The 144,179-nt window shown below is 46.8% G+C and overlaps 1 protein-coding gene across 1 annotated transcript; it reads right to left on the reverse strand.

Moving 5' to 3' along the window:
* Positions 1-22,795: 22,795 nt before the first annotated feature.
* On the reverse strand, positions 22,796-119,313 carry ELAVL1 (ELAV like RNA binding protein 1). Its single transcript, XM_082243971.1, has 5 exons — positions 119,135-119,313; positions 99,607-99,710; positions 74,017-74,170; positions 56,233-56,458; positions 22,796-23,557 (listed from the first exon to the last, which is right to left on the reverse strand). Exons 1-5 carry the CDS (start codon positions 119,304-119,306, stop codon positions 23,233-23,235), a joined length of 981 nt encoding a protein of 326 aa, XP_082100097.1. The 5' UTR covers positions 119,307-119,313; the 3' UTR covers positions 22,796-23,232.
* Between the last annotated feature and the right edge of the window lie 24,866 nt (positions 119,314-144,179).

Below are 144,179 nucleotides of genomic sequence, written 5' to 3' on the forward strand. Positions count from 1 at the left end.
AGTAGGCAGCACTATGTCTTCATTAAGATGGAATAGTGACTGCACTTCCCTTATCTTTGTGAAAAATGTCTCCTTAGAAGAGAAAGATGCTAACCCAGAGACATGTAGGACAGACATGAGAGCAACTAAGAATGCCTCCTTGCAGGAGAGATTATCTAAAGAGATTTTCCCTGATGGGTTCAAAGAGTGTTTGTTGAGGTTCCAAATAAACATAGCCTGAGTCCTCTGGACTCTTGATGTATCTCCTATTGGAGGGGACTACCACTGTTGTGATTTAATGTATTTTGCTGTTCACTGACTGCCTAGTTGCTCATACTGTTTGGAGTCGTGTTTTGTTATGTATTGTCCGGGTACAGAGTGCCTTTTCGCAGGCTACCCCCTTTCTCTTGCCTATGTTTTCTACATTTTCAATTTTATGTTGTACTACTGCAATGTGTTGTTTAAAATCAATAAAAAACTATTGAATACCAAATAAACATAGCCTGCCGTAAGGAAAAACACAGGCTGCTGTAAGGGAGGCCTGATCCAAGATGCACATTTAATAAAGGTTTTGACAAAAGGGAGCAAGGTCAGAGGCTTTTGAAAAAGAATGGAGGAGACCTAAACCTGTCCTTTCAGAGTGATTAAGGCCAAGTGCTGGTAGCAGGATGGCCAAAATGGGAGGCACAGAGTAGTCTCTGGGATTAAAGTTCCTGAGCTCAAACCAGGCAAACAAGGATTTTCAAAGTACAACAGTACATCTCTATGGGAGTGTTTTTTCTTGTTTTTAGCAAAGCAGAAATTAGTGAGTCAGAGACTCTTCTGTCCCTCAAGGCCTGGGTTTCAACAGCCATGCGATTAAAGTCAGTGACTGAGAAGCAGGATTGAATAAAGGACACAGACAGAAGACATGGCCTGTTGGAAAAAGGCCAAGAATTGTCTCCTAGTTGTCTAAGCATATCATGTACAAGGTTCTTCTGGGCCAGTGTGTGCTCTAGTTTGTGGAGCAGGCCAGGTGGAATTCGCATTGGAGGCAAGACCTAGATTAGCTTAAAATAAGATGCAGGAATTATCAAGGCATCCAATGCCAGTGCTAGAGGATCATTGGTCTTGAACACAGATAGAGGTAAAGAAGGTTGAATCTGGATGCCATGATACCCATTTCATTGATGCCCTATCTCCGACATGAGGGTGATGTTCACGTGAAGGGCCCATTTCTCTTGAAAATTAGGTAATCTGCCTTCCAGTTGTCCACTGCTGGGATGTGGACAGCAGGGATCGCTGGACAGTGTTTCTTCATCCTAGACACAAACTGGTTTGCTTCCTTTAGGGCTGCATGACTCCCGGAGCCCCCTTGGTGGTTGATATAGGCCACAGCTGTGATGCTGTCTGACAGTACCCTCGTTGGGTATCCTTACAGGGTGAGTGTTACAGAGCCATCCCTATGGCTCTGAGTTCCAGGATGTTGATGGGGAGTTAAGCTTTCATTAATAACCCTGTTCCCTGAACTGTGAAGGACGGGAACACTGCACTTCAACTTGAAAGATTCGCATCTGTTATCACTTTCCAGTGATATGTAAGGATTGTCTTTGCCATGGATAAAGATGGTATGGAGATTCAGAGCTAGGAATTTGCTTGGCTGAACAGCAGCATGGGTCAGTTGAGGGAAGGATCCTGCTTGTTTCGTGCCAATAAGATGTTGTGTTGGAGAAGTCTGGAATGAAATTGGATGAACTGAAGAGCCTCACGAACGTCTACCCACGAGACCCAGAATGCTCACGGAGAATCACACAGATGGACATCTCTGACCTCAAGTCCTGAGTCTGAGCTCTAAGAGAAAGCAGTTTCTTCTTTGGAAGGAAGAATAGCATGGTGGGTGTCTAGAATCCGACCTAAGTATTACAGGCGAAGGGAGGTTTGGAGAGCAAATTTTTGGAAATTGATCACCCAACCAACTGCCTGTAGACAATTGCAGTTTTAAGGCAGATAGGTTCTTCATAAGATTGCCTAAATAACATATGATGTGGATGCCCTGAGTTCTTAGAAAAACATGAGGAGGTGCAAGGACCTTTGGGGCAGAGGATAGGCCAAATTCCAGTACAACTAACTGAAGTGTTTTACTGAATCACCAGGCCCGGATGGCGTACATCCAAGAGTACTCAAAGAACTTAGTAAGGTTATATCTAGACCACTGTTCGTGATCTTTGCTGACAGTATTATGACAGGAAATGTACCAGGGGATTGGAGGAAAGCAAACGTGGTAACGATATTCAAAAAAGGGCAGAGGCATGTCCCGGAAAATTATAGGCCTGTCAGTCTGACATCGATAGTATGTAAACTTCTGGAGGGGATGATAAGGGACTATATCGTAGAGTTTGCTAAAGACAACAACATAATCAGCACGGGTTTACGAATGGGCGTTCTTGTCAAACCAATCCCTTAACATTCTATGAGGAGGTGAGCTGTGAGCTAGATAGGGGGAGACCAATGGATGTGGTGTACCTGGATTTCGCTAAGGCATTTGATACAGTTCCCCACAAGTGCTTATTTTATAAATTAAGGTCTGCAGGCATCGACCGCAGGGTTTGCTCTTGGATACGGAACTGGCTAAAAGGGCATGTCCATTAGGGCTGTGCATCTTCACCTACCTCACGATTCAATTCGATTACGATCATTAGGGTCACGATTCGATACGATTCCACGATGCATCACGATTACTGCCCAATGCCCATGCCCAGCCCATGGGTATATATCACATCCCTGAGGAGACCCCCATACACCACCATGTATATATATCACATCCCTGAGGAGACCCCCATACATATATCACATCCTGGATATCCCTGAGGAGACCTCCATACACCACTGGTGTATGGAGGTCTCCTCAGGGATATCAGGGATGTAATATATATTATATACATGGCATTGGATGGGGGTCTCCTCAGGGATAGACTGATGAGGCTCCTTCAAATAGGGATTATGGATCCATAAAACTCTGAAAACTGTCATACCTGGCACTTTTATGTGTTCTAACTCTAGACTCAGTGACACAATATTTTCTTGATAAATGTATGTATACAGTGAAGGGTAAATACAGAGGAATATATTGTGCTTGTTCCCTACTTTTCAATTGTACATGTACAAAAAGGGGAAATGTTTCAGAAAGGTGGTTTCAGATTTACTGTCTTGAAGGAAGGACTTCTGACTACTTTTAATATCACCTTACAACCCTGCCCTCTTACAGCTCTCTTTCTGAATTTATCCACATTTGTCCAAAGGTGCGCAGAAGTGGGAAGCAAAGTTTAAAAAAATTTGAATTTGGGGGCTTGGTGCTGCCCCATTTAACTTTTCTGCCCTAGGCACTGCCCATTGAGTACAATGGAAGAAGAAATATTGGAGCTGCCATTGCTGACTTCCTCCTGATTCTGCTAATTACTTGGCTGTTTATGGATTTAATTATACTTCCTTATCCACTCTGTTTTGAGTCAGTGACATAGAATCTAAAGGATCAGCATGACAATGAGGGAACTAACATTTCCAGAACAAAACAGACATGGCAGCCTCCATAATTCTCTCATGTAAGATTTCCTTGAATATAATATTTGTCTCAATAAACTAACAAATTAAATGGTTTCACTGAAAAAATCAGTCTTTTTTTCTTTGCCAGTCCTGCTTTCCAAAGCATTTTCAATGCCAGGATGAACTTTACATTAACCCAACAAGAAAAAGGTGTAACCTGGGTTGATGTGTCACAGTATATTGAGGATATTGTATACTAAACACAGTGACATTGTGCTCTGTGCTGTGCTCTGTGCTGTGACCATGCCGGATAGTCCGGCTCCCCCTGTCCGCCCCCTCACCTGGCTCTGCCGCTTCTCCTCCGGCTCGGACGAGGCCTCCTCTTCCTCCACTGTCCCATCTCTGGCTGGGAAGGCCGCGGCCGCCCCGAACCCTCCCGGGGCCAGAGCACTGATAGCTCTGCTCTCCTCCTCTTCCGCGAGGAGCTCCGTATTCCACAAGCCAGGCCGCTGCCGCCACTCTCACGCCGCCGCCACTCTCATCCAGCCCCACCCCCGGAAATGACGTCACTAGCAATCGATTTTGCAGTCACCCCGAATCGATGCAGAATCGCGAAGGGTCGCAACGCGATGCATCGATTCGGCGATTATATTATGCAGCCCTAAGGTCCATAGGGTGGTAATAAATAGCGCATACTCAGACTGGTCTGAGGTGGTTAAGTGGGGTCCCCCAAGGCTCAGTCCTGGGACCAACACTGTTAAATTTATTCATAAACCGCATTGAGGACGTTCAATATCAGTTTTTGCAGAGGACACAAAATTGGGCAGGGCAATAACTGCACAGCATGAAGCAGATATCCTACAGAATGACCTGGACAAAATAACAGAGTGGGCAACGACATGGCAAATGAGGTTTAAATTGGAGAAGTGTAAGGTTTTGCACTTGGGGACTAGAAACATAAAAGCACAATACACATTAGGAGGAGAACCCTTGGGGGAATCAAAAATGGAGAAAGATCTGGGAGTCTTGGTTGATGATAGACTAGGCAATAGCATGCAATGTCAAGTGGCAGCTGCCAAAGCCGGCAGAATATTAGCATGCATAAAAAAAAGGGATATATTCCAGAGATAAGACTATAATCCTTCCACTTTATAAAATTCTGGTCCGACCACATCTGGAGTACTCTTGTCCTGTTCTGGTCACCAGTCCTCAGGAGGGATGTGTTGGAGCTGGAGAGAGTCCAGCGAAGGGCAACTAAACTAATTAGGGGATTGCAGGACCTTAATTATGAAGAGCGTCTGCAATCGCTTGATTTATTCTGCCTGGAGAAGAGACGCCTGAGGGGGGACATGATAGCAATTTATTAATATCTCAATTGTGATCTCAGCATAGAAAAAAAGCTATTCAGTCAAAAGGATTGCATGAGGACTCGGGGGCATACAATGCGATTGGAGTAGAAGCATTTTAACCTCAGGCAACGTGGGGGGTTCTTTACTGTTAGGGCTACAAGATTGTGGAATAATCTACCACAAGAGGTGGTTTCTGCAGGAGGTATGGTGGCTTTCAAAAGACTCTTTGACGTACATCTCAAGGAGAAAAACATTCAGGGGTATGAGAGATGATTATGGCCACACACACCTACACAGGTTGAACTGGATGGACTATGGTCTTTATTCAACCTCACCTACTATGTAACTATGTAAGTGATCGTCTTCTATTGCAATGAGTAGAAAGCACTGATGGTGAATAATTAGAAATATACAGATAGGCATCTTGGATGTTTACAGATTAAAAATAATCCACTGGTCTCAGAGAAACAATAACTGACCATGCAAATTATTTGCAAGGTTTTGGAAGTTAAAAGTATTGGTTTAGGAATTTAAAGTCCAGAATAGGCAAATACCCCCACTGATTTTTGGTACAGTGAGCAGGTTTGAACTGGTTCTGTAGGTGTATAGGAAGAACTGTTTCCTGGGACAAAAGATGGTTCAAGGGCAGTTTACAAAGCTGACTGTCCTTGAGCAGATTTTGGTTGTTTTGACCAGTGAGGGAGTAGTTTTGAACTCTATTTTTTACCCCTTTGAAATCACAGGACTGTGACATCCGGGATGCAGAAAGAAGAAACTGAACCCCCCCCCCCTCAGGAGCAAAGGAGCCTCTTTACTGGTAAGAGGGCTTTGGGGAAGACTTGGTGGGTTTTGTGGCCTTGTATCAAAATGAACTTGGTTTTGGAGTTGAAGCCTGGGTAGAACATTGAGGTGCTAATGAGGAAGTCATTCAGACAATACTGGCATGTTTAGGGTGGGTTCCCAGTGATTTCATTACCCATAGGTACTTTTGAGCTATGAGAGTGCCTGGTTTAAGGGATATATGACATGCTAACACAATTTCTGCCTATGTAAATGTAATTTTCTAGTTTTTAGTAAAGAGTTTTAAAGAAGTATTTCACAGTTGTTAACCTGTTTTTCCATGCATACGGCATTTCCATCCAGAATGATGTATGAGGAAGGCAATCCGGAGAGGATTACACAGAACATATACCTCTGATGCAGCAGACGTGACTGATGAAACTGGTCAGGTTTTTTCTTAAACTCCTTGTTCCAGCATTCTGGGGCGAGGTGAGCACTCCCCTTAAAATATGTTTTTCTTAATGGACCAGACCACAGATATTCCATATAAAACGGATTGGAGCACATGTGCCTTATGGGATGGACTTTTTTCATTACGTCTGACTTGGATAGCGAAGTATTCCTCTACTAATAATTCCTTGGGAGTCATCCAGCACTATATACCTATATGCAATTCAATTGTCTACAATAGGAGGTCTCAGTGAGGCTAAAGCTGGGACTCGCTCTGTTATTTCACAAAATGTCAGGCATACCAATCAAAAGGACGACACATGGGATAATGTGGTGTGGTTACATTTTTACCCCAATTTTTCTGCCTAGTATTGAGAACATAATTTCCACTTTTTGGGATTACACTAACCATTGTGTGATATTGAGCTATTGACAATACACAATTTCAAAAGGACTCTTCTTGGGGGGTGCTTTTTTCTGCAGCTGGTGTGGTTTTTTATAATTGGCCAAACATAATTATGTTTTTATTGTGGTATTTTGGTGTAGTGTTTTTGTCTTGGTCATCTTTTTGATATGAATAAAGTATACGATTGTATATGTATATCTTTGCCAACTGGTCTCCTGGGTCCCACAGGGTACACATAGTGGTCTTGTGTATTGTTTCATTTATAAGAGGTAGAGCCTTAGTCAAGTTTTTTTTAATTAAATAACTGGATTATAAAGAATTGCTTTCCACCATAATGACAGGTGAAGGCAATGCTCTGGGGCAGGGGGGAGAATGGAGGGAGTATGCAACAACCCGAGAGCATACCATCTTGTAGCGAGGTCCTTGTGGCAAAAAAGGTGGGAAGAAGTGCCTATGTACCTTATAATGAGCTCTGGGTGGAAGTAGCAGTATAGCGTGCAAGCTGGTGTGTAACATCTGGTCTTCAAACTAAAACGAACCTCTAAGTAGTTGAGTTTTAGCTCCAAGTTTTGAAAAGTTTACACAAGTAAATTCCAAACAGTCCTGTTTATTATTTTTTTTTTTTACAGTAGTGTGGGGTCCAGGTACACTTTATAAGATATTACCACTGTTTCACTGATCCAGATACTACTTAATTAGTTTAAGATGAAGTTGACTGAATAATCTGAAACTAAAATAAAAGTACCTAAGCATGGTTTCTCCGTAATAGAGAAGAGGCCCAATTATCTTAGGACACGAGCAAAAAACAAAAAATGATTACTCAAGAGTAGGGTAGGGCTATTGGGGGCAACCAGAGGGTGGGTCCTCAAAACTTTGCCAGTTTGCAATCAACTGAAGGTTACAGATTAACTCAGGTGTATGAATGCTCAGCCTATGTCCTGTACTATACAATTTGGATAGGATTTTTGTCTTGATTTGTAGTACATTACAGCACACAGGATAGTCTTTTGATTCACTAAATTATACTGCCACCTTCAGGAAAATAGAATACCAGCAAAGCTTTAAGGGCAGTCCATTATAAAACCTCCCGTTCCCAGCATGCTTCAGTTTTGCAGCAAGTGATGATCGAATTGGATCATTATAAAAGACAGGAAGTGACTTGGGTCCCATAATATACTCCAAGAAAAGGTTTTTTTTACAGGTAAGACAAAAGTCCTATTTTCTTTTGGACATTATTTCAAGACCAAGTGGCAGTCTTGTAATTCTGACAGAAAAAAAAAAAAACCCAAAATGCCTTATGCTGAAAAAAACTGCTTCATGTCATAAAGCACTAACTAATCTAGTGGAGTGTGCTTTCACTCAAAAAAGAGAAAGTGCACCCGATAGTTTAAATGCATGTACAAGCTATTGGGATTTGAGCACAGGTATATCCTCTCTGTTGTAACGTAGGTCAGTGACAAGACCTGAACCTAGTTGCTCTCCGCCACCTTGCATCTCTAGAACCCAGGTTGGCATGGTGTCCACCGGTAGCATATGCTGTGGCAAAATAGTATAGGACTGGCCATAAGAGGGATTGCTTTGATGCAGTTGGCCGGCTTAAGCATGGATTGCAATACGTGTGAACTAAATATCCCTGTTTTTCATTGCATAGTTTGCTGGAGAGGGTGTAGAACAATGTGCAGAGGGTCCATCCGGAATTTGTAGCTTTAACCCAACTTTACCCTCGAGGTCATCAGCTTGAAGGATGAGCTGTTGAGTCCATATAATAATGGAACAAGAAGGCGGCTGTCCCCTACAAGGACCTTAGGGACAACCAAACGTGCCAGACAAAAAAGAAAAAAAACGAACTAAGCTATGTTTGGAGATATATTCAAAAAGAGAACCAGACAAAGGGAAGATACAGTATCTCACAAAGTGAGTACACCCCTCATATTTTTGTAAATATTTTTTCATGTGACAACACTGAAGAAATGACACTTTGATACAATGTAAAGTAGTGATTGTACTGCTTGTATAACAGTGTAAATTTGCAGTCCCCTCAAAATAACTCAACACACAGCCATTAATGTCTAAACCGCTGGCAACAAAAGCCAGCACACCCCTAACTGAAAATGCCCAAATTGGGCCCAATTAGCCATTTTCCCTCCCCGATGTCATGTGACTTGTTAGTGTTACAAGGTCTCAGGTGTGAATGGGGAGCAGGTGTGTTAAATTTGGTGTTATTGCTCTCACTCTCATATTGGTCACTGGAAATTCAACATGGCACCTCATGGTTAAGAACTCTCCAAGGATCTGAAAAAAAGAATTGTTGCTCTACATAAAGATGGCCTAGGCTATAGGAAGATTGCAAAGACCTTGAAACTGAGCTGCAGCACAGTGGACAAGACCATACAGCAGTTTAACAGGACAGGTTCCACTCAGAACAGGCCTCGCCATCATCGGCCAAAGAAGTTGAGTGCATGTGCTCAGCGTCATATCCAGAAGACGTCTTTGGGAAATAGATATACGAGTGCTGCCAGCATTGCTGCAGAGGTTGAAGGGGTGGGGGTGGGGGTCAGCCTGTCCATGCTCAGACCATACGCCGCACACTACATTAAATTGGTCTGCATGGCTGTTGTCCCAGAAAGAAGCCTCATGTAAAGATGATGCACAAGAAAGCCCGCAAACAGCTTGCTGAAGACAAGCAGACTAAGGACATAGATTACTGGAAACATGTTTTGTGGTCTGATGAGTCCAAGATAAACTTATTTGGTTCGGATGGTGTCAATTGTGTGTGACGTCAAGCCGGTGAGGAGTACAAAGACAAGTGTGTTTTGCCTACAGTCAAGCATGATGTTTGGAGTGTCATGGTCTGGGGCTGCATGAATGCTGCCAGCAATGGGGAGCTACAGTTCATTAAAGGGAACCATGAACGCCAACCTGTACTGTGACTAGGCTTGTGACGGTATCAGATTTTCATGCTGCGATTAATTGATTAAGGTTTTGCCACGGTATACGGTATTATCACGGTATTCTATTAAATTTAAATTATTAAATTTCCACCTCACTTCAATTTCATTGCTGAATTTAGGGGCTTTGGTTCACTTATGCACATTATTATATAGTCAGTCAGTACAGACTCTGTGAACCAGGCCTAAAATAGGTCATCAAGCAGTGTCTGGCCTAACTGGTGATAACTGGTCCTGGCGCTCGGCTCCGATCCGATGGCCTGGTCATTAAGAGGGCAAATCCTTGTGGTCAAGAAGTGGTTAAACCTGAAGGAGGTGTTGTTTATAAATGACTTTACTATTGCTTTAGGCCTGGTTCACATGTATGCGGGTTGGTGGTTCACATGTATGCGGGTTGGCGGCCCACATTTGCACAGGCATAGCAGCCCATTGATTTGAACGGGCTGCTATGCCCTCATTTTCCGCAGAAAAAAGGTGCATGCAGCATTTTTTTAAAATTCAGTGGCCTTGAAATCCATCCTGCTTTTGCACCATGCGACTAACCTGCAGTTCCTGCTCTGGCAAGCTTTCTGCATTTTTTGTAGACACTGCTTGATGGCTATATAATAATGTAATGTGGGCTGCTATGCGTGTGGGTGTGTGTATATATATATATATATATATATATATATATATATATATTATATATATATATATATATTATATATATATATATATATATATATATATATATATATATATTTATTAGAGCTGCACGATTCTGGCCAAAATGAGAATCACGATTTTTTAGCTTGGAATAAAGATCACGATTCTCTCACGATTCTCTGTGTAACAAAAAAAAAAATTGGGATAACTTTACTGTTACGTTTTTTTTTTTTTTTTTTTATTCATTAAAGTCTAATCATTGCGTTTGAAAGACTGCTGCGCAAATACAGTGTGACATAAAATATTACAACAATCGCCATTTTATTCTGTAGGGTCTCTGCTAAAAAAATATATAAAATGTTTGGGGGTTCTAAGTACTTTTCTAGCAAAAAAAAAACTGATTTAAACTTGCAAGCAACAAGTGTCAGAAAAAGATCCAGTCTTTAAGAGGTTAAACTTCCTTTCTCCCTGGCAGAGGGAAGGAAAAACGGAATTTTTGTAAAATCTTACCTGTAAAATTCCTTTCTCTGAGTCCTCCGACAGTCGCCGCCTCTTCATATTCGTCACATATGGGGTATTAGACTTTGCTCCGAAGGAGTAGCTAGGCAACAGAATATGTTAACAATAAAGCTTTAACATATCCCACCCTCAAGGGGTGGTCCCCTCAGTCAATACCCTCCTACTTCCTGCAACCATATCTCAGTTTTAGTGGAATAGCAGTAGAGTATACATACAAACCCCAAAAGAGGGGCGGGGGCGGCGACTGTCGGAGGACTCAGAGAAAGGAATTTTACAGGTAAGATTTTACAAAAATTCCGTTTTCTCTTACGTCCTCCGACAGTCGCCGCCTCTTCATATTCGTCACATATGGGGACGTCCCAAAGCAGTGCAAACATGAGGGGTGGGAAACGCATCCGCGCCGAAAGGCAACGCAGTCTCCACATCAAAGAAAGGAACCTTACCAAAGGAAGGAACTAGCTGGGCAACAGCAAAAATAAGTGCTCAACAGGAGCAACAACCCAGGAAAAGACAAAAAACCAGGGGATACAAAACTTATCCCAACAGCCAGGAGTCCCCAACAAGGGACCCTAGGGAACAGCCGCACTAAGAACCTTGCGGCCAAAGGAAGCATCCGCCGATGCCTGAACATCTACTTTGTAGAATTTTGTGAAAGTGTGCACGGTCGACCAAGTCGCCGCCTTACACACCTGGGCTACAGAAGCCCCATGACGACAGGCCCAAGACGTACTCAGAGATCTAGTAGAGTGCGCCTTCACAGGCACAGGGGGAACCTTCCCCTGCAAGGCATAAGCCTGTTCAATGGTCTGCCTGATCCATTTGGCAATGGTAGAGGCGGAAGCCGCCATGCCCTTCCGAGGACCCTCTGGAAGAACAAACAAGGAGTCCGTCTTTCGAAAAGACTCAGTCGATTTAAGGTAAACCCTAATCGCTCGAACAACATCCAGAGAATGCAATCTCACCTCCTTAGGATGTTTAGGCTTCGTGCACAACGAAGGCAAAACAATATCCTCGTTAAGATGGAATTCCGAAACTCGTTTCGGCAGAAAAGAAGGATTAGGTCGCAAGACCACCTTATCCAAATGAACAACCAGGTACGGAGACTTGCAGGACAAAGCCGCCAGTTCCGACACTCTGCGAGCCGAAGTGATCGCCACCAAAAAGGCGACCTTTTTGGACAACATAGACAACGAGATCTCCCTGATCTGTTCAAAAGGAGCACGTTGTAACACAGACAGGACTAGATTCAAGTCCCAAGGGGGCAAGGGATCCCTCCTAGGAGGAACCAGATGCCGCACACCCTGAATAAAAGTGCCAACCAAGGAGTTGGAAGCTACGGGACGTTGAAACAGAACGGCCAGCGCAGACACCTGACCCTTTATCGTAGCCAGCGCCAAACGCTGATCGACACCCGTCTGAAGGAAAGACAGCACACGGGAAACCGAGTACGTGCGGGGTGAAAACCCCCTGGACTCACACCAGGCAAAATAGGCCTTCCAAGTACGGTAATAAACCTTTCCCGAGGAAGACTTCCTCGCGTTGATCAAGGTATGAACAACCTCTGGAGAGAGACCCTTCTCCTTCAGGACCTCGGTCTCAACAGCCAGGCCGTCAAAGCCAGCGACTGTAAAGCAGGATGGTAAATCGGTCCTTGAGACAGTAGATCGTCCCGAAGAGGCAGACGCCAGGGGGCGTCGACCGCCAGATTCACGAGGTCTGCGTACCAGGACCGGCGAGGCCAGTCCGGTGCCACAAGAATCACCGTGCTGCGTTCCGAGTGTAACCTGCGAAGGAACCGGGACAGCAACTGAATCGGTGGAAACGCGTACATCAGCCTGTACTGATGCCACGGGGCCACTAACGCGTCCGACGCGTCCGCCCGAGGGTCGCGCGTCCTTGCCACGAACCTCTTCACCTTGTAGTTGAGGCGAGACGCGAACAGGTCCACATCTGGAAGACCCCACTTCGCGCACAACATCTGGAAGACAGCCGGGTGGAGAGACCATTCCCCCTGATCCAGGGTCTGGCGACTCAGATAGTCCGCCTGCCAGTTCTCCACTCCCGGAATGTGAACCGCCGTTATCGCCGGGACATGAGTCTCGGCCCAAGACAGAATGTCGGCCACTTCTCGAGCCGCTCGGGCACTCCTGGTGCCCCCTTGGTGGTTGATGTAGGCCACCGCCGTGGCATTGTCCGTCTGCACCCGAACCGGGCAGCCCTGCAGCCGGTCCGTCCAGCGATGAAGACAGAGCCTTATCGCACGCAATTCCAGAATGTTGATCGGGAGGGAAGACTCCCCCTCCGACCAGGTCCCCTGGGCGGACAGAACGCCCAGAACACCACCCCAGCCCGACAGGCTGGCATCCGTGGTGATTATCGTCCACGAGATCGGACGAAACGACTTGCCCCCGGACACCAACGGGGACTGGAGCCACCACAGGAGGTTTTCCCTGGTGCGATGACTCAACGAGATCTGAAGATCCAGAGATTGAGGTCGCCCGTCCCACTTGGACAAGATCTCCGCTTGGAGACCCCGCGTGTGAAACTGCGCGAAAGGAATCGCCTCGAAAGCCGAGACCATCAATCCCAGACATCTCATACACGTCCGCAGAGACGAGTTCGGAACGTCCCTGAGGGACCTGACTTCCTCCTGAAGAGTCCTGAGTTTGTCTTCCGGCAGGAAGACCTTCGCCTGCACCGAGTCCAGTATCATTCCCAGATAGGGAAGACGAACCGACGGACTCAGAGTCGACTTTGGAACATTTATCGTCCAACCGAACTCCTGCAGAGTTTGCATCGTGACAGACAGGTCCTTCTCCAGACCCTGACTGGTCGCAGACCGAATCAGAATGTCGTCCAGATACCCCAGGACAGAAATGCCCTGGGCTCTCAATAATGCCAGAACCGGTGCAAGCACCTTGGTGAAGACCCGCGGAGCCGAGGCGAGCCCAAAGGGCAACGCCACGAACTGGTAGTGATCCTCCGCAATGGCAAATCGAAGGTATCTCTGATGACCCTCGAATATGGGGATGTGAAGATACGCATCCTTCAAATCGATGGAGGCCATGAATTCCCCCGGAACCAGGGCAGCCACCACCGAGCGCAGGGATTCCATGCGAAACTTGCGAACCCGCACAGAGCGGTTCAGAGCTTTCAAGTCCAGAATCGGACGAACCTTGCCCTCCTTTCTGGGCACAGTGAACAGATTGGAATAAAACCCCCGAAATCTGTCCCGATGAGGCACCGGAACCACCACTCCCTGAGCCCTCAGGTCCCGCACCGCCAGGCGCAGATCCCGCAGGCGCTCTGGAGACAGTTGTAGATTTGAGGGAAAAAATCTGCTCTCTGGCCGAGAGAGAAACTCGATCTTGTAACCAGATCGAACGATTTCCAGAACCCATCTGTCCCGCACACGGGCCAACCAGGGCTGAAGAAAACCGAGCAAGCGTCCCCCCACCCCAAAACTGGGTGAGGGCGCCCCTTCAGGCCGAACTGTTATGGGCCGCAGGTCCGGATTGGCCGGACTCCTGTTTTCCAGACCAGGGCTTCTTCTGAGAGCCCTGGCCCTTGAACGGTTTGCCCTTGTAGTGCGGCCGAAAGGCACGAAAGGACCCCTGAGGGGGCCGAAAATTAGCATGCTTCTTCCCAGAAGCCCCCTTAGCCTTGGGGAAATGGGGCAAGAGAGTGCTCTTACCCCCAGTAATCCCCTTAATCAACACATCCAGGGACTCCCCAAAAAGGCGAGACCCATCATAAGGCAGATTGGCTAAGGTTTTACGTGAAGATTGGTCCACCGACCAACATTTCAACCAAACCAGGCGGTGAGACAACACCGCCACGCTGTGCACACGCGCGGCCAACGGAATCAGGTCCAGGTCCGCATCACACAGATACATGACACCCTGGTGGATCTGATCCACCATATCCAGGGTCGCCGCTGAGGCCGAATCGGCCACTAGGACGCGCCTAAGCATCTGCGTCCAACTTGCGATCGCCTGGGCCGCCATGAGAGAAGCAAACAGAGCCTTAAGCATAGAACCCGTAACAGAATAAGTATGACGGGCAAGAGACTCCAGTCTCCTATCCGTGGCATCACGGAAAATAGGGGATCCCTCTGCCGGGATCGCAGTGGCTTTGTTCAAAACCGCAATAGCATGATCTACTGGCGGAGGCACACACCACCGTTCATCAGTGGCAGGCGAGAAAGGATAACGCAGCTTAAATTTACTTGGTACCGCAAAAGGCTTGCGCAAATCGCGCCATTGGTCCTTAACAGCGCGCTGAAAATCAGCATTGCAGGGAAAGACCTGCGGCGTCCTGCGTTTTCTCTGCGTCCCATAAGCCGCCAAGGCAGCTGGGGGACACACCTCGTCCTGCAAACGTAGCGTCTGCTTAATGGAAGCAATCAACTCATCCATGATTGCAAGCTCTTCAGGCGAGCCAGGGGGAGAATTATCAACCCCCTCAACTTCAGCCTCTACCTCAGACCCCACTAGATCCAGAGAGGAGCGGGACCCCGATAGGGGGGTCCCCGCCAGAACAGCCCCATCACCTTCACCCTCAGAATCAGAGGACAGAGCAACTCTGGGCCGTTTAGTAGATTGAGCAGCCACCAGCATTTGCACCTGTGCAGCAAGGCCAGCCACAATAGTGGCCAAATCCCCCCCTGGGGGGGAAACAGCGGTCCCCTGGCTTTCCACCAAGACTGTGGGAAATTTGCCCTCCTGAGAATCCATTGCCCCTGTATGCCAGACAACCAAGGGTTAACTGCCCCCTTACAGCAAGCGCAGCCCACCGCACCACACTCAGGCACAATGAGACCCCCACAGGGAATATACAGACTGAATACAGGCAATGGAACACAGGAATAGAAGGATAAAACCTGAGGAGACTCCGCTGCTGCCTCGATCGGTGCTTCCAGGAGAGAGGAAGTGATGCTGCCAGGGCGCTCTATGTAAGCCTATGGAGGCTACAAGAAAATGGCCGCCGTGCATGTAAACCATGCGGCCGGAGCGGGCGCCGGTAAAATGGCGCCGAAATCGCCGCTCCACAGTGCATAAAATCACACACAATATCATCCCATAATATGGATACATGTTAGATCGCCGCAGCGATCGCTGTATATGCCCCAACATGCCATTAAAAACATGCCCCACAGCACACAGCTCCTCACACTGCCCAGCCTGACATACTCAGTGTCATACAGCTCCCCCCCCCCCTTGCAGCCCACAGCATGCAGCCGAGAGATAGGGAGACAAGCAGTGTGATTAAAGGCAGGTTACACAGTCCCAGACTGAGACCCCCCCAGACAGACAGGTCCCCACATAGATACACTTACCTCACATGGCGTGGGGAACCCGCACAGGCGAACAAGCCGCTGCACATGAGGCAGGGAGAGTCGCTACTCAAGACGCACACAATGGCGGTTCAGAAACCGCACAGCGTCCGGTGAGGTAGCCACCTCACCAATCATCCCTGCACCGAACAGGGATGGGTCGTTCACCGTGCCAGGAGCGTTACCTGGCTGAACGCTCGATGGCAGACTGGGAAGCCACTGACCCACGACCTGCGACCAGGGGGATCAGCCCGAGACCCAGTCCGCATGATCCTCTTCGTCCGAAGAACTAACTAATGCTGACAAAAACAACAGCTAAGTAAAGGTAGAGAGAAAACTCAAACAAAATATCAAAAAGAAGAAAGAGTCTGGGACAAAAAGTCCCAGCACAGAGAGAGCCAGCCACTCCTGACAAGCTAGACATTAAAACTGAGATATGGTTGCAGGAAGTAGGAGGGTATTGACTGAGGGGACCACCCCTTGAGGGTGGGATATGTTAAAGCTTTATTGTTAACATATTCTGTTGCCTAGCTACTCCTTCGGAGCAAAGTCTAATACCCCATATGTGACGAATATGAAGAGGCGGCGACTGTCGGAGGACGTAAGAGAAAGATAAAAATGTAAATCATTTTTGTTTATAGTTAGGAGACTTAATGCTGAAAGGGGTTAGCTGTGTGAGTGAATGAGTCATCCAGCTCACTGAAATGTATCAATTCACAAGTCAGGCAGACTTGACAGAGAAACTCGGTATTTTAAAAATGCCACAATAACAATACCGTGGCTATGCAATACCGCGATATATCGAATTACCGAAAACCGGCATATGTCTAACTGTGACATACTGAAGAAGAGCATGATCCCCTCCCTTCGGAGACTGGGCTGCAGGGCAGTATTCTAACATAACGACCCCAAACATAACTCCAAGATGACCACTGCCTTGCTAAAGAAGCTGAGGGTAAAGGTGATGGACTGGCCAAGCATGTCTCTAGACCTAAACCCTATTGAGCATCTGTGGGGCATCCTCAAACAGAAGATGGTCTCTACATCCACCAGCCCTGTGATGTCGTCATGGAGGAGTGGAAGAGGACTCCAGTGGCAACCTGTTAGGCTCTGGTGAACTCCATGCCCAAGAGGATTAAGGCAGTGCTGGAAAATATTGGTGGCCACACCAAATATTGACACGTTGGGCCCAAATTGGATCATTTTCACTTAGGGGTGTACTTCCTTTTGTTGCCAGTGCTTTAGACATTAATGGCGGTGTGTTGAGTTACTTTGAGGGGACAGCAAATTCACACTGTTATACAAGCTGTACACTCACTACTTCACATTGTAACAGTGTAATTTCTTCAGTGTTGTCACATGAAACGATAAAATATTTACAAAAATGTGAGGGGTGTACTCACTTTTGAGAGATACTGTATGTCTTTAGGAGGTTTAGGAGCAGGACACAGAGGGAATAAAAAATAACCTAGTTAAGGTGAAAGAAAGAAGTCACCTTGGAAAGAAGAGGACTTTTGCCTCAAAATAACTATATCCTGTAGCACAAGGAAGGGTTCTTTACACGGTAAGGCTGCCAAATAAACCCTGCCTTGTATCGTGTGATTAAGGACAGGGAAATACACCCATGTTTAAAAAAGAGTTTTTGAAGAGCCAATAGAACTAGGCTGAAATATCACAACAATGTGGGCAACACCCTGGTCTTCACAAGGGAGTTTGCAGTAAACAGTCTCTGATAAAGAATCACTAGGGTTTCGATTTAACCCTCAACAGCATTTGTAGGTTCAGATCAGACTGGAAAAAAGATAGGATTCATCCCATGGAGTCCTTCCTAGGATGAAAATACCTGGTCTTTCTCCACAAAAAAATACACATTTTCAAGGCATGATGGTAAACTTTGCAAGAGTGTAGGGGTAAATTCAGGTTGGCTGCTATCCCTCAGAATCTGAGCTTCAACAGTCAAGCCATTATTAAAGCCAGTAATCGAAATAAGATGGAAAACTGTTCACTGGGACATTGTCGATGTGCAAAGATGCATGGTTAATGTCCAGAAAATCTCCCAATCTCATGATGCATCGTCTTCTAGCAGGGTCCATTTCTGGTGCCCCAGGACAAAGACTAGAAATAATATATAGAGAAGCCACAAACAGGAGCTCCAGTGTCTCTGAAGAATCAAGAAGACAAAATGGCCTTGATAAAAAATAAAGTGTAAAAAAATAAATAAAATAAGATTGCTCCTTCCCAAGCAGAAAGATATCCATTCTCATAAGGACCCCTGTAATTGGGAGCGGGAGGTGTTATACTAGGCTGTTCTTACACCTTTGGCAGTGTTAAATTCTCCTGAAGAGTCAGTATAACCAAGGATTTCAGAATATTGTCCTGCGTAAGTAACGCATAACAAACATCTTTGCTAGGAAAAGTCAGTCGTACTGCACCAAGCTAAATCTTAAACAAGTCGCCAAGAGCTGAAGGATGACTTCTCTTCCAAGAGTCAGACATGTTACCATATAGTATACTTTATAAAAAAAAAAAAAAAGTGGCACAGATCCCCAAAGAAATACATGTTCCCTAGGTGTACCAGGGGTTAAAAATTGTAACTTTGGCTAACAACCACTGGACATTGCATACATAGAAGCTGCAGTCTACTCACAGTGGTTAATAGCAGATAAATCTTCAAAACAGAAAAACAGCAGAATTGAAGTTAAAGTGTTATCAGATAAAGGGAGCTGATCTTCAGTTTTCTATGTGCCTTATGTCCATTTTGGGTGGCAGGAAAATCTTAGGTCAATTTTGAAATTGTGTCTCTCAATTGACAAGAAAATGCATTTTTAAAAACAGAAGCAGAAAGGGGAGAAGTGTGTGCTTGGAGCATATCTCAGAATCTGCTTTTTGCTATAAGGACACAGAAGGAAGCGCACAACTAGCAACAAGTAATTGAAAAATTAGACAAAACTGAATGCATTCATATGAGCCAGATCAGGTGTGCGTCTTGAACAATACCACATTGATCGTGACAGGATCCTAAACAGGGATACAGCTAACTCAAAAACAGACTCACTTCAATTTTATAAGCTGTGCAGGAAAGTCAAGGGGGGGTAGGATCATACTAACTCCAGGCTGGAGCCTTGCCCCACTGCGGACCTCGCAGAGGGCTGTCGGTGTGCAGTCTTGTTGCCCACTCCCTGATCAATCTTCCTGGGTTGCCATGACAACGCCTTTCAGGGGCAGGGTCCTTAGGTGTGCCAGAACCACATCTCCCACTGTTCAATACAGAGACAGTGGGAACGCTTGATAGAGACTTTGATTATACACTTTCGCACAGTTGGGAATATGTATAACCAAGCTCTCTAACAAGCGATCCCACTGTCTCTATAATAACCACTTGCTGACCAGGCCCCTTTTATGACATTTGTGGTTTACAAGTAAAATTCTGTATTTTTTGCTAGAAAATTACTTACAACCCCAAACATATATTTTTTTTTAACAGAGACCCTAAAGAATAAAAACATAATATATACCTCAATAATTTTTTGTATAATATATAAGATGATAATTTGCCAAGTAAATAGATACCCAACATGTCATGCTTTAAAACTACCTGGCTCATAAAAGGATGCCAAACTACAGTACCTAAAAATCTCCATAGGTGACGGTTTGAAAATTTCTACAGGTTACCAATGGTTAGAGGGGGGTCTAGTGCTAGAATTATTGCTCTCGCTCAGGTGTTCACTGCGATCTCACGTATGGTGCAAACACCGTTTATATATGTGGGCGTGACCTACATATGTGTTCACAACTGCTCACAAACACGCGGGGATGGGGCATTTTCAAAACATTTTTTTATTAATTTTAATTTTTACAGTCCCTGTAAAAAAACACGCGGGGATGGGGCATTTTCAAAACATTTTTTATTTATTTTAATTTTTCTATTGCCATTGCAAGGAATGTAAACCTAACTCGCAATAAAAATACAGCATGACAGGTCCTCTTTATGGAGAGATCTGGGGTCTAAAGCTGGCCATACATTAAACAATTTTCTTGTTCAATTTACCTTCAACTATTTAGTGCAAGGGCCTGCCCCCGACTGCATACAAATTGAAAGTGTTTAGATTTGTCCTCATATGGTTTTGGTAAAAGAAAAAAGGAAAGTAAAAGAAAATTGTACAATAAAACTGTATAATGCATGGCCAGCCTTAAAGACCCCAAATCTCTCCTCTACCCTTAACACTAAAAGATCAAGAGGAATTTTTCACCTGCTGAAGCAAATTGGATCATGCTTTGCTGGGGCTTTTTGCCTTTCTCTGGATCAACTGTGGGATTTTGTATATAGGATTGTAAAAAAAAAATTGTTTTCCCCTTTTTATTGCTTAAACTAGATAGACTGTCTTTTTTCAACCAGACTAATTACTTAACTATGCAAGATCAAAAAAATCCGCTGTGGCCGCCATCTTGGAACAGATGCCTACCGGGAGTTAGTGTGATTCTTTCTTCTGTCTTCTTGCACAGCTTGAAATAAGACTGAAAGGCTGTTTTTGAATTACGCTGCATCCCTGCCCAGGATCCTGTCATGACCAATGTGGATTTGGTAAAGGCGCATACCTGATCTGGCTCTTGAGTAAATTCCGTTTTGCCCAATTGCTCAGTAATAAAGTGTTTTACTGTGCTAGTTGTGAGCTTCCCTCGGTTTCCTTATAGCTTTAAGTTAGTGCATCCCCTTGTGCATGATCCTTGGGAGAACTGCAGATCAACTATCGTGGAGAGGGGATCATTCAAATGTCAAAGCTCTGTGAAGCTGATGAAAGGATACTTCAGCGTGATAAGAGGGAAAAAAAAAAAAAAAAAAAACTTTGGCAGATTGGCAAAATCTGCTTTTCAATCCATACTAGAAAAGTTACAGATCGTACCTTGCTAGTACTTATAAGCAACAATGCAGTCAGCTTTAAAAAGGAACAATCCACACAAAATGCATGTACCATGTTCTCCATGATTCAGATTTTCCAGGTTGGATCATGGAGAAATTTTTAAATTAGGATGCCATCTGTAGCAGTAAAAATGGCAACACTCCACAGTGTAATTGACAAAGAACCAAGGCATGACATCTTGTTAAGTGTCTAAAATATGTATGAAGAAGAGCATTCAGCTCAACCTTGCCCACCTGTAACCTCCAAATTATTAGTTTGGGGGAGCAGAGAGGGGTATAAACAAAAAATGAAACATCTAAATGAAAAACAGGCTGCTATTCAGGATCCTTTTGCTTCAGTACAGCTGACCACGAACAATACTGACACCACTGTCGGCATACTTACTCTACATTAATTACGTGTAAGCAATTGCTCAAAAGTACTGAAGAAAAAAGGTCATCATGACATCCAAACTGAAGCTTAAAAAGGACAACTAAACCTTTGGTAAGGTATGCCTGACAGCCCACCTGAAGATTTTCATTGACCTGGAGCCACACATTCTCGCTCTATGCCCTCTTCATTCCACACATACCTGTTTTTATCCCTATAAAGAGATATACGCGAAAGAGGAGAAAGTTGCCAAAAGTTAGATGCCCTATGGAAATGATTAGGGCCGAGGGAACATTGCGCAGGATAAGGAGAACACAGAAGGGACCCTTTTGGAAGCAATGCTGAGTGGCTTTGAGCAGGGCTTCATAGTGAAAACTAGCTGATTGGAGGCCAAAATATTTATTTAGGTAAGCTGCACTGAGGGGTGGGGCCATGCATCAAAGGATGATTTGACAGTACCAGCTGTCGTATAAGAAGGGGGCCATCAAAGGCAGCCCATGCATTCAGCTCAATATGGATTTCGATAAGTATCCTGCCAGAAGAACAGTAATATTAAAACAAAGGAAAAAACAAAAACAAAAGAAAACAAAAAAAACAACAAAAAAACAAAAGTTGAGCAAAAGAAAATCAAATTTAATGGTCGTAAATGCAAAATAAAACAAAACAAAACACAAAAAGCAAAAACAAGAAACTCCAAGGCAGTCCATAGAAATTTTGGGTAGGGATTTCATTTTACTTAACTATGAATCAATTAGGTTAATACTTTAAAATTAAAGATTTTTTTTATATGCAAAGTGGTCATGTATTTCTACAAAGAAAAAAAATCACAAACAGGGATGCAAAAAAGTTAAATGCTCAAATGTTTACAAATGTTCTTGTGTTGGAAGTTGATCTCACACTTGCAGTCACCCACCCAACATCCTTGGAAAAAAGGTATCTTAACTTATGCTTGTGCCAATACCAAGTGTACCATGCAGTGCACATGGAACTAAGGAAAACTTTATAGCCACAAGAAACATTACGAGTTCAGATACGAACTCAAACTGGAATTTTTTTCAAATAACTCTTTGGTCCTTCCCTACCTGTCGGATGGGTTTGTGGAAAAGTTCGGAAACCTTGTAAAGGGAACTGCATTTTTATGAATTTTTAAGGACCAAATCAAATAAATCATAGCAATATCACATCTTCAAAAAGAATTGATCTGAAAGATGGAAATCACTTATTTAAAAGTGGATGGTGTAGAAGTATACAGGAATTTTTATTTCTAACACACAATTAAAAAAAAAAAAAAAAAAACTTGAAATGTGTGGCTGTATTCTTACAAAATGCCAACTACAGAATTTTGAAAAACAAAGGGAAAACATTTCCAAAAGTAACTGGAAAATAACTATAAGCTATTACATACAAGTCAATGAATGCCCCACAGTGACCCTGCATATAGGATAAATTACACATGCTGATACTAATGTCGCCATTTTCAGAAATTTGAACTGTAAACAGTTACTGTTTAGGCAAGACAACAATAACGGGGGAGAGAAGCACTGTATGTGAATGTGTGTGTGTATATATTATATATAGATATACACACACACACATATACACACACGCACACACACATACATACAGATATTTAAGCTGGCAACATGACAGCTTGGTTTAAAAAGTTTCCAGCATCTGGAAAAGATAAACCCACAAAGCAAACCTTATGAAAGTCTTTAAAGTTAGCACATGCTTACTTATCACCATCTGTAGGGTATGTTATCTAACCATATTTCATTTGTATACTTAAAGAAAATAACTTAAAAATTGGTCTAACATGTTGGGAACTCTCAAACATTTGAACATGTAAGTTGCATCCCCAGAGTATAAAAAAATCTTTTTTTCTTTTTAAGACTAAGACAGACACTTGTGAAAATTGGCGCAAAATGAGTTGAGTTTTACACTAACAAAGAAAAAAAGTCTTCCCCCGACTTCAATCTTATTTTCTCTATTTCATACAAAATTTAAGAGCAAGTTATTTGTGGGACTTGCTTGTTTTGAAGGAAACTTGCAAGGTTTTGTCCCCTAAACGGTAGCCATTAAGACTTGCAATGGCCATGGCAGCTTCTTCATAGTTTGTCATGGTCACAAAACCAAAACCTTTGCACTTGTTGGTGTTAAAATCACGGATAACCTTCACGTTAGTGACTGCTCCAAAAGGACCAAACATCTGCCAGAGGATTCCTTCATCTGCATCTTGCCCAAGGTTGTAAATAAAGATGCACCATCCAGAGGAAGCATTGCTAGCAACATTCACACCAGATATACTGCTCATATGATCAACTCCCATGGGTGAAAATCTATTAAAAAAAAAAAAAAAAAAAAAAAATTCCAAAGTTTAAGGTTTAGGCAGAAATAAACAGATCAAAGTAAAGACATTTTCCTTACATTTGCAAGCTATATTTTTGTGGACTTTAAATTATTTTAACGTCTTTTAAGCCAAAACCCATCCTAAATTTCTTACAATGCTTATTCCGATTTCACTATGCACTGTGAGCTTCCCACAGTGTACATTAGCAGCTGCAGCAAGTCAGGCAGAGCATGCCTCATTTCCTGGTCAGGCTCCGCATAGTCTAGTCATTTCCTTCTCCGCTTGTCCATACCCCACTCCTTTTATTCATTGGATCTCAGTTATTTTTTTTCATGGAGGCTCAGCATTACATATGGCCATTACTTCAGCCTCCTATTTTAAGAGAAGCTATGCACAGCAACCTACCAGCCGCCCGCCAATCACGATCTTCCTGCATTGTATAGATAAGTGAAGACCCCTAATGACAATGTCACTAGGTCTAAAATATCGTAATGATAAACTGACCGCCATCCATCCAAATGTCATTTAATGTTTACCCTAAGACCCAGTACTTTTTTTTTTTATCTTCAACTATACTAAAGTGTAAGTTGGCATTTTTGTGTTGCCTCACTGGCTAAATGTCGCAGTCAGTCACTCTCTCCATTACCTGCATTCTTGATATAAAAATATACATAAATACATATTTAACAATTCTCATCAACATTCTATTGGAAAAGGGGGATCCAGGGAAGGCAAAATTATTAACCCCTTGGTGCCAGCTCCCGCCAGCCCTTTAAGGGGTTTGCTATGCCAGGAGGTGGGGTGGGGCTTATGGCCCCGTGACCGCCGTAATGGGCTGTCACGGTAGTCATATAATCGGATAAGTCCTGATCGCAAGCATCGTTCGGGAACTCTGTGAGCCTGGTCATTGTTCCGGTAACGCACAAGGCACAGCACACAAATATGTGGCCGCCGAGAGGTTGCACATTTGTGTGTGCTCGGCTCAAACTGATTAAACAGAATAAACGTCTGCTTTAAGTCCAGCCAAGAGTTTGTATTTTGCCAGAACAGAGTAGTAAATCTCCATAGGAATGGAGAGCGCACAGCAAAATCTCCCTGGATAAGAGTAAATATTGGTTTAAAATACAATAAGGCACTGTCTCGCCTTCCTCTGTGCACAGCCTCAGCTGCACTCGATTCTCGACACTGAGCCAATAATCAGGAAGTAACTAGAGGCCAATCTGCTGAAAGGCTTATGATTTACTGCTGCTGAGGGGGAACGAGAAATGAGCGTCTGTGCTGAGGAAAAATAGATTAGGGAGAGAGCAGAGGAAAGCAGGAGAGGTGACAAGACAAACTACTGTCATGAAGACACAAAAGAGTTACATTTACAAGGATAGTGTCTTATTCTATCTCCCCAATTCTCTTCCCATTCTCCCTGAGCAGTGGCAGCACTGTAATACTTCTGCAGCCTTCTTCTCTAGCTGAGCCAAGACAGACAAACAAGGCTGGAAATGCACACATTTAATTGAAGTGACAAGTTTTTGAGACTAAGGAGAGGGGGAGTTTTCAATAAGTGACTGCTCTGGGCTTCTGCAAAATGGAGGCCTCCGGCAAGGAGAAGCAGGAAGCAATACAGGGCGGGAATTTACAGCACATAGTAATTTTGGTAGCATCGTTTTTAATGTGGAATGTATGTTCTTTTTGTTAAAGAACATTAATTATTTTCAAATTGATGTTATGGTAAAGTTCCACTTTAATGGAAAAAAAAATAAAAATCTTTGTCCAGAGACCAGGTAAACCAGAAAAAGGACACTACCAAAAAAAAATTTGTCTCATGGAGTGGGTGGAGTAATATGGGTACAATCTAGGGATGGCCTTTGCACATTTTTTGCCAGTGTTCAATCACCTGAAAGTAGATAGTATATGACACATGGTCTATATGCTTGAGATTTTTGGTTACTTTTTTAACTGGCCATTAAGGGATACCATAATATAGTAATTCAATGAAAAATCCAATGGATGCGGTATCTTATGAGAAGAGCATCCAAAAGGAAAAGTGTAAGATATAAAAATGGGAAGTAAATATGGATTAATCTGGTGTTCCAGAGCATGGTAGAGAGCATCATTTCAGGAAACTACTATCTGCAATAATGATAAGCATCAACATGTCATTTGAAAGACAATCATCCAACAGAAATTAAAATTGTTAAACTACCTTAGCCATGACTTCAGTTAAAAGGAAGGTTAGACAAAAAGTATGACCATCCAAAAAAAAAAAAAAAAAAAAAACCCTGTGAATAGTTGGAGGCTGAAGTCGAAAACCCATAACCCTTCAGGGCGAGGGAGATCTTATATGACAGCCCTCTCAACAGCAATCTGAAGTGGGAAAGAAGGAGGAAAAACGGAATTTTTGTAAAATCTTACCTGTAAAATTCCTTTCTCTGAGTCCTCCGACAGTCGCCGCCTCTTCATATTCGTCACATATGGGGTATTAGACTTTGCTCCGAAGGAGTAGCTAGGCAACAGAATATGTTAACAATAAAGCTTTAACATATCCCACCCTCAAGGGGTGGTCCCCTCAGTCAATACCCTCCTACTTCCTGCAACCATATCTCAGTTTTAGTGGAATAGCAGTAGAGTATACATTCAAACCCCAAAAGAGGGGCGGGGGCGGCGACTGTCGGAGGACTCAGAGAAAGGAATTTTACAGGTAAGATTTTACAAAAATTCCGTTTTCTCTTACGTCCTCCGACAGTCGCCGCCTCTTCATATTCGTCACATATGGGGACGTCCCAAAGCAGTGCAAACATGAGGGGTGGGAAACGCATCCGCGCCGAAAGGCAACGCAGTCTCCACATCAAAGAAAGGAACCTTACCAAAGGAAGGAAACCAGCTGGGCAACAGCAAAAATAAGTGCTCAACAGGAGCAACAACCCAGGAAAAGACAAAAAACCAGGGGATACAAAACTTATCCCAACAGCCAGGAGTCCCCAACAAGGGACCCTAGGGAACAGCCGCACTAAGAACCTTGCGGCCAAAGGAAGCATCCGCCGATGCCTGAACATCTACTTTGTAGAATTTTGTGAAAGTGTGTACGGTCGACCAAGTCGCCGCCTTACACACCTGGGCTACAGAAGCCCCATGACGACAGGCCCAAGACGTACTCAGAGATCTAGTAGAGTGCGCCTTCACAGGCACAGGGGGAACCTTCCCCTGCAAGGCATAGGCCTGTTCAATGGTCTGCCTGATCCATTTGGCAATGGTAGAGGCGGAAGCCGCCATGCCCTTCCGAGGACCCTCTGGAAGAACAAACAAGGAGTCCGTCTTTCGAAAAGACTCAGTCGATTTAAGGTAAACCCTAATCGCCCGAACAACATCCAGAGAATGCAATCTCACCTCCTTTGGATGTTTAGGCTTCGTGCACAACGAAGGCAAAACAATATCCTCGTTAAGATGGAATTCCGAAACTCGTTTCGGCAGAAAAGAAGGATTAGGTCGCAAGACCACCTTATCCAAATGAACAACCAGGTACGGAGACTTGCAGGACAAAGCCGCCAGTTCCGACACTCTGCGAGCCGAAGTGATCGCCACCAAAAAGGCGACCTTTTTGGACAACATAGACAACGAGATCTCCCTGATCTGTTCAAAAGGAGCACGTTGTAACACAGACAGGACTAGATTCAAGTCCCAAGGGGGCAAGGGATCCCTCCTAGGAGGAACCAGATGCCGCACACCCTGAATAAAAGTGCCAACCAAGGAGTTGGAAGCCACGGGACGTTGAAATAGAACGGCCAGCGCAGACACCTGACCCTTTATCGTAGCCAGCGCCAAACGCTGATCGACACCCGTCTGAAGGAAAGACAGCACACGGGAAACCGAGTACGTGCGGGGTGAAAACCCCCTGGACTCACACCAGGCAAAATAGGCCTTCCAAGTACGGTAATAAACCTTTCCCGAGGAAGACTTCCTCGCGTTGATCAAGGTATGAACAACCTCTGGAGAGAGACCCTTCTCCTTCAGGACCTCGGTCTCAACAGCCAGGCCGTCAAAGCCAGCGACTGTAAAGCAGGATGGTAAATCGGTCCTTGAGACAGTAGATCGTCCCGAAGAGGCAGACGCCAGGGGGCGTCGACCGCCAGATTCACGAGGTCTGCGTACCAGGACCGGCGAGGCCAGTCCGGTGCCACAAGAATCACCGTGCTGCGTTCCGAGTGTAACCTGCGAAGGAACCGGGACAGCAACTGAATCGGTGGAAACGCGTACATCAGCCTGTACTGATGCCACGGGGCCACTAACGCGTCCGACGCGTCTGCCCGAGGGTCGCGCGTCCTTGCCACGAACCTCTTCACCTTGTAGTTGAGGCGAGACGCGAACAGGTCCACATCTGGAAGACCCCACTTCGCGCACAACATCTGGAAGACAGCCGGGCGGAGAGACCATTCCCCCTGATCCAGGGTCTGGCGACTCAGATAGTCCGCCTGCCAGTTCTCCACTCCCGGAATGCGAACCGCCGTTATCGCCGGGACATGAGTCTCGGCCCAGGACAGAATGTCGGCCACTTCTCGAGCCGCTCGGGCACTCCTGGTGCCCCCTTGGTGGTTGATGTAGGCCACCGCCGTGGCATTGTCCGTCTGCACCCGAACCGGGCAGCCCTGCAGCCGGTCCGTCCAGTGATGAAGACAGAGCCTTATCGCACGCAATTCCAGAATGTTGATCGGGAGGGAAGACTCCCCCTCCGACCAGGTCCCCTGGGCGGACAGAACGCCCAGAACACCACCCCAGCCCGACAGGCTGGCATCCGTGGTGATTATCGTCCACGAGATCGGACGAAACGACTTGCCCCCGGACACCAACGGGGACTGGAGCCACCACAGAAGGTTTTCCCCGGTGCGATGACTCAACGAGATCTGAAGATCCAGAGACTGAGGTCGCCCGTCCCACTTGGACAAGATCTCCGCCTGGAGACCCCGCGTGTGAAACTGCGCGAAAGGAATCGCCTCGAAAGCCGAGACCATCAATCCCAGACATCTCATACACGTCCGCAGAGACGAGTTCGGAACGTCCCTGAGGGACCTGACTTCCTCCTGAAGAGTCCTGAGTTTGTCTTCCGGCAGGAAGACCCTCGCCTGCACCGAGTCCAGTATCATTCCCAGATAGGGAAGACGAACCGACGGACTCAGTGTCGACTTTGGAACATTTATCGTCCAACCGAACTCCTGCAGAGTTTGCATCGTGACAGACAGGTCCTTCTCCAGACCCTGACTGGTCGCAGACCGAATCAGAATGTCGTCCAGATACCCCAGGACAGAAATGCCCTGGGCTCTCAATAATGCCAGAACCGGTGCAAGCACCTTGGTGAAGACCCGCGGAGCCGAGGCGAGCCCAAAGGGCAACGCCACGAACTGGTAGTGATCCTCCGCAATGGCAAATCGAAGGTATCTCTGATGACCTTCGAATATGGGGATGTGAAGATACGCATCCTTCAAATCGATGGAGGCCATGAATTCCCCCGGAACCAGGGCAGCCACCACCGAGCGCAGGGATTCCATGCGGAACTTGCGAACCCTCACAGAGCGGTTCAGAGCTTTCAAGTCCAGAATTGGACGAACCTTGCCCTCCTTTCTGGGCACAGTGAACAGATTGGAATAAAACCCCCGAAATCTGTCCCGATGAGGCACCGGAACCACCACTCCCTGAGCCCTCAGGTCCCGCACCGCCAGGTGCAGATCCCGCAGGCGCTCCGGAGACAGTTGTAGATTTGAGGGAAAAAATCTGCTCTCTGGCCGAGAGAGAAACTCGATCTTGTAACCAGATCGAACGATTTCCAGAACCCATCTGTCCCGCACACGGGCCAACCAGGGCTGAAGAAAACCGAGCAAGCGTCCCCCCACCCCAAAACTGGGTGAGGGCGCCCCTTCAGGCCGAACTGTTATGGGCCGCAGGTCCGGATTGGCCGGACTTCTGTTTTCCAGACCAGGGTTTCTTCTGAGAGCCCTGGCCCTTGAACGGTTTGCCCTTGTAGTGCGGCCGAAAGGCACGAAAGGACCCCTGAGGGGGCCGAAAATTAGCATGCTTCTTCCCAGAAGCCCCCTTAGCCTTGGGGAAATGGGGCAAGAGAGTGCTCTTACCCCCGGTAATCCCCTTAATCAACACATCCAGGGACTCCCCAAAAAGGCGAGACCCATCATAAGGCAGATTGGCTAAGGTTTTACGTGAAGATTGGTCCACCGACCAACATTTCAACCAAACCAGGCGGCGAGACAACACCGCCACGCTGTGCACACGCGCGGCCAACGGAATCAGGTCCAGGTCCGCATCACACAGATACATGACACCCTGGTGGATCTGATCCACCATATCCAGGGCCGCCGCTGAGGCCGAATCGGCCACTAGGACGCGCCTAAGCATCTGCGTCCAACTTGCGATCGCCTGGGCCGCCATGAGAGAAGCAAACAGAGCCTTAAGCATAGAACCCGTAACAGAATAAGTATGACGGGCAAGAGACTCCAGTCTCCTATCCGTGGCATCACGGAAAATAGGGGATCCCTCTGCAGGGATCGCAGTGGCTTTGTTCAAAACCGCAATAGCATGATCCACTGGCGGAGGCACACACCACCGTTCATCAGTGGCAGGCGAGAAAGGATAACGCAGCTTGAATTTACTTGGTACCGCAAAAGGCTTGCGCAAATCGCGTCATTGGTCCTTAACAGCGCGCTGAAAATCAGCATTGCAGGGAAAAACCTGCGGCGTCCTGCGTTTTCTCTGCGTCCCATAAGCCGCCAAGGCAGCTGGGGGACACACCTCGTCCTGCAAACGTAGCGTCTGCTTAATGGAAGCAATCAACTCATCCATGATTGCAAGCTCTTCAGGCGAGCCAGGGGGAGAATTATCAACCCCCTCAACTTCAGCCTCTACCTCAGACCCCACTAGATCAAGAGAGGAGCGGGACCCCGATAGGGGGGTCCCCGCCAGAACAGCCCCATCACCTTCACCCTCAGAATCAGAGGACAGAGCAACTCTGGGCCGTTTAGTACATTGAGCAGCCACCAGCATTTGCACCTGTGCAGCAAGGCCAGCCACAATAGTGGCCAAATCCCCCCCTGGGGGGGAACAGCGGTCCCCTGGCTTTCCACCAATACTGTGGGAAACTTGCCCTCCTGAGAATCCATTGCCCCTGTATGCCAGACAACCAAGGGTTAACTGCCCCCTTACAGCAAGCGCGGCAAGCGCAGCCCACCGCACCACACTCAGGCACAATGAGACCCCCACAGGGAATATACAGACTGAATACAGGCAATGGAAAACACAGGAATAGAAGGATAAAACCTGAGGAGACTCCGCTGCTGCTGCTGCCTCGATCGGTGCTACCAGGAGAGAGGAAGTGATGCTGCCAGGGCGCTCTATGTAAGCCTATGGAGGCTACAAGAAAATGGCCGCCGTGCACGTAAACCATGCGGCCGGAGCGGGCGCCGGTAAAATGGCGCCGTTTGGCGCCGAAATCGCCGCTCCACAGTGCATAAAATCACACACAAAATTATCCCAAAATATGGATACATGTTAGATCGCCGCAGCGATCGCTGTATATGCCCCAACATGCCATTAAAAACATGCCCCACAGCACACAGCTCCTCACACTGCCCAGCCTGACATACTCAGTGTCATACAGCTCCCCCCCCCCCTTGCAGCCCACAGCATGCAGCCGAGATATAGGGAGACAAGCAGTGTGATTAAAGGCAGGTTACACAGTCCCAGACTGAGACCCCCCCCAGACAGACAGGTCCCCACATAGATACACTTACCTCACATGGCGTGGGGAACCCGCACAGGCGAACAAGCCGCTGCACATGAGGCAGGGAGAGTCGCAAATCAAGACGCACACAATGGCGGTTCAGAAACCGCACAGCGTCCGGTGAGGTAGCCACCTCACCAATCATCCCTGCACCGAACAGGGATGGGTCGTTCACCGTGCCAGGAGCGTTACCCGGCTGAACGCTCGATGGCAGACTGGGAAGCCACTGACCCACGACCTGCGACCAGGGGGATCAGCCCGAGACCCAGTCCGCATGATCCTCTTCGTCCGAAGAACTAACTAATGCTGACAAAAATAACAGCTAAGTAAAGGTAGAGAGAAAACTCAAACAAAAATCAAAAAGAAGAAAGAGTCTGGGACAAAAAGTCCCAGCACAGAAAGAGCCAGCCACTCCTGACAAGCTAGACATTAAAACTGGGATATGGTTGCAGGAAGTAGGAGGGTATTGACTGAGGGGACCACCCCTTGAGGGTGGGATATGTTAAAGCTTTATTGTTAACATATTCTGTTGCCTAGCTACTCCTTCGGAGCAAAGTCTAATACCCCATATGTGACGAATATGAAGAGGCGGCGACTGTCGGAGGACGTAAGAGAAACTGAATTTTTGTAAAATCTTACCGTAAAATTCCTTTCTCTGAGTCCTCCGACAATCGCCGCCACTTCATAATCTTCACCAATGGGGTAATTGACCTTTGCTCCGCAGGAGTAGCTAGGCAACAAGATTTGTTAATATCAAAGCTTTTAGCATATCACACCCCTAGGGGGTGGTCCCCTCAGTCAATACCTCCCTGCTTCCAGCATTCTCAACTTAGTTTCAGTAGCATAGCAGTAGAGTACATAAACAAACCCCAAAAGAGGGGCGGGGGGCGGCGACTGTCGGAGGACTCAGAGAAAGGAATGTTACGGTAAGATTTTACAAAAATTCCGTTTTCTCTTACGTCCTTCGACAGTCGCCGCCACTTGATAATCTTCACCAATGGGGACGTCCCAGAGCAGTGTAGACATGAGGGGTGGGAAAAAAACGCAGCCGCGCATAAAGCAACGCAGTACCCACATCAGAGAAAGGAACCTTACCAAGGTAAGAGAACCAACCTGGCAACAGGAAAACGTGCTCAACAGGAGCAACAACCCAGGAAGAACAAGTAACCCAGGGGTAAAAACACCTCAACAGCCAAGGGCCCAAACAAGGGACCCTAAGGCACTGCCGCACTAAGAACTTTACGGCCAAAGGAAGCATCTGCCGATGCCTGAACATCCACTTTGTAAAAGTTGGAGAAGGTGTGAACGGACGACCAAGTCGCCGCCTTACACACCTGGGCCACAGAAGCCTGATGACGATAGGCCCAAGACGTACTCAGAGATCTGGTAGAGTGCGCCTTCACAGGGAAAGGAGGAACCTTCCCCCTCAAAGCATAGGCTTGCACAATTGTCTGTCTGATCCATTTGGCGATGGTAACAGCCGACGCCACCATTCCCTTCCGAGGACCCTCTGGAAGAACGAATAGGGAATCCGACTTGCGAAAGGACTTAGTCGATGACAGGTAAACCCTGATCGCCCGAACAACATCCAAGGCATGCAAAGCCACCTCCTTCGGATGCTTAGGCTTCGCGCAAAGCGAAGGCAAGACAATGTCCTCATTCAGGTGAAACTCCGAGATCCTTTTCGGAAGAAAAGATGGGTTAGGTCGCAAGACCACCTTATCCAAGTGAATCACCAAGTAGGGAGAGCTGCAGGACAAAGCCGCCAGCTCCGAAACCCTACGAGCCGAAGTGATCGCTACCAAAAAGGTTGTCTTTTTGGACAACAGAGACAACGAGATCTCCCTGATCTTTTCAAAAGGAGCCTGTTGTAACACGGACAGAACCAAGTGCAAGTCCCATGGAGGCAAAGGTTCCCTCCTAGGAGGGGCCAAATGTCGCACCCCCTGAACAAAGGTGCTAATCAATGAATTAGACGCCACAGGGCGTTGAAAAAGAACGGCCAGCGCAGAAATCTGACCCTTAATTGTGGCCAGTGCCAAACGCTGGTCCACTCCAGTTTGGAGGAAAGCCAACACTCCCGACACCGAGTATGAGCGAGTGGAATACCCCCTGGACTCCACCAGGCAAAGTACGCTTTCCAAGTCCGGTAGTAAATTTTTCCCTTAGAGACTTTTCTAGCCTTGATCAAAGTGGGAATGACATCAGGGGAGAGACCCATATCCTTCAGGACCTGGTTTTCAACAGCCAGGCCGTTAAAGCCAGTGACTAAAGCAGGATGGAATATCGGTCCCTGCGACAGAAGATCTTCCCGAAGCGGCAGGCGCCACGGAGCGTCGACTGCCAGATTTACGAGGTCCGCGTACCAAGACCGGTGAGGCCAGTCCGGTGCCACCAGAATCACCGTGTGCGGTTCCGAGGCCAATCTGCGAAGCAGCCTGGACAGCAGCTGAATCGGTGGAAAGGCATACATCAGACGATACTGATGCCAGGGCGCCACTAACGCGTCTGAGGCGTCTGCCTGAGGATCGCGCGTCCTTGCCACGAACAGGTCCACATCCGGAAGACCCCACTTCGCGCACAACATCTGGAAGACATCCGGGTGAAGGGACCATTCCCCCTGGTCCAGGGTCTGGCGACTCAGATAGTCCGCCTGCCAGTTCTCCACCCCCGGAATGTGCACAGCCGTTATCGCCGGGACATGCGTCTCAGCCCACGACAGAATGCCGTTTACTTCCCGAGCAGCACGTGCACTCCTGGTGCCCCCTTGATGGTTGATGTAGGCCACCACTGTGGCATTGTCCGTCTGAACCCGAACCGGACGGTCCTGAAGCCGTTCCGACCAATGCAGAAGGCAAAGCTTTATCGCTCACAATTCCAGAATGTTGATCGGAAGGGAGGATTCCTCCTTCGACCAAGTTCCCTGGGCGGACAGAACGCCCAGAACACCACCCCAGCCCGACAGGCTGGCATCCGTGGTGATCACCATCCACGACAAGGGACGAAAGGACTTGCCCCCCGACACCGCCGGGGACTGGAGCCACCACAAAAGACCCCTCCGGGTGTGGCGGCTCAACGAAAGCTGACGATCCAGAGATTGCGGACGCCCGTCCCACTTGGCCAAGATCTTCGCCTGAAGACCCCGCGTGTGAAACTGGGCGAAGGGAATCGCCTCGAAAGCCGAGACCATTAGACCTAGACATCTCATACATGTCCGGAGGGACAAGCACTGAGTGTCCCTGAGGGACCCGACCTTGTCCTGAAGTGTCCGGAGCTTGTCTTCCGGCAGGAAGACCTTCGCTTGAGCAGAGTCCAGGATCATCCCCAGGTAGTGAAGACGAACCGACGGACACAACGTTGATTTCGGAAAATTTATCGTCCAACCGAACTCCTGCAGAGTCTGCATCGTGGTGGACAGGTCGTTCACCAGGCCCTGACTGGTCGCAGACCGAAGCAAGATATCGTCCAGATACCCCAAGACAGAGACACCCTGGGCTCTCAAAGCCAGGACTGGCGCAAGCACCTTGGTGAAAACCCGCGGAGCCGAAGCGAGACCGAAGGGTAACGCCAGAAATTGGTAATGATCCTCCGCAATGGCGAATCGAAGGTACCTTTGGTGACCCTCGAAAATGGGGATGTGAAGGTACGCATCCTTCAGATCGATGGAGGCCATGAATTCCCCCTGACTCAGGGCAGCCACCACCGAGCGCAGGGATTCCATGCGGAACTTGCGAACACACACAAAGCGGTTCAGAGCTTTCAAGTCCAGAATCGGACGTACCTTGCCCTCCTTTCTGGGCACAGTGAACAGATTGGAGTAGAACCCCCGAAATCTGTCCCGATGAGGCACCGGAACCACCACTCCCTGGGCCCGCAGGTCCCGCACCGCCAGGTGCAGATCCTGCAAACGCCCCGGAGACAGCTGAAGATTTGAGGGAAAAAATCTGCTCGCCGGCCGAGAGAGAAACTCGATCTTGTATCCAGATCGAACGATTTCCTGAACCCACCTGTCCCGAATGCGGGTCAGCCAGGGTTGAAGAAAACCGAGCAAACGTCCCCCCACCCCAGAACCGGGTGAGGGCGCCCCTTTAGGCCGAATTGGTATGGGCAGCGGACCCGGACTGGCCGGACTTCTGCTTACCTGCCCACGGCTTCTTCTGGGAGCCTTGGCCCTTGAAGGGCTTGCCCTTGTATTGCCACCGAAAGGCACGAAAGGACCCCTGAGAGGGCCTAAACACGACCAAACGTATTCCTGTGAGTTTGGGGTAAGAGAGTGCTCTTACCCCCGGAAATTCCCTTTATCAGAGTATCTAAAGACTCGCCAAAAAGGCGAGATCCCGCGTAGGGAAGATTAGCTAGAGTCTTGCGAGAAGATTGGTCAACCGACCAACATTTCAGCCATATCAGGCGACGGTTCAACACCGCCACACTGGAGAGGCGTGCAGCCAAAGGCACTAAATCTAAGTCCGCATCGCACAAATACATGACACCCTGATGAATTTGATCTACCATAGCCAACGTTGTCGGCGGAGCAGAGTCAGCCACCAGGGTGCACCTGAGCACCTGCGTCCAATCCGCAATAGCTTGGGCTGCCATAATGGAAGCAAAAATAGGCTTCAGCATAGAACCAGCAACCGTATAAGTATGACGGGCCAGGGACTCCAATCTCCTGTCCGTAGGGTCCCGGAACACCGGGGTATCCTCAGCAGGAATCGCAGTAGATTTATTCAAAACTGCCCCCGCGTGATCCACCTGAGGCGGCACACACCAACGCTCATCAGTGGTGGGTGTAAATGGATAACGCAGCTTGAACTTACTTGGCACAGTAAAGGGCTTCTTTAAATTGAGCCATTGCTCATCAACAGCGCGCTGAAATTCCGCAGGGCAGGGAAAAACCTGCGCTGATTTGAGTTTCCTTTTCGTCCCATAAGAGGACATCAAAGCAGGAGGACACGGTTCATCCTGCAGATGCAGTGTTTCCTTGATAGAAGTAATCAACTCATCCATGAGTGCAAGCTCTTCAGGCGAGCCAGGGGGAGAAGTATCAACTCCTTCTACCTCAGCCTCCCCCTCAGACCCCACAAGGTCCAGAGATGAACGAGACCCTGAGAAGGGCACTCTAGCCATAGCAGCCCCATCGCCCTCTGAATCAGAGGAAATAGATAACCTGGGCCGTTTTGCGGATCGATCAGCCATTAGCATCTGCACCTGAGAAGCCAAGTTCGCTACAACAGCAGCCAGATCAGCCCCCTCGGGGGATGCAGCAGCCCCTTGGCCCCCCCACCAGGGTGGGAGGAAACTTGCAATCCTGAGAATCCATGCCCCAGTATCAACTGAAATAAAGTACTGCCCCTTTAAGACCGCGGCGAGCGCAGCCCACCGCACACTACTGTATGTACCGACCCCCGCAGGGATAAGGAGCACTGAGCAAGGAAATACAGGATAAAGAAGGTAAAAACCTGGAGAGAGCACACAGCTGCTGCCACCGATCGCTGTTCCAGTGAAAAAGGAAGTGATGCAATGACTGACCGCCCTATATAGCCTATGAAGGCTTCACAAACATGGCCGCTCGGCTGAGGGAATTAAGGCAATAAGAAAATGGCGCCGACATGTGCTTGCAGGAGCGATCGCCGCCAAAATGGCGGCGTTTGGCACCAAAACACCGCGATGTACCACACAGGGCCGGTCACCACAGTTTGCCGAGTAAAATGGCGGGCCGCATCAGCGGTCACCGCACAGCATGTCTAAGCCCAGTCTGCCCCATACATCTCACACAGCAGAGCGGGAGAGCCGCCCCCCCCCCCGCCGCCCACAGAAAGGCAGCTATTCCACACAGGAATCTGACAGGGAGCTCAGCACTTACACAGACATGCGGGTCACACAGTCACAGACTGACACCCAAACAGACAGGTCCCCACATAGAAATTCACTTACCATTCCGGATGGCGTGTGGAGCCTTCTCTAGCGACCAAACCGCTGTACTGAGGACAGGGAGTGTCGCAGCCAGAACGCAGTGGACTGCGGTGCGAAACCGAAAATGGCGTCCAGTGAGGTAGCCACCTCACAGGCAGCATCCCTGCAGCGAACAGGGATGGGTCGTTCAATATGCCAGGAAAACCTGAGCTGAACGCTCGATGGCAGGCTGGGGAAACCCCTGGCTCTCAGCCCTGGGATCCAGGGTGGCCAGACCGAGACCCAGCTCCGCCTGATCATCTTAATCCGAAGAAAACTAAACTAATGCTGAGAAAAAAACAGCTAAGTAAAAGAAAGAGAAAAATACTTGAAATAAAATCAAAAAGAGGATAGAAGGCTGAGACTGAAAGCCCCAGCACAGGAACAGCCAGCTACTCCTAAGCTAGGCAATTGAAAACTGAGTTGAGAATGCTGGAAGCAGGGAGGTATTGACTGAGGGGACCACCCCCTAGGGGTGTGATATGCTAAAAGCTTTGATATTAACAAATCTTGTTGCCTAGCTACTCCTGCGGAGCAAAGGTCAATTACCCCATTGGTGAAGATTATGAAGTGGCGGCGACTGTCGGAGGACGCAAGAGAAACTTGCATTTAAAAAAAAATAAAAAATAAAAAAAAAAGGTCAAATATAAAATCCCTTTCTGAAGAAGGGGTGGAGAGATCTACATAATGATATAAAAAGGAAAGGCTTGTTGAGGATATAATGAAATGCAATAGGTGTACAGGGACCTCAGAAAGAGTATAAGGAGACCTTCCAACTCAAACCTATACAAACCTTAGTGGTGTGACAAGCACAGTACAACCTGCCTTGAATAATCAGTCTGTGAATAATCAGTCTGATAAGACAGGTTTTCTTCCTGTAAATAGGTCCCATTAGGACATATGGAATTACAGCTTTCATCCTAGGGGAACTCTGTAGTTAGGCAACAGAGTGCTGAGTATTGACTTGTCAGGGAAGTACAAAAAAAATAGTCCTTCGACAGTCGCCGCCCACTCATTCATTCTGCACTTCTGGGTATTGGCCTTCTCCGCAGGAGTAAGCTAGGCAGAAGATTTTGTTAGAATAATCACAAAACCTTGTATAGACACACCTACAGGGGGCTGTCCTTCTGGTCAATACCTCCAGCTAGCCTCATTCCCAATTCAGTTCGGTAGCAAGCAGTACAGAGATCCATGAACCCCAAAAGAGGGGCGGCGACTGTCAGAGGACTCAGAGAAAATAACTTTATGGTAAGTTCTTACAAAAATTATATTTTCTCTTACGCCCTCTGACAGTCGCCGCCCACTCATTCATTCTGCACGTCTGGGACATCCCAAAGCAGTGTAGATGTGAGGGGTGGGAAAACGCAACCGTCAAAGAGGCAACGCAGCACCCAGGTCAGAGAAAAGAATCTTTTCTGAGCCAGAAAACTGGGCAACAAAAAAGCTCAACAGGAGCGAACCCAGGAAAACAAACAAGAAATAAACCCCAACAGGAGGAGACCGATATAAACTGCCCTGTCTCCCCTAAAGCACTGCCGCACTCAAAACTTTGCGGCCAAAAGAGGTATCTGCCGATGCCAACACATCAAGTTTGTAAAACTTCGTAAAGGTATGCACAGACGACCAGGTCGCCGCCTTGCACGCTCACTGACGCCTCATTGCGGAAGGCCCAAGATGCACTAATCGCTCTGGTAGAGTGCGCTTTGACAGCGAAAGGCGGAACCTGATCCCTAATCGAATAGGCCTGCACAATCATCTGCCTGATCAATTTTGAAATGGTTGCCGCAGACGCAGCCTTACCCTTCCGAGATCACTCGGGAAGGATAAAAAGGCAATCCAACTTCCTGAAGGATTCTGTAGATGACAGGTAGACCATGATCGCCCGGGCCACATTCAAGGAATGCAAGGCAAACTCCCTAGGATGCTTAGGCTTCGCAACAAAGCGAAGGCAACAGAATGTCCTCATTGAGGTGGAAGTCTGAAACCACCTTCGGAAGGAAGGATTGATGAGGTCGCAAGACCACTTTATCCCTATGAATAACCAGGTAGGGTGAGCGGCAAGACATGGCCGCCAACTCCGACACTCTGCGAGCAGACGTGATTGCCACCAGAAAGGAACCTTCCGTGACAGCACAGGCAGAGGAATCTCTCGGATGTTCTCAAAAGGAGGTCATTGTAAAATGGACAAAACCAGATTTAGGTCCCAAGGGGGCCCTCCTTGGAGGAGCCAGGTGACACACCCCTTGAATAAAGGTGCGGCTCAAGGAATTAGACGCCAAGGGGCGCTGAAACAGAATGGCCAGCGCAGACAACTGGCCCTTAATCGTGGTCAGCGCCAGACGCTGATCCACACCGTTTTGCAGGAAAGCCAACGCCCTCGCCAGGTACGATAATAAATCTTACCAGAGGAGGCCTTCCTAGCTTTGAGTAAGGTAGGAATGACTGCCGACGAGAGACTCTGTCTCTCAAGCCTTAGCTTTCAACAGCCACGCCGTCAAAGCCAGCGACTGTAAAGCAGGATGGAAGAGCGGCCCTTGAGACAGAAGATCGTCTCATAGCGGAAGCCGCCAGGGAGGCTCAACGACCATTTGATGTCCGCGTACCAAGACAGACGCCAGTCTGGGGCCACCAGAATCACCAACATCCGTTCCGAAACCAACCTGCGGAGGAACCTGGACAACAATTTAATAGGGGGAAATGCATAAATCAGTCGATACCGATGCCAAGGCACCACAAACGCGTCCTTGGCGTCCGCGCGTTCGAGCCACGAACCTTTCCACAGTTTTGTTGAGACGAAACGCAAACAGATCCACATCCGGGGACCCCCATCATGCACACAGAATGTGAAACACCTCCTGGTGCAGGGACCATTTCCCCTGGTACAGGGTCAGGCGACTCAGATAGTCCACCTGCCAGTCTTGACCCAGGACAGAATCTCAGCCACTTCCTTGGCCGCCTGGGCACTCCTGGTGCCCCCTTGGTGATTGATGTAAGCCACCGCCGTGGCGTTGTCCGTCTGCACACGCACTGGGCAGCCCTGAAGCCGAGCCGACCAACGGAGCAAACAGAGCCTGATCGCCCGCAGCTCCAAGACATTTATCAGTAAGGAGGACTCCCCCTCCGACCAAGTGCCCTGGGCAAACAACTTGCCCAGAACTTCACCCCAGCCCGACCGTGGTGACCACAGTCCACAGCAACGGCCGGAAGGACTTGCCTCGCGTCAGAGCCGGAGACTGGAGCCACCACAAGAGATCCGAACTCACTTGGGGGCTCCTCCTTTCCAAAGACTGAGGATCCCACCTGACCAGAATCTCCGCTCGAAGAGTGAGCAAATGGGATCGCCTCGAAAGTCGACACCATCAGGCCCAAGGACCGCATGCAGATCCGAAGAGAGGAGAGCTCATTGTCCCTGAGGGACCTGACCTCGCCCTGCAGGGTCCGGAGCTTGTCCTCCAGAAGAAAGACCTTTGCCTGGGCGGAGTCCAGAATCCTGGAGCTTCTGGACCGTGACCGACAGATTGCGTAACAGGGTGGCACTGGAGCTCGACCTTAGTAGGAGATTATCCAGATAACCGAGGATTGCAATCCCTTGTACCCTTAACAAGGCTAGTACAGGAGCCAAAACCTTTGTGAACACCCTTGGAGCCGAAGCGAGGCCGAAAGGCAACGCCACAAACTGATAATGCTCCTCTGCGATTGCGAAGCAGAGGTACCTCTGATGACCCTCGTAGATAGGGGTGTGTAGATAAGCATCCTTGAGATCAAGGGAAGCCAAGAAATCCCCTGGATTCAGGGATGCCACCACTGACCGTAGGGACGCCAACCGGAACTTCTGAACCCGCACAAAGCGGTTCAGGAACTTCAAGTCCAGAACTGAACACACCTTGCTCTCCTTTCTGGGCACTGTGAGCAGATTGGAATAAAAACCCCGAAATCTGTCCTGCTGTGGAACCGGCCCGACCACTCCTTGGGCGAGTAGATCCTGAACCGCCCGTTTGAGATCCCGGAAACTATAGGGAGTCAAATGAAGATTTGAGGAAAAGAACCTGTCTGCGGGGTGAGACCAAAATTTGATCTTGTACCCTGAACGAATTAGTTATTGAACCCACCTGTCCTGAACCTTGGAAAGCCAGGGCTCGAGAAAACAACGCTGACGTCCCCCCACCCCAAAAACGGGTGAGGGCGTCCCTTAAGGATGAAGCGAGTCGCTGTGCCAGCGTGGTCGGCTTTGGACTTACCCGCCCAAGGCTTCTTATGGCCACTAGGGGCCTTGAAGGACTTCCCTTTGTCCTGTGCCCCGAAGGCACGAAAGGACCCCCGGTTAGGTTTAAAAGAAGGACCCCGCTTGGCGCGGGACGATTTCCTCCTAGCCACCTGGGGCAAAAGAGTGCTCCAGCCCCCAGTGAGCCCTTTGATCAGCTCATCCAGAGAGTCCTCAAAAAGACGACTTCCCACATAAGGGATGTCAGACCGTGTCTTTTTTGAAGGTTGGTCGGCCGACCAGCTTTTCAACCAAATAATGCGGCGGACTGCAATCGCGACCGCTGACAGCCGTGTGACTAAGGGAGCCTCATCCAAGGCCACGTCACACAGGTACATCATGGCCTGGGCCATTTGATCCAACATCTCCAGCACAGCAGAAGAGGCGGAGTCAGCAATTAGAATGCGCCCAAGCGCCTTGGCCCACTCCGCAATAGCCTGAGAAACCATTACCAAAGTGAACACGGGCTTCAGCAAGGAACCCGCCACCAGATACATGAGGCGGGAAAGCGTCTCCACCCGCCTATCCGCCGGGTCCTAAAACACCAGGGAATCCTCTACGGCATTAAAGTGGACTTATTTAATCTGGAAACAGTGTGGTCCACCTTAGGAGCCACAGTCCAGCGAGAATCCACCGAATCCGCAAAGGGGTAACGGTACTTAAATCTCTTGGGGACCACTAGCATATGCTTGATGCGACGCCATTGGTCATTCACTGTTTCTTGAAACTCCTCGGGACAAGGAGATTTTTGGGCCTTGCGGGTCCTGAAGGAAACACGCTTACCCAACAGGGGGGGGTCATCATCCAAATTCAACGTCTCCTTAACGGAGCTGATAAGTGCGTCCACCGTAGCGCGGTCCCGAGCTGTCCCAGAGGACTAATCCTCCTCCTCCACATCAGACAGAGGACAGGGATCCCTTGGGGGGGACATTGCTTATAGACTGACTACAGTGAATACCACAAGAGCACTTTTTTTTTCTTTTTCTTTGCACCTGGATGGACATTAACCGGACTGTGTGTGTATGTATATATATATATATATATATATATATATATATATATATATATATATGTGTGTGTGTGTATGTATATGTGTATATATATATATATATAATATAATTAAGGTCACCAGTGAATCTGTGCACATGGAATATATAGTCGGAATCTAAATTTTTTTGCATAGATTTTGGATTTTAAATCTAGTGTAGTTGTTACACTTTATGTGAAATTTTTTATATTTTTTTTTGCACAGTCGATTTGCATCGCAATCTGCAAATTTCATGTGTATGCCTGATTTGGCATATAGATTTTTTTTTTTTTTTTTTACCCTCCGCTTTTTTTACCAAACACATTGGTTGAGAGAGCACACTTTTTATTATTTCTGTAGTGTTTTTGTAGTAGTCTATTCAGCTACTTTCTGTGCAGCAGTCTCAATATTAATAGCAAAGCGCGAGTTCCAGCAATTTTGAACTTGGTTACATACAGTATTTGTATAAGCTGTTGTATTCCAGCACAAGTATGTCTTAATTCTATTGCAGCTACAAGGGTCCCTTCAATCACCCAGATAGTGGCTTCTATTTTTAGTGAAAAAGATAATCAACGGGTTACATCAATAGCCAAATACTATCCTCAACATGAGAATTAAAAGCAGCAGCACTACAAATAAATTAAGGCATGTTCAGGTTATCACGGCCAATATCGCATCAACCAGAAGGAGGCACAGAATCCCACCACCTAATATTCTTAGTAGAAGGCATCTAATGGGCAGAGAAAAGGGGGGGGGGGGAGAAAAGGGGGGGGGGCACATTTTTGCAGCTGGTTTTTCTTTTCAGGACCCAGGAAAGGGAATATAGCTGCAAAAAATACTGTTGCTAGGTGGGTAGAGGAGCTATTGCAATATCCTATCAGTTGCAACCACTGAAACCCCTCAAGGGCATCAGCACTTATCCTACTGGGGCTTGGGTCTCACCAGAACATATGATCCCCCAGAGGAGGATCAAAGACGCTTAGAGATAACCTCTGAGGGAAAGCCCCAGCTCACTCGCAAGTGGATCATAGCTGTCCAGATAAGTTCAACCTTCCGGATCAAAGAGATATGTATATCAAAAGTAAGGAGGAGAGCTCAAAGTACGTTACTGTAATCATGTAAAAAAAAAAAAAGTATTGCACTTAGAGACTGAGTAACTATTCAAAGTAAAACGAACATCCCAGACACGGCCGTGGCACTAATTGATCTGCGTGTGCGTGCTGATGTCACACTGCTAGTTCTGCCCAACACGTTTCCCCTTAGTAGGCATCATCTGGGATTAGAGGCCATATATGTAACCCATCAGGTGCTAAAGAGGTGTGATTACTGTGGGGTTTAGCTTCAGAGAGCTTGCAAATAATCCACACATCAAGTGGGTTAAGGAACTATCTGCTCATGTTTATTAGAGCTGCAACAAAACACAACCCGAAACAAGAGGTTGCCTTGCAGGGGTAATAAACAGTCATAAACGGAATTCAACAGAAAAAAAAACTTATTAAGCCTATTCTTGAAAAAATATATTTTTTTAAATTCTGCTATAAAAACCTACTGTATCCCATAAAAAAATAAAATAAAATGTCTTCATAAATTTAGGCAAATATGTACTCTTCTACATACATTTGGTAAATCAATCCAATATACCCCAATAAGGGTATATTGGATTGATTTACGCAAAAGATTTACACAAAAGTTAAAGCATTTACAAACTATAAGACACCAGAATTTTTATTTATTTTTAATACTAGTAATGGCGGTAATCAGCGACTTATAGTGGGACTGCGATATTGTGGTGGACAGTCCGACACTATGTAACTGATACTTTTGGGAACCAGTGACACCAGTACAGTGATCATTGCTAAAAAATATGCACTAAAATGTACTAATGACACTGGCTGGGAAATTAGTTAGACATCTAGGGCGATCAAATGGATAAAATGTGTGTCTAACCAGTGTTTGTGTTTACGATGTGTGCTGCTTTTACTAAGGGAGGTGATAGATTTTATTCCCTGCTATGCAGGGACACAACATCCATCACGTTCCCCCTATCAGAACGGAGCTCTGCCTTGTTTATTCTGTTCTGCGTCTCTCCTTGCCGATCAGCGGGTGCCAGCGGACATCTATTGGCTGGCATCAGCTTAATGGCTTGAGCTGTGTCAAATCACAGCACAGCTGCGGCACTGGCACGCCTCCTATGTGATCTGGTGCTGGAGAGCCGCTGTGCAACCAAGTTATGCGGCCAGCAAGCGGTAAGGCCCTGTTCACATTTGGGCGATTTTCTGCTCTAAGCCTCAGCTCTAAAAATGCCCAACAAGACAAAATCCATTTATTTCCATGGCCCCTGTTCACATTTGAGCGTTCTGTCGCCTTAAGCAAAACGCCTGCCGCTCATAAAAGTACACGAGCTTCTTTTTTGGCAGATTACAGGTGTTTTTATTTATTTTTTTCATTGGTCACTTGTCAACCTAAAAACGCCTGTAAAAACGCCAGAAAAAAATATGCCTGGTGAACGTAGCCTTAAACATGTATGCAAGCAAACAATCCCTGTTTTTGTGCAACGTTTTCTAGAAAGGGTGAATAGCACCGCGCAAGAGGGTTCATTCAGATTTTACCCTTTTAGCCATGTGCATGTATTTTAACAAGTTTTATTTCAATAAAATAGCTGTTTGAGGTCTGCAATCTCTTGTCTTTTCTTTAATAGGACATCAATATTGGAGAGACTGATGACCAGTATGACTCTCGGCCATGGGTGCAACATCCTTATACACATGGAAGAAATTTATTGCACTTAAACGATTATCACATGAAGATTGGATGGCGTATGGGACTGGTATCATCATTTTGAATATGCACTTTTTTCTTTGGGATATATTTTTCAAGGACCAAATCTGCTATATTATACTGATTCACATTGTTTTCTGATGTTTTTGTTACATTGCACATTTTTTTTGCACAGATAGAATTTTTAGAATACATATAAATTTTGTTTAGAGTATCCTTTAGGGAGAGGATTAAGACAGGGGCGACGTGACTTGCTGGGGCGACCTCGGCGTGACATGCACGGACTTCATATCATTGAAGTCAATGCAAGTCGCCTCCAGGTTGCCCCAAAGTAGTACAGGACCCTTTTTCTAAGTCGGAGTGACTTGTGTCGCTCCTATTAGAACGGGTCCTGTGCTAATCAATGGCAGGCAACCCACCGCGACTTATCAGGCGACCAAGTCCCCTGACAAGTCGCGCTAGTGTGAATGGGGTCTTAATTACAGAGTGGTTAACCAACTCTTCTAGGTACATGCATTTTATTAGCATAGCAGGGCAATTGCACTTTTTGTAGTAGCTGCTCTGAAAAATTTCCCTTTCTTCTTTTTGCACTATTAATAGCGCAGAGTTATTTTGACATTGTATGAGAAAAGAGTTGTCGAGTGTTTAATAGTTTTTGTATTAAACATACTTTTAACACTTTCCCGCCAGGCCTATAAACAAATGGTGGCTGGTTGGGAGTTTCATTCTGGGTGGATGTCCTCCCCAAAACACGCCCCATGTGCCACGTTGCAGTGTGATCTGTTACCCACTGTGTCCGCAGACATGGTACCATGTGATCGTTGTGCCCAATCATAGCAGATCACATGACATTTGTACACAATAAATGGTTTCCATTCATGCCATTTTCTGTGTACTATTATGTTAATCTCTGTGATTGGTCACAGTGATCACATAGTACAGACAGGGCCAATCACAACCCCTCAGACTAAATAGTGTTTATTCATAAAAATTGGTTGTTTAGAACAGTGAAATTCACTGCTATAAGCAATAATAGTGTATAATGAAAAAAAATAATAAAAATCCTGATTACTGCCCCAGTGTTACCACGGTAACATTGTATTGCTCTGGTCACATGTAAAAAAATAAAAAAATAAATAAAATTATATATATATATATATATATATATATATATATATATATATATATATATATATATATATATATATACACACACACACACACACACCCCCTGTCACCAGATAGTGTCCCTGATCACTGCCAAACCAGTTATAGGACGATGCTGTACTGGCCTGGTGACAAGCAGGGGGAGCAGGTGTGTTAAATTTAGTGTTATCGCTCCCAATCTCTCATACTGGTCACTGGAACATGGCACAGAACTCTGAGGATCTAAATATATATATATTGTTGCTCTACATAAAGATGGCTTAGGCTATGGGAAAATTGCCAAACCCTGAAACTGAGCTGCAGCACGGTGGCCAAGACCAGAGGTTTAACAGGACAGGTTCCAACTCAGAACAGGTCTCGCTATGGTCGACCAAAGAAGTGGAGTGCACGTGCTCAGTGTCATATCTAGAGGTTGTCTTTGGGAAATCTACATATGAGTGCTGCCAGCATCGCTGCAGAGGTTGAAGGGATGAGGTATCAGCCTGTCAGATCTGATGATTGGTCTGCATGGCTGTCGTCCCAGAAGGAAGCCTCGTTTAAAGATAATGCCCGCAAACAGTTTGTTGAAGACAAGCAGACAAAGGACATGGATTACTGGAACCATGTTCTGTGGTCTGAGGAGACCAAGATAAACTTATCTGGTTCAATGACGTCAAGTGTGTGTGGAGGCAACCAGGCATGGTGGTGGGAGTGTCATGGTCTGGGGCTGCATGAGTGCTGCCGGCACTGGGGAGCTACAGTTCATTGAGGGAACCATGCATGTCAACATGTACTGTGACATACTGAAGCAGAGCATGATCCCCCTCCCTTCGGAGAATGGGCCTCAGGGCAGTATTCCAACACGATAACGACCCCAAAGACCATACCTAAAACCTATTGAGCATCTGTGGGGCATCCTCAAATGGAAGGTGGAGGAGCGCAAGACCTCTAACATCCACCAGCTCCGTCATGTCATCATGGAGTGGTGGAGGAGTACTGAAGTGGCAACCTGTGAAGCTCTGGTGAACTCCTTGCCCAAGAGGGTTAAGGCAGTGCAAGAAAATAATGGTGGCCACACAAAATGTTGAAACTTTGGGCCCAATTAGGACATTTACACTTGGGGGTGTACTCACTTTTGTTGCCAGCAGTTGACATTAATGGCTGTGTGTTGAGTTATTTTGAGGGGACAACAAATTGACACTGTTATACAAGCTGTACACTCACTACTTTACATTGTAGCAAAGTGTAATTTCTTCAGTGTTGTCACATGAAAAGATATAATAAAATATTTACAAAAGTGTGAGGGTTGTACTCACTTTTGTGAGATACTGTATATTTAAAATAAAGGGATACATTTTCAGTATTACACCAATCAAAACATTAGGGACACCCACCCAATATTAAGTAGGTCCCCTATTCTTGCCAAAAATACCCTGAAATGTTGAGGCATGGATTTCACTAGACCTCTGAAGGTATGCTGTGTTATCTGGCTCAAAGCTGTTAGTAGCAGAACACTGCCTCCACTGGGTGCCTTCTTCCTGTAGTGCATCCTGGCGCAATCTCTTCCCTAGGTAAACACACATGCACCCGGCCATTCACATAATGGGGAAAAAAAAAAAAAAAAAAAAAACACAATTCTGCTCAGTGGTCTGGGTCTGATACACACACATGCTCACTATAGGTGCTTTTGACTGTGGACAGGGATCAGCTTTTGCACCCTGAAGGGTGTGTGGCTATGCAGCTCTGTACGCAACAAAATGGGATGCACTGTGTTCTGACACCTTTCTATCGGAACCAGCACTAACTTTTTCCAACAACTTGAGCTATAGTAGCTCTATTGGTTCGAACAACACGGGCCAGCCTTCGCTCTCCCACATGCATCAATGAGCCTTGGCTTCGCATGACTGTCATCGGTTTTGCTTTTTTGGACCACATTTGGTTGGTCCTGATCACTGCAGTCAGGGAACATCCAAAAAGCTGCTCTGACCCAGTCGTCTAGCAATTACAATTTGGCCCTCATCAAAGGCGTACAAATACTTAAGCTTGCCTATTTTTTTCTTTTTTCAACACAGCAACTTCAGGGACAACATTTCCACTTTGTTTCTGGATGTATCCCACCCAATTTTAGATGCCACTTGAACAAGACAATTAATGTTATTCACTTTGTCAGTGGTCATTAATGTTAGGGCTCATCGGTGTATGTCTCCTCTTGATATCCTGAAAGTCAGAGTGTTTATAAATACATATCTTTATTAATTTTGGTGATGGTACCCTATTATCAGGATTATTCGTCCTATGTTAATATTACAGGTGGGAGTACTCAACTTATTTCAGAGAGGAAGATATTGCACACTTAAAGTCAGAATAAAAAGCCTGAGAGATCCATCTATGACTTGGGATAGAACCACTGAACCAAAAGGAAAAATTGATGTATCAAGTTAGGGAAAGAATTTCTATGGAGTTTTCCACTCTATTGAAAACACTGTACTAGTAACTAGAACTTTTAACTTAAGGAGAAGAAAATACAAAAAGGGACAGCACAAAAAGGGAGTATGTGAATGGAATTCCCAATCATTTCCAGAAATCCTAAATCTTTGTCCAAAGTCCCTGCATCATCTATACACACCTACCTAGGTTCTAACTTGCAGTCAAGGACAGTATCCCTCACCCTATGGTTATTGTTCTACAAGCCCTGATGAAGGGGGATTGTTGAGTGACAAAACTCGTTGGCTTCTGCTGCAGTATAAAATCTTACATTAACTGTATGAACTAGTGTGCCCTCCCACCCACCTTTTAAAATCATTTAGTTAAAGGGATAAATGGGACAGTGGACTCCACTCACAGACCCAGATCGTGTGGTATTTGGGAGTTTTCCCAAATATCGCATTTAATCCTGAAAATGTAAATTCACTACTACTGCTTTATGCGGTATTTACTGCATAACGCAAAATCGCTCGATAAATACCACATAAAACTGGAGTGAAAGTCAATTTACAAAAAAAAAAAAAAAAATAAAATTTAAAAAATGCATACGGTAAATAAGGAGTGGTCCCGGCATGTGATATTTAGGAACCGACAGCTGCCGGCATCCTTAGCAACCATTAACAACCTGGTTGTTAAGGAGCGGGCAGCTGCCACGTGATTTTAAATGATCACCTTGTAAAACAGCCCATTCAGTTTAAAATGGAAATAAAAGGCAATACATTTTTGTATAGATCTAAAACAATATATAAAAAAAAAGAAAGTATCACATTCCCTCTGTTTTCAGTTGCAACACAGCTGGAGGGAGCAGAAGCAGCAGCACACTAAGCTTGCCAGTGAATGGCTGTGCAGCGTGGGGGTCAGGACAAGTTTGATCATTGGAGGAGAGCAGGCCGAGTTCCCAGCACAGCTAGAGAAATTACCACAATGTTCTTATTAGTGTGGTCAGTTTTTAATAGGAAAGCAAGGGGACTAGCAGGAATACCAGGGACTTTAGATAAAGCAATACCAAGACAACAGGATACTTTCTTATACAAGTACATGGTACAACAGGCACTTATCAGGAATACGAAGCGTTGGGGTAACACACTTTAACCACTTGCTTCCCAAGCCTATTCTGACACCTCTCTCCTACATAAAAAAAAAAAAAAAAAAAAAGCCTGCTTAGCTTTTAGGAACAGGGACTGCTGTAGGTGCAGCTACATTATACGGTATTCCCTGACCACTTATACAGAGGCAACCATTGGAGCAGCATGGCGGGTGTTGCATTTTTTTGTCACATGGTATTTACGCAGTGGATTTTCAAATGCAATTAAAAAAAATACACATTAATAAATTTTAGCTAGCACAACACTATATAATACCAACTTCTTTGGTAAAATAAAAAAGATGATGTTACCGCAAGTAAATAGATACCAAACATGTCACGCATGGAATGGCGACAAACTACGGTACTTTAAATAATCCATAGGTGACGTTTTAAAAGCCTTTGCAAGTTACCAGTTTAGATTTACACAGGTCTGGTGCTAGAATTTTTAGAAGAGCACAGGGGGACGGGGTGCTTTAAAACATTTTCTTTAATTTTATTTTTATACGGTTTCTTTAAAAAAAAAAAAATATGACACCCGGATCATGGTTGTGGCTTCAACCATGATTCTGATATAACCGCTTCCCTACCACAACCATACATATACTGTGGGTGGTAGGGAAATGGTTAATCCGACAGGTTTGTGTACACATGTGCAGCGCTGTAAGGAAACATGCTACGGCCAGGGGAAAAAGCTTTGCCGTAAAAGAGTATTTGTTCAACAAAAAGGGGTTGCCTACATATTGGAATGCCCATGCGAGCTCCAATATGAGGGATGCATATCTAGAAAATGTAATACTAGGATGAGAGAACATGTACATCATATAAAAAAAAAAAAGATTTCCAAAAACCTCGACTTCAGACATTTTAAACTGGCTTATAAAAGGATTCACAAGGACTAAAATTCTGGGTTATAGAGAAAGTCACAAAACACTGCAGGGGTGGTGATTTTGTTAGACAATTGAGTAGGTGAGAATCCTGGTGGATTTATCAGACAAACGTGTTAATCCTAGAGGGTATAAACATTAAGCTTGATCTCAATTGTTTTATTAGTGATTAATAATTTTTAGTGATGATTTTAGTTAGGTAATTATGTAGGTTATTTTTGTATTCTACATCTTTAGAGAGATTTTTCTGTTTCAAGTATTTTATTGAATAATGAAATGAGTAACAACGAGATATTTTTAACATATTTTACTGGAAGTCGTTTAGTTTCCCACATTTATGGCCATATCACCCTGAATGTTCCAGAGCTGATCATCTGATTTCAGGGGCTAAACAGGGTCAGGCCTGGGTAGTACTTGGATAGGAGACCTCCTGGGAACAATAATTGTCATAAGCTTAAAGTGTTTGCTACACTAAAAAAATATAAAAAAAAATCCCCTAAAGCATGAACAGCAGCACAGTGCTTGTGCTGTGTAATTTGGCTCCTTAGCTAAAAAACCTGGCTGATCCTGTCTGGCTATGTTCTCCCCCTGTAAACTGACCACGGTTTATCATGGCCGCAGCCGTCCAGCACTCTCCCTCCTGATTGACTAAAAAACAGCCTTGGCGCCATTGGCTCCCGCAGCAGTCAAATTCAGTTAGCCAATAAGGAGCGAGAGGGGGCAGGGTCTGAATTGACACACGGAGCTGCAGCTTGGCTCGGGTGCCCCCATTTCAAGCTGCTTGCTGGGGTGGGGGGGCACTCGACAGCAGGGAGGGGCTAGAAGAAGCGAAAAGGGACCCGAGAAGTGGAGGATACAGGCTTCTCTGTGCAAAACCAACTGCACAGAGAAGGCAAGTATAACATGTTAGTTTATTTTTTAAATTAGACTTTACAATCACTTTAATGAACACAGACAGCGATCCGTAAGGATTGCTTCTCTGTTAACTGATCATTCGCACATAGAAAAATTAACTCTAGGTCTTCAGTTCCTTTCTCTGTCTCAAAAAAAAAAAAAAAAAAAAACGAACACATCATTTAAACCTCTGATATCTCACCAAAGCACACCCCCCACCCCCAAAATATAACAAAAACATAGTAAAGCCTTGTTCACATAGCGCATACTACAGAAGACGCCTCAGTGAGGCCGTGTTTACCTGCATGGGGATGCTAGGTGTTCCGTGCTTCCCCTTGCAGGCAGTTCCATTGATGTACCATCAGTAAAAGTGACAGAACCGTATTATTTTAGTTTTTTATTCCCCCCCCCCCCACATATTTGTACACTAACTTCAGGCTTCTGCTAGAAAGCTGAACATGGAAGAGGAACTTCATCTTTCAGCAGGACAATGACCCAAAGCATATATCCAAGAAATGGCTTCACCAGAAGAAGATTAAAGTTTTGGAATGGCCTAGCCAGAGCCCAGACCTGATCGGATACAAATTCTGTGGGGTGACCTGAAGAGGGCTGTACACAAGAGATGCCCTCGCATTCTGACTGATTTGGAGTGTTTTTGTAAAGGAGAGTGGGCAAATATTGCCAAGTCAAGATGTGCCATGCTAATAGACACATACCTAAAAAGACAGTGCTGTAATAAAATCAAAACTTCCTTTAATTATTAGTTTAAGGGTGTGCACACTTATGCAACCATATTTTATTTGTATTTCCCTCCACCTAAGAGATTTCAGTAGGGATGCACCGAAATGAAAATTCTGGGCCGAAACCGCAGGATGACCTTGGCCGAAAACGACTTTTTTCCCCCAGATGATTTTAAAATAGATAGAACAGGGGCATACGACAGAAACAGGCAGCGATGTACACTTGTAGCTAGTATGTAGTATATGTATTGTGACGGGTTGGCAAGTGATTAATTTAATTAGCAATGATATTTGTATTATGCAGCATGAGGGAGTTAATGTATTGCCACTGCTGGTCACGGATGCATTAGTGACCGACCAGTGGTACTTAACCCCTTTGTGCTGCATTAGTGCAACCAGTATCAGTGTTAATTAACACTGGTTGCACTGATACTGGTTGCACTAATGTAGCACAAAGGGGTTAATTAACTGCCACTGGTCGGTCACTAATGCATCAGTGACCAGCAGTGGCAATACATTAACCCCCTCATGCTGCATAATACAAATATCATTGGTAGAGGATCATTAGTATAGTATCGCAGGGCTGCTCCACGCTATTTAAACCAGCTGTGCAAGATCAAGTCAGTAAAAGTGACAGAAGACAGCAGCACATCCAATTTCCAAAATAAAAATTGTCTTACAAACAGTTAACTGCTCAAGATTAGTGGAGTTCAGTAAACAGGTAATGGGTTTGTGAAACTTCTAACCTGAACCAACAGTAAATCCTCCAAAAATAAAATAAAAAACCCATGCAGCACACACAGAGCTCAAACTAGCTGAATGGAAGCTGAAATGGTTAACGGTCATGTGTTCCTGCAGCATCTTCTTATCAGTGTGTCAGGCAATGTACAGCTCAGGGAGATAAAACATAAGGAGTGAGGGGAGAGGAGGCTGATCGGTAACCTGCACAATGCCTGAATACACAGATATCTGGAACACACTGCAGCCCACCAGCATTCCATGTGACATTGCTCTAATTCTAGTCATACCTTCTTCTTGCCGTGCAGCTATCTCCTGGTGCTCTCAGTCAAATGTGGCGGGCTGGAGAGGGGCGGGGGATGAATGTTTTACTGCATGCTGACTGGCTGTGGATGGAAGGGAGGAGGAGCTCCACATTTTAGCCCGCCCATCCCGGACATCAGAGCACCGATCTGACAGCTCTGCTCTCTCGCTGACTCACTGACTCTCACTGTGCTGGAAGGAGTCACACTGCAGAATGTAGTGCTACACTGTCAGCACACCGCCCCTGAATCCGGGGATAGCAGTGATAATGGACCTGGCCGGCCAATATCAGCGGCTATACATTTTCGGCATCCTTAACCCCTTATCGGCCGAAATTGGATACACACATTTTCGGCCGAAATTTCGGTGCACCTCTAGATTTCAGTTTGTTGTTTAAATGAGTTGTACAGTTTATAGGTCACATTAAGAAGGTGGAAAAAGTTCTGAAAGGATTTATCTTGGTCTCATCTTTTTTTAATCACAGAAACCTGCCATTTTAACAGGGGTGTGTAGACTTTTTACACCCACTCTGTGTATTTGAGATTATATAGAATATATTTGGTGTGTACATAGGTATGCAAGATCAGAGAAGCTGCATTTCACATATCAAATGGTCATGCAAGAGGCACTTGTGGGCTAACCTGTTAGAAGTGTTTAACTAGATAGCCACCCGGCAAAGGAAGTTATTTCTAAAGCTTGGTACACGCTGAATTTTTTTTTTCGGTAAAAAAAAAAAAAAAAAAAAAAAACTGTCAGCTCTAGTTGGAGCCGCTGTGTTCAATATGCAAAGTAGTACAGCGATTGCCATCGGCTAAGCCGTTGTGTTCTGACAGTGGTACAAAACCAGTCCCCCCCCCCCCCCCCAAGAACACTCCGATCAGCGCTCTCTGCCAATGACTATGAGCGCTGATCGGGAGCCAGCATGCATGTCCGACAGAGGCCGGACAGACCGCAGGCTGTTTTTTGTTTAACCGGTATAGGTCTACAGACATTCAGCCTGAGTGTACCCGGCTTAAGGGGTAAAATCCAGGGCGCGAGTTAAAGGTTTGTGTCAAATTGCTTTTTGGCTATAAACAATACAAGTAGTATCTAATGATGCTAGCTGAACATGAAAGTGGTCTTAAGTATTTATGGGGCACTTGTTTATGGTAAATAGCATTTTTAAAAGGGTAACTTATTTACCCAATTAATGCTATTTAGCCTTAAACAATAAGGAAATATCTGAACTTTGATTGAACTTTATGCCTGCAGCAGATCTATGCCAATAGACATTATTTGTCACACATAGTATCAAAGAAGCTAGCAAAACCAACATTTAAGTCAATGGAAGGAAGCTATATATCAAGAAAAATTGATTGCTGACGCGATTGCTGGAAGTACAGGTCTAGATTATAACACACATTATTGCATGCATGAAAGCTACCTATGTGCATATTATAGATTAGACATATATGCTGGATGGTATGTCATATCTATGCTATGACCGAAAAGGACTATATTTTAAAAGAGACTACGAAGGCTGCTGTTTATTATTTGAAAGTCCCTAGTACACTTTGTCACCTGTTCTGGGATCCAAGAAATACTCTCTCTGGTAAAGGACTAAATTGCTGTGGAAATTTATACTGGATTAGAGGAGCTTGTGTCATATTCCAGTTTCCACAAAAACGAATAACTACAATATTGTTAGTCGTCACCCATATATTTAAAAAACATTACAGAAAACAGACTGAACCCAGAAAATCTGGAATGTCCAGAGAGCAGAAGGCCCAGATGTTCCCACAGACATACCCCAATTGAAGTAGGGGGTGCGCCTGGTCATTATGCAGAAAATTTGGGACCATGTTTTGCTGGCTTCCATAGTATGATATAATTTGTATTAAAAGGGTGTAATTAAAAAAAATAGCCTAGACAGGAGCTTCAGACTCACCACGTAGGTTAGAATTGTTTGTACAATTTTTAGATTTACCACAACTAGGAACTACCTCACCATACAGTCAATTTGTAACCAATCAGGCAGGCCCTATAGATCTAGAGGAGAATGTAAAGACATAGAACGTGTGGTTATCTTTAGATAGGTAACCAGTAACTAGTGTATTCAGGTAACTAGTTTATTCAGCATCCATTCATGACCAGAAGAGTTTTGCATGTACTGAACCTTTAAGTGATTCTAAAGGTTTAAAGTTTTCTTCCACATAAACACGTTCTACTTACCTGCTCTGAGCAATGCTTTTGCACAGAGCAGTCCCAATTCTCCTCTTATTGTGTTCGCCCACTGACGCTTCTGGCCCCCTCTCCCATGTCGACTGCCTCAGACAACCAACCTGCTAGCTCTAGGTGGAACACACACAGCCAGGCATGCTCCCTCCTGAGCTGCCTGGGTGTGTCTATAGGACACATAGTTCCGGCCCGGCTCCCTTCTTCCTAGCCGTTATTGAAAGCAGTGGGAGTAGGGAGAACCGCTGCTCTCATGCATCGCTGGATCAAGATCGGGCTGAGGGGGGAGTTGTACATGCATGTCATGCATGAAGGTAAACAACATTCACCTTTAACGACCACTTTAATTTTATTTATTTGGCAGCATGCTAAATAAATGTTTTACCTAAATCTCTGAGCTTGATGATGAACTGGTCCTCCAAATCGGCGTGCTGGAGAGTGACAGAGCTGGGAAAGTAGTGCCATGTTCTTGTTCTGGTTTGGATTAGCAGCAAACTTCACTGTTATGGGTTCTGATGCACCTGGTGGTTTGTGGCCATTGAAGCTTGCAATTGCCTCTTCTGCTTCAGATCGTTTGTCAAACCTTATAAATGCAACTCCACGAGATAAACCTTCAGATAAAGAATATTAAAAATTACATGAGACTGCGATCAACAATTTAAATAGTCTAATCTTTGAAATACAACATTTGAAACATTTCTGTGTACATATTTGATAGCACAGGATAGCCATATTTTTCTCATTTTAAATCCAGGAAATCACCTACGTACGGTGGCAGGCAGTTTCCGAACATACATTAGCGGTCAAAAATTTCCTGATCACTTTTTACCCCAAAACAGAGACCCAGATGCCATCTGTACCATCTCTCTTCTCCATTGATAAACTTACTCACTTGACAGAATAGGCATTTCACATTTACCATGTGCTCTGAAAAGCTAGGGGGGTTTAGTGAATTCAGGTTTAAAGGGGTTTAGTGAATGTTAGATTATGCGCTCTAAAACCTAAGGCCCCTTTCACATGGGCTTTTCAATCAGGACCCCCTGTCAGTTTTTCAGGTGGACCAGATTGGACCATCCATTTACCCCTATGGAGCGGCGGATGTGTCCACTGATACTCGCTGCTATCCAATCCGATCCTGCCAGCCAAATCCAGATGGATGGGGGTCCTATTTTTTATCAGACTGGCAGTCCGTCTTTATCCAATCTCCCCATAGAGGAGAGCGAGCCTGCAAAGTGAGCGGAGACAGACCTGTCATCTGCCTGCTCAGCAAGGATCAGGGAAGCGATCCAGGCTGAGCAAGCAGGGTCCGTCAAAAGGATCTGCCGCGTGTGAAAGGGGCCTAATGCCCAGTGCACACGATCCGAAAATCGGACGACGTTCCGTCCGTTTCTTTTTTGGTTGCTAGGAACCAAATTATAGGAATTATATTCGCAAACGGGAGAGGTTACTTACGATACGAATTTTCTCAGACGATGATTCAAAAGCTTCCGGTATGAGGGGAAATGATGTCTACTTGCTCATGCGCTGTCTACTGCTCACCATTTTTTTCGGACGAACAACATACTGATAATACGATTATCGAACGATGTGTTATAATACGATCAAAATTTTTAGGCTTGCATGACCACGACCGGATAATATCGGGCGAACTGTCCTGATCGCCTCTCGTAAGCTGTGTACCAACGATCAGATTATAGTCCAATCTTTTCACAAGCGTTATTTTTCGCCCGATGTACGGGCCATAAGGGAAGCCAAAGGCTAATGGCACTTATCCCCAGTAACAGCAGTAATTTAAAAAAAAAAAAAAACACTCCATACACAGAACCCCATACCCACAAGAAGATCCAGAGAAAGACAAATCAGAAACCCCTACAGCATGGTCCAATTTGCAACAAAGTTGAAAAAAAAAAATGTATATATCCCCTGAATAAACAATCTCTGGTGCTTTTACTTGTATATATTAATAGCTAGGTAGATTCTGTACACTGTGAATGCCGTCTGAATTTTCTAAACCATTAACTGAACTGGTTCTAGCTCCTAAATTATATTCCACATTTTCACAGCGCTTACTGCAAAAAGGTCTTAGGACGGTGCTGTTTAACCACTTGCCGACCGGTCACGTTGCCCGTACTGCGGCAAAGTGGCTAGTTATCATCCAGCGACGTAGACCTATGTCGCTGGACTCCTCCCCTTGTGGGCGGCACGCGCGCGCCGCCGGAGGCTCGCCCCCGCTGTATTCAGTCACAGCGGGAGTCGGGCCAGGGGAAGAGAGGCGGTGATCACCGCCGCTCTTCCGATCGTCGGGGATCGAGTGTGGAAATCCGCCCGCTTGTGTAAAAGCGGGCGGATCTCCTAAGTGACAGGCAGGGACAGATTGCAGGATTCAGCATAGCTGAACCTGCGATCTGTGCCTGTGTCACTCAGTCCCCTCCCCCACACAAGTTAGTAAGCACCAGGCATACATTAACCCCTTGATCACCAATAAAAGTTAACCCCTTCTCTGCCAGTGTCATTTTTACAGTAACGGTGCATATTTATAGCACTGATTACAGTAGTAATGTCACTGGTACCCCCAAAATTGTCAAAAATGTCAGTCAAGGGTCTGATCTGTCCACCACAATGTCGCAGTCCTGCAAAAAAAAAAAAAAAAATTGCAGATCGCCGCCATTACTAGTTAAAAAAATAAATAAAAATGACATGAATTTCCTGTAGTTAGTAGCTGCAATAACTTTTGCACAAACCAACCAAAATATGCTTATTGCGATTTTTTTTACCAAAAATATGTAGCAGAACAAATTGGCCTAAAATGTTAAATTTTGATTTTTATATTTTTTTGGGAGGAATTTCATATAAAAAAAAAAATGTGAAAAATTATTTGTTCAAAATTTTTGTTTATAGCGCATAAAGTAAAAATCGCACAGGAATACCACCAAAAGAAAGCTCTATTTGTTGGGAAAAAAAGGACATATTTAATTTGGGTACAGCGTCGCACGACCGCGCAATTGTCCGTTAAAGTAACGCAGTGCCGAATCGCAAAATATGGCTGGTCAGGAATGGGGTAAAATTTTCCGGTCTTAAAGCGGTTAAAAATACGCTCAGAGAATTTTTTTGTCAAAGACATGTAGCTAAATACATTTTGGCCTAAATATTTGACAAAATTGAATATATTGGATATTTTTTAACTGTCAAAGTAGAAAAATAGTTATTTTTTCAAAATTTTCGCATTTTATTATTAATTTCGCAAAAAATGAAAAGCGCAGAGGTGACCAAAACAACGTAAATTTCGTTTGGGTACGGCGTTGCATGACCGCGCAATTGTCAGTTAAAGTCGCACAGTGCCGAATCGCAAAAAGCCCAATTGCTCCCAGTTTTAGGACGTTGATGGGTAGTCAAGCCTTTGTCAGAGTGCAGAGATCAAATGCCGATTTCAAACCCAAGACACCGCCCCAGCCAGACAGGCTGGCATCCATCGTAATTACCATTCAGTGAATGGGGGAAAAGGACTTGCCCTTGTCTGTAGGGGGAGGAAATCAAAGCCACCAGAGGAGGAAAGACCTCGTAAACCAACCCAAATTTGTTTGTCCAGTGAAGCAGGAGACTGTCTGACGTCAACAGAAGTTCCCTCTGCAGAACTCTTGTAATTGCGTATATGGGACTGCAGAATGGGGGACACCATAAGACCCTGAGCCTCTATGCAAGACCGCAGGGAGGATTGCTTGTGAAACAAGGATAGTTAATTACAGGTCCAAAGCTTTCGGAGCTTAACCGCCAGGAGATTCGGCTTAGAACACAAGGACGGTAACAATATCTTCATACAAATGAAACAAGGCGAACGCAAACCCCAAGGAACACCACTTTGTCCCAATGAATCACCAGGTAAGGAGACTGACCGGATACCTACAGAAGTAATAGCGACTAAAGCCACCTTCTGCAACCCGTGAGCTAAGGAAGTTCACAAATATTTTCAAAGTGAGGCTTTTGAGGAACAGACAGTACCAAATTGAGATCCCAGAGGTACCCGGGATCACACTGGAGGAGCCAGATGGCAAACTCCCTTCACAAAAGTGTAAACCAAGGACTTTGCCGCCAACGGCCTTTGGAAAAATATAGCCAAAGCGGAAATCTGGCCCCTGATGGTGCCTAGAGCCAAACGTTGGTCTGCACACCTAGTTTTAGAAACTCCAAAGGTCGAGACACAGAAAAGGAGGGACTCACACCAAGTAATGTACGCCTTCCAAACTCTATGATAAACCTTGCTGAAAGTAATTTCCTAGCTTTTAAAGTAGGAATCAACTACTCCGACAGCCCTCTATCCTTCAACACCTGGTTTCAATAGCCACACCATTAAAGCCAGCGACTGTAAAGCAGGATGGAAGATTGGTCCATGAGACCAAAGATCTTCGCCGAGAGGAAGTTTCCAAGGGACGTCTGCTACCAGCCCTGCGTACCAAGAATTGCGAGGCCAGTCTGGTGCCACCAGAGTGACTGGAATTCCCTTTACCTCGATTTTGTGAAGCAGTCTCGACAAAAGTTGTATTGGAGGAAAGGCATAAAAATCAGACAGACAAAACTGACCCCAAGGGGCCATCAGAGCGTCTGTGGCATCGGCCAGAGGATCCCGACACCTTGACATGAACCTCTGCACCTTCCTGTTAAGACGAGAGGCCAACAGGTCCACATCAGGAGTCCCCCAACTAAGGTACAGCTGATGAAACCTCTACAGGTGAAGAGACCATTTTCCCGGATCCAACGTCTGCCGACTGAGATAATCCACTTGCCAATTCTCTACCCCCGGAATATGCACAGCAGAGAGGGCCGGAACATAGTTCTGCCCACCTCAAGATACCGACCTCTTCCCAGGCCGCCAGGGCACTCCTTGTGCCACCTTGATGATTGACATTATGCCACAGCCATAGCATTGTCCGATTGTATCCTCACAGGGTGTCCCTGCAAACGATTCATCCATTGGGACAGAAAGCCTGATCGCCCAAATCTCCAGGATGTTGATCTGCAGGAATGGACTCCTCTCGAGTCCAAACACCTTTGGCCGAGTACACTCACAAGGCACCTCCCATCTGGACAGACTGGCATCCGTGGAGATTACAGTCCAATACAGGGGAAGAAAGGATGTTCCCAGGCGAAGCACTGGGGAGAGGAGCCACCATAACAGAGACTCCCTCGAAACCTGATTCAACTGTATCAGATTGTCCAGTGACAGCGGATCCTTTTTCCATTTGGACAGAATCTCCCTTTGCAAAGGTCTGGTATAGAACTGAGGGAACGGGGTCGCCTCGAAGCTGGAAACCAGAAGACCAAGCACTTGCATGCAAGTCCGGAGCAGCGACCGACGGTTGGACAACAGGAGCCGAACGGCATCCTGTAGCTTCAGAAGTTTCAACTAAGGAAGAAACACCCAAAGTCAAGCTTGGTGGACGGAGTCAACGCCGATTTCTAAAAATGTTGTGTCCATCCAAACTCCTGAAGAGTTTGCACAGTAATGTCCAAGTTGGCTTCTAGAGCCGGGGAAGACTCAGCACGCAGAAGCAGATCATCCAGGTAACCCAGTACCGCGATCCCTTTTTGCTATAGCAAGGCCAGAACTGGGGCCAAAATCTTTGTGAACACCCAAGAAGCTGAGGAGAGACCAAAAGGTAACGCCACCAATTGATAGTGCTCCTCGCCCACAGCAAAACAAAGAAAACGCTGATGCCCGACATATATTGGAATATGAAGTTAAGCGTCCTTGAGATGGCCAGAAGATACTACCATGGGGATGGACTCCATCCGAAATTTCTGAACCCAGACAAAGTGGTTCAGAGCTTTGCGATCCAAGATCGGACAAGCCTTGCTTTCCTTACTGGGAACTGTAAACAGATTTGAATAAAGAACCTTGGAAATGTTCAGACTCTAGAACAGGCACAATGACTCCTTGTGCTAACAGGTCCTGCACTGCCCCGTAGAGGCCTTGTAGCCGATCGTGAGACAGGCCCAAGTTGGAAAGAAAGAACCTTTGCTCGGAATGAGCAAGGTTCACGGACCCAGAAAAGGGCAAAGACGTCCCCCCACTCCAGAGGTGCAGGTGAAGGCACCCCTTTAGGCTGGGGAAGGCTCGTCTGCCGAACTGCTTTTGACTTACCATTCCAGGGTCTCTTGGAGCCTTCTGCAAAGTTACCCTTTTCCTGAAATCCAGACGGACGCAAAAGGACCACGCTTACGAGGTTTCTTACCCTTAGCAACCTGCGGAAATAACGTACTCTTCCCTCCGTTAAGACCCTTAATGAGCTCTTCCATAGAGTCACCTAACAAACGTTCTAAATGAGCAAGGTCCACGAATCCAGAAAGAAGCAAAGACGCAGGTGAGGGAGCCCCTTAAGGCTGGGGAAGGCTTGTCTGCGGAACCAGAAGAGGCCGCTTTGGACTTATCATTCCAGGGTCTCTTGGAGCCTCCTGCAAAGTTACGGGATAATCTCGAGCCCTTTTCCTGCAATCCAGACGGACGAAAGGGCCGCTTGTGACAAGAAAAGAAGGGACCCCACTTATGGTGAGGTTCCTTGTCCTTGGCTGTCTGCGTAAGCAATGTACTTTTGCCTCCCGTAATCTCTTCCATAGAGGCACCAAACAAATGGTCACCTACAAAAAGGAAGATCAGACAGCACCTTTTTTAGAAGCCTGGTCAGCCGACCAGTACTTCAACCATATCATGCGGCAAAGAATCACTGCCGTCACAGGTACCCTGTCAGCCAAGGGGGCCACATCCAAAGATGCATCACAAATATATTGTAACCACTGGATCAACTGAAGGTGTTGACTCCCTTTTCAGATCCTGGCGTATAATTTTTGCCCATTCCGTTAAGGTCTGGGATACCAAGGGAATAGCAAACACCGGCCTCAACATTGAACCAGCCACGGTGAAAAAGTACCGGACCACAGCCTCAGCTCTCTTCCCCACGGGATCCTTAAAGGCAAAAAGCATAGCCTTATTTAGCCTAGAAACCTGAGAGTCCGACGGTGGAAGCGCAAGTTTTTTCAGGAGAGACTCTGATATCTCCTAGTGAAATGCTTCGGTATTCTAACCATGCGTTTCTGGGAACTACACTGACTAGAGACAATCCTGTCAAAATAGGCAGGAAAGGGGAACACCTTAGCCACCTTGGAATATATGCGGGTGCCAAACTGAACCGGCGTCGACTCCGCATCAGCTGAGTCCTCCAACTTTAAAAAGTTTCCCGCATTGACACAATCAATACCTCCACCAGCGTTTTTTTTATACGCGGCTGCAGGAGGATTCATCCTCGCTGTTCGAGCCCAGTGGGCTGACTCGTGCGGCCAAATCCACCTCAGACTGAAGAGGCAGAGGATACAGGCGAAGGCCGGGGAGGGTGCTTCTTGCTAGGCCACCTTTGTAGGGCCATATCAACCTTTGACAGAAGTGACTGCAGGGCCACAGTCATGGCTGCCAGGACAGACAGAGCAAGAGGGTCCTGCAGCTTCAAGGAGTGGGTCAGGTGGTGATGCTCGTTCCAGGGGCTCCATGGTTAAAACAGCCGCACTGTACACAAAAGGTTTTTTTTTTTTTAATAAAAACCCCTACACACCGCTCGGAGCACCACAAGTATTAGCGCACCCGCAGCGCTGGATATAGCAGGGGAAGGATCGTATACCCACAGAGACTCACCACCCCAGAGCTGGAGAGCACCAAACAGCCTGCCACACTACGATTAAAAAGGAAGAGCAGACACTGACACCGACACTGCCCTTCACTGCACCGGACCACAAGAACATGGCCGCCGCTATACATTACACACGGTAATCAAAAACATGGCCGCCAGACTACACAAACATGGCTGCGGAGGCTAGTGAAAACCATCCATGGCAAAACAGTGACCAAGGCCGATATATCGAGGGCCGATATGCACTTTCCCCGATATTACCGATACTGTCGTGACGTCATTGCGTATGTTGCGCCACGCGCCTCTGTGCACTGGAACAGCTACCTTCTTAGGCCGCCTCCCTCAGCCTCGTCTGGAGTCGGGGAGTCTCGGGACAGTGAGTGTACAGTGCACACTGTGTTTAACCACTTTAATACAGGGCACTTCCCTCCCTTCCTGCCCAGGCCAATTTTCCCCTTTTAGCGCTGTTGCATTTTGAATGACAATTGCGCGGTCATGCAACACTGTACCTAAACCAAATTTATGTCATTTTCCCCCCACAAATAGAGCATTCTTTTGGTGGTATTTGATCACATGTGCGATTTTTACTTTTTGCTAAACAAATAAAAAGACCGAAAAAAAAAAGTTTTTTTGTTTACGTTATACAATTTTGTAAATAAATAAAGTTTTTTCCTGCACTGATGAGACTGCACTGACAGGCACTGATATGCAGCATTGCTGGGCACTGATAGGCGGCATTGATGGACACTGATAGGTGGCACTGACAGGCACTGATAGGTGGCACTGACGGGCACTAATGGGCACTGATAGGCGGCACTGGTGGGCACTGATGGGCGGCACTGATGGGCACTGATAGGCGGCACTGGTGGGCAATAATGGGCACTGGTGGGCGACACTAAAGGATGGCAATGATGGGCACTTGTGGGCATCACTGATGGGGAGGGCAATGGGGGGCTCCCTGAGCCCTGATTGCCATCCCTGGTGGTCATAGTGGGCATCCCTGGGGTCATAGTGGCATCCCCCCCCCCCCCCCCCCGAGGGTCTGCACTGGTAATCAATGATCTGATTACCAGTGCCGACCCCCCCCCCTGTCAGGGGAGCCGCCGATCGGCGCTCCTTTACTCGTGCCCGTCAGGCACGAACTAAGGAAAGCCGATCAACGGCTGTTCCTATTTACTATGTGACCAGCCGTGATTGGACACGGCTGATCACATGGTAAAGAGCCTCCGTCAGAGGCTCTTTACCGAGATCGGAGATGCAGGGTGTCAGACCGATCACCGCTCTGCGCGCCCCCGGGGGGCGCCCAGAGCTGTGTTATCCTGCCGCCGTCATATGACGTCCGGTCAGGATAACACAACCACATTCCCGCCGTCAATATGTAATAGGGCGGGCGAGAAGTGGTTAACATAGCCGCCACATACATATACCCACACACCTACAGGCCTATACCAGCCAGCCACCCACCACACAGGGTGCCAGCCAGTCACCAAAGGGTGCCAGCCAGTCAACAAAGGGTGCCAGCCAGTCTCCACCACAGGTTGCCAGCCAGCCAGTTTTTTTAAGCCTATATTCAATTTCAGTAGTGTCTTTCAAATTTCAATGGGGATGGATGCAGATAAAAAAAATTTACAAAAGTGTGGTCTGGGACTATTTCTCATCTCCAGGAAAAGCAGCAGTGTGCAACACGTGCACGAACAATGCAAGTCCACTGACTCCAATCCACTGTCTAGCTTTTTTTCTAGAAGTTTTGCACTGACTGCACTGCAGTAGTGATTTAAAATTATTGCAGCAAGTGCACTACTGCAGCAGTTTATGCATCATTCACAGTCAGATGATGTGAAACTGATGTCCCTGCAAGTGTGGTTTTCTTATCAGTTTTCATGCAGTTAAGGTGTGAAGAACGAGCCCTTAGGCCCCTTTCACACATACGGTCTGTTCAGATCCGCCTATCAGTTTTTCAGGCGGCTCTTAACCGATGCCCCATGCATCTCTATGGGGCAACGGATGTTATCGGAGACATGTCCGCTGACATCTGATCCGTCAAATCGGGACGGATGGAAACCCTATTTTCCATCCTTCTGGCGGATCGGATCAGATGAGAACGGACAGGCGGTGTGTTCTCATCCGATTCCCCCATAGAGAACAGCCGGGATCTGACACCTACGTCTCAGCATGCAGAGCAGAGACTGAGCTGTCATCCGACCTTCGGACCTTCAGAGAGCACGTGCCGCTGGCGTCAGCGGCTGCATGCAAGGCGAATATCCCCTAAACCGTGCAGGTTTAGACGATTTTTTTACCTACAGGTAAGCCTTATCATAGGCCTACCTGTAGGGAAAAGTTAAAAAGCGGAGTATACTACCACATTAATTCATCAGAAAGAATTACCCAGCATCTGTATGGATTTCTACTATTGCAAAGTAGATTTGGGCTTAGTCATCAGATGCACTGGCAGATCCAAGGTCTCTTGACATTTGTCCCAAACAGACAAGATATTGAGCTGCAGGGCCCTGAAGTAAAATTGGGAATCGGGGACCGCTCCAAAGAGGGCCATCCTAATCCTCAGTACTTTCACACGTGTCTAGATTGCATGATCTTATAATGGCCTCCCACCTGAACTCCGAGACCAGCATTTATGGTATCCCACTGTGGGATTCCCCTCGGTTCTCAAGGGTAAAGACCCTGGGGGCTATGGACGGACTAAGAGTAATGCCACAAAATGATTGCAGCAATCCTCCACTTAAAAAACATAGAAATCGTTGGGGAGGCCAAAAAAAAAAAAACTGGATTTTTGACTTACCGTAAAATCCTTTTCTCTTAAGTTCATTGATGGACGCAGTTCTCTCCGATTCATATCAGTAGGGTTATACTGCCCCCTACAGGAGTAGGACACTAGGCAGGAAAAAGTTCTGGCTGTGCCTACGGGCAGTCCCGGAGGGTACACCCTCTCTCTTCCTGCATAGAATGTCAGTTTTGTATCAAAGCAGTGTCCGAAACTAACACCAACCCAACTCAAAATAGAGGGGCGGGTACTGCATCCGTCAATGAACTTGAGAAAAGGATTTTACGGCAAGTCAAAATTCCAGTCTTCTTTATCGTTCATTGACGGACACAGTTCTCGGATTCATATCAGTAGGGACGTCCCAAAGCAGTGCGAAAAAATTAGGGGTGGGAACGGCAGAAAAGAACAAATCCCCAAGGCCAAAAACAGCCACCAGGCAACATAGGACTCATCAGAACAAAAGATGAGGCCCACCTGAAAACAAACAGTAAACACCCTCAAGGAAGGCCAAAAGCCCTCCAAACAGCAGCAAAAAAACCTTGCGGCCGAAAAGAGGCATCTGCAGATGCCAGCACATTCAGCAAAGGTGTGAATGACCGACCAGGTAGTCGTCTTACAACCTGAAGCAGAGATCCCTGTATGGCAAAAAGCCCAGGAAGCACTAGGCGCCCAAGTAGAAAGCGCTGAAACAGGGAAAGGTAGGACCTGACCCATAAAGAAGCCTGCACCACCGACTGTCCGATTCACCTGGAAATAGTCGCAGCAGACACAGGCAGCCCCGTCCTTGGGCTATCCGTGAGCACAGAGAGCGAATCTGAGTACGGGAAGACACGTAGTCACCAAGTACCCCTCGAGTGACGAACTCCATCCAGAGTATGCAGCGCACATTCTGTAGGATGAGGGGGCTCAGGACACAAGATAGCAACACAGTGGCCCCGTGCAAGTGAACACTAGAAACCACCTTCGGAGGGAAGGACGGATCCGGAAGAAGTACCACCTGGCCCCATGAACCAACAGATAGGGAGAATGACAGGACAATGTCGCCAGTGCTGACACCCCGTGTGCAGAGTGACAGCAACTAAGGCCACCTTCTACAATAAGGCAAGCAGGGGATACCCACGATACTCGCAAAGGAGGGTCTGGAAGAACCAATTGCACCAACCAAGGTCTCCAGTTGGCGACAGAGATGGCACCGGAAGAACCAAGTGTCACACCCCCTGGAAAAAGTTACACACCAGGGAACGGGCGGTCAACGGCCTGTGGAAAAAAATTATCAAAGCCGAAACCTGACCCTTGACAGTACTCAACTTTTGCTCAATCCCCCCGTTGAAGGAAGCCAAGATCTGGCCACTGAGCAAATGCGAGGGGGAGCCCAAAAGACTCACCACGCAATACGCGACTTTCTCATATGATGAAAAAAATCATCATAGAAGACGCTTCCCATGCTTTATGCAGGGTGGGAATCACCAAAGCAGACAACCCCCCCGTCCTTTGACACCTGACTTACAACAGCCAAGCCCGTAAGCCGTCGAACGTAAAGCCGGAAGTGAGATCGGCCCTGGAGAGAAGAAAACCCAAGGAGCATTAGCGGAAAGCCTGACCAGGTCGGCGTACCAAGCTCGGCGAGGCAAGTCCGGAGCCACGAGAATGACCGAAATCCTGCCGCCTCGATCCTGCGAAGGATTCTTGGCAGCAACAGGAGAGGAGGAAAAGGCAGACAGCAGCTGACACTACCTCGGCCCATTCGCGAGCACTCTCGCACGACCATGCCGGCGTCAGCTTTGCACAGGTGACCACGCCAAACATCTCAGCATTGAACATGTTGAACCTAGCGAATGTTCTTGCCCATGACAGAACCCATGAAGCCACCATTGCACCCGCCAGAGGGTCCCGGGAGCAGGCCACGACTTCTGCACCATCCTGTAGATGCGATGCCAACAGGCCCACGTCCGGAGTGCCCCCAAACTAAGGCACAACTGCTGGAACGACTCCAGATGAAGGGACCATTGCCCTTCATCCAGGGCCAGTCGACTGAGGCAAACCGCCAACTAATTGTGTTGTTTCCCCCCTGGAAAGGGAACAGCGGATAGAGCCGGAACAAGGCGCTCTGCCCAATGAAGAAACATCACTTCCAAGGCAGCAAGGACACTCATGGTACCCCCATGGTGAATGACAAGCCACGGTAGCGGCGTAGTCAATTGAAAGTGCACCGGACAGCTGCAGGTGCCCGATCCAGTGAACAAGACAAAGCTGAAACGCTCTCAGCCCCAGGACAATAAGCGGTAACTTGGATCCTCCAGGGACCATACTCCCGAAACCTGCCGAGGACTCCTCCCCACCCGGACAAGCTTGCATCCATGGTGATAATTGTCCAGTAGACAGGAAGGAAGGATTCTAGAGCAAGACTCCCCGGGTACCCGGCCCAGCGGGATCCGCAAGTCCAGATAGTTTGAATTCCAGTCGCCTTCGAGAAGGAGTGCCTCCTGAGGGATCCCCAGAGGGATTGAGCGAAAGGGACAGTCTTGAAAAACACCATCAGTCCCAGAACTTGCATGCAGGTCCAAAGAGAAGACCATGTGCGGAACAGCAACAGTCGACCGCAGTCTAAAGTGCCAAGAGTTTTGACCCCGGAGGGAGAAACACCCTGACCGAGGACAAGTCCAAAGTCAGACTCAGAAAATCCAGTCTCATGGAAAGGACCAGGGATGATTTCTGAAGGTTCAGAACCCACCTGAACTCAAACCCAGAGTTCCCACTGTGACAACCAACTTCGTTGTCAGCACCGTAGGGGATTTCAAATGGAGAAGCAGAGCGGCCAGGAAACCAGGGCCGATATGCCCCGCTATCGCAACAGCACCAGGACCGGAGCCAACACCGCCGTGAAGACCCTAGCAGCATAAGCGAGACCAAAGGGTAACGCCACAAACCAAGAGATCCTTCTCCACTGCAAAAAACGGAGAACCCGTAGCTGTCCAGAACATAACGGGACGTGAAGGTAGGCAGCTTGATGTCTATGGAGGCCAGGAAGCCCCCTTATGTAGAGAAGCCACCACCGTGCGAACCAATACCAACCAATTTGGGATCTGCACGGAACCAACAAAAGACCAGTAGGTCCAGCTTGTTGAACCAGAGCCTGAACTGCCCCACAGAGCGCCTGTAAGCGATCCGGAGACAGCCGCATATTGGAAAGACAGCCGCACATTGGAAGGCATGACATGTGTCATCCAGGGCAGCACCAAACAGGCGATCCCCCTGAAAAGGGGAGATCCATTAAGACCTTCTAATAAGTAGACTCCGGTCAACCACCGCCAAAAACGACAAGGTGTTATACAAGGGAGCCTCGACCAGTGCGGCATCACAAACAAAAAGCAGCCCCTGCGCCAGCTGGTCCAACAGCTCCCCCAGAGCAAGAGGGACATGCCCCAGGCAGAGTCTGCGTGGCAAGGGCAAACATGAACACTGTTCCCAGTGCAGCTACGCCAGAGAGCACAGAGCACAAGCCACACAGCCCGCTCCATCCTATCCCCCAAGTCCTTAAAGGACGGGGATTCATCCACCGGAACAGTAGTCCCATTAACCTAGAGACTGTATGTCCACCAAAGGCGGAAACGGTCCTCTGTACCAGATTCCTCCTAAAGGGCAACAGCTAACGGCCGCTTAGACACCCCAGGGGAACGTCTGACGGTTCCACTCCTACATGAGCAGCCAACAAAATGAGCAGATCCAGGTGGCATGTGCCAGATGCCACCTGCGCCCTAGGCGCAGACGCCGCGACCCCCAAATTGCAGGGTGCCACGTACCGAAAACAGCCAGTGCGTCCACCAGCGCCTGTCGCAGCAGGGGAGGTGGAAATGTCCTCCTCATCATCCGAGGAGACAGGGCGCGAGGTAACAGACCCGGCAGGGAGGCCCACGTCAGGCCCACGCCTGCGGCGCCTGAGCCAGACTCGGACTCCGAGACATCAGAAGAGGCAGGGGTAGGTGGAGAAACGTTTTAGCGCACCTACCACCACCCCCCGGGCCCAAATGCGTCCCGAACTGCCAAAAAGGCATAGACGGATAGTGGAGATCCGGAAGGCCCTGCGGCCTCCATGAGGGGGTCAGGTGGGAAAAAAGGCCCACAGGGTCCATACTGAACCTGAGGAACCCGCTAGCAACTTGAAAAAAAATTTTTAAACAGCCTCACAGCGCTACAGTGCCCCCCGGAGGTCAGGCACGCGCTAACGGACACCCAAAGAGAGGGTGAGACCACCCTCAAGACTCACTGTCCTTCAGGTACTTCCACCGGCCTTCACTGCAAAAAATCTCCAGCAAAATGGCCAAAAACGGGTGTACCAATATGGCCACCTCCATAGAAGCAGACAGAGGCTACAACAAAATGGTGGCCAAGCCCCAAAAACACGGAATTCGGGGCCTTTTGGGGGACCTCCCAAACGCCCATCCACTTCAGAAGAACCCTAGCAAGCCCCCCCCCCTGCACGATCATTGAGCACCGCGGACAGCGCACACTCGCCCGGCCCCCATGCGGCCTGCACACTAGGCCCCAGGCTCAGGTAGGCCCAAACAGTCCCCCACGTGGGTGGGGGGGACGGGGGGTGGACAGGAGAGGGGGGGTCACAATAGGACAGAGGGAAACCCAGGAGTGGGAGGGTCCGACCATCCCAGGGAGAGGGCCTGTGTCCACCCCAAAATCTGCCGGGGGGGGGGGGGGGGGACGACATTTTCTCTCCATACCGGGAACACAGGCGGGCGCCATGTCTTGACAGGACCCCACGCCACCGGAGTAGGGGGGCTGTCGGCCAAATAGGAACGCTGCGACATCAGCCTAGACCCTGTCGTGTGCTTCCTGGCAAGACGTTTAGCTCGCAGGGCCAGTCCCTGTCCAGTGGGACTATGTTGCGGCCGACCCAGCGCGGAGCTAAGGCCTGCACGCGTTCGCTGGCCAGACTAGGGTGACCACTGGATATGGGGGTCCAGTCTGTCGCCCAGCCCGGCATAATTGCTTGAAGATCTCACAGGAAAAAAAGTTCCGGAGAAAAAAAGGCTAGCTAAAAAAATTCTAAATAAAAAAAATACTTTATATGCCAGGACCAGAGATCCCAGAAAGGAACTAGGTCTTTACTCCTGACTAGGCAGATTAAAACGGACATCCTATGCAGGAAGAGAGAGGGTGTACCCTCCGGGACTGCCCATAGGCATAGCCAGAACTCTTTCCTGCCTAGTGTCCTACTCCTGTAGGTGGCAGTATAACCCTACTGATATGAATCAGCGAGAACTGCATCCGTCAATGAATGATAGAGAAATTAGGATGTGTAGGTAGACCTACTTGATATCCACTGCAGTTAGAAGAGGTGAGGAGAGCCGTTAGCCAGAATTTCCGTGTTTACATGTGACCGCCTGTATGTGGAAACAGCTAATCACAGAGTAAAGAGTGGCATCACCGGCTCTTTACCAAGAACGTGGTCACACCGTGTCCCAGGGACACAGCATGCCACAGCAGCATGAAACTGGGCGACTTCGTATTACGTTGGCCCAGAACAAGGGAGTATCCCACCCGGTGTCATTTGTCTATGCAGCAGGCGGAAGTTAGTTAAGGGGTATAAGTGTGCTCTTCCCCCACTGTCACCTTGTGGATATTCGCATACAAACGATGGTCCAAATAAGCATTCCTCACAAGGAAAACTTATTTGGTAAGCACTTAAACCATAAGATTCTTCTCATGAGGACAGACAGTGTTATTCCATTTGAGCTGCATTATGGAATTATCCACCGAGCAGCTCAAAGCTCTTGGGAAATCGTCCAGGAGTTGCAAAATGACTGAGGGTTTGGCAAATGCCTACTATAGCCACTGCGGACCTGCTACCACCATAGGGAAGGATGCCTTAAAAAAGGACTCTACCTCTTATCCATGGTGTGTATAAAGACCAGGATGTCGCCCACAGGAACTGTGTCTGGGTCTGGTTAAAATAGTTAATAACCAAACAGCCGGGGAACTCCATTTTTCGTACAAGCCCTCCTCCATGGGGTACAGATGAGCAAACTGTTTTGATGGTGAAACTTTCAGGTAAACCCAATCACCACATAGCAGTGGAAAGGACCAACTGAAGCTTTGTGCGTCTGGGCGATTGCTACTGGAAAGCCTCACCTAAAGTAAAATGGATTTCTGATCCTCATTGGCTTCCACTTCTTCCTCTTCCACGAAAAAAAAAAAAAAGGAGGGCCACATTTGTGTCACAGGTGTTTCAAACCAGTGAGAACCCCAGACAACTAAGAGGAAGTGGAGAACTGTGCCCCTGAAACAGTGAAGGTGTCTGCTAAGGGCAGAAATTCAGAGCTAATCTGACTTCTATGGTAGCTATTCCAGGGTGAACTTTGCAGGGGATCACTCTACCTGAGATTATGATTTGGGAGCCTCCCCCCCCCCCTCTTGCATGTGCAAAGCCATGATTTGCTAAGGAATAATCAAGTTTGCATACCATTGAGGGAAGTGGTCCCCCAAACAGGAGTGTAAGCCTGGCCAGAACATTTGTGTGGCAGTACCACACAAAGACGAAACGTCCCTGTACTTACTGTACCCAAATAAATATAAATTCAGTAATAAGTAGGAGGCAGGACAGCGCAGATTCAGGCTGGATTTTGGAGATTCAGTGTGGACTGACACCATATGCACTGAAACCAGGAACAAAATGATTCCCACCCATGCACAGAAGTATGCGATAAAAATGAAAACAAAAATCTTCAGAGAGAATCAGGGAAGCATCCGTCACCTTCAGACACTAACAAAAAACTGAGGCTTGGTTGAGAAGTTATGCATGGGAAGGGATTCCTGCTATTTTATCCATTATTTGTAGGTGGCAGCATAGCCCAAGTAGTCTTGACTAATAACTGCTGTGTCTTGTGATGTGCAATTACAAAATTTCCAAGGTGTAACTGTTTCGGTCATGTAGTATATCAGCAAAAAATGTACGTGCCTCCCAGAGCGATCTCCCTTTAAGGTGTAATGGAGGCACACATTTTTACCACCCCCGAGTGACCACCCACAAGCAGATATGCTACTGCTTGAAGTACACACTACAGCAGCCGCAATGCTTTGTATTACATTGAGGCAATTTTAACACCACATGCAGAGCTTGACAAGCAGCAACGCATAAGAGAATTAAGCCGCACTACAGCCACAACCTCAACGCTTGGCTCACAGTTGCAGAGTATTTCCACAATATAAAACTCTGCAATTAAAAAAAAGAAAAAACTAGGTAACACAGGCATCACCTCCTATATGCCTGCTAACCTATTTTTACTGTCCTCTGAAAAGTAATTCACCTTGGATGACTTTGTGGGAGGGTGGCAACTACCATAAAGCATGAGCCTAACATATACATTACTTAGAAAGGCATTTGTTGGAAGTTTTTTTTTTTTTTTTAATTTAAAAATAGGGAAGGTTTTCAAGTATATAGAAAAGGTTATTCTGCATAGACCGCAGAGTGAAAGTAGGTTATTATTGTCGGCTATGTAAGAGTCGGGGAACAGTAATCAGTGTAATCATAGAAATTTATTGAATTGTGTATCACGTAAGAATTTACTACCGTGCAATATCCAAATTGGGTATAACCAGTGGTTAATACAGAGAACAAGACAAACAAAACATAAGGTTTTCAAGTAGTTTAGTTCTTCAGTTACACAAATATTTAACAGACATGTGCAGAAAAATTAAATCTGCTCACCTGTAGCCTGATCAACAAGCACTCGAGAATTGATTATACGCCCAAATCCTGAAAACATATCTTCAACATCTTTCTGCGTCATTGTCCTTGGGAGTCCGCTGATATATAAATTTGCATCCTTAATATTTTCTGAGCTTGGACGGGCAAAGGACACCTAGCAGAAGAAAATATACACTATTTATGGGCTTGCACACATACAGCACTTTCTGAAGTTCTGATACAATAAATTACTCCCCTAAACCACTGGATTCGAGATATATATATATATATATATATATATATATATATATATATATATATATATATATATATATATATATATATATATGTGCGTGTGTGCTTTAATTTTATAAAAAAAAATGAAACCTTAAAAGTTCGATTTTAGAAAGTAAATCAAAAGGGCAACCAAATGAATATGGGGAAGGAGGAAATCTGCTATGAGGATCAATTCCAGGTATTCACACTGAAGAAGAGGCACCTATGAGAGGATAGTATTACAATGTACAATCATATCAAAGATTACGACAGTTAACTGTGACAAACAGTTTAAGGTCCCTGAAGAAGGCAGCATGGTCACAATTTGAGTTTAGAATAAAGGAAGTTCAATTATATATATATATATATATATATATATATATATATATATATATATATATATATATATATATATATATATAGATAGATAGGGAATTTTTCTAAAACTTTGTGGGTTAAATTATTTTCCAAAACTTACCCAGGCCTGGAAATTGCCATTTTAAAATTCCATAACTTTTCCAGGTGTTTCATGACCGTACAAACCCTGAAAACACACATACTGTAGAGGGTTTTTTTCCTCAACCTTATAATCTACATAACTTTTTAGGGCAACAAGGACCACCCCTTTTACAAACCATGAAGGATTGGATGAAGCACTTATAAGGGCAGGGGGGTGGAGACTGGGTAGGCATTATGTAAAATTTTGACAGATCACAGAGAACCGCTGTCAAACAGAATCATGAAGTCACTCACACTCAGCATACCTTGTGAAATTGAAATGACTCTTTACAGAAAAAATGCCAAACATTACGTAAAAAGGACTGCAGAAAATGCAGGAACACAAAAAACATAGAAAAGGGAAGAAGGAAGAGAGTAGGATTAGTACTTTCCCCAAAAAACGGAAGTTGTATGCATGTGCAATCTTGTACAGATGGACAAATACCACAAACTGACAAAATGTAACGCTAATAACATTTAATAAAGAAAAATATTAACTACTTCTGGACTGCCCGCTATGTATTTTTTCGTCGCTACTTTGAGTTATGGCAGCAGATAGCTTACACACCCGGTGGTTCTTTCAGATAAAAGTGGTCTCAGCAGCAGATTTGCCACAGGATCACTTTCATGGGAGTTTCCCAGTCGTTTTCCCCACTTATCGGAGCCGTCAGTAGCGGGGAAAATTATCTGATCCCCTGTGCTGCTGGGCAGGAAGTCGAGTGAGAGAAAGATGGCCCCCACTCGACTTTATGCCCTTGAAGGACTGGAGCAACGTCAAACATCACTTCCGCCCAACAGCAGCAACGTCAAACGTCACTGCTGCCCAACAGCATTAAAGAGCCAAACTTTTTTTTTTTAATAATTTTTTTAAGTGTAAATGTGAGATCTGAGGTCTTTTTGACCCCAGATCTCACATTAAAGAGGATGTGTCATGCTTCTATTACATGGGATATTTACATTCCTTGTAATAGGAATAAAAGTGATCACTTTTTTTTTTTTTTTTAAAAAAGGACAGTGTAAAAATAAAAGCAAAATAAGAAAAAAAAACAAAAAAAAAAGCAAAGCGCCCTGTCCCTCTGAGCTCACAAGAAAAAGCGAACGCATACTTAAATCACGCCCACATGTGTAAACAGTGTTCAAACCACACATGTAAGGTATCGCCGCGATCACTAGACCTCCTCTAACTCTAAACTGGTAACCTGTAGAAATTTTTATAGCATCGCCTATGGCGATGAAGTTTGTCGCCATTCCACGTGCATGTGCAATTTTGAAGCATGACATGTTCGGTATCAATTTTCGGCGTAACATTAGCTTTCACATTATAGAAAAAAAATGGGGCTAACTTTACAGTTTTCTTATTATTTTAATTCAAATACGTGGTATTTTTTCCAAAAAGAAAAAAAAAATGCGTTTGTAAGATTGCTGTGCAAATACAGTGTGAAAAGTATGGCAACAAACTCCATTTATTCTCTAGGGTCTCTGCAAAAAAAAAAAAATATATATATATATGTATACCCTATTTTTCCATCCGTTCAGGTATTGGATCGGGTCGGATCTGATGAGAGCGGACAGGCGGTCCGCTCTCATCCGATACCCCATAGAGAGCAGTGGGGGCTGTGACACCTCCCTCTCCGCACTGCAAGCGGAGACGGAGCTGTCATCCGCCAGCTCAGCGGGGATCGCGGATCAATCCCCGCTGAGCAGCACGGATCCGCCTACGGAGGCGGACCGTGTGAAAGAGCCGCTAGACTTACCGGTAACTCCTTTTCTAGCAGTCTTCCAGGACAGCCCATGGGACCTAGGGCTCCTCCTACCAGGACAGGAAACACATTCCAATCAAATAAAAGGAGTTGCCCTAGTCCTCACCTTCAGTATTCTCGAGAACCGAAGGACATCCTGTAAAACACATATTTACACACATATATACACACACACACACACACACACACACACACACATACATACATACATACACACATATAATACAAGACAGCACCGGGTGGGAGTCCGGCTGTCCTGGAAGACTACTAGAAAAGGAGTTACCGATAAGTCTAACTCAGCTTTTCTCAAGTCGTCTTCCAGGACAGCCCATGAGACGATGAGCCAGGAACTTACCAGTCTAGGGAGGAACTACTGCCTGGAGCACCTTTTCGACCAAATGCCTGTTCCTGAGAAGAGAGGAGGTCCAGGCGCTAATGTCTAACAAAGGTCGAAAAGTTAGGCCAGGTAGCTGCCTCACAGATTTGTTCTGGTGAGGCATCAGCCCTTTCGTCCAAGACGTGGGCAAGGCACTTGTTGAATGTGCGTTTATCACCGGTGGAGCAACATTATTTGCTCTATAGGCTTCTGTAATAGCCTGCTATATCTACCTAGCTATGGTGGCTTTTAGAAGCTCTATTATCCTTGTGTGTGCCAGAAAAAGGTACAAATAAGGTATCACATTTCCTAAAGGTTTTGGTAACCTCTAGGTAAGCCAGAAGAGCTCTTCTGACATCCAAAAAACTAAAATTCTTCTCTTATATTTTTTTGAGAACTACAATAGTTAGGTAGTGCAACATCCTGCTCTATGGAAGGAAGTAGCTACCTTAGGAAAAAAAAAATCTGGATCGGTTTTTAGCACTATTCTATGCTCAAAAAATCATAAGAAAAAGGCTCTCCAATTGAGAGGGCCTGGAACTCACTGACTCTTCGAGCTGACGTCACTGCATTTAGGAATGCAGTTTTCAGAGTGAGTAGTTTTTCTGTTAAATCCTTCAAGGGCTCAAAAGGGATTGAAGGGATTGTTATCAAGGCTTGCAGGATCAGGGATAGGTTCCAAGTTCGACATGTTCTGACAACTACAGGTTTAGCCCGGGCGATTGCCCTGAAGAACCTAGCTACCGTGGGATTTTCCTTTAGGGAAATACTGAAGAAAAAATGCTAATGGCAACAGCCTGCACTTTCAAAGTACTAAGGGAGAGGCCCGTATCAATGCCCTTTTGAAAAAAATTCCAGAATAGATGGTACATCTGGAGTGGCCTGTGATTTTCAGTCATCCAAAATTAAACTCTCCACCTTTTGGAATATATAGCGCTCGTGACAGGTTTTTGACATTTAATCAAGGTCTTTGTTACCTTGTCTGAGAATCCTTGGGAACTTAGTATCTTGCTCTTCAGATACAAAGCCGGTAAGGTTCAAGGACCTAAGATGGGCCACCAGACCCTGAGTCAACAGGTCCTGTCTCAAGGGCAAGATTATTGGAGGCTTGGAAGCCAAGGCCTGTAGGTGTGAAAACCATGGCCTTTCTGGGCCAAAAGGGAGCTATTAGAATCACATCTGTGTCCTTATGGAAGAATTTCCAGAGGACCTCCGAGATTAGCCTGACTGGAGAGAAGGCGTAGCAGAGATTGAAAGACCAGGGGTTTGCAAAGGCATCAACCCCCAGGGACTGGTCCCCTTAGTTCAGGGGAAAAAAACCTTGTTTTGCTGTTTGTTTGCAAAAAGGGTCCACTTCTGGAAGACCCCACTTGGCCGCAGTTTCTGCAAAAGTTCCTTGGGATGAGGGACCAATTGTCCCGACACACCTGGTGGCGGCTGAGGTGGTCTGCTAAGACATTCTGAGTCTCCTTCAGATGAATAGCTGAAATGGAGGCAAGATTCAGCTTGACCCAAGAGAATATTTTATGGGTTCTTTTACCCTGGTGGGAACTTTCACCTTCGGTTCCAAGGAATCTGGAAATCCGTCCCAGTTCTTTAACAGGAACCATTGGAGGGGACGCTGTTGGTACTGTGCACAAGGGACGGCTGGAAAACAGGAGGTCATGAGGCCTATGACTCCTGTTATGTACCTGAGTGAGACCCACTGGTTGGTTTGTTGACCATCCATCCCAGTGACTCAAGGAACTTCTGAACTGTTTGGAGGTCTTTTTCCAGTTTCTGATCTGAATCCAGCTCTACTAGGAGGTCATCCAGGTAGGGGATGATCTTAATGGACTTCAGTCTCGGCGGAGCTAAAGCTTCCCTCAGGACTTTGGTAAAGATATGAGGGGCTGAGGATAACCCGAAGGTGATAGTGTCTGACCTCTGGTCCTAGCTTCACTGTAGTCGTCAGAACTTCTGGTAAGCCAGGTAAATAGGGATGTGGAAATGAGCATCCTTTAAGTCCAGTATAGTCATGAAATATTTTGGATACAGCAGGCTTCCTATGGAATGCACCAATTCCATGTGAAAATGCTTGTACCTTATCGAGAGATTTTAAAGTGCGTCGATATTGATAACTTCTCCGAGGGTTTTCTTATCACCAAACTGTGGGAAACCAACCCTTTGCCCTGATCCTTCTTGGAACAGGTATCAATACCCTCTGATCTACTAAGTTTCCATGGAGACTTAGAGCAACTGCTTTGGCTTGATCCTTGGGGAGACTGGTAATTAATAGCTTCTCTGGGAATTGATTTCCAGTCTGTACCCTGTGGACACTAGGTCAAAATTCAAAAGGGATTGATGTTATTTCCTTCTACTGTGGGAGGAAGGCCCTCATCTTCTGCCCACTCTGCGAAAGGAGTCCTTGAGGTTTGGCGGGGTGCTTGAGGAGGGTTAAACAGGATGCTCCCCCTACCCCTACCTTTGTGTCCAGTACAGTGTTTCGTTAATGAATAAATCACTGGCTGGAAGGGGCACTTGAACTCACAGCAGCTCTTATCATTACAAGCCTGGTATTCTATCACCTACGCCGCCAAGCCTGCTTGGACACGGCCTGAACTTTACATGGCCCTTGTAGTTAACCCCTGCCCTGAAAGAACTTTCAGGTATATGGGGATATTTTCTTTTCTGGAATTTACTTATTTTTGTCAGTAGTACGTTCCAGAGCTTCTGTCAGCCCGGGGCCTGAAGAAATGGTCACCTGTAAAGGGGAGACCACAGAGGCATAGTTTGGAAGTACTGTCACCAGACCATGACCTGAGCCAGAAACTTCTCCTGCCAAACAGGTTCTGGCTGTCATTCTAACCACCTCAGCGGATGATTCAGCCAAAAAACTCACTGCTAAGAGATTGATTGCCAGTGATTGGTAACAGGATCACAAACACCCACTGAGTTGTCTGTTCAGGGTGGTGGGTGAGATTGGTGTAATCCGCACACATCCTCCTCCATTCATCATTTCTGTTTTTCCATAAGGAGGAACAGGTAAGGATAAACCTCACTGACAATTTATTTTGGAATTTTATTCCATAGTTCTTTGCGGTCATCAAAGACAAACCTATTTTTAAAATTTAAAGAAAAATTGTTTCCTTTCAGGATTTTCCCATTCCAGCTTGATTGTATTTTAGCAAGGAGCTGTGTATACATAAGATCATGCTAAAAAAAAATCTACTGCTAAGTGATTGATTGCCAATGATTGGTAATCACACACACACCCTGAATCGTATGTTTATTATGAATCGCATTTTTCTTATGGATTGTATACATAAGATTATGCTTGCACCTTCTCCTCTTCAATTTGTTTTAAGCAATTCATCCACATCTTTAAAAGGGAAAATTTTGAATCTGGAACCTTCTCGGGACTCCTTTCCCTGGGTTCCTCCCCTGCCCAGACTCAACTGAGAATTGAGGGGACTCCGATTCTTCCCTTGTGTCGTCACCATACACTCTGTTGGTTTAGACACAGATGTAGGGACCTAAGTAAAAGGTCTACATTCTTTTGGGTGGATACATTAGAGTCATCTTTAACAAGATTATCAAATACATGTGCGGCACGCTTTTGCTCCATGTGGAACTTAGCCTCCCGCAAACTGCACATTTCTTTTTGGGGGCTGCATCTTTGGACCTTGTCCTGAGCCTTGGTCTATAACGATAAAAAACATAATTAGTTATTACTCCCTAATTCACCCTCCCACATAGTGTGTACAGGGTAAAGAAATAGTGCCCCCTTCTACCAACCCGATTTAACTTACAAGAGAAAGGAAGGGGAAAAGCATATGCTGGAAGGGAAAATTCCCCATTGCTTACCTGGGAGGTGCCGGTGCAAGAGCCTGCCTCTACCGCCTGAGCGGATGCTGCAATCCATCCTGCTCTGTGTGGTGGTCCGCAGCCTGTGCTGGGTCTTCACCCGCCACCGGTGGCCCAGATATCTCCTGTCCGCGCCTTTAGGAAATCGGAGCTACTGTTTCCGGCGCCCGCGGATGTAGTTGCTGCGCCGGAAGTGACCTGTGCGGCTTCCTGGGGCCAGAGTGCAATGCCGGAGTTCCGCCTCCTCCGCTCGTGGCGCCAAATTCAAACTTGCAGGTTTCCCTGCTGAATTAGCGGCGTCACTGGTACACAGCCTATGCTGCTCCAAGGACGCCGCCATGAACGGAGAAGACTCCCCCTGCAATTCCACTGACGACATCCACGGTCCTGCCCCTATGGACCACGAGATACAGGAGACAAAAGCGGTAAGCCCCCATTGCAACAAATCGGGGTACCGCACTTGGGCTGGAGAAGATGCTTTCTTTCAATCCCGGTCTTTTTAGGACAGTTCCATGAGACCAGGAGCTTCAGTTCCTAGGAACATGTTACCCCCGTCCGGAGGAAACACTAATACTGAAGGTGAGGACTAGGGTGACGCCATTTATTTTATTGGAATGTGTTTCCTGTCCTGGTAGGAGGAGCCCTAGGTCTCATGGGCTGTCCTGGAAGACAACTTGAGAAAATACAGATTTTCACATGTAAACAACAAAATGTCAGAAATAGGCCTAGTCCTTAAGGAGGAGCTCCAGGCACCTATCAAAAAAATAAGTCAGCAGCTACAATAAGTGTAGCTGCTGACTTTTAAAAAATAGCCACTCACCTGTCCCACGGACCTGCGGTGAGCTCACCCCAGCCGTCTTCATCCTCTTTCCTCCCTCGGTGGCGCCGCCATCTTCACTTTGGGAACCCGGCTTTGATAGCTTTTGGTTTCACAGCCGGGTGCCCACTGCGCATGCGCGAGTCCCGCTGCGCATCATGAATGGTGGATTTAGTCTTCTGGAACCTGTAGGTGTCCCAGAAGTCTGCAGAAGGGAGGGAGGGAGAACTTTGGTTGCCGGACGGAAGTGGGAACAGGTACCTGTCTAAATCCGATAGCTGCTCCCCTCCACTCCTCAAAAGTGCCAATTGTGCAAGAGGATCGAGGGGGACGAGTCATTAAAGCGGAACTTACCCTTTTGGGTGGAGTTCGGCTTTAAGTGGTAAATGTGCAAACCTAATAACTATGTATAGATGGAGATTGTATTCAATTCAATTGTATTGAACACAACCATTTTTCTATGTAAATAGATTTCTAAAAGGTGCTATTCACATGAGATTGTAACCACGTCGGTAACAACCCATGCAATCCATACATACAAAGAAACCAAAACAAATAAGTTCAGAAATTGTATTATGTGTAATAAAATGGAATGACACAGGAAAAAAGTACTGAACACGCTAAATGAAATTTATTTAATACTTGTACTAAATTCTTTGTTAGGAATGATAGCTTCAAGATGCCTCCTGTATGGAGAGCTCTTTGCTTTTACCTATCATGAGAGGTTTCTTGTGTGACAGCTTGGTAGTGAGACCCCTTTTTATAGACCATCAGTTAAGACTGAACCAGCTGATATTTGCAATGACATAAGGCAAGGTTTCTAATTACTGATGGATTCCCGCTGGTGTCTTGGTTTTCCATGTCTTTTTGCACCTCCCTTTCTTCATGTGTTCAATAATTTTTTCGCTGTCAATACAATTTATTATTACACATAAATGGATTTTTGTAAAATCTTACCGTAAAATCCTTTTCTCTTAGCTCATCGACAGACGTAGTCCTCGGTGATACACCACCTTCGGGTTATGTTACCTCCGCAGGAGCAGGACTAGACAGGAAATTAAAAAGCTCTGGCCACACCCTAGGGGCAGTCCCAGAGGGTATATCCTCTCTCTCTCTGCCTCAGCAAATCAGTTATGTGAAAAAGCAGTGCTTAGAGAATTTAACCCAACCCAACTCCAAAACAGAGGGGCGGGGACTACGTCTGTCGATGAGCTAAGAGAAAAGGATTTTACGGTAAGATTTTACAAAAATCCATTTTTCTCTAGCGCTCATCGACAGACGTAGTCCTCGGTGATACACCACCTTCGGGACGTCCCAGAGCAGTATCACGACTGAGGGGTGGGAAAATGGAAATCAATCCCAATCTAGAAGGCCCAACCGGTGCCAACTAGAAGTTTACAATGCTCATCCTTAATGATGAGACTCAACCAAAAAAAGAGAAAACAATTTTTTTTTTTTTTCAAACAGAAAAAAACCCTCGAGGTAGACCACCGGTCTCCTCAAATTGCGGCCTGCAAAACCTTGCGGCCAAATGAGGCATCCGCCGATGCCGTCACATCAATTTTATAGAATTTTGTAAAGGTATGTACCGACGACCAGGTGGCCGCCTTACATACCTGGACCACTGACGCCTGATGGCGAAAGGCCCAGGAAGTACTGAGCGCTCGAGTGGAGTGCGCCCTAACAGGGAACGGAGGACTCTGACCCTTAATAGAATAAGCCTGTACCACCGTTTGTCTAATCCATTTGGCAATGGTCGCGGCAGATGCAGGCAAACCCTTTCTGGGGCCATCCGTGATCACAAAGAGTGAATCCGTCTTACGGAATGATTCCGTAGCTTTCAGGTATACCCTGATTGCCCGAACCACATCTAAGGAATGCAACGCATGTTCCCGATGATGCTTGGGCTGAGGACACAAGGAAGGTAGTACAATATCTTCATTCAGATGAAAATCTGAAACCACCTTGGGAAGAAAAGATGGCTTAGGATGAAGTACTACCTTATCCCTATGAATCACTAGGTATGGTGACTGGCATGATAATGCAGCCAGTTCTGACACCCTGCGAGCAGAAGTAATAGCCAAATTAAGATCCCAGGGCGGTAAGGGCGCGCGGACTGGAGGAGCCAGGTGCCGCACCCCCTGGATGAAATTCCGCACCAAGGATTTGGTAGCTAAAGGCTTCTGAAAGAAGATTGCTAATGCTGAAACTTGACCCTTGATGGTGCTCAAGGCTAGCTTCTGCTCAACCCCTTGTTGCAAAAAGGCCAATATTCGAGTCACCGAATAGGTACGTGGAGGAAATCCTAAAGATTCGCACCACGCAATATAAGTCTTCCATGTGTGATAATAGACTTTGCTGGAAGTCGCTTTCCTTGCTTTAATAAGGGTAGGAATGACTGAAGTAGACAAACCTCTGTCCTTCAGTACTTGGGTCTCAATGGCCAGGCCATTAAAACCAGCGACTGTAAAGCACGAAGGTAAATTGGTCCTTGAGACCACAGACACTCCCTGAGACGAAGTTCCCACGGAACGTCTGCGACTAACATGTCCAAGTCGGCCAGGCCGGCTAGAGGAGGCCAGCCTAGAATTTCTAGGACCACTGGCGCTGATTGGATCTGAACCAGGCGTCCCTAGAGGTCTCTGGCCCCGACCATCCGAGAAAGTCTGGTCGTTTTCTGTTCCCACACATTTATCAGATACCTGATTGCTATCAGGAAGGGTGATCTTTTCTGGTTGAACCTCAGGGACCGAAGTCACCCGACTAGAGGCTACTTGGCCTATCTGGTCAACCAGATCCGATTCCTGTGAGGTATCGGGACTAATCTTAGGAAAAGGTAAAGGAAAAGATCTTTTCAGGGAACGGTAACTACCGCTTCCTGTGGAACTTAAATGTTGGAAGGGAAGAATCGCACCGGTAGTAGTGGTTGATGCTCGATCTAATGTCCTGAATACCGGTGAAAACGTCCCCCCACCCTGAAACCGGGTGGGGGCGCACCTTCAGGCTGTGTACTCCTTTGCTTCGGGTTTGGCTGGGTTGGTCCCCTTCTTGAACCCTCCTGGAGGAGTCTTGCCTTTCCCGCTAGTACCAGCCGAGCGCCCTTTATGGGCGGTAAAGAAAGGTCCTCGCTTGTTGCGAGGTCCCTTAGCTTTTGCAGCCTGTGGCAAAAAAGTGCTCTTGCCCCCAGTGGCATCCTTAATGATTTCATCTAGGTTGGCTCCAAATAGACGATTCCCCTGAAAGGGGAGATTGGTCAAGGTCTTTTTGGAACCTAGGTCAGCTGACCAGCATTTTAACCACAGCACACGTCTGAGGATCACTGCTAACTTAGATGCATGCCCTAATAGGGGAGTAGTGTCCAAGGCTGCGTCACAGATAAACCGTAGCCCTTGTATGATCTGTTCCATCAAATCAGATGTCTCCTGGGGAATATCTTTTCCCCTAAGATCTTGGCGTACCATTTTCGCCCATTCCGTAAGTGTCTGGGAAACTAGACCAATAACGATTACTGGTCTAAATGCTGACCCTATCAGAGAAAAGATAGTGCGGGACTCTGCTTCTATCTTTCGATCCACCGGATCCTTAAAGGACGAAGTGTCCTCCACTGGAATAACCGTGGCTTTATTCAGCCTGGAAATAGGCGGATCCACGACTGGTGGTACCGTCCATTTCTTAATGATGGATTCCTCAAACGGATAGCGTCTAGCAATACGCTTGGAAATAGTAAAGGTACGTTTAGAATGCTCCCATTCTCCTTTAATCTGATTACCAAAACATTTAGGTACAGGAAAAGCCTTCGCCGTCTTGATGGGCTTATTCGTCCCAAAAGGCCTCTCTGTTTCAGTTGCCTCTGCCGGTAAAGCCTCAAGTTTTAAGGTTTCTTGCACTGCCACAACTAGTGCGTCCACCAATGCTTCTTCCTGAATTATAGCAAGAGAAGAAGCGTCCTCCTCACTGTCTGAGGGGGCTTTACCTGGGATAACAGCCCTTGCAGAGGAACCTGCAACTGCCGTGACCATCTCTGAATCTGAGTCAGAGGTGTCAGATGGAATAGGGGTAGGCGGGGGTCGCTTCCTAGACCCCCGTCCCTGACAGGCCGCCTCCACCCGAGCCACCATAGACTCCAAAATTGCTGTAAATGACTCTATACTCTGTGCACCGGCGGGTCCCGAGGCCCCCTCGAGGGAAACAGGTGGGGGAATATGTGTGGCAGGGTCCATAATAACTCCAGTTACTTCCTGGATAATATAATTCAAAAGTAAAGAAAAAAACTTTTTTTTTTGACCCCCAGCGCCACAAAAAGCCCCTTAGTGTTACCTGCTTAGGGATCCCTATCGATCGAGAGAGAGAGAGAGATAGACCCCCAGGCTCACCACTTGATGCTCAGAGTTAAACTGCAACAGCTTACAGCGCTGTCTTGACAAACAGGAAGTCTCTTGGCTGGCTGCCCAGGAAGAAAGGAGGCGGCTCCGCCCCTCTGCACGCCTTCCGGCGCCTCCCCCAAGCTCCACGAGGTGTAGGATCACCTCAAACATGGCCGCCCCCATGCTGGAGACACGAGGCTACGCCAAAATGGCGGCTCGTGCGATCCAGCAAAAAAAAAAAATGGCGGCTGCCTAAACTGAATAGCGGTGTGCTGCAGGGCACACAACACTCTCTCTGCATGGGGATATGGCGTGGTTGGCGGTACCGGCCCTGGCGGACCGCGTGGCCGTTCGGGAGGCCTGCTATTAGCTGGAGATCTGATTTGGAAGGCAGTCTACATGTCCGTGGCTTCTGACTGGTAGGTAGCTTATCTTAATCCATAAGATTCCCAGAATGCCACAGATTACATTTTTAAAACATGTATACAATAGATTGTTAGCTCCCAAGCCAAGCCTCCTGGCTTTTGCACACATAAATCACACTCAAAGTAGGAGGATTTGTGACATGTTATAGGATAGAAAGGACTCTTTCTTACCATACAGAGAGGGGCCCGCGTTCACCACAAAACCCGTCAGGGAAAAAGGGGGAACATACTACTCACCATACCGGAACCAGGCGGGCACCAACTCCTGACAGTACCCCTCTCCACCGGGGCGGGAGGGCTGTCGACCGATACGGACGCCGTGACTCATGGTCTTTGGCGTTTCGGCGAGACGTTTAACTCGCGTGGACAGTCCTTTAATGGGACTTTGTCGCGGCCGACCCAGCGCGGAGCTATGGCCTGCACGCGCTCGTAGGCTGAACTGGGGTGACCACCGGATCTCAACATCCAGCCCGTCGCCCAGTTCAGCTTTCTTGCTTGAAGATCTCACAGGAACACTGGAGAAAAAAAGCTGTCTAAAAAATCCTTTAAGAAAAAAATCTTGCCAGGACCTAAGATCCCAGCAAGGTATCTAGGTCCTTACTCCTAACTAGACAGAAAATAACTGATTTGCTGAGGCAGAGAGAGAGGATATACCCTCTGGGACTGCCCCTAGGGTGTGGCCAGAGCTTTTTAATTTCCTGTCTAGTCCTGCTCCTGCGGAGGTAACATAACCCGAAGGTGGTGTATCACCGAGGACTACGTCTGTCGATGAGCGCTAGAGAAAACTTAATTTCTGAACTTATTTGTTTTGGTTTCTTTGAATGTATGGCCTGCATGGGTTGTTACTGACATGCAGTGAAAATTTCATGTCAATCACACCTTTAGAACTATATTTACCTTGAAAAAACTGGATTTTTGTCTTACCGTAAAATCCTTTTCTCTGAGGTTCACTGACCGACACAGCTTCAAGTCTTCAGACCATTGGGCTTATGCTCTCGCTCTCTAAGAGTAGGACTGGGGGGGAAACCTTTTTGGCTATGCCCCTGGGGCAGTCCCAGAGGGCGTACCATCACTTCCTGATGTAGGACTTCAGTTTGTAACAAGCAGTGTCAGAAGAAAAAATAACTCAGGAGGGGCAAGTGCCGTGTCTGTCAGCGAACCTCAGCGAAAAGGACTTTACTGTAAGACAAAAATCAAGTTTTTTTTTATTCGGTTCACTGACCGACACAGCTTCAAGTCTTCAGACCATTGAGATGTCCCAAAGCAGTGTCAACATGAAGGGTGGGAAAAAAAAAAAAACAGCAAACGCAGAATTCCCAACAAGGCTAAACATAGCCAACCAGGTAACAGGAGCTCCACTAGGAACAACTGGAGCTCACCACCAGTAAAAAATGTCACCCTTCAAAAGTGGAAACCTCCGTTACCGCAGCCTGCAAAACTTTGCGGCCAATCGCCGCATTCGAAGATGCAAGTATATCCACCCTATAAAATTTTGTGAATGTGTGTACAGACGACCAAGTAGCCCACTTGCAAACCCAAACCACTGATGCCTGATGACGGAAGGCCCAGGAGGCACTAAGCACCCTCGTAGAATGCCCTTTAACAGAGAAAGGAGGAACTGGACCCTTAATGGAGTAGGCCTGCACCACCGTCTTTTCAGTCAGTTAAATTCTAGTTGAAATTTTACACTAATTTGTCTACAGAAGTTCAACTATAAGTGCTTGATGTTATGGTTTTTTTTAGTAACCCACAATTTTTTTTACATTCAATAGTAAATATTTTTTACAGAAATGTGGGGCAGCAATGGGAGCTAAATTCTCACCTTCCCTTGCAAACTTGTATAAGGGATGGTGGGAACGATTTAATATTTTTGATACAAGTAACCCATACAGACAGCACATTATACTCTTCCATCGCTACATAGACGATTTGTTGTTTATAGTAGACAAAAACCTGGGCGATCTTGATATTTTTCTAAAATATCTGAATAGCAACAACTTAAATTTAAAGTTTACAGGACAGGCCGACATGGAGGAAATTTGTTTTAGATGTTCACCTTTATATGGTTGGTACATAAATCAATACAGATATATATATAGAAAACCTCTTTCAGGCAATATTCTACTCATGGCCCAATCAGAACACCCCACGCATACAATGAAGGCATCCATGTTGGCCAATGCTTATATCTACGTGGGATATGTAGTAGCCAATCAGCTTTTCATTGGGAATTTGTTGCTCTCTATCAACGTTTTTGGCAAGCGGTTACCCCAGATGGATGTTAGATAGAGCACATAACATTGTGACCTCCAAAAATCGAGCCAAACGGTTGGAAAACTATAGGGAACTGCAGGAAAAAATATGGAGTTGGTAATAGGAATCCCAGTTTTGCCAGTAGTAAACTAAGTTGACAACAGCAATCAGCTCGGAATTTGGAGCAGTCAGAAAAATCATTAATAGACATTTATTTACCCATCCTATTTGGAATTGAAGAGTGTGCTGATCTTCTCTGTGATGGCATTTTATAGTGTCAATAAACAATAACTTTAATTCACCATGAAACTGTTTATTTTGTTTTGTATATTCAATAAAATTTGCGTTTTTCATTTATAATTGGTTTAGTTCTTTTTGCAGACTCAATATTTTTGCTACACCCGTTACTCGAACCAATGGGGGTTTTTTTTGGGCAACACCTCTCTTTCTAGTTGTCTCATTCCTTTTTTTCCTCCTTTTTTTCATATGGCATCAATATTGTCCCTAAACGAGCACCCACATTAGGTATTCATTGTCACCAAGTTTCTTTAATCCACCTTCTATTTAATCTACTACTTGGTTACATTTTAAAAGCAACTTTCCTTGTGGCAGCAACGATTGTTGTGATTGCCCATACATTATAGTGGGAGAAACAGTTTGTTCATATACGAACAATAAAGTACACAAGATTAGATCCTTCTATATCTAACACCACATATGTAGTGTACATGATCTCTTGTCTTGTGGTTGTCATGTACAGCAGTGTTTCCGAACCCCCAAGCCGCGGTACCGGCCCGTGGATAAAACAGTACCGGGCCGCCCGAAGAACTTTAAATAATTTTACTGTCTCTGCAGTGGCGGCCAGTGCGTTGGGGGTGCTGGGGCGCAGAACAGTGCGCCCGAGCCCACCCATTGTGTGACAATAGCGAATGAAAATTCGCTATTGTCACACGGATCCTCCTCCTGCCCAATCAAGAAGCGGGTCCTCCCGCTTCCTGATTGGCCGAAAGGCAAACCCAATACCATTGGCCAAGGAGGAGGCGGGAGGACTGAGGACTCGAGGAGACGCCGGGGGGACTGAGTCAAAGCCACAGCTGCCTGGAGGCAAGTGCACTGGTCTGGTAGGGGGGGGGGGGGGCACGCTGGCGTCTCTGTACATCGAAAGGGGGCACGCTGGCGTCTCTGTGCATCGAAAGGGGGCACGCTGGCGTCTCTGTGCATCGAAAGGGGGCACGCTGGCGTCTCTGTGCATCGAAAGGGGGCACAGTCATCTTTTGTGATTTATATATATTTTACAGTTATTTTATCTGGCACAACACTATTTTATGTTTTTCTTGTGAGGTGTGAGCACAGCTAAGTGTATGCTGCCGGATTTGTGCACTTTATCTGAGTTTAGAACAAGCGGGGCAAGGAAACATTATCAAACGTTTACCGGTACGCGGCGATAAAAAGGTTGGGGAGCACTGACGTACAGTACATAGGACTCTCTATTCGACGATTGAGGGACCATTTTTATGAACATCTGTACAGTATTGTCAAAAATAAATCTACTAGTGTAGCCTGACATTTTAGGGATCATCTCGGGGGAGACTCAGCAGTAGGACTTCAGGTTATAGAAAAAATTAATACGCCAAAAAAAGGTGATATATTTAAATTGTTATGTAAACGCAAGGTTTTCTGGATTTCCGCATGGTTCAAACCAGGAATGGGATATTCTTCTCAGTCTCGCTATTTTCTCCTGTTTCATTCTTTTCAATTGGGGTTTTTGATGCTTTTGTAGTTCATGGACAGACCCATGTTTGTATACACCTGATGTTGTTCATACAATATAGGTCAGACCAGAACTAATGGTACGTCATCCATGTACACCATGAAAATTTTAATAACTATGTTTTTATTGTAAAAACTGTCCGCACAATGATAAACTTATATTGATTATTGCAGGCGATACAAAAATTTTGGGATGCGTTTGTCTCTACTTTTTTGCAACACAATGCTATAAAATATTTGCACTGTATTTTTGTGTTGCGTTTTTCTGTCAACATCTTTGCAACCTAGTGGTATTTTCTCTGTTGGTCTGCTATGTTGAGGGATATGTGCACACGTATAGTTACACTATGTACAGTGCCTTGCAAAAGTATTCAGCCCCCTTGAACTTTGCAACCTTTAGCCACATTTCAGGCTTCAAACATAAGGCCCCATGTACACGGGGCGTTAGAAAAAACGTGCGTCAAAGTTAGTTCTAACGCCGGAAAAAGCAGCTGTAAAAACGTGCTTTCAGTAGCTTTTTCCATTTGCGTTATTGCACGTTTTGCCACGTCGCTTTTAGCAGCGTTTTTTTCGGCCTCCATTCAAAATCAATGGTTCCCTATGGGAGCCTATTGATTTGAATGGAAGTAGCACCGCAAGTCGGATCAGGATGATCCGACTTGCACTGTGAGAATCTTGAGGGGGAACTCCACACCAAAATGGGAAAAAACGGCGTGGGGGTCCCCCCCAGGTTCCAAACCAGGCCCTTCGGTTCTGGTATGGAATTTGAGGGTAGCCCCACCCCGAAAAAACGGCGTGGGGTCCCCCCCAAAATCCATACCAGACCTTTATCCGAGCATGCAGCCCGGCAGGCCAGGAAAGGGGCGAGCGAGCGGCCCCACCCCCCCCTGGACCACACCAGGCCACATGCCCGCAACATGGGGGGGGGGGGTCTTGGCGCTTTGGGGCAGGGGGGCTCTGCACCCCCCACCTCAAAGCACCTTGCCCCCATGTTGATGAGGACAAGGGCCTCATCCCCACACCCTGGCCGGTGGTTGTGGGGGTCTGCAGGCAGGTGGGCTCATCGGAATCTGGAAGCCCCCATTAACAAGGGGGGCCCCACAGATCCCGGACCCCCTCCCTATGTGAATGGGTATGGGGTACACTGTACCCCTACCCATTCACCCCCTAAAAGGCAGTGTATGTGAATAACGACAGGAGACGTTTTGGAAAGTTTATTTAAAATCTTCATCCGGTCTTCTCCACTCCGGTCTTCTGCTGTCCAATCTTCTGCTCTTTTGCTCTTCTTCTTCCTCCGGTCCTCCTCCGACGATGTCTCCGGTGATTATGCCAGTCTCCGGGCTCTGCAGCTTTATAGCCATTAGGGACGTGGCCGGGATGCCCCGCCCCCTTATGTCACATACGACGTCTTATGTGACATAAGGGGGCGGGGTCTCCCGATGACGTCACCGAGCGGCACGCCCCTAATGGCTATATAACAAGCTGCAGAGACCGGAGACCGGCATAATCACCGGAGACATCGTCGAAGGAGGACCGGAGGAAGAAGAAGAGCCAAGAGCAAAACACCAGAAGAGCGGACAGCAAAAGAGCAGAAGATTGGACAGCAGAAGAGCGGAGAGGAGAAGATCAGAAGAGCAGAGTGGAGAAGACCGGATGAAGATTTTAAATAAACTTTCTAAAACGTCTCCTGTCGTTATTCACATACACTGCCTTTTATGGGGTGAATGGGTAGGGGTACAGTGTACCCCATACCCATTCACATAGGGAGGGGGTCCGGGATCTGGGGGGGCCCCCTTGTTAAAGGGGGCTTCCAGATTCCGATGAGCCCCCTGTCCGCAGACCCCCACAACCACCGGCCAGGGTTGTGGGGATGAGGCCCTTGTCCTCATCAACATGGGGGCAAGGTGCTTTGAGGTGGGGGGTGCAGTGTCCCCCCTGCCCCAAAGCACCAATACCCCCCCCCCCCCACGTTGAGGGCATGTGGCCTGGTGTGGTCCAGGCGGGGTGGGGCCGCTCGCTCGTCCCCTCCACTTGCCTGCCGGGCTGCATGCTCGGATAAGGGTCTGGTATGGATTTTGGGGGGGACCCCACGCCGTTTTTTTCGGCACGGGGCTACCCTCAAATTCCATACCAGACCCGAAGGTCCTGGTTTGGAACCTGAGGGGGACCCCCACGCCGTTTTTTCCCATTTTGGCGTGGAGTTCCCCCTCAAGATTCTCACAGCGCAAGTCGGATCATCCTGATCCGACTTGCGGTGCGACTTCCATTCAAATCAATAGGCTCCCATAGGGAACCACTGATTTTGAATGGAAGAAAAAAAAAGTATAACGTGCTTAACGCACGTTAAGCAACGTTATAGCAACATTATTCAGCCTTTAGCAGCGTCAGACGTTTTTACAGCTGTAACGCTGGTGCTCAGAATGCGCAGGTCGTGGGTTCTTGTTGCAGCTTAAAAACGCCTAGGCCACTTACAGCTCAAAAACGTCTGTGTGTGCACGAGGCCATAGAATAACATGGAGGTGCATTTTTAGGCTGCAAAAAGAAAACGCCTGACACTACTTACAGCGGTGTTAAAAAACGCCCGTGTGCATGGGGCCTAAAGATATAAAACTAATTTTTTGCAAAGAATCAACAAGTGGGACACAATCATTAACTACTTGCCTTCTGTGCACTTAAACCCCCTTCCCATCCAGACCAATTTTTAGCTTTCAGAGCTCTCACACTTTGAATGACAATTGCGCGGTCATGCTACACTGTACCCATATAACATTTTTATCATTTTTTTCACACAAATAGAGCTTTCTTTTGGTGGCATTTAATCATCTCTGGGTTTTTTATTTTTTACAAAAAAAAAAAAAAAAAGAAAATATACAGAAAATTTTGAAAAAAAAAAAAAACGTTTTTCTTATTTTTTGCGAGTAAATTTTGAAAATAAATAAATTTTTCTCCTTCACTGATGTGCGCTGATGAGGTGGCACTGATGGGCACTGCTGAGGTGGCACTGATGAGGAGGTACTAATATGCCGCACTGACGAGCACTGAGAGGCGGCACTGACGAGCACTGAGAGGCGGCACTGACGAGCACTGAGAGGCGGCACTGACGAGCACTGAGAGGCGGCACTGGCGGGCGGCACTGATGGGAACTGGCGGGCGGCACTGATGGGAACTGGCGGGCGGCACTGATGGGAACTGGCGGGCAGCACCATCAGTGCCCACACTCAGTGCCCATAGTGCTGCCAGTCAGTGCTCATCAGTGCCTAGATGAGCAGGCACTGACTGGCAGCACTATGGGCACTGATTGTGTGCACTGATGGGGGGCACTGTGGGCATTGAAGGTGTGTTTGGTTTACCTCTAGTAATCAGGGCACTGGTGATCGGTGATTACTTTTTTCTGTGTCCCCGGCGCTGTGCAGCTCTCCCTCCTTCCTCACACGCAGGCTATAATAAGGCTTACCTGTAGGTACAATTAATACCTCCTAAACAGGCACGGGGCCGGGGGGACCTTCAGCTTTCCTTGCCGGGAGCTTGCCGGAAAATCACTCCCGCCCGCATGCGCGGGAGTGACGTCATCGCGGCTCCGGCCAATCACAGCGCCAGAGACGCCGAGGGATCATGGCAGCGCACGCAGCGGTGTCCGGGGTCCGTGTTGGGGCTTCGTTCTAAGGTAAGTAATACATAATGAGCTAGTATGCGATGCATACTAGCTCATTATGCCTTTGTCTTGCCGTTTTTTTTTTTTTCGGGTTTACAACCGCTTTAATGTCTAAACCACTAGCAACAAAAGTGACTACACCCCTAAGTGAGGAGTTACACTTTTTGAATTTAATTATTGATAAACTTTTTGACGACATTCTAATTTTATGAGATGCACCTGTATGTGGATAATCAGTCTGATTGTAAAGAAATATAGTAATCTTTCGTCTTCTAAATGATCATACCTTCCAGGGAAGCAAAAAAAAAAAAAAATTTTAATGCAAGGAAGAAAATAAGGCTGCACTTGTGACACTGGCCAACAAAGATAATGATTCTTAATTATGAAAATAACCTTTAATTTAAAGCAAAGCTCAACTCAAAAGAGGAAGCTCAGCTGGTCTGTCGTATCCCCCCCCCCCCACCCCGGCCACATTTAGCCCCTTTTAGGTGGAAGTGGGTACCTGGTTTCTGCAGTTCACCTTTAGAGTGTGACTCCCGGTGGCTGCAGCAGCTTCCTCAGTCATTACCTTCCACTGCACATCGACCCCAGGCATAGCTCCTTAAAAGGAGTTGAGTTGTAAAGGCAGAAGGTTTTTTTTTTTTTTATCTTCATGCATTAGGGTAAAAAGCCTTCTCCCCCCTCAGCCCCATCTCTATGCAGCAACGTCCACGAGTCCCTCGGCTGTCCAGGACTCTCCCTCCTGAGACAGCAGCAGAGAGGAGAGAGAGGGGCCAGGGCCGAACGGCAGCTCCATGTCTAAACATACAGAGCTGCAGGTCAGCTCTGGTGCCACCATAGCAAGCTGCTTGGGAACGGCCAGGAGTAGCGAAGAGGGACCCAAGAAGAGGAGGATCTGGGCTGCCCTGTGCAAAACCACTGCACAGAGCAGGTAAGTACAAGAGGTTTCTATAAAAAAAAAAAAAAAAAAAAAAAACAAGACTTTACAATCACTTTGAGAGCCGGTTCACACTAGCGCGACTTGTCAGCCTGACAAGTCGCGGTCCATTGACCGCTACAGGACCAGTTCTAACAGGAGCGACACAAGTGGCTCCGAATTAGAAAAAGGGTCCTGTACTATTTCGGGGCGACCTTGGAGCGACTTGCATAGACTTCCATTATGTGAAGTCCCTGCAAGTGGCTCCGAAGTCGTGGTGCACGGTAATGCACAAGTCACCCTCGAAGTAGTAAGGAGTCGTGTCGCCTCAGTGTGAACTGGCTCTTAACAAGCTGCACTGCATCTAGTGCTTGCGACTGCACAATACATTTTATATAACTTGGTTTACAAATACAATGTACATATATGGTCTTGTGGCTCCCATTTCTCTTTCTGCAGCACATGGGTTCCCAGCCCAGAAAAGGAGAGGAGAGGCAGACGCATCAGAGGTCCCAGAAGATTGCCCGGCCATTCAGGCAAGTGAAGTTGCAAGCTGTAACAGCTGGGTGCCCACACTAGCGATGCCACCGAGAGGAGAGGGAAAGAAGCAAGGCTTCGGGTGGCCACAGTGCTGGATCATGAGACTGGCAAGTGTGTGTTTATTAAAAGTCAGCAGCTACACTTTTTTAGTGAAACGGTTGGAACTCAGCTGTAACCACTTCTGGACCGCCCACCGTGTATTTACATCACTACTTTTACGTTAAATACCAGAGTTATGGCAGCAGATAGCTGCCATAACCCCAAAATTTTTCTACATGGCCGGCGGTCCTTTTTGAGATAAAAGGAGGAGTGCTAGAGGCAGATTTGCCACGGTATAACTTTTATGGGTGGCCGGAGAGGTACCCACCCCACTCCCGTCACTTCCCGGTCGTTTTTCCAGCTTACCGGAGCCGTGGGTAGCGGGGGAAAACAATCGGACCCTCTTGTGCTGTGCAGGAAGTTGAGTGAGGGCAAGAAAGCCCCCACTCGACTCTATGCCCTTGGAGGACAGGAGCAACGCCAGACGTCGCTTCTGCCCAACATCCGTAAAAGGGCCTAGTTTTTTTTTGATGTGCACAATTTTAAAGCATGACATGTTAGATATCTATTTAACATCTTTCACATTATACAAAAAAATTAGGCTAACTTGGAAGACCGCTGCGCAAATATGGTGAGAAAGTATTGCAACGATCTCCATTTTATTCTCTAGAGTCTCTGCTAAACAAAAAATATATACTGTTTGAGAGTTCTAAGAAATTTTCTAGCAAAAAATTATTTTAACTTGTGAACAAGTGTCAGAAATAGGCTTGGTCCTTAAGTAGCTAAAGAGGAACTAAATGTTTTTTTCTTACCTGCAAAGTAAAGGCATAATGTGCTAGTATGCATCGCACTTCCCTGCAAACGAAGCCCTTGGTGTCCCCGCTGGAGGCCGCGTCCATATTCGCCTGTCTTCCTTCCAGGTCCGTGGACTATGGCTGTGTGAATGATCAGTCACGTGACGTCACTTCCGCGCATGCGCGCGGGAGCCGCCGGTCACAGCACAGGCGTCTTTCAGAGCGCATGCGCCAATGACTCCATCGGCGCAGTATACAGTAAATATCTCCTAAACGGCGCAAGGAGATATATACAGTACAGTACCTATAGGTAAGCCTCATTATAGGCTTACCTATAGGGACAAACATTAGAAGGAACAAACAGAGGGAAGTTTACTTCCTCTTTAACTTTCATGTCAACCCTGTGCAGGTGTTTAGCACAATACAGAACACACACTATTTTTAGCTCTACTTACACCTACTTTTGGATTTCATTGGGACACCCCAGTGCAGAAAGAAACAATTTTCTCTGTATCCTATTTTAGGTTTACTTTCTTGCTTGCGTTTTAAAATGCTTCGTGCAGCTCATGCAACTAGAATCCTTCCACTTTATAAAACTCTAGTCCGACCACATCTGGAGTATTCTGTCCAATTCTGGTCGCCATTCCTAAGAAGGGATGTGTTCGAGCTGGAGAGAGTCCAGAGAAGGGCAACTAAAATGATTAGGGGATTGGAGGACCTAAATTATAAGGAGCGTTTACAATCGCTTGATTTATTCTCCCTGGAGAAGAGACGCCCGAGAGGGGACATGATAGCAATTTACAAATACCTCAATGGTGATCTCAGCATAGAAAAAAAGCTAGTCAGTCGCAAGGATTGCATAAGGACACAAGGACATACAATGCGATTAGAGGAGAAGCGTTTTAACCTCAGGCAACTGTTAGGGCTAAAAGACTGTGGAATTCTCTACCACAAGAGGTAGTTACTGCAGAAGTGTCCAGGCATGCACTCTGGGCATATGGCATAATGTTTGTTGAGCTGGTTAAGTCTGGGCATGCCTAGGCCTGAATAGCCTGGATGGATGCTGCCTAGAAAGGCTATAAAAGTGGCTTGCATGCACAGATACTAATTTAGATCATATCAGTTTCCACATACTTTGATGCGATTGTTTCAAGGCACAGCATTGTCTGTGCCTTTTGATAAACTTGGTGACAGCAGAAACGTTTTGCCATTGTCGGAACAACGTCATAACGTTGTGCACACTTAAGGTGGTTGTAAACCTCAGACATGAAATGGGAGAAAAAAACATATCCCTCTATAGTGTATACCTGTCTCTTAAGAGCACCAATTGTCATTTCTGTCTGCTGCTTGGCTCCTCTGCTGTTTTCTGGATAACAAAAAGAAAAGATGACAGGGAAGGGCGCTATAGCTGACTGACCGCCTCAGATCTTTTCCTGTTTGCTACGAGAAGGGGGTGTGTCCCTTCCCTCCAATCAGCTGGGGTACTAATAAAAAGCAGCTTTATCATCAATTGAGGGAAACCGGACTAAATTTATTCCTGGACATTTGTGTTATGCTGCCACCCTTAGGATATTTAGACACTGGTACACACACACAAAAAAAAAAAACACTTACTGTTTCAGAAATTCTCTCGATCAACATGCCTGATACTCCGCAGATGTTTTTTCTGTTCAAGCCAGACCTCTAATATGCTGCTTGAGCTGCTCTCTACGCAGAAGCTATCCAGATTGACTTATGCTCAGCAATAGCTTTAGAGACAAAACCTAGCTTCGGATAAATTCCACTATGCTCAGTGGGCAACTGTTTAACCCCAACTATTATCATGCGTGTCACTGGGTAAGCTATAGTAAATCTGTCTATCCCAAGTTCATAACGACCATTCATACCCTATTATTACTTGGTGCTGTAATGTCAACCACAGTCCTAATTCTGATCCCAGCCTTAGCACTCTTTGATTACATATGTTGAGACAGGGATTAGAAACCGCTCAACTGGACGCAGCCCCTATTTGACCATGTGAAAGGGACCAAGGAAGAGGCAACTAAAAAAAAAGGAAAAAAAACGGAAATTTCCCATTTTTCTACTTTTTATCCGCTGTTTATCATTGCAAAGTTATGAAGTCATTGTGGTGGTGAAGGGGGACAATAGAGTGTACAAATAAAGAAAAAATTCTCAAAACAACCCAAAAATTAAATGGTATAGTGACAGGGTCTTTAAAGTTAAAGTTCACCTTTTCAGAAAAAAATAATTAAATGAACACTATACCAGTGTTAATTTCGTTGACTAAAACCGGCTAAAATGTTTTCGTCGACTAAATGAACACAATTTTAGTCGACTATAATACGACTAAAACTGAAACAATTCAGATGACTAAAATACGACTAAAACTAAAATGGCATTTTAGTTTTAAGACTAAAATACGACTAAAACTAAAATGGCATTTTAGTCATAAGACTATAACTAAAATGAAATTGAAATTTGCTGCCAAAATTAACACTGGTGTAGTGCTGTGCTAGTGCATGCTCAAAGCTTAATGCCATAAATAATAACATATTCAATTTTTCACTCTAGGACCAGCAGTAGTATATAATGAGTTTGGAAATTGTAGAGAAATGCTTAAATAATGCATTACAAATTACAATTGAACTACACCCATTCGATTATAGATGACTAAAATTAGTTTTAGTCGACTAAAATGTACTGGAGTTTTAGTCGACTAAATACGACTAAAACTAAAAACACTTGCAGAAGACTGAAATGGGACTAAAACTAAAATGCTATTTTAGTCCTAAGACTAAAACTAAATTGAAATTTGCTGCCAAAATTAACACTGCACTATACACCCTTCTCCACTCCCCCTGTCCTGTTCTTACCTCCATGGGCAATGAGCTGTCGGCACCGACACAGCCTTTGTACCAGTCCATTGATTGGAGATCAGAGCAATGCTCTGTACCTGTGCTAACCAATCAGAATCACTGTGATCCATCCCAGAAGCCCCACAGAAAGAAGAGCGGGAATTTCAAATGCCTGGACTGCTACACCTGCTACATGGGCACCAGCAGGGACCCCGGAAGGGGGTATGGAGGGTGTACAAAATTGGTTTACCTTTTAGGGTTTTTTTTTTTTTTTTAAATGGTGAACTAACCCTTTAACTGTATACATTTCTGCAGTAAATAAGTCAAGAACGTCTTTAGCATAATCTGAAAACAGAAAAAGTACCAGGAAAACATGCAGCTTTTACACCATTTCAACCCCAAATAAATCTAGTTTAAAGCATATATTCACCTTTATGGTTTTTGATTGCAGTCTCAATCCATTAAGTGTGTTTATTGCTCTTTCTGCATCTTTAGCATTTAAGTAATTCACAAAGCCATATCCTAAGCTGTGCCCTGCAAAAGGAAAACCAAAAAAAAAAAAATAAAAATAAAAAAAAAAAAAAAAAAAAAAACAAACACACAAAATAAAAAACTGGATTTTTGTCTTACCGTAAAATCCTTTTCACTGAGGTTCCCCGACAGACAGCTTCAATTCTTCAGGCCATTTGGTATTATGCGGTCTCTCTTCAGGAGTAGACTAGGCAGAAACCTTTTTGATAACGCCCCTTGGGCAGTCCCAGAGGGTAATACCATCACAAACTGGAGTCCTACAGCAGTAACAAGCAATGTCAGAAGAACAAACAATTCAACCCCAAAAGAAGGGCGGGTGCTGTGTCTGTCAGTGAACCTCAGAGAAAAGGTTCAAAAGACAAAAATCCAGTTCTCTTTTGTTCATTGACAGACACTGCTTTAAGTCTTCAGACCATTGGGATGTCCCAAAGCAGTGTCAACATGAGGGGTGGAAAAAAGCACAGCAAACGCAGAATTCCCAACAAGGCTTAAACATAGCCAACCAGGAAAAACAGGAGCTCAACTAGGAACAACTGGAGCTCACAGCCAGGAAAAAATTTTGAAGAAGCGGAAGCCTCTGCAACCGCAGCCTGCAACACTTGGCGGCCAAACGCCGCATCCGAAGATGCAAGTACATTCATCTTATAAAATTTTCTGAATGTGTATACAAACTACCACATACCCGCCTTGCACACCTAAACCACTGACGCCCGATGACGGAAGGCCAGTAGAATGTGCTTTAAACAGGGAAAGGAGGAACCTGACCCTTAATGGAGTAGGCCTGCACCACCGTCTTCCTGATCCACTAGGAAATGGTCGCAGCAGAAGCGGCTTGCCTCTTGTGAGGTCCATCTGTAAGTATTCATTCAAATGAAAACCCGAGACAACCTCAGAAAGGAGCGCCGAACGCCTGACAGGGTCGCAACACCACTTGTCCCTATGAATCATCAAGTAAGGTGACCAACAGGACAACGCAGCCAAACTCCGACACATGATGTGCAGGAGAAATAGTCACTAAGAAAGCCACCTTCTGCGACAGAGTGAGCAGAGGAAGTTCTCAAATATTTTCAAAAGGAGGCTTTTGAAGCACCGCCCGAACTAAAATGAGATCCCACGGAGGTAACCAGGGATCGCACCGGGGGGAGACAGATGGCAAACTCCCTGTACAAAAGTGTGAACCAAGGTCTTTGCCGCCAACGGCCTTTGGAAAAAAAATAGCAGCGGCAAAGGCGGAAATCTGGCCCTTGATGGTGCCCAAAGCCAAACGTTGATCTACACCCAATTGTAGAAACTCCAACAGGCAAGACACAGAAAAGGAGCAGGAAAGGATGGAAGATTGGTCCCTGAGGCAGATCTTCCCTGAGAGGAAGCTTCCAAGGGATGTCTGCTACCAGTCATACCAGGCCTGCGTACCAAGACTGGCGAGGCCAGTCTGGTGCCATCAGGATGACTGGAACTCCTACCTCAATTCGGCATAGCAATCTCGACAGAAGTTGTATTGGAGGAAAGGCGTAAATCAGACGATACTGACCCCAAGGGGCCACCAGAACCACTGCAGCATTGGCCAGAGGAGCCTGAGAACTTGACACAAACCTCTGCACCTTCCTGTTGAGACGGGAAGCCAGCAGGTCCACATTGGGGGTCCCCCACTGAAGACATACTTAATGGAATACCTGCGGGTGAAGAAACCATTCTCCCGGATCGAACGCTTGCAGACTGAGATAGTCCGCTTGCCAATTCTCTACCCCCAGAATGTGCACAGCAGACAGGGCCAGAACATATCGTTCTGCCCTCCTCAAGATGCCGGCTACTTCCCGGGCCACCAGGGCACTCTTCGTGCCCCCTTGATTGACAAATGCCAGAGCGGTAGCATTGTCCAATTGTAGCCGCACAGGGTGTCCCTGTAGACGATCCGTCAATTGAGAAAGTCTGATCTCCCGAATTTCCAGAATGTTGATTGGCAACCTGGACTCTTCCCGGGTCCAGACACCTTGGGCCGAACACAATCCCAAGACACCTTCCCATCCGGACAGACAGGCATCCATGGCGATTACAGTCCAATACAGAGGAAGAAAGGATTTCCCCAGGCGTAAAACCGGGGAGCGAAGCCACCATAGGAGAGACTTCCTCTAGCCCCGACTCAAAAGAATCAGATCGTCTAATGACAACGGATCCTTGTTCCATTTGATCAGAAACCCTCTTTGCAAAGATTTGGTGTGGAACTGCGCAAACGGAACTGCCTGGAAGGTGGAGACCATCAGATCCAGTATTTGCATGCAAATCCTGAGTGATGATTGATGGTTGGACAACAGGAGCAAAACAGCATCCTGTAGCTTCAGAAGTTTTGTCTGAGGAAGAAACACCCGGGCTGAAGCTGAATCCAGAGTCAGACTTTAGTAATCCAGCTTCAGAGTTCACACCCTAACTTCCAAGTCGGCTTCTAGAGCCGAGGAAGACTCTGCCCGCATCAGCAGATCATCCAGGTAGCCTAGTACCGCAATCCCCTTCTGCCAAGGTCAGAACTAGGGTCAGAACTAGGGCCAAAACCTTAACACTCAAGGAGATGAAGCGAGACTAAAGGGTAACTCCATAACTGCAAAACGAAAAAAGCGCTGATGCCCGACATATATTGGAATATGAAGGTAAGCATCCTTGAGATCGCTAGAGGCCAGCAGGTCTCCTTGATGCAGGAAAGCTACTACTGTGCGGATGGACTCCATCCAGAATTTCTGAACCTGCAAAAAGTGGTTCAGAGCTTTGAGATCCAAGATCGGACGAACCTTGCCTTCATTCCTGGGAACTGTAAACGGAGTTGAATAAAAACCTTGGAAACATTCTGCCTCTGGAACCGGCACAATTCCTTGTGCTAACAAATCCTGCACTGCCCTGTAGAGACAGGCGTAAGCTGAAAGGAAAGAACCTTGCAGGAGGCAAGGACCAAAACTCGATCTTGTAACCGAACTGAATCAGTTCGTGGACCCATTTGTCCTGAATGAGCAAGGTTCATGGGTCCGGAAAGCAGCAAAGACGCCCCCCCACCCCAGATGCGGGGGGAGGGCTTGTCTTCGGTAACAGAAGCGCCCGCTTTGGACTTACCATGCCAGGGTCTCTTGGAGCCTCCCGCAAAGTTACGGGTGGATCTCGAGCCCTTTTCCTGCGAACCAGCCAGACGAAAGACCGCTTGTGAGCGGAATCTTCCACTGGCAAAAGTGCGGCCTTATTTAGCCTGGAAACCTGAGGATCCATCGACGATGGAACCGTTAGTTTCTTCAGAAGAGACATCCTCAAAAGGATATCTCGAAAAAAACGCTTAGGTGTGCCAACCATGCGTTTCGGGGGACCCCACTGACTAGTGACAATCTCGTCAAAATAGGCAAAAAACACCCTGGTTACCTTGGAAGATTTGCAAGTGCCAAATTGCACCAGCATCGCCGACTCAGCAGTAGTGGAGTCCTCCTGCTTTAAAAAGTTTCCCGCACTGATACAATCAAGGCCTCCACCAGGGCTTTTTCATGAGTGGCTGCAGAGGACGACGACTCACTATTAGAACACTCAGCGTGCGTGGACACAGACCCAGTGGGCTGACTCGCCCACAGCGGCCAAATCCACCTCAGGAAGAGAGAGGAAGCAGAGGATACAGGTGAAGGTTGGGCTTCTTGCCAGGTCTCCTTTGCAGGGCCATATCTACTTTGGCTACTAGTGACTGCAGGGCTGCCGTCATGGCTGCCAGGGCAGACAGACCTAGAGGGTCCCAGAGCTTCCAGGAGTGGATCGGGTGGTGAAGGCTCCATGACCATAAAGGGTTAAGCGGAACCGCACTGCTCAGCAAAGAAAAAAACAGGAGGCTCCTCCCCCCGTGCACCTCCAGAGACTCACCACCCGAGCTGGAGAACGCCAAAACGATCTGCCACACTTGCAGGAAGAGGAAACGCTGACCTAACACTACAGCCTCAGCACTGCATCAGACTACAGGAAAATGGCTGCCATTGAAACTATGGGGAAAACAAAAAGATGGCCACTGGACTACACAAACATGGCTGCCGAAGCAGGGAATACAGGGACCACAGCAAAATGGCGGCACCACGCAGCACTGGACCCCAGGTAAAAGTGCACAGACCCCAGAAGGGGACCCCCCAGGGACATCCCTGCAGCACCCAGGTATGCACACCCCCTAAAGGGGGCCGACAGTGGCATCACCCACCACCACTCCAGCACCATGCAGCCCCCCTACCCAACTTTACCAATGCCCCGCAAAAGGAGAAGGGGAAAAATAAGGGGGTGGAAGGACAAAGGAGGGGTCTACCATCTTGGAATGGGGGTGCTGCAGCCTAAGGTACGCTGCGACTTTGGTCACGACTGTTGTCGTGACTAGGGCTTTGGGACCTCGTGAGGTGTTTCACTCGCCAGTCAGCCCCTGTCCATGTCCAGTGGGGTATGTTGCTAATAGTTGGGTCGTACTCGTAGGCCAGACTGGGAAGACCATAAGGATCTGGGCTATCCAGTGCGACGCTCAGTCCGGCTGTTGACTGTAGTTCACAAAGGAACAAAAATAAAGAAGAAGAAAAAGTTAAAAAATCCATTTAAAACAGGAAAAAAAGCCAGGGCCACATATCCAAGCAGAGAGCCAGGTCCTTACTCCTGACTAGGCAGAAAATACTGGGATCCTACAGTAGGAAGTGATGGTATACCCTCTGGGACTGCCCCAGAAGCGTTACAAAAAAGGTTTCCGCTAAGTCCTACTCCTGAAGAAATACAGCATAATACGCAATGGTCTGAAGGATTGAAGCTGTGGTCTTAGTGAACGAAAGAAATATAAAATACCTAAACCCATTTGGCTCCATTCACACTATGGCTTTCCGGATCAAGGGTGGAATCATCGCAAATCGCTGGAAGTCCTTGCGATCCACGTTATTTATTGGCACTGAAATAGCAGAGCGATTTTGCCAGAATTGTCACCTGACATATCGCGGTAAAATCTTTCCAGGAACTTCTTTTGAGTGACAGGCGTCCCGCGATTCTGTAGGTGCGATTTTACCGCGATTTGTCGAGCCGCGATTTCAGTGCCATTGAAAATTACAGGGATCGTAGGTGGCCAGCAATTTGCGGCGATTTGGAAACATTGGGCAGAATCGGGGCGATTTCGCTATGCGGAACGCCATAATGTGAACGGAGCCTTAATGTACATATTTGGGAACAGAAGTAAACTCAGGGTGGTTTGCAGCCTAAAGCCTAGGATGCAGTCTAAAACAGAGGAGCAATTTTAAAATCTCTATAAATAGCTATATACTTTGGCTTGGATCTAAGCAATACAGCGGCAGTTCTTCATGTACAGCTTACCAATGGGACGAAAATAAGCTTAACTACATAGAGCCTCCTCATTTTTTTCAAATCTCATTCACACAGGCACAGAGAGCACTACACCCAGTGAAAAAGTGAGCATATCTCTGCAACAGAAAGTGAAATTTTTGCAAACACTAGTAACCACACATCCAAGCATTTACTTGGAACAGGAACAGATCTGCACATTTGGATCCACACTTTGCACAAGGACACTCATTTGTCCCTGCAAACACTTAAGTGGGGTACACACTATAGGAAAATCGGGCGAACAATCGTCTGATTTTCCTTGTTTTACAGCAAATCGGAACCTATGAACAAAAAGTAATACGACAAAGACTTTTTTTTTTGTCCTTTATGGTTTCTGATCACGTGGAGCCTTTTTCAGATTTGTCTTGTACAAAAATCGTACGAAAACAGGACACAAACAAAAATTTGTTTTTTCCCGTACGAAAAACATTTTGGAGTTTGCCCCTTCGAGAATTTTCATTCGAAAATTCAGAATCGGCTGTGGAAAGTTGTGTACACACAATACGAAAATCGTACAAATTCTTTGGACAAAAATGTCTGCCCGATTTTCTTAGTGTGTACCAGCCTTTAGCTGTGCATTTACCAGTGTACAACCAGTGTCTCATGGATTTGCACAGTCTGCACACAAACCTGTCATTCCTAGGCACAGAGATACACTCCTTTCACAGTTAATGGCTGCATCCGTGTGAATGAGCCCCAAAATGAGTATTCATCTTTGAATTTGCAATGGATGACTTGTAAATACCTTGATTTAGAAGGGTAAGATTGTACCATCCTCTTTATTTTTATTCTTCACACTGCTGTATCTTTGCAGCGCCCCTAAGGTCCTGTTCACACCTGAGCGTTTTTCAGCTCGTAAAATGCTCATCTCTGAAGCCACAAAACGCCCAACAAGCAAAATCCCATTTATTTCAATGGCCCCTGTTCACATATGAGCGTTATGTCGCCTGAAGCAAAACACCTGAAGCTCAAAAAAGTATATGAGCTTCTTTTTTGGCATATTACAAGCGTATTTTGTTAGTCATCAATGCCTGCCTCCAAAAACCTGCAAAAAAACACCTGAAAAAATGCCTGAAAACGAATACGTTCAGGTGTGAACGGAGCCTAAATGATGCAAACCTTACTGAATGTCACACATGATATACCAACACATGGAAACCCCAAGGCATATTAGAATAACCTTCATTTGATCCTAACCATCAATCCTTGGAAGTCTAGCACAATACATATGCCAGAACCTCAGCAAAAAAACAGCAAGCAGAGAAAATGTTTTAGGTTTAAGATACACAAAATTACAAATAAAAGGATACAGTAAGATATACCATACCAGAAAGTCAGAGCATATCTGAAGCAAATGTGTCCATGCATATGATTTTTTTTTTTTTTGTCTTTTTACCTATTCATACTTTTTCACTGTAGAATTCTGCTGTATGAAAATGCATTTCAAGTAAAAATCCCATTCTTCCCCCACATCACTAGTTTGCATCTTATGCACGGTTTTATGTGTTTTTGAAAAAAAAATTAGGGCCCATTCACACCTATGCATAACCACACATGATCATCAATGGAAATAGCCCCCTAAACCAAAAGGTGTTAGTTCCTACAGAAGACTTCAGACGACGATTTCTCAGGATTCAAGCAGTTTTCAGCTGTGTAGGTAGCAGGAAAGGTAAATATATAAGTGGCATGGGTAGTAGGAAAGGAAAATATGTTAATATATCTTTACAGGTACAGCAATTACAGGCTTTTTTTCACTGTCCATACTGCTTCAAACAAATACAACAGCAACAGGCACAAAACTGATATATAAAATATAACATAGTCATTAAGTACCAAATATACCCATATTGTAGAGGGAAATCTTTTACATATGCATTAGAAACAAACTATTAGGGCCCATTTACAAGTTTTTTCACCAAAACTTTCACCCAAGACTCACCATTTTTTCTAATTGGAAAAAAATTGGGAGAAGGTTTAAATCCTGGATGAAAGCTACATGTATTTTGTGCAAACACATTTATACACCCCCCTTAGTGTTCGGCCCCTTATACACAGGGTAGGCTCCAGTGGCATCCATCTGCTCAGTTAGGGATCTGTCCACTGATCCCTGCTTAGCAGGTGGCTAGTTCACGTCCGCTCGATCTATATCCTCTATGGGTCAGATGTAAAAGGATCGCCTCTTCATTTACACCCAATTCCCATCTGATCAGCCAGATGGATGGGGAACGGATCCCATCTGTCTATTTTTAGCGTGATGTTGGCAGGCGTCAACAGACACAGATGCAATTGACACCTGCAGCTCCATAGAGGAGACTGGTGGGCCCAATTAGGTCGACCTGAAAAACTGACAGGAGGACCTGATCAGTCTGCCCGTGTAAGAGTAAACTTTCACTTTTGCCTCCTATATTGGGAAAATACTACTTTATATTTGTTACATGTTCCCATTTAGCATGGAGGTAAAAAAAAATAAATAAAAAATAAAAAGATTGCTGCTTATTTTAATTGCTGAAAAATCCTACTTGGCTTTCCCCTTTTATGCAATTGTAGGGCTGGGGAGTATGACATAATAGAATAGGTCTGTACTGTGCTGGTAGATCATTATCCACAGTAAACTGGATGTGCACACTGCCTGTGCCAACGCTTGGGTGGTACACGGTATGTTAATGTACTTTAAAGTACAAAAGCCAAGTATGAGTACTCTTAAACCCGACTCCTTGTTGGATCTGAACTGGGAGCCCCCAGAGCCAATCTGTCCAGTGATCCGGGCAGAGCCCGAAGTTCCATGACAATGATCAGTAGTCTGGATTCCTCCAGCGTTCAAAAACCCTGAGCAGGAGCTCAGTCCCAGGACACCTTCCCACTCGCACAGGCTGGCATTCCTAGTGACCACTAACCAATACAAAGGGATTAAAGATTTGCACTGCCGAATTGCCATAGAGCGAAGCCACCAGACCAGTCTCTGATTGTCCATGTCCAGAGACTTTGGACACTTGTCCCATTTAACCAGGATCTCCCTCTGGAGGGACCTCGCATGGAACTGTGCAGATTTAAACGCCTCAAAGCTAGACACCATTACGCCCAGCAACCGCATGCAAGTCCGGAGGGAGGACCACATGCTGGACAGCAATAGATTGAACCACAGCATGCAACTTCTGTAGTTTGTCTAGAGGAAGAAACAGTCTGGCCAGAGCTGAAAACAGAGTCCAGACCAGATTATTCAATTTTCTGGATGGAATCAGGGCAGACTTCTGGTAGTTCAGAAGCCAACCAAACTCCTTCAAGTTCTGTATAGTGATCTCCACGCCGTCCAATATTGCAGAGGAGGATTCCGCTCGAAAGAAAAAGGTTGTCCAAACAGCCAAGCACAGCAATCCCCAGCTAACATAGCATTGCCAGAACTGGGACCAACACCTTCGCCACAAACAGACAAAAAAAAAAAAAAAAAAAAATCGGAGGAAACGCTGGTGTCAGGCACATATTGGAATGTGTGCAAGTGAGCATCTTTGATATCGATAGAGGCAAGAAAATCCCCCTGATGTAGGGATGCCACCACCTTGCGAATGGGACTCCATTCTGAATTTTTGTACCCACCCAGGACAGTTCAGGGCCTTGAGGTCCAGAACCAGACAAACTTTGTTCTCCTTCTATGGGACCGTAAACAGGTTTGAATAAAAACCCTACAAACGTTCCAATATCGGAACCGAGAAAATCATTCCCTGAAGCAACAGGTCCTGCACAGCCCCGCAGAGAGCTTACAGGCAGTTCAGGGACAGAACGCATGTTGGAAGGAAAGAACTTTTCCAGAGGGCAAGAACGAAAATACATCCTGTAACCGGACAGAATTACTTTGTGGACCAATTTTTTGTTCACCAGGGAGGTCCATAGGCCCGGAAACCAACAAAGACGTCCCTCCACCCCAGGTAGGGGCGAGTGCGCATCTTCAGGCTGAAAGGGCCTTGTCCGCGGGTCTAGAGTATCCCGCACTCGGCTTACTAGACCAGGACCACTTGAAAACTCAAGGAAATCAATGGAGCCACATCCAAAGAGGCATTGCAGACAACTTGCAGCCCCAGGACCAACTGGTCCGCCAACTCAGCAAAGGCAGGGGGAATCTGCTCACCCTCTAGATCATGGCGCAAAAGTAGCCCACTTAGTGTTTGCGACACCAGGGCAATGGCCAGGACCGACCTCAGTGCTGAACCAGCAATAGTGAACATATTGCGGGCCACAGACTCCACCTTCTTGTCAGCCGGGTCCTTAGAAGCCAGAGATTCCTCTACCAGAATCATTGTCGTCTTGTTCAACCTGGAGATAGGAGGATCTACCATTGGTGGGACAGTCCACTTCTTAAGTGACTCTTGAAAGGGGTACTTCACCGCAAAGCGCCTAGGAACCACAAAGGGACACTTCCATTCTTTAAAGACAAAATTGTCAAAATAGGAGGGATAAGGGAACACCTTCGCCGTGCAGAAAGGCTTGTGGGTGCCAAAAGGCATGGCCACCTCTGCAGCCGCAGCGGCATCCTCCATCTTAAATTTCTCCCGCACGGATGTAATCAGTGTAAACCAGCTCCTTCTTGTACGCAGCTATAGGAGTGGAGGAATTCTCCTCACTATCTGATAGTTCATGGAGCATGGCCACAAACCCCGCAGGGTGGGCCACGTCCGCACCGGCAGAGCCAGATTCAGAATCTGACGAGACAGATGAGGCAGGGAAGGGCGAGGGATGCTTTTTGCTAGAATTCCGCCCAAAGGCCACCTCCACCCAGGAAACAAAGGACTCCAAGACTGCAGTCAGTGCATCAATGAAGGGCTGGAACCCCCGAGGGGGGGGTTAGGTGGAGAAACATGCTCCTAAGATACCATAAGGTAAAAGGGGAACACACCAGCAAAAAAGAGTGTCTAGCACTGCTAGGGGACTCACCCACAGCACCTGTAGTATCACCACGGGGGTACCTAAAGGCAGAGCATTCCACAACCTGCAGCAGAGAGAGGGGGAAAAGGGGGGGGGGGGGGAGACCAAACCAGAACTTCCCACACTACCAGAGTAGCATGGGTCTGCACCAGAGATTGGCAGTATCCATGTGCGGCGTCCAGGGGAAAAGGGAAACTCAATACAACACAAAAGGAAAAGGAGACGCACACAGCCATAATCACCACCCAGATGCTCCAATGTCATGGCTGCCGCACCTAATGCACGCTGGACCAAGCAAAAATAGCTTATGGGCTACAAAAACATGGCCGCCAGCATAGAGAGTCACATAGGCCCCAATACAATGGCGCTGACCACAGCAAAATGGCTACTGCACGCGGCACCCACTAGGCTCCCAGAGATCCCTGGAGCCCAGGCCACAGTTACAATGAAATCCAGGCACAGGACCACCAACGGCAGCCAGCGCCCAGCCCAGCGAAGTCTGTCCTGCCGGCAGCATCCACCGCGCTACCACAGAAGGGGAGGTACCAAGAAGGCCCACAGGGACCACCAAAACAAAGGTAGATCTGGAGGAAACGGGGGCTTGGGGGGGAGGGAGGGGGGAACCCGCAGGTTCGATCGTCTACACCATCTACCCACCATACCAAGAGCCAGGTGGGCACCACTCCAGACCAGAACCTCCTCACATGTAGTCACTAAATTTTTTTGATGGCCTATAATTCTCAAGTACAAGGCGGCTCTACACTTTGAGAGTGTACATATTTCTTATTCACAGAGGAAAATGACCTATCCCAAAGCAGTAGTTACAGACCTAATGCATTACTTACATGTAGCTTTAAAACTGTAAAAATATATAGGTGTGTGTGTGTGTGTGTTTAGAGATTGTTCCCATACCTACAGACACTCATTCACATGGGTCAGGCAGGCTTCCCGCCTTACTGCAAAGCCAGAGGCAATACGAAAAGTCAGAGGCAACACTACTCAGGCCCTCAACCTCGTCCATGCTGTTCAGTCTCAAATGCCCACTTTTACTGCTTTCTACAGATGCAGAGGCAGCCTTTGATAGAGCAGTTCATGCAAGCCAACCTACTACATATTGGGCTGGGCCCACACACGCTCTAATGGATAATGCTGTTGTCTTTCTCTATCAGCGTGGCCGTAAAGGGGAACAAGCATAGATCTGATTTTTCTTTTTTTTTATAAATATTTTACACAGTATGGGACAGGCTGGCCACTTACCCAGATTATCTTTATTCTGACCCTGGAACCCTTCTTGTACTCGATCAGAGCCTAAAACAGACATCGCGGGCTTTAGCATATACTCAGGTCACCACAAAATTGCTACTGACCTAATTTTTTTGTCACCAATCCAGACATTACTATACTCAATATTCTCTGAGCACTACAAGTCTATGGGTCACTAACATTTTTTTTTTTTTTGACCATTAACTTTTTATTGAGGTTTGAAAACAAGTGTATTCACAATGCATGCAAAGAGGTCACAGATGCACATACATAAAAAATATTAAAGTAGCAGTCTTAGCATAGGTTTGCTGAATTACAGTGGATCACACATAGGTCACGTAAGATGCAGAGCTAAATGACAATGCTTTTTCCATTTAGGTAACTGGTCTTGACTAAGTTGAAAGCCATGGACAGATTTGGCAGCAGCTGCGATCTCCAATGTCTCACTATAGCAATTCTGGCTGTGAGTACAAACTGGATTTTTGACTTACCGTAAAATCCTTTTCTCTGAAGTTCATTGACAGATGCAACTCCATATTTTTCTTAACCATTGGTTATGCTGCCCCCTACAGGAGTAGGACACTAGGCAGGAAAAAAAAACTACCACGCCTATGGGGCAGTTCCTGAAGGCATACACCCACTCACTCTGCTATAGGCATTCAGATTTGTTGCAAGCAGTGTCAGAAGTAAAAAAAAAAAAACCCCATTCAGAAAGAGGCGGGTGCTACATCTGTCAATGAACTTCAGAGAAAAGGATGTTACGGTAAGCCAAAAATCCAGTTTTCTCTATTGTTCATCAACAGACGCAGCTCCATATTCTTCTTAACCATTGGGACGTCCCAAAGCAGTATTTGCATGAGGGTTGGGAAAACAACAGAGAAAGAACGTAATTCCCCAAAGGCTAAACTTAGCCAAACAGGAACAACTGGAGCTCACCTAGAACCCACATACACCCTTCAAGAGAAAAAAAAAGCTCTTTTAAAACAGCAGCCGCAAAACCTTATGGCCAAAAAGAAGCTTCCGAGGATGCCAACACATCTACTTTGTAGAATTTAGTGAACGTGTGCACAGACGACCAAGTTGCCGCCTTGAAAACTTGTATTACTGACGCCTGATGGCGAAAGGCCCAAGAGGCACACAGCGCCCTAGCAGAATGTGCATTCACAGGGAAAGGTGGAACCTGACCTTTAAGTGCATATGCCTGTACCACCGTCTGCCTGACCCATCTAGATACGGTCGCAGCAGACGCAGCAAATCTCTGCCGAGGTCCCCTGTGAGGAAAAAAAAAAGTCTGATTTCTTGGCAGACTCAGTAACTGCCAGGCAAACCCTAATTGCCCAAATCGCAGCCAAAAAATGCAAGGCAATTTCCTTGGGATGCTTGGGCTTAGGACAGTGAAGGCAACACAATGTCTTCATTCAATGGAAATCAGAAACCACCTTAGGAAGAAAACTACTGATTAGGTCGAAGTAGCACCTAATCTCTGTGGACCACCAGAGAAGAAGAATGAGAATGGCAGGACAGCACCGCCAATTCAGACACTCTGCAGGCAGAGGCAATAGCCACCAAAAAAGTTTTCAAAGGGAGGTTTTTGAAGAACAGACAGTAACATGTTAAGATCCCACAGAGGTAACGGGGACCATATCTGAGGAGCCACATGACAAACACCCTAGATAAAAGTGTGAATCAAAGAATGCGTAGCTAAAGGGCGTTGAAAAAACACTGCCAAAGCCGACACCTAGTATCCAAGGCCTACCGCTGCTCAACCCCTATTTGGAGGAAAGCCAATATCCTAGCCACTGAAAAGGAGCGTGGATGCATATTAATTCATATGACAAGATGTACGATTTCCACGTACGATGATAAATCTTCCTGGGAGGTATATTTTCTAGCCTTCAAAAGTGTAGGAATCACTGAGTCAGAATGATCACTATCCTTCAATACCTGGCTTTCAACAGCCAGGCCGCTAAAGCCAGTGACTGTAAAGCAGGATGGTGGATCGGCCTGTGAGACAACAGATCTTCCCTGAGAAGAAGTCTCCAAGGAGCATCGGCAACCAACCTTACCAGATCTACTAAGCTTGGCGAGGCCAGTCCGGGGCCACTAGAATGACAAGAATCCCCTTCATCTCTATTCAGCGCAGAAGCCTTGGCAGAAGTTTCAGAGGAGGAAACACATAGATAAGCCAATACTGAGCCCAAGGAGCCACCAGTGCGTCTGTGGCGTCGGCCAGAGAATCCCGAGACCTGGCTACAACCTCTGTACCTTCTCGTTGAGCCGAGAAACTAACAGGTCTACATCGGGTGTCCCCCACCAGACACACAACAGGTGAAACACCTCTGGGTGCAGGGACCGTTCCCCCTGATCCAACCCCTAACGACTCATGTAATCCGGCTGCTAGTTCTCCACTCCGGGTATATGCACGGCGGAGTGGGCTGGAACAAAATTTTCTGCCCATATTAAGATCTTGGCCACCTCCCGGGCCCCCAGGACACTCTTGGTGCCCCCTTGATGATTGACGTAAAACAAACGGCTGTGGCATTGTCTGATTGAATCTGAACCACCCTGCAGACGATTTGTCCAGTGACTCAAGCAAAGCTTTAATCGCTCCGAGTTCCAGAATATTGATCTGAAGTCTGGCCTCTTTCAGATACAAAGCTTTCCAAGTACTCCCACCTCCTTGAGCCCCCCCCCCTCGAGCCGGACACGCTGGCATCTGCGGATACCACTATCCAATACAATGGAAGGAAGGACTTGACCTGAAGCAGGGCCAAGGAACAGAGCCACCACAGAAGAGCACTTCTTGCCTTGTGACTAAACCGAATCAGATTGTCCAAAGATTTTGGATCCTTGTTCCACTTGACAAGAATACCCCTTTGCCAAGGTCTTGTGTGGAACTGAGCAAACAGAACCGCCCCGAAGGTAGACACCATTAGGCCAAGAGCTGGCTTGCAAATCCACAATGAGGAGGACAGAGTGCTGGATAACAGCAACTGAATCACCCTCTGCAACTTTTGCAGCTTTTGGGGGGGAAGAAACAGTCCTAGATAAAACCATTTTGGAGGCTGGGACCAGAGCAGATTTTCTAAAATTGATGGTCCAACCGAACTGTTGCAGAGTCCATACAGTGACTGACAGATCGCCCGCCAGAACTGAGTGGGATACTGCTCTTAAGAGGGGATTGTCCAGGTACCCTAGTACCGCAATCCCCCGCTGTCACAGTAAGGCCAATGCCGAAGCCAACATGCTGGTGAATACCCTGGGGGCAGAGGCGAGACCAGAGGGCAACGCCACAAATTGATAAAGTTCCACTCCTACAACGAAGCGAAGAAAACGCTGGTGTCCATCATAAATAGGGATGTGCAGATAAGCGTCCTCGATATCGATAGAGGCCAAAAAGTCTCCTTTGTGCGGGAACGCCACTACCGCGTGAATGGACTCCATTCGAAACCTCTGTACCCGCACAAAGCGATTCAGAGCCTTGAGGTCCAGAATTGGACGCACTTTCCCTTCTTTCCTGGGAACAGTAAACAGGTTTGAATAAAACCCTTGAAAACGTTCCTGAGAGGGAACCGGCGCAAAAACCCTTTGCGACAGCAGATCTTGTACCGCCTCTCATAGACTGATCTGAAGATAGGCGAAGATTGGATAGGAATAATCTGTCCGATGGTCGGGACCTGAATTAGATCTTGTAACCTGATCGGAGAAGCTCGTGGGCCTATTTGTCCTGAATCAAGGAGGTCCCTGATTCCGGACAGAAAAACGACAACATCCCCCCACCCGAGATACGAGTGAAGGTGTCGCTTCATGCAGACGGAGATTTGTCCGCAGATCTGGAGGGGGCCTGTTCTTGGCTTACTAGACCACGTTTTCTTGGAACCCCCAGATGACCTAAATGGCTTAGGTCCTTTCCCAGGCGAGCTGACAAATAAGGGCCCTGTCTATTACGCGGTGACTTGCCCTTAGCGGATAGAGGAAGAAAAGTACTCTCCCCACCCGTGAGTCCTTTGATCAGTTCATCCAACAAAGACCCAAATAGGCGGTCCCCTGTAAAAGGGGAGATCTGATAGAGCCTTTTTAGAAGCCTGGTCCGCAGACCAGTTTTTTAGCCACACCATGCGTGGTTACCATTATTGAGTTTAGAACAACTCCACTGACTCACGACAATTATGTCACAGTAGGCGGGAAAAGGGAGTACCTTTGCCGCTTTTAGGGGATTTGCGGGCCCTGAGGGAACCGGCGCCCCCCCCCCAGTGCAGCCACCAGCGCCCTTGCATGTGCAGTAAAAAAGGAATCATCCTCACAGCAGAGCACCCGAAGTGGGTGGACACAGACCCAGTAGAGTCGTTCTATGCTAAGCTCACCCCGAGAACATAAGGGAGGTCGCAGACCACAGTACCGCAAGGAGACGTTGGCTAAAGTTCCACAAAAAGACCCCCATTAGACCTATTAGGGTCGCCCACCATAAATGACATAAAAGGACATAGCCCCCTGTAAAGGGGAAAAGGGGGCCCGCCGTGGCGCAGACGCGCAGGCAGAGTACCCCCACACAACGATCCCCTCATGGTGACCACGGTTCAATGGGGGGGCGTCAGGAAGTCCATATGTCCAACCCCTGAGGTGGGGTGGGCGGACACCCATCTGCTGCTCTATCACCCCGGTCAGCAGCTCAAACAGCCTGGTCAACAGCTCAGTCAGCCAGCCGCGAGTAGGCAGCAAAGCCGCTGCCTAAATTTGGGGCCCAATCCAGTGGCGAGTCCACCGTCAGCTTGATCAGCAGCTCGGTTAGGAGCTCGGACAGCCTGGTCAGTTGCCCGGACAGCTTGGTCAGTCACTCAGACAGCCAGCTCAGTCAGCCGCAAGCCGCGGAATAAATTTTTGGCCCGATCCAGCCACGTGAGGTAATCCGTCAGCATCCGACGGTCGGCTTGGTCAGGCACCTCATCTCGGTCAGGCACCCGGACAGCCGCTAGTGGGCCGCAAAGCCGCGGACTAAATTTTTGGCCTGACCCAGACACGCGAGTCGCAGACCCGCGGATTGAAGAAACATCCGCTCCCCCCCAAAGCCTATAACCACCACAGGGAGCCAAAAGGACAACCCTGCCCAAATCACTAACCCCCAGCAAGGTGGAAACCTTGCTCAAAGAACCCCATATGCAATCCGGACAGCAACAACCACATCCACCCCCCCACCCCCTTACTAGAGCAAGTGGCAAAGCCAGATCCTACCTAATCCCAGGAGGGGTTGTAGGTTGGGGCCAAAAAACCACTGTGACTGTTAGAGGGGCTGGGGGAAATGGAAAAGAACCCGGGGGTCCGACCATCACAAGGAGGGGCCTACGTCCACCTCGAGACCGCAAGAGCTACTGGGGGACACTACTACCAAAGACAATCGAGTGGGCGCCACTCCGGACAGACTATCGCTCCACTCGGGGTGGGGGTGCTGACGGCCAAGGGGCACGCTGCGACAGAACCAGGTCGTGTGCATTCCAGCGAGGCGTTTCACTCGCGGGCTAGCCCCAGTCCATTGGGGCTCTGTCGTGGCGAGGCCTAGCGCGGGGCTATAACCTGCACACGCTCGCTGGGAGACCTTAAGGATCTAGGATATCCAGTCCAAAACCCAGTGCGGCTGTTGACTGCAGTTCTCTCAGGAAGATAACTAGCTAAAAAAATGTAAGTTTCAACAAAGGTTCCGTTAAAAAAAAAAAAAAAAAAAAAAAGCTAAGACCGAAGTCCCAGCCGGGAACTAGGCAGAAACAAACTGAATGCCTATAGCAGAGTAAGTGGGTGTATGCCTTCAGGGACTGCCCCATAGGGGTGGTAAAGTTTTTTTCCTGCCTAGTTTCCTACTCCTGTAGGAGGCAGCATAACCAATGGTTAAGAATAATATGGAGCTGTATCTGTCAATGAGCGATAAGAGAAATATGAGCGACTACTGTACGAAAATTCACCAGGATTCAGTGTGTGTGGATGGAGGAAAACAGTCATTTTTTTTGTTCAATCCGATGCCTAAAAATGGGGGGGGGGGGGGGGGGGCGGACAGACAGACAGACTCATCTATGGACTGCCTTAAGCTGGGCATAAATAAATCTAATTTTGAACGAAAATTCTTCGGAAAATTTGCACAAAAATGCTCAGAAAATTCAGAGGTCGTTCAATAGATTTTTTGTTTTTTGCTTTTAACATTTGATTTAGGAGTAAAAGGACTTTAGTGAACGAATACCACATACACCGTTAGGAATTGTTTTGTTAACCTCCCTGGCGGTCTGATTAGGTCAGAATTTTTGTACTAAAAGCGGTTTGTTGTTTTGCATGGAAAAAGGTCTTATATTTTAGGCCTGTAATTCTTCGGAATAACCCACTAAAATCTGTTCAAACAAAAGTCTAGTAGACATCCCGGGTATGATAAAATTTGAAACACGAAATCCTAAAAATTATAATAACCTCCCTAGTGGTATTCTCGAGTGTGGCTCGGGGTTAATATACAGTACCAAAAGCTGTAAACCCGAACCACACTTCGGGTTACCCGACAAAAAAAAAAAAAAAAAAGAAAAAAAACTCACCTTCCCCTGCAATCCCACGCCATCCTCCAGCCATCCTCCCGCTGTGTGCTCGTCCGATGCCGGCACACTTCCCTGCGAGCGTTGCGACGCAGGGGGGTGGAACCGGCGGGAATTTAAAAAATGTAAATAAACCAAATGGCATGATACAAAGTTGTTATCCTAACGGATTACACTGTATCATGCCATTTCACCACAGGATTTAAACCTGCTGGCTTTTCAGTGCCCTACCTGTGCTTTTCCAGTTTTTTGTGCCTGGAAAATTGAGAACAACCATGGCGTCCAAAAAGCGTTTTTTGCGCAAAAGCACTTTTAGACAAACTGGAGAACAGCGACACCGAAACTGAGTTATTTCAAGAACTGAGCAATAGCGATTCGTGGGAAAATTAGTCATCAGGTACGGAAAGTGTCGATAGCGACGATTCTGATGTCTCTTGCGCCATGGTCATTCTCAATTTTCCAGGGACAAAGAACTGGAAAAGAACAGGCAGGGCACTGGAAAAGCCACCAGGTGAAATGGCATGATACAGTGTAATCCGTTAGGATCACAATTTTGCATCATGTCATTTGGTGGATTTACATTTTTGAATTCGCAACGCTCCCAGGGAAGGGAACCTGGAACACAGGTGCAGACATCAGCCGAGCATACAGCGGGAGGACGGCAGGGGATCACAAGGGAAGTGGGTCCGGGGTTACCGCTTTTGGTACTCTATTAACCCCGAGCCACACTCGGGATTACCGCTAGGGAGGTTAAAGAAAAACTTTCCCATCCTACTCCTTAAAATCTTCCTGTGATTGCAGTAAAAAAATTAATAAAATAGGTTTGACCCAAGAAATTAAAAAAAAAAAAAAAAAAAAAAAAAAAAAAGAATGAATTCTTTCCAAAGAATTTTGAAATGCAATCCGTCTATGGCCAGCTTTAGTCCCTCTGGTCATCCTGTGAACTCCCAATATGAATATTTGAACTTTCAAGTCAGCCTATACAAATAGAAATATGGATGCCGTCAATGCTGGCCTGTCTACAATGGTGCACGGCCCAAAGCTGTCAGCACTGGCAGCCCCTACCTGCCCTATACATACGCATGCAAATTGCCTGAGAGGAAAAGGATGGTTGGGGGTTAGCGAAAGCTTCTAGGATGCAAAAAAGAGAAGGGGGCGGAGGGCATACCTCCAATTAATGTTTTCATCTTCTTACTAGGTTTTATATTTACAGTACCAATGTTTCATGTTGTGCTTTTGGATACAAATAACTGTTACAGGTTAACCAACCAGCATTTAGTGGGCAGTTTTATTTTTAGCAAAGTGAAAAAATAATATACTAACCTGCAACTTTATCTCGAATTAGCTTTGCAGACTCCACCTCCCCAATGCTGCTAAAAAGGCTGCGCAACTCATCTTGTGTCATATTCTGGGGTAGGTAGTTAACAATTAAGTTAGTTCTACCCATATCCTCCCTGCATACATCATCCATGTGATCTTCATAACCGTTAGACATCTTAAAATATCTGTAAAAAAATAAAAATAAAAAATTACTGTGTACCACAGGTCAACAGATACATTTGGAAGGTCATTCCAGACAAAACTGGATATCTACCATTTCAAAAAAGCGAGCCAAGAATGCTACTTGTTGCATTGTTTGTGCTCTCAACCAAACTGTCAAACTATCCAATGGCTGGTGTCATAACTGATTAAATGTGCAGCATCATGGCAGCTGAAGATTAAACAGTGGCCAAGGTGGCAGCTTCCTTGGCTGAAAAAGATAGGAGGGTTTACTTCCACTTTAAAGTGGTTCTAATAGGCAGAAGGTTTCCTATCTTAATGCATTCTATGCATTAGAGTAAAAAACCTTCTGGGTACAGCTTTATCCCCAGCTCCCCCTTATGCTTACCTGAGCCCCATCTCGATCCAGCGATGTGTATGAGAGCAGCTGCTCTCTCGGGTCGCTCTCTCCTCATTGACCGACACAGCAGCGAGAGCCATTGGCTTTTGCTGCTGTCAATCACATATAATGAGAGAGAAGGGGGCGGGGCTGAGCAGAACTCTGTGTGTGGATGGATAATGTCCATTCACAGGAGCGAGCCTGCTTAAGTGCCCCTATAGCAAGAGGCTTCCTATTGGTGCACTTGGCTGGGGGGTAGCCCTGCCCACCAGAGGGGGACCCAAAAAGAGGCGGCTCGGGGCAGCTTTGCAAAACCATTGCACAGAGCAGGGAAGTATAACATGTTTGTTGTTTAATTGTAACCAAATCACTTTATGACTAAGTGCACATTACTGCTTGTTGGGAATGTGTGCAGTGCTGCAGGTGTACCTGGAGGGGGGGGTATGGGACTGCCTTCCCTACATTTCGGCAGGTAGGACAGCCCAATGAAGTGCAAGAGGCATTGCAGGTAATTAAGTCTACCAGGCTCCAGCTGTAACAGAAATCAATAGGTTTACTTTCCCTTAATATTTCAACAGAGGTATACCTACTAGGGATGCACCGAAATGAAAATTTTGGGATGAAACCGAAAATTACTTTTCCCCCCCAATTAATTTTAAAATAGATAGAACAGGGGCATACACCAAAAACAGGCAGCGACGTACACCTGTCGCTGCCACCCTGTCACAGTATATGTACTGTGACGGGTTGGCAAGTGGTTAATTTAATTACCAATGGTATTTGTATTATGCAGCATGAGGGGGTTAATGTATTGCCACTGATGCATTAGTGACCAAACAGTGGCAGTTAATTAACCCCTTTGTGCTGCATTAGTGCAATTAACACTGGTTGCACTGATACTGGTTGCACTAAAGGGGTTAATTAACTGCCACTGGTTGGTCACTAATGCAGCAATGACAATACATTAACCCCCTCATGCTGCATATTACTAATACCAATGGTAAGCTCCTCTCAGCTCCACCCACCCCCCCCCCCCACCCCCCTGCCTCAGCATCCCTCTTCTACTCACTCAGCTCCTCCGGTGTCTATTATTCAAAAGACGCGCCTCTGCCGAAAATGAATGGGAAAATGAAGGAAGGAGGAGGGCACAGCGCAGGTTTGAAGAGTCCCGCCTCTGGCCGGCCGCCCGCCCGCCTCCCGGTGATGTCACTACTACTACGATCTGTGCATGAATGAAGTGACACTCCAGGCGGGAGGGCAGGGGGAGCGGCCGCTAATAGATCTAACTATGTGATCCTTCACTTCCCTGTCAGCGGGACTGTGTGTGAATGAACTGACACTCCGGGCGGGAGGAGCGGCCGCTAATAACTATAACTATGTGAGCCTTCACTTCCCTGTCAGAGGAGATACCCGCATTACAGGGAAGTGAAGGCTCACAGTTATAGTAATTAGCGGCCGCTCCCACCGCCCGGAGTGTCAGTTCATTCATGTACATTGTGCCGCTGACAGGGAAGGGAAGTGAAGGCTCACATAGTTACAGCTATTAGCGGCCGCTCGCCCGCTCGCCCGGTCCGTTAGTTCATTGATGCACAGATCGCAGTTGTAGGGACATCATTGAGAGGCGGGCTGCCGGCCAGAGGCGGGACTTTTCAAACCTGCGCTGCGCCCTCCTCCTTCCTCACGGCGGCCATTAGTTTTGGCATTTTTAACCCATTTTTGGCCGAAATGGGATAGGCCCATTTTCAGCCGAAAATTTCGGTGCATCCCCAATACCTACCATATTTTTTGATTCTGCTCAATATTTTTATCCCTACCTCTCATATTGCATTCTATCGAAAATAAAAATAGATTAAAAATCCAACATGGTAAATTGGTTTGTAGTAGCCGCATTAGGTCTGCAGACTACTGAAAGCTCAAAAAAAAGTGGTTTAAACCTTCAGAATCTACCAAAAAAAAACTTAAAACTTGGCACTCAGAGCTGGTCAGGTTTGTTTTTTTTCCGCTTTGCATTAATGTAAGTTTACGCTGTTCCTTTTGCCAACACCTAGACCAATGGACTTCCAAACAGAAATCACAAGCTTTCTTCTTAGCCCAACCAAGTTAATCAATTATGAATGTTAAACAGACCCAGACTCCAAACTAAAAATTTTTAACCATCTTCCATCGTAAAGTATTAAAAAAAGAAAAAAAACATATCACACTTACTCGATCTGTGCTTTTTTTTACCTTAATTGAGAGAATACATTAAAGTGGATCTAAAGCTAATTCAGGAAATTTGACCTAAGCACATACATCTGCAGTGTTTTTTGTTCTCTCTCCAAAGCACTAAGTCCTGTAGCTTTCTCCTGCTCTGTTCTCAGCATAACAACTTCTGACAAGTTCTCCATCAACTGAGATAAAGCCAGGCTGAATTTTGTGTCAGGATGAGTGCTATAAATAGATTAGCAGAGGGCTAGTCTATTCAGAGCACATTTCTTTCTTCCTCTGCATATGTCAAGAGGGGGGTGTGTGCCTTTCCTCCAATTAGCTGTCACAGAGTGTACAGGAACACAACACTCCCAGGGCTAAACAGGAAGTGAACATTTCTAACACAATGTGCACTTTCTAAAGAATGTATAAAGCTGAAGCCAGCAAATATGCATGTGAAAAAAAAAAAAAAAAACTTATGTAGGGAGATTTGTTATATCTCTTGGTTTCATCTGAGGCTGTTCTCTTCACTTGGTAAATATGAGGGTTTACATCCACTTTAAGGTAAAAAAAAAAAAAAAAAAACCTTCAGCCTTTAAAACTATCTTAACTGTAAAGTCCTTGCTTACGTAGAAACCCAGAAGACCTTAGTGTGCCACCGTCTTGGATGGGATGTCAGCAACCCCTGCATACTCAAATATACACTACAGCATTAACTTTAATTTCTCCCCCCCCCCCCCCCCCACACACACACACGCTTTGTTTCTGCAAAAGCTTGACATTCACAGCAAGATTTGCATTTCACTCGGGACATTTGTTCTAGTGTGGACACAATCATATCTTTTTTTTTTCTTTTTGCATTCAATACACTGTGGGTATCACACCTGTTCCTCCACCCACAGGCAAAATGTGCTGCTGTTCAAAAACGCACAGGGCTGCAATTTATTCTTAATGGCACTCCCAGAAATCTAAATACTCAGTACATCCGAGGATGCAGGAACCACAGGGAAAGCGCATGGCGTGAAAAGCGCCCTTCTGGGGGGGGGGGGGGGGGGGGGGGAGATGAATGAGTGCTGCATTTCATTGATGGGATCATGAATTCACAGATGTACTGCTCTATATTGAAATAGAAGATGCTACCATCACTCCGTGCCCTTGGTCGTAGTGCATTTTTCCAACATGACAATGATCCAAATCACACATCTATACGTCTAAGGCCACTTATTGCATTTCTGAAGAAGAACAGTGTGAAAGTAATTGTAAGATTCCGGAACCTCCGGTACCCTTAATCACCACTTTCTCTGTAATGCGTCCCACCTTTCTCTTCAGGTGGTACGCATATACCTTTAAGAATGATGATGTCACTGCTGAGCGCCGCAGAGCGGCTATTTCAACCGCCGGTGGTCTCACTCACATTGTTCGTTCAACCTGCCTTGTTATCCACATGCTTTCAAGCCTGTCTCTCGATCGGAACCTCCAGCTATTTCCTTTACCTGGAGCAGACCGGAACCTCGCTACTGATCCCTGTATCTCGCTACCGGATCATTCCTTATCTACTGGACCTCTCTAAACTACTAACATTACAAGTGATAAGTACCCCGCAGGGGAACCCTCCATAACCTTATTGCACTATCTACCTATGCACATTAAGGACTGTTACCACCTATCCATACTATCCTATCATCTGCACTGTTACATAGATTGCTAGCTCTTGAGCCTACTACCATCTATCATCTGCACTGCTGCATAGATTGCTAGCTCTCCTGTCTACTACTATCTATCCTTGCACTGGGTTAGGCTATCCTGTATTTGTCATCTGCTGTCCTCACCACCTGTTAGCATACTCGATACTAACCTATCTGCATTCCTAAATACCATCTTGAACTCTCCTATACAAAACCTATCAAGTGAATACCATCCTTGTCACTGTTCACACCTGTCCCTTCAGCACATCACCTTCATACTATCATATACATACTATCACTCCAGGAACATCTCATTGAGTGTGTATATATCTTTATGTTGAAGCTGACAGGCCCACGGTGATGAGTCCTGGAGAGTTGGATCTGGTATTCAACACATCTCTACATGACTACTGAGTGGAGATTTTGCAGCTGCAAATCCAGCCTATAATAAAAACGCAGGAGCATTACAGTAATTCAGTGGCCAAGTAGATCTCCTGAATTCTAAAAGATACAAGCTGAGCATCACTCTCCATCCAGGATCCAGTCTCTAAAATGTTGTTCTTGAACAATGGAATAAGATAGATGTTGCAATAAGTCTTCAGCTTGTTCATACCAAGCCTAGAATACTTGGTGCTGTCCTCATAAATCATGGAGGTCATACAAAATACTAGATGTAGTCATTTCTTTTGTAGGGTGTATTCATTTTTGCATCACTAATTTAAAGTAAAACTAAAGATTTTGTAATTGAACAGACCCAAGCAAAAGCTTACCCTCAAATGGAATACCACATAATTTGTTCTTGGACGTAAAATCGCCCTCCCGGGACTTAAGTCAAATGGCCCTACTGGTGGAGTTAACCAATGCAGTATTCCTAGCAACAGATCTAACCAAATCTGCAGACTTAGTTACAAGAGGGAGAAATCCTCTGATCTAATATATAGTGGTAGAAAGCAGCTAATTCAATCAGTGGACCCAAAGGGTCAAAATGTCTGACTACGCATGTAGAGACCAATGCTGGGCCCAAGGCAAGGGGTGAGGCAACCCATGGCTTGGGAGGCAGAGGGTCCACCTTCCTGTCTAGTCCTAATGATCCCCTACATCCTCAAAAGCAGAGGTCTGTATTTTTGGAAACTTAAAGAGGTTGTAAACTCGTATAAATTTTTTTTTTTTTTTTTTTACACCCTGCAAAAGAAAGACATAATGAGCTAGTATGCATCGCATATTAGCTCATTATGCAATACTTACCTCAGAACGAGCCCCCGCCGTGCCGCTCACTCACCTCTATGACGGGCGACATGTCTAGTCGCCCGTCTTCCGGGATCGCGGCATCCGGCCATCTGATTGGCCGGAGCCGCGGTGACGTCACTCCCGCGCACGCGCGCGGGAGCCGACAGTCACGGCACGGGGCTCTGAAGGAACGGCACGATCGGCCGTTCCTTCAGAGCGCATGCGCCAGTGACGTCACTGGCGACATGTAAGGTAAATATCTCCTAAACGGTACATGTTTAGGAGATATTTACAGTACCTATAGGTAAGCCTTATCATAGGCTTGCCTATAGGTACAAGTTGTAGAGGAGGGTTTACTTCCTCTTTAAAAAACAATTCCTCCTCCTTATAAGTCAATCAGAAATTGCCTCTTATAACCCCTGGACAGGAAAAGCTCCCTTTCAGGCTCCATACACTCAGAGGATTATGTCCCTGAGAGAGTGGTGAATAATAATAAAAAAAAAAAAAAAATCTGCATCCTTGCTCTTATAAACCTCTGCATAACTTATCTTGTGGGCAGAAGGGGACGACTGTGCTTCCTCGATCTGTTAAGAGGCATAGATAGCTTTCAATAACTCATCAACTTCTTTCACCAGAAAAAGATAGCAGAGGTCCGCGTCTTATTCAGAATACACACCCTCTTTGAGATCTCAAGTATTTTTCCAGATTTCGCAGTCTCCAACTCCAAGGGTGGAGGAGGCAGTTTTGGAACCACCCTCTCCACTAAGGGTGCCTTAGAAGTGGAAGGGCTTAAATCTGCTCTAAAAGACTTAAGAAGAAATAATTTCCTCATACATGGAAGAAATAAATTCCTGCATGCATAATGCTAATACTGAGCCTGCCACAAGAAAAATGTAGCTTTCACAAAGTAGCTTGTCAGTAAAGCATGCCAGAGATTATGCAAATTTATGTTCTGCAACCACATTGCTCGATTCTCTTATTATAGTAAGGGTTGATCAGGGAATCCCTCCCACAGGGCTATTGTGTTCTACTGGCAGGGGGGCATGGGGAGCCATCATTGCAGGGAGACCACAGTGATTACTGCTAGCAGCTATAGCCGCTGGCAATCACATGCTAAAAATTCGACATGCTGGTTGAACCCAAATCGATCCATGGATTGACTCGGGTACAATCAGCCTGCCCATAGATATTTTGATTCAAATTATCTATGGCTGGCTTTACGCGTGGGTGCAGTCTTGGAGGTAGAGGCACTCTGAGATTTTGACTGTGCAGACGCTGGATCTCCATCAGGGGTGTCACTAGCATCTATGGTGTAGAAAGAACCCCTTCACCTGCTGCAACAATGCATGCACAAAAATTCAAAAACAACACTGCTCTATTGTCAGAAGGGGAGAAAAACAAATTAGCAAGCCACAGCCTGCTATAGGATCCATGGCTTGAGTGGCACACACCAAATACCGTATTTATCGGCGTATAACACGCACTTTTTCCCCCTGAGAATAGGGGGTAAATGATGTGTGCGTGTTATACGCCGATATAGTGTTACGAAGCCAAGGTACATACCACATAGCGGTGAATCTAAGGCGAGTGGATGTCACATTAACGGCCCGGAAAATATGTGAGTCTCGGGCCACCCAGGACCAGCATTGCAGGTCTCGGGCAGCCTTCCTCTGCTCTATGCAAACACATCAGAGCAGTTGAATTCTCGTGGCCGTCGGAGCGTAACCACGGTAACGCTCTGCACTGCTCGCGAGAGTTTGGGGGAGGGAGGGGGGGTTGGGGGAGCAAAGAAACACTTCCTGATAGGGGGGTGGGAGCTAAGAGACACACTAGCCGACTGTCATTTTACATTATTTACCTTATAAGTGGTAATATTAATAAAACAAAGTTCTGAGCCACCCTTATTTTGCTTCAAAGTTCTTCCTTTGAAATTTAAGTTTTTTTTCTGAAATTTTCCTCTCAAAATTGAGGTGCGTGTTATACGCCGATAAATACGGTACTTTTCAAACCCAAGTCAAGGGAGGAAGTGCACCGATCGCGCAACGAAGATGTGTCGGTGCAATTCTGGTTTCTGCGTCATCTTGGAAATCCACCAAGCGGAAGAATCATCAAGAAGCACTCCCTTCCCTTATGATGCCATCTTGGTACACCCACCTGCTGGAAACCAATTCCTTTACACCAGAAGCGACGCTGCCACCATCTTGGGGTACCTGACCACGTGCCCTGCAGAAATTTGCAGCACTGGTCCTCCCTGCATCAGCAACCCAAGGTAAAGGGGTTGCCCTACCCCACAGGAGGCAAATACCTGCCAACGATCGAAGGAAGTTCCCAATGGTAAGCAACTACAGAGCATCAGCAAACCTGGTCTCCCACACTACACGGAACATGGAAATACCTTTTCTCATCCGCAATATATAGCAGTCTTGTGTGTAAAAAAGGTGGCACAAAAGTGATATGGTGCAGAAATATTTAGACAGAATAAGGGTGGATAAAGCGCCTGGACCAGATGGCATCCACCCACGCATCCTAAAAGAATTGAGCGCTGTAATTTTTAAGCCTCTGTTTCTAATTTTTAGGGACTCACTAAGGACTGGAATAGTACCACTGGATTGGCGTAGGGCCAATGTGGTGCCTATATTTAACCACTTCAATACAGGGCACTTTCACCCCCTTCCTGCCCAGGCCAATTTTCCCCTTTTAGCGCTGTTGCATTTTGAATGACAATTGCGCGGTCATGCAACACTGTACCCTACACCAAATTTATGTCATTTTCCCCCCACAAATAGAACTTTCTTTTGGTGGTATTTGATCACCTCTGTGTTTTTTACTTTTTGCTAAACAAATAAAAAAAGATCGAAAAGTTTGAAAAAAAAAAAAAAAAAAAAAGTTTTTTTGTTTATGTTATACAATTTTGTAAATAAATACGTTTTTTTCCTGCACTGGTGAGCACTGATGAGACTGCACTGACAGGCACTGATGAGGAGGCACTGATATGCAGCATTGGTGGGCACTGATAGGCAGCACTGCTGGGCACTAATAGGCGGCACTGATCAGCACTGACGGGCGGCACTAATGGGCACTGATAGGCGGCACTGGTGGGCAATAATCGGCACTGGTGGGCGACAATGATAGATGGCAATAATGGGCACTGGTGGGCAGCACTGATAGGGAGGGCACTGGCGGGCAGCACTGATAGGGAGGGCAATGGGGGGCTCCCTGAGCCCTGATTGCCATCCCTGTGGCCATAGTGGGCATAACTGGGGTCATCCCTGGTGGTTTTAGTAGCGCCCCCCCCCCCCCCCCCGAGCGTCTGCACTGGTAATCAATGATCCGATTACCAGTGCCGACCCCCCCGTCAGGGGAGCCACCGATCGGCGCTCCTTTGCTCGTGCCTGTCAGGCACATACTCAGGAAAGCCGATCAACGGCTCTTCCTGTTTACTATGTGACCAGCCGTGATTGGACACGGCTGGGCACATGGTAAAGAGCCTACATCAGTAGGCTCTTTACCGAGATAGGAGATGCAGGGAGTCAGACTGACACCTCGCATCACCGATGGCATTATCCTGCCGCCGTCATATGACGTCCGGTCAGGATAATACAACCACATTCCCGCCATCAATCTGCTATAGGGCGGGCGGGATGTGGTTAAATAGGATCAAGGTTTTTTCCAAGTAACTATAGACCTGTTAGTTTTAACTTCTATAGTGAGGAAGATACTGAGAGTTTAAGACCACATAGATGAGTTTTTGCTGGAAAAACTGAATTTTTGTAAAATATTACCGTAGAATTCCTTTCTGAGTCCGACAGTCGCCGCCCACTCATACAGTCTTCATTAATGGGTATTGACCTATTATCCACATGAGCAAGCTAGGCATAAGACTTGTTAAAAACAAAGCAATTTACACCTACAGGGGGCTGTCCCTCTGGTCCAATACCCTCGGCTAGCCTCATTCCCAATTCAGTTTGGTAGCAAGCAGTAGATAGTCCGTGAACCCCAAAAGAGGGGCAGGGGCGGCCACTTTCAGAGGACTAGGAGAAAGGAATTTTACGGTAAGATATTACAAAAATTCAGTTTTCTTTTACATCCTCTGACAGTCGCCGCCCACTAATACAGTCTTCACCAATGGGATGTCCCAAAGCAGTGTAGACATGAAGGGTGGGAAACGCAACCGTCACAAAGGCAACACAGCACCCAGGTCAGAGAAACAGAAAGGTAAACCCTCTGGGCAACAGAAAAGCTCAACTGGAGCAAACAACCCAGGAAAGCAATAAAGGGGGAAACAACCCCAACAGCCAGGGACCGGCAAAGCCAGGGCCCCCTCAAGGCACTGCCGCACACAGAACTTTGCGGCCAAAGGAGGCATCTGCTGATGCCAAAACATCAGAAAGCCCACAACGCATTCACCGCTCTGGTAGAGTGCGCCTTAACAGGGAAGGGCGTACCCGTTCCTTAATCGAAAAGGCCTGTACAATCGTCTGTCTGATCCATCTTGAAATGGTTGCCGCAGACGCAGCCATACCCTCCCGAGGACCCCCAGGAAAGAGAAAAAGAGAATCCGACCTTCTGAAGGATTCAGTGGACGACAAGGAAACCTTGATCGCTCAGACAACATCCAAGGAATGTAATGCAAACTCCTTAGGATTCACACACAGCGAAGGCAAGACAATATCCTCGTTAAAGGTGAAAATCAGAAACCACCTTGGGAAGGAAAGACTGATTAGGTCGCAAGACCACTTTATCTCTATGAACGAGCAGGTAAGGGGAGCGGCAAGACAAGGCCGCCAATTCTGACACTCTGCGGGCAGATGCGATTGCCACCAGAAAAGCAACCTTTCGTGACAGCAGAAGCAGAGAATACTCCCTGATGTTCTCAAAGGGAGGATGTTGCAAAACGAACAGAACTAAATTCAAGTCCCAAGGAGGCAAAGGTGCTCTCCGAGGAGGAGCCAAATGACGCACTCCTTGAATAAAGTTGCGTACCCAAGAATTTGACGCCAAGTGGCGTTGAAAAAGGATGGCCAGTGCAGACAACTGGCCCTTAATCGTGGTCAGCGCAAGACGCTGGTCCACACCCGATTGTAGGAAGGCCAACACCCTAGCCACCGAAAAGGAGCGAGGATGTATGCCCCTGGAATCACACCAGGCAAAATAAGCCTTCCAGGTACGGTAATAGATGTCACCTGACGAGGCCTTCCTAGCCTTGAGCAGGGTAGGAATGACCGCAGAGGAGAGACCACGATCTCTCAAGATCTGGCTGTTAACAGCCACGCCGCTAAAGCCAGCGACTAAAGCAGGGTGGAAGATCGGCCCGAGACAGTAAAGCGTCTCGTAATGGGAGCCGCTATGGAGGCTTGATGACCAGTTGTATGATGTCCGCGTACCAAGACCGGCGCGGCCAGTCCAGGGCCACCAGAATCACCAACTTCGGTTCCGAGACCAACCTGCGAAGGAACCTGGACAACAACTGAATCGGGGGGGAAGGCAGAAATCAGGCGATACTGATGCCAAGGCACCACCAGCACATCCGAGGCTTCTGCCAGATCACGCGTTCTTGCCACTAACCTTCCCACCTTGTTGTTCAGTCGAGATGCGAACAGATCCACATCCAGGGTTCCCCATCTCGCACACAGCACCTGAAACACCACTGGATGCAGGGACCATTCCCCCTGGTCCAGGGTCTAGCGACTCAGATAGTCGGTCTGCCAATTCTCCACACCTAGAATGTGGACTGCCGAAATCGCCGGAACGTGCGTCTCGGCCCAAGACAGAATTTTGGTCACTTCCTGGGCCGCCCGAGCACATCTGGTGCCCCCTTGGTGATTGATGTAAGCCACCGCAGTGGCATTGTCCGTCTGCATCCGCACAGGGCGGCCCCGAAGATGATCTGACCAATAGAGCAAGCACAGTCAGATCGCTCGCAATTCCAAAATGTTTATCGGTAGGGAGGATTCCACCTCCGACCAAGAGCCCTGGGCCGACAGAATGCCACCCCAGCCCGACAGGCTGGCGTCAGTGGTGATCACCGTCCACAACAACGGGCAGAAGGACTTCCCCTCCGTCAGACCGGAGACTGGAGCCACCACAGAAGATCCTGTCTGACGTGGCGACTCAAAGACATCCCCCTTTCCAAGGATTGAGGATGCCTGTCCCATCTTGCCAGGATCTCCGCTTGAAGAGTGTGGAACTGAGCAAACGGCCTTGCCTCGAAGGCCGATACCATCAACCCCAGGGACCGCATACAGGTCCTGAGCGAGGAGGATTCGTTGTCCCTGAGGGACCTGACCTCGTCCTGTAGAGTCTGTAGCTTGTCCTCCGGCAGAAAGACTTTTGCCTGGGCAGAGTCTAGTACCATTCCCAAGTAAGGGAGGCAAACAGAAGGGGACAAAGTCGACTTCTGAACGTTGATGGTACACCCGAACTCCTGGAGCGTCTGAATGGTAGTCGACAGATCGCGTAACAGACTCGGGCTGGCACTCGATCTTAACAGGAGATAGCCTAGATACCCCAAGATCGCAATCCCCTGTGCCCGCACTTTGGTAAAGACCCTTGGAGCCAAAGCGAGACCGAACGGTAACGCCACAAACTGATTTGTTCCTCAACTATTGCGAATCGGAGGTACCTCTGATGACCCTCGAATATGGGGATGTGTAAACACGCATCCTTGATGTTGATGGAAGCCAGGAAAACTCCCAGGCTTAAAGAGGCCACCACCGAGCGGAGGGATTCCATGCAGAACTTGTGAACCCGCACAAAGTGGTTCAGAGCCTTCAAGTCCAGAATTGGACGCACCTTGCCCTCCTTTACTGGGCACTGTGAAAGTAATTTGATCTTGTATCCTGATCTAATGATTTCCTGAACCCACCTGTCCAAAATGCGGAGCAGCCAAGGTTCGAGAAAACCGCCCAGACGTCACCCCTGGAACGGGTTAGGGTGTCCCTTCAGATCGAGGCGGATGGACCCACCGAGCCAGCGTGGGTGGATTTTGACTTGGCCACCCTGGCCCTTAAAGGGTTACTCCTTGTCCTGTGCCTTGAAGGCACGAAAGGACCCCTGAGTCGGTTTAAAAGAAGGGCCCCACTTACTGTGGAAAAAGCTGCCCTTGGGGTTCTGGGGCAGCAGAGTACTCTTGCCCCCAGTGACTCCTTTAACCAATTCATCCAGGGATACCCCAAAAAGATGATTCCCCGCATAGGGGATGTCAGACACCGTCTCCCGTGAAGACTGGTCAGCCGACCAGCTCTTCAGCCATAACAAACGACGGATTATCATCGCGACAGCAGACAGCCGTGCGGCTAGAGGAGCCTCATCCAAGGCCGCATCACACAGATACAAAATCGCCTGCCGAATCTGCTCCACCATCTCCACAGTAGTCGGAGGGGCGGAATCCGCCTCCAGGGTGCGTTTGAGCACCTGGGCCTAATCAGCCACAGCCTGAGACACCATAACAGAGGCGAAAATAGGTTTCATCAAAGAACCCGCCACCATATAAGCGTGGCGAATAAGAGATTCCACCCGCCTATCCGTAGGGTCCCTAAACACCGGAGAGTCCCCCGAGGGCATGAGAGTGGCCTTGTTTACCTGGACACCGTGTGATCCACATTAGGGGCCATAGTCCAGCGCGAATCCGTAGGAGACGCGAAAGGGTGACGGGACTGAAACCGTTTAGATACCACAAAAGGGCGTTTTTAAAATGTGTGGAGAGGGAGGTGTCAGAGCCCCGCTGCTCTCTATGGGGAATCGGATGAGAGCAGACCGCCTGTCCGCTCTCATCCGATCCCCAGGGCGGATGGAAAATAGGGATGTGGATGGCAGCGGGTGTCAGCGGACATGTCACCGCTGACATCCGCTGCTCCATAGGGCTGAATGGGGCATCCGATCAGAACCGCCTAAAAAACCGACAGGCAGATCTGAATCGAACGCCCGTGTGAAAGAGCCCTAATGGGCCATACACACTATAAGATTTTCTGAAGACTTTTTCATTTAGACTTACCAAAACCATATAATATGAGGTCAAACCTAAACACTTTCAATTTGTATTCAATCTGGCAGGCCCATGCACTACATAGAAAAGGTAAATCTGAAGGAAATCTAACCACAAAAGTTGGATAGTGTGTATCCAGCGTTTTTTACCGCAATTTTTACCACATTTTACAGGCGTTTTTAGATTGAATAGAGACCAATGGAAAACGCCTGTAATCTGCCCAAAAAGAAGCTCAAGTACTTTTTTGAGCATTGGGCGTTTTGCTCACAGCGTCAAAACACTCAGATGTAAACAGGGGCCATTGAAATACATATGGATTTGTCTTGTTGGGCGTTTTGAGAGCTGATCCTAGAGCAGAAAAACTCCCCCAAAACGCCTACATGTGAACGGAGCCTAAGAGCTGTAAAATGTGGAACAGACTCCCTCCCGAGGTGGTTCTGGCTAGCTCACTAGATTGCTTTAAAAAAAGGCCTGGATTCTTTCCTGGGTGTACATAATATAAATGGGTACTAATGTTTATAGGTAAAGTTGATCCAGGGAATATCTGATTGCCTCTCGGGGATCAGGAAGGAATTTTTTTCCCCTGCTGTAGCAAATTGGATCATGCTTTGCTGGGGTTTATTCACCTTCCTCTGGATCAACTGCGGGTATAGGATTGTGTATATGGGATTGTATGGTTGGGTTTCCTTTCTTTATTTTTTTTATTGGTTAAGCCAGATGGGCTTGTGTCTTTTTTCAAACTGACTAATTTTGTAACGAGGAGTAACACCGCTCAGGTGGGTCTGAATCCACGATCCATGGTGGGTGCTGAGCCCCGCCACCAGAATAAATGAAGAAATTGGTTGCACACCACCAGGAAATTTGATAAAGAAATTCTTTATTTGTGCATATACAGGTACAAGGTACAGCAGAATGGATATGGTAGACGCATTTAACACAAATTCAACATTTGAATTTGTGTGAAACGCGTCTACCATATCCATTCTGCTGTACCTTGTACCAGTGAATGCACGAATAAAGAACTTCTTCTCTATCAAAATTTCCTGGTGGTGTGCAGCCAATTCTTTCATATATAGCAGTCTTGTATCACTATCTGGTTAAAGCTTGTAGGAGGAGTTCTCATGTTCCGACTGTCCCTGTGCTGATCACATGCACTTTCCCAAGAAAAAAAAAAAAACTCCAGCAATACACACCAAACTGAGCATGTGCAGTCTGACTCCTAATGCTCTTGTTCTATCAGGAAATGGTCTGGAGACAGTGGAAGAAGAGGAGGATCAGAGAGACAGGATGCCACAGCCTTTATACACAATGCAGAGGATTAACCCCTTAGGTTCCACAGTGAGTATAACAAGCATGCTTTACTGCATTTACAGACTGACTTTAATGTTGTGGGTTTAGTAACACTAAGTATTGCTGAGTTCAGTTCCGCTTTAAAGGATAAGATCACCTTTGTAAAAAAATAAATAAATGCACATTGCAGGGAAAAAATAAAAAATAAAAATAATGAGCCTTTATTATTTTTTTTACTTGGAGCCTGAAAAGCATTGCAACTGCATCAGCAGATCACAGTGTCATGCAGAGCTCCTGCAGACTGTCAGTGTAAGCTGTTTGTCCGTACCTCGTACAAGCAGGCAGTTGCACAGTGGCAGAAAAAAAAAAAAAAAAAAAAGCAATTAACGACAGTGCCCTGGTAGTTTGAGATCTACAAGCCAACAGCCACAAAGGCTGTTGGTAGTTGTAGTTCTCCCATACACAAAACTCTGAATGACACGATCAGGTAGCCAAAGTCCCACACAGCTTTTTAAATAGTGAAGAGTTTGGGTAGATGATCCCCAGCTTGCTGACACTAGAGGCAGTGGCGGCATGTTACAGCATGGGTGGAACACATATCATGCTCCCAAAGGTGAACTTATCCTTTAAAGCTAAACTTCTGTGCTCCCCAGTTTGGAGCACAATATTTACTTGCCCCTTCTATGCTCTAGTGCTCTCACCCACTTCCTCCTCTATCCAGGTTACCAGTCACTTTCCGCACCATGGCCTTGAAATTTATAAAAGTTGTTTGTCTGCACTTTCAACTGGGCTGCCTTTCTGATAGGCCCAACTGGTAGCTCAATGGCAAACTGAAGGAGCACACTAGGCACCTGCCTTGCATTTACATCAGAAAGTATTAGGGCTCTTTCACAAGGGCGATCCGATCAGATCCGCCTGTCAGTTTTTTAGGCGGATCTAAACGGATCCTCCATGCAGCTCTATGGGGCAGCGGGTGTCAGCGGAGACACCTCCGCTGACACCCACTGCCATCCGCATCCGATCCTGTGCTTGAAATCTGGACGAATGGAAACCCTATTTTTCCATCCGTTCAGTAATCGGAGCAGATCTGATGAGAGCGGACAAGCGGTCCGCTCTCATCCGATCCCCCATAGAGGGCAGCGGGGGCTGAGACACCTCCCTCTCCGCTCTGCAAGCGGAGACAGAGCTGTCATCCGCCCGGCTCAGCGGGGATCGCGGATCGATCCCCGCTGAGCAACACGGATCCGCCTACAGAGCGGACCGTGTGAAAGAGCCCTTTCTGTCAAAATCCCCAGGTAAAAAAAGTTGCAAAAAGTAACAAAAACATTTTCTTACAGTCAGGCCTCCCTCATGCACACAGAGCCGGTTCACACTAGCGCGACTTGTCAGCCTGACAAGTCGCGCTCCCTCGCTACAGGAGCCGTTCTAATAGGAGCGACACAAGTCGCTCCGACTTAGAAAAAGGGTCCTGTACTATTTTGGGGCGACCTCGGAGCGACTTGCATAGACTTCCCCTGCAAGTCGCTCTGAAGTCGTGGTGCAATGTAATGCACAAGTCGCCCCCGAAGTAGTAAGGAGTCGTGTCACCCAAATGTGAACCGGCTCTTAAGCTCCAAAAAGCTTTTTTGTTTCTTTCTCTGCCTGTAAACTCCTATCCACATTAGCCTGTGTGTCCAGCACACTATAGGCATTTTCAGGAGTTTAGCGGCAGTGTAGTTTAGAAACAGAAAAAAAAAAGGAATTGTGCGTTCCCGGAGACCAAAAAAAAAAAAAAACATACTCAAAAGCTCCTTGACATGCATTAGCATTCGTGCGTTTCTGTGTTTATGCATTCTAATGGTCAGAATTCTGGCCAATAGAATGCATTAGCACCAGATGTGTAAATTTCATTAATGTCCATGAAAAACGCAGCTTTTTACCACATTTTGCTGCTGCTTAACTCCAGCAGGAGAAAAAAAAGCTTCAATAGCATACAGTGTGCATGAGGCCTAAGATGCAATGCCAAACATACCGAAAAATTGATTTTGGCTTCAGAATGATACATTTTAAAGGGTACTTACTGGACTCTCTCTCAACATTGACTATTTTTAACCCTTACGCTGCCTGTAAATATATTAGTAAATTTAAAATACTTTCCTGTTTTAAAACTTTTCCTACATTTCTTAAGTTACTTCCTGGTTTCCAGGCCTAAGCACATTATGTCATACATTCCAGGAGTTTTCAGGAGGTGGTTTCTCTGTACGCTTGAGCTATGGGCAATTGGATCCAGGAAGTAAATGCTAAACTCATCTACTCTTACTCGAGATAGCCACAGGCAGAAAAGTGTGGCGGCAAGAAAGGTCCACATGCATCCATTGTGGTTGAGGTTCCTGTGCTAAGAGCATGCTTATTCCCAGCACAGTGACCAAGCTGTCGAAGAGACAGATTCCATGCTCTAGTTATGATCGGGAGGTGGAGGGATGGACTCTAGATCACGTGACAGCCAATCAGTGGTCATGTGATTGGAAAGTCCATCCCACCTCAAGACTTAGGGCTGCAACAACCAGGCGAATGAGTTAAAACTCAACTCCAAATATATATTATATATACACACAAACAGCCATGTGATTTTTTTATTTTGTGATGTCCCGCCCACTCTGGCCTTGAGTAGATGGGCGGGAAGGGTTGGCGATAATGTGACTACTCTGATTGGCTGACATGATCGGAAGCGAGTTCTGCATGGCTATCAATGTTTTCTTGGGACTGAACCATTTTTGTCAGCTCAGTCTTTGTGCTGGGAGTGTGCTCCCAGCTCATAAACATTGCTTGCCCAGCGATATATGTATATATGTGCGGTGTGGGAGCCCAGCTTTTTGCTGCCACACATATGGGTTATTGGGGCACATATAGGTACTGCCGTAAACCAGCATGAAACAACTCATAGGCCTCATGCACACAGGGCATTAGAAAAAAAAAAAAACGAGCAGCAAGGCCACTACCAACGCCAGGAAAAAGCAGTTGTAAAAATGTGCTTTTAGTAGCTTTTTCCATTGGCGTTAATGCACGTTTAGCCGTTTTTCTGACTCTATTCAAAATCAATGGTTGCCTATGGGCAGTCTTTGATACGGCTTAAAGCCCATTGATTTGAATTGAAGTTGCATCCAGATCGGATCATGATGATCCAACTTGCACTCTGAGAATCTTGAGGGGGAACTCCATGCCAAATTGGAAAATAAAAAAGAAAAACGCCGTGAAGCCCCCCCCCCCCCCAGGTTTGGATTTTGAGAGGAACCCCACGCAACAAAAAGGCCTGGGGTCCCCCACAAAATCCATAACAGACCCTTATCCGAGCATGCAGCCCTGCAGGTCAGGAAAAGGGAAGGGAACAAGCAAGTGGCCCCACCCCCTCCTGGACCATACCAGGCCACGTGCCCTTAACATGGGGAGGTGGGCGCTGGGGAAGAGGGGGGGGGGGGTTGGGGGGGACTCTGCACCCCTCCCACCCCAAAGCACCTTGTAACCATGTTGATGGGGACAAGGGCCCCTTCCTGACAACCCTGGGCGATGGTTGTGGGGGACTTAATGGTATCTGGACGCCCCTTGTAACAAGGGGGCCCCCAGATCCTGGCCCCCCATGTGAATGAGTATGGGTAACAATGTACCCCTACCCACTCACACCAAAAAAGGCAGTGTAGTGTAAATAATGACGAGACGGTTTTGAGACGTCCTTTATTAAAAATCTTCCCTGCTGCCAACCCGGTCCTTTACCGACGATGTGCCCCGTGATTATGCCGGATCCGCTCTTTGTGGCTTCTTATATAGCCGTGGGGTGTGGCCACCCGGTGACGTCAACCGGAGACCCCACCACCTTGTGTTGTCACCTGATGTGTGATGACACAAGGGGGGCGGGCTCTGTGGGTGACCACACCCCACGGCTATACAGGAAGCTGCAAAGAGTAGAGCCAGCATAATCACGGGAGACATCATTAGTAGAGAAGACAAGAGGGGGAAGATTTTTAATAAAGGACTTCCCAAAACCGTCTTTTGTCATTATTTACAGTACGCTACCTTTTTTGAGGTGAATGGGTAGGGGTACATTGTACCCCATACTCATTCACATGGAGGTGGCTTGGGGTGGCTTGGATCTGGGGGTCCCCCTTGTCACAGGGGGTGTCACAGGGGGCGTCAAAATTCCGATAAGTCCCCTGCCCGCAGACCCCCACAACCACCACCCAGGATTGTCGGGAAGAGGCCCTTGTCCCCATCAACATGGGGACAAGGTGCTTTGGGGTGGGAGGGGTGTAGAGCCCCCCTCTGCCCCAAAGCACCCACCTCCCCATGTTGAGTGTGTGGCCTGGTATGGTCCAGTAGGGGGTAGGGCCACTTGCTCGTCCCCTCTCCTTTCCTGACCTGCATGTATTTTGGGGGGGACCCCACGTCGTTTTTTGTGTGGGATTCCCCTTAAAATCCATACCAGACCCAAATAGCCTGGTATGGAATCTGGGAAGGGATCCCCACACCGTTTTTTTTCCCCATTTTTTGCGTGGAGTTCCCCCTCAAAATCAGAGTGCACGTCGCACCACAAGTCGGATCATCATGATCCGACCTGGTTGCGACTTCTATTCAAATCAATGGGCTTAAAGGCATATCAAAAGACAGCTCATAGGCAACCATTGGTTTTGAATAGAGGCAGAAATACACTGCTAAACGTGCATTAACGCCAATGGAAAAAGCTACTAAAGCATGTTTTTTTACAACTGCTTTTTTCTGGCTTTGGTAGTGGCTCTGCTGCTTGTTTTCTTTCTAAGGGCCGGTTCACATTCCTGCTAGTGCGCCGATCGCATGTAATTCGGAGCGCACTGCTCCTTCATTACATGCGATCGGAGGTGCGGATGCAAATTCAGCCATACACTTTGTATGGCTGAATTCACACTGTATCTGCACCAAACACGCACATGACCCTTTTTTTTCCAGCCGCATCAGGATCGGATCGCACAGTGGTTCACACTTGTGCGATCCGATCCTGTGCGAACTGTCAGATCGCACTGCGATATGCGATCAAACTAGGGGTGTCGTTAACATTTCATTGACACCCCCTGCCTATCGCATATGGCAGTGTGAACTGCAAGGGGTGCGTTTGCGATGCGGGAACAGGCTGCAAATTCGCAGCCTTCCCGCATCGCACAAGTGTGAACCGGGACTAACGCCCTGAGTGCATGAGGTCTACGAGTTGTTTCATCAAAGTCGGATCATCATGATCAGACTTGGATGCGACTTTCATTCAAATCAATGGTCTCCCATAGGGAACCATTGATTTTCACATTAAAAAAAAGAAAAAAGTATGAGCTGTATAAGCAATGTTTAGCAGCGTCAGATGCTCTGACAACGGTAACACCGGTTCTCAGAACGCACTGGCCCTGGGGTTTTTCTGCAGCTTGAAAACGCCAAAGCCACTTACAGCTTCAAAATATCTGTGTGTGCATGAGGCCATGAGTCCCCGTTCACATTAGGTCGCTCAGACTTCGGGGACAACCTGTGAAGTCGTGTGCACCGCGACTTGCACTGACTTCATCTAATGAATGTCTATGCAAGTCGCCTCCAGGTCGCCCCGAAGTAGTACAGGACCCTTTTTCTAAGTCGGAGCGACTTGTGTCGCTCCTATTAGAACCGGTCCTGTACTACTCAATGGACCCGACGGTGCGCGACTTGCCAGGCTGACCAAGTCGCCTGGCAAGTCGTAGTAGTGTGAACTGGCTCTAAAACATGAAGGGGTGTTTTTAAGCTGCAAAAAAATAAATTAAAAAGAAAAAATGTCTGATGCTCCTAAAAGCAGCTGCAAAAGCGCCCTGTGTGCATGGGGCCTAAAGGGCCATACACACTATAAGATTTTCTGAAGACTTTTTCCTTCAGATTTACCTTTTGTAGTGCAAGGGCCTGCCAGATTGCATACAAATGTAAAGTGTTTAGGTTTGACGTCATATTATATGGTTTTGGTAAGTCTAAAGGAAAAAGTCTTCAGAAAATCTTAGTGTGTATTAGGCTACGTTCACATCTAGGCGTTTTTAGGTTGACAAGTAACCTATGGGGAAAAAAATAAAAACTAGGGATGCACCAATCCGATATTCGGATCGGATATCAGCGCCAATATGGCCATTTTAGATGGATCGGTAACATTGCCCGATCCGGTTTTTGCTTGGTAACGGCTCAGCCATCCCTTACTACAGTGGTCCTCAACTCCGGTCCTCAGGGCCCACCAACAGGCCAGATTTTAAGTATTACCTTGGGGAGATGCAGACTAGAATACTGCAATCACTGAGCAGCAAATTATTTCACCTGGGATGTATTTCAGTTATCTTGCAAACCTGGCCTGTTAGTGTGCCCTGAGGACCCGGGTTAAGGACCACTGCCTTACTAGGTGCAGTAATAGTATGGGATGGGAGCCGCTACTTCCTGTATAGGTCTGGCTCAAAGCCACTTGCTTTGTGTGTAGCTCCGGATCGGTTCCGGTATCAGCGATTTCACAACGCCAGGTATCGGGTCCAAAAAAGTCAGATCGGTGCATCCCTAATAAAAACGCCTGTAATCTGCCCAAAAAGAAGATCATGTACTCTTTTTGAGCGTTTTGCTTAAAACGTCAAAACGCTCAGATGTGAACAGGGGCCATTGAAATGAATAGGATTGGTCTTGTTGGGCGTTTTTTGAGCTGATCCTAGAGCAGAAAATGCCTACATGTGAACGTAGCCGTATTACTTTGCCTGTATGCAGTTCCTGTAATGCAGGCCACTAGTTGCTGTGCAGGGTGATTGAATGTAGCCCTCTGTCTGTAGTTGATGGACCTGCTGGATCACACCCAGGCTATTTGCAGCACATTAATAATGGGATGGCTTCTTTTACAAGGCGATCTCAGAGTCACACAAAGGGGGTCTTATATCCTTTGTGGCGATTAATATATTTGCGTCCAGCTTTAACGCCTGAGGAGCTCGTAGGGCTGATCTATATAAAAAAAAGCTACACAATCACTATTAACACAATACTAGATTCGCCATTTTCCCCACGAGGTATAAATAGTGTTTTTGTACAGCAAAGCAATGCACATCGCCGTAAAATAACACGGCTAATCAAACGCAAGCAATCTACAGGCAAACCTTCACATTTTCACCACATCGGGCGATCAATTACCCTTCCCAAAGCTCCTTACACCCCCTATCCTCATCATCATTCGACCCCCCTTCCCAGAAGATTTAGGATTGCAGTAAAAATGACGGCTCGCAGCACCGTTTTCATTAGGCCGCAGTGCAGCCTCTAGCAAACGGCCTAGCGTGGACGAGGGCGTGAAACAAGGTCTTCCCCCACCACCATTTCCAGCTCTGCTCCGTGCCATCGCCCGAGTATTACCTCACACAAACAAGGAAATCTTACCAGCGCTAGCTTTCCACTCCGATCAGGCAAAAAGAGCGGCGCAGAACCGAGACAATCGTTTCCAGCACAAAACGAGCGACAAACTCTGACGTCACAAGAGATAAAAAAAACTAGGAAAAGGGAAAGATGGCGGAGAAAAGGTGCGCATGCGTAGATCTCCTACGTTTCTCTGATTGGTGAAAGCACTCGCTAATGGCTTACCGTTGCCTGGTCACAATGCTGCAGGATCCGCTTTTTTGTCAACACTTCCGGCTCATGGTAGGAGTGCACGTGAGATTTCGCGGGGGATTTCTGCGTCCGGGCTTCCATTTTCTCTATTGTATTTCATGATGGGAGTTAGCTGAAGGCTTTTCGGTTGAAAATGGTTACTGTTCATCTATAAGGCTGAATGGGACACTGAGCAGGGTGGGAATTGTGGGCTCACGTTGATCAAGTCAAGTGTAACCGTTTATTAAAATATAAAAGTAAAGTCTGTGAAAACATACAAAAGGGCATGCTTTTATAATGTAGTGGGCCCTCAACATCATTTAAAGCGATACCTAAGCTACAATTTTTATATATATTTTTTTAATTACAAACGTCATACTTAACCATTGCACAGGGCAGCCCTGATCCTTTAATGGGGTCCCCTACCAGGGCTTCTCCTCCCTTCCACTTAGTGTCCCCATGGCAAGGTTTTCTGGGGTCCCCTGCCCGGGCTTCTGTCTCCTCCCACTGAGTGTCCCCATGGCAAGGTTTTCTGGGGTCCCCTACCAGGGCTTCTCCTCCCTTCCACTGAGTGTCCCCATGGCAAGGTTTTCTGGGGTCCCCTACCAGGGCTTCTCTCTCCTCCCTTCCACTCAGTGTCCCCATGGCAAGGTTTTCTGGGGTCCCCTACCAGGGCTTCTGTCTCCTCCCTTCCACTGAGTGTCCCCATGGCAAGGTTTTCTGGGGTCCCCTACCAGGGCTTCTCTCTCCTCCCTTCCACTGTGTCCCCATGGCAAGGTTTTCTGGGGTCCCCTACCAGGGCTTCTCTCTCCTCCCTTCCACTGTGTCCCCATGGCAAGGTTTTCTGGGGTCCCCTACCAGGGCTTCTGTCTCCTCCCTCCCACCGAGTATCCTCATGGCAAGGTTTTCTGGGGTCCCCTACCAGGGCTTCTGTCTCCTCCCTTCCACTCAGTGTCCCCATGGCAAGATTTTCTGGGGTCCCCTGCCTGGGCTTCTGTTTCCTCCCTTCCACTGAGTGTCCCCATGGCAAGGTTTTCTGGGGTCCCCTGCCAGCGCTTCTGTCTCCTCCCTTCCACTGAGTGTCCCCATGGCAAGGTTTTCTAGGGTCCCCTGCCAGCGCTTCTGTCTCCTCCCTTCCACTGAGTGTCCCCATGGCAAGGTTTTGTGGGGTCCCCTACCAGGGCTTCTGTCTCCTCCCTTCCACTGAGTGTCCCCATGGCAAGGTTTTGTGGGGTCCCCTACCAGGGCTTCTGTCTCCTCCCTTCCACTGAGTGTCCCCATGGCAAGGTTTTGTGGGGTCCCCTACCAGGGCTTCTGTCTCCTCCCTTCCACTGAGTGTCCCCATGACAAGGGGCTTGTTCCTGAGCCCTGCTCTGTGATTGACAGCAGCAGGGGCCAAGGGCTCCTACAGCTGTGTTTCACCCAAAGAGGGGGTGGAGGGCAGCGGCTCTCACCCACATCGCTGGATCAGGCTCAGGTAAGTATTAGGGTGGGGTCTGGGGGGGGGGGGGATGCTGCACACAAAAGGGTTTTTACATTTATGCATAGGATGCATGAAGTTAAAACCTTCAGCCTTTATAACCACTTTAGGCTGGGTTCGCATATATGCAAATTTGATGTGTTTTTAACCGCATTACATAACGTAATGTCCGCTTTGTGTAACGTGAATGTCTTTCAGTGCAGCCGGTTTATACATGGGCGGGGTGGCCGCAGTGCGGTTTCAAAAAGGGTCTTGTGCATTTTTGGGTCTGGTTCAGGTGGGATTTCAGGTAAAAAAAATCGTACCTGAACTGGGGAACAGAAACTCGCCGGACTGCCAAAATGAAACTGGGGCCACATGTATGTGAACCCAGCTTTAACCTTTATAGCACAGGGTGCATGTAACACTTCTCGCATATATGCAAAGATCTACATTTTTTTTTTTTTTTTTGCTGGAAAAGTTCTTAACCCCAAACCGTTCTATATATATATATATATTTTTTTTTTTTTTTATTAAAGCAGAGGCCCTGGAGAACGAAATGGTGCGTATTGCAATTTTATTATGTCAGGTGGTATTTGCGCAGCAGTTTTTTTTAAACACAGTTATTTTTGGAAAAATACACTTTAATGAACTGCAATGCACAAAAACATAATCTAGTACCCAGTTGTTTGTAGATGATGATATGCCGAGTAAATAGCTACCATGTCACACATTAAAATTGTGCACACTCATGGAGCAGCACCAAACTGCAGTATTTAACCACTTTACGATTACCCACTGCAGTTATACTGCGGCAGGCAGCCGCTCCTGTGCAAACCGCCATAGGTATACGTCGGTCGCGCACAGGGAGCTAGGGGGCGAGTGTGCGCCAGCGGCAGCACACTCCCGCTCATCAGCGGGGAAGCCGATGCACGGGGCACGCTGAGAGAGAAGGGCCGTCAGCTGTTGTAAACACAGCCGACCGACCTTCTCCCTGGAATGATCACATAGCCCCTGTGATCCTTCTATAAAGGATCGCAGGTTTCTATGGT

The sequence above is a fragment of the Pelophylax lessonae genome (genome assembly GCF_965119305.1).
Source record: "Pelophylax lessonae genome assembly, chromosome: 1".
NCBI lineage: Eukaryota > Metazoa > Chordata > Amphibia > Anura > Ranidae > Pelophylax > Pelophylax lessonae.

Coding starts and splice junctions, on each gene's coding strand:
- ELAVL1 (XM_082243971.1), bottom strand. CDS start 119,306: ATGTCTAACGGTTATGAAGATCACATGGATGATGTATGCAGGGAGGAT. Junction 56,459..74,016: donor GCTTGTTGATCAGGCTACAG/GTGAGCAGATTT, acceptor CTTTATCTGAAG/GTTTATCTCGTGGAGTTGCA. Junction 23,558..56,232: donor CATCAAGCTCAGAGATTTAG/GTAAAACATTTA, acceptor TTTTTTTAATAG/ATTTTCACCCATGGGAGTTG.